This window comes from Hesperophylax consimilis, chromosome 2 (assembly GCF_061612785.1).
Source record: "Hesperophylax consimilis isolate HC1 chromosome 2, BYU_Hcon_1.0, whole genome shotgun sequence".
NCBI classification, from domain to species: domain Eukaryota; kingdom Metazoa; phylum Arthropoda; class Insecta; order Trichoptera; family Limnephilidae; genus Hesperophylax; species Hesperophylax consimilis.
In genome coordinates, this window is record NC_142837.1 from 44,511,750 (window position 1) to 44,633,645 (window position 121,896).

The window sequence follows — 121,896 nt, forward strand, 5'->3', positions numbered from 1 at the left end:
CATTGAGATTATGGCGTCCCCAATCGGAATATGTTGCGAGGCTAAAGGTAGTGAGGAGGTGAAGGAGATGGGAAAGAGAAAAGTGGTGAAGTTCATGGTAATTCAGATCTGGTTACCAAACACGGTTAAAGCCATTTCAAGCAACGTTTCAATTCTGAATTGTTGACTCACACCAGAGTGATACTGAGAGTATATTTCACTCTGGAAGGTGCCGCAAATATGCCGTATATTATTTTTAATGATTAAATTGCGAAATATCACAAAATAAAATTAATTTGATCCTGCGATTTTCTAAAATATCTCCTGATAAAAAAAAATAATCGCTCAATTGAGCCGTGGTTTACAGGGAGTCGTACGAATGCGGCTCTTCAAAAAACTCATCGAAATTCTGGGTTGTTATTAAGAAAACGAGTATTTTCACTGTCCGGAGAAAGGTTTATAAGGAGTAAAACAGTTTCATCAAACTGAATAGAATTTTTCAGGTGACATATATAACGAAATGACTTTTTTTTTCAAACTGCATATATATGTACTTCTACATCGCCTTACTAATAAACGTGATATAAATTTTAAATTTAATGTTAATAATTGTTTATCAGTTGTGTAAAATTTAAAACCGTTTATTAGTAAGGCCTGTAAATATTGAAAAGAGTGTGGGAGGGCAGGGCTTAGAATTTTAATACTCCTTTGACAGTGGCGTAGCTATAGCATTCACATGGGGGTTTTAACCCTAAGGGGGTGGAGCAAGGGAGAAAGGGGAGTGGATTGGAAAATTTATTACTGTTCACATCTCATGGTTTAGATTATTCAAATATTTTTAATATATTGGTATCAACTTTAATTTCGTAAGATTCTGTTTGAGATTAAAGTTTTTCTTTTTATTATTCAATAATATTACCATAAAATTTATTAAAAAAAACACTTTATTTAAGTTCCGATTTGAAATCAATATTACCCGTGATAGCTGTTTCACCGTTTAAATGCATTAACAAATCGCATCATTATCAGTCAGTTTTATAGTGCCTTAAGAAGGCGATATAGCTGTCAAACGTAATAATAATAATTACATAGCAGAACTTGTGTATCGACAATCTTTTTTTAATAAATTGAATAGTATAAATATTATTGAATAGATAAAAGAAATGTGTATATATATTTATTATTAATTTTTAAATTTTATTCTTATTGTTGTCTTCTTCTTTCCAGATTGTGTCAACCAGTTTCCAGTTGACTAGCTAGAGGGCTCCAACAGCCGGCCCCTCGGCGCCAGGCCCCGCGACACGGCCCCCGAGAAGCCCGAGCACCCCCGCCCCCGCAGCCCGAGGAGCCCCCGCCCCTGAGATGAGCGTCCGCCCTCCAGCGGACCCCGCGCTCTCTTCCCTCTGATTAACTCAACTAACTTCATGCATTTCAAGTGAGTTTACCTCCTTCGAATTATTATTGTCCCATGAAAATTATGCACATGACCCGGAATCTTACAAAAAATGAAGCCCATTTAGGTCATATTATAAAGGTTAGGTAAACATGAATAAGTTTTGATTTCCGAAATAATTTTTAAAATCGAACCTTATATTCTACTTATTTTTAAAAATGACTTTATCAAGATCGAAATGGCTTTCTGCCAATCACCCTTAGAATAGGGATGGTTCAGTCAAATGACAATATCCCAAAATCACTCATTAAAATCTAAAAAGCCGTAGTGAAAATTCTTCTGTAAATCCCTGTAAGAACTAGCACTGATGAAATCTTCAACAAACTTAACATAATGTCAATTAAACAACTCTATTCTTAAACAATACTCCTTTACATTCATAAATAGAAAACACAAGAAATAACAACTAACACGTAAATTAGAAATACATGCTAGATCTCAGGGTCTAAAACACAACAAAAAAGCAACTACAGATACAACAATTGGAAAAAAGTGCTTCTTATTTAATGATATTAAAATCTACATCAAAATTCCACTCTCATTCAAAACTGACAACAATTTTATAACATTTAAATCTCAAATAAAACGCTGGATACAAAACATAGGAAGATTAGATATAGAAAATATATTGACACCAAATACAGACTGAAACCGAAACCAATAAAAAAATACCATGTAATATATTTAATACCATGTAATGTATTTAACACCATGTAATATGGCTAACAGTGAAACAGATGCTGATCTTGAACGCGATGATATTTAAACATTAAATAATAAATAACCTATTACCGAAATACTTTTTAAACAAAATTATTTGCAAGAAAGATATTCGCAGACATTATATAAGAAAGTACAATGAAATTAGGGTACCAAAAAAAGGACAAAGCAGTGTATTATAGCCGGAAACTGTTGAATTGTACGAGCCATATGAATCAATTACAATTTGGGAGGCGGGTTTGGGTACCGCCGTCCCGGGAACCATTTAACGGAAACCTCTGCAATAGGTTACCGCAAGTGGTTCGCTACTTTTGGTTACCCAGCAGGGGTGACTGGGTTCACCGGGTGAGGTGTGTTCAGGATACGCCTACCCATCAGCTACGTGGCGTGCTGGATCGGGAGATGTTGGTTTGGGAAGACCCTTTGACCTCTGCAACTGATCACTATTGCTATCTTCCTCTAGTTCCTTTTTTTGAAAAAAAAAACCTACCACACAACATCCTCAAAGATGACACAGTAGGCCCTGCAAGGATATTATATTCCTCAGAAGCTCCTTTGTGGGGTTAATCTTAAAAACATAAAAACGTAATACATAATAAAAACATAATAATTTAATTAATTATAAATTAGACATTTGTAAACTTGTTGATGTACAAATGGCTAAAATAAAACCAATGAATAAAATTAATTTAATTTTTACTTATCTAAAAGGGGCGTTATTAATTAAAATTAATATTATTTGACAAATCTAGTCTCTAAGGTCGAATTATACCTGCCGAGTGCTCGGCCGAGTCACTAGCTTTGTTACTCGGCTGAGCAACTTATTGGAAAGTTGAGGTGATCACACGTAGAAGAGGCAGTGGGCGAGTCAGTTTGTTGAGATTAATTTAAAGTGATGTTAACATGGTTTCGCGATGGAGGAAAAAAATAAAAAATAAGTGAGTTTTACAACAAACGTCACACACTGCTAAAAAATTCTAAATTTTTAAATATTTTACAGTCGAGCACTCGGCCGAATTCACTGTCTCGCCGAGCACTCGGCAGGTGCAATTCCTACATTTGAAGGTGTATGCTTTGGCAAAAGTCTAAAAGCTTTAAAGTAGGTACTACATCATAACGTGTACAATGTCAATTATACATTTATAGGAATTAAATATAGATTTGGAAATTTAATTTTCTGGATATATCCCTTACTTTTTTATGCGTGTACTTGGAAATATAAATACTCCCTTCCACGTGAAGTTCGAATGGCAATACGCATGTGCCTACTGTTACCTGTTCTGGAGAAATATAATATAATATTAAAGATTCTCGCTTTTATTGATTTCTTAATTCTCAAACAATTTCAATTCTCAAAATTTCCCGCCAATAATATGAAAATGTTGATATACAGGGTTTTCAATAAGAGCCGTTATTTTGAATAGCCCGCTATTTCGGTAGATGTTACTTTAGAAGCTGTCATTTTTTGACATTTGACGTAGAAACTACGACATTAATAAAAATGGAACGATACACGCTTCAACAACGCATTGAAATTATTGAAATTCACTTGAGTGAATCAAATGCAAATCATCTTGAGTGATGAGGCCCATTTCCACCTCGGTGGCTTCGTCGACAAGCAAAATTGTCGCATCTGGGGCTCAGAAAACCCAAAAGTTATTGTTGAAAAGCCTCTCTATCCTCAACGTGTGACTGTTTGGTGCGGTTTATGGTCCGGCGAAGTCATTGGACCTTACTTTTTCTAAAATGAGGCTGGAGCAACAGTTACGGTGAATGGATTGCACTATCGAGAGATGATTAATGATTTTTTATGTCCGGAATTAGATGGTACTGATCTGGACAACGTTTACTTTCCACAAAACGGCGCTACGTGCCGCACAAGCAACGAAACCATTGATCTTTATCTAATATCAAAATAACACCTCTTATTGGAAAACCCTTGTAGTTTTCACTTTGTATTTGTCTCGGATGCATATTTTAATTATATTAAAACATAAATAACTTTGTTTTCATCACTTTAATATAAACAACCTCTACTTGTTTCATGAACAAAGTTCACCTCATAGGAGTGAATTGTATATAATAAATAATGACATCACAAAGTGATTAGCTTTCAGAAGAAATTTTCTTCAAAAAATGTATATTTTAAGCTTAACTCCTCAGGCTATTTGGTTCGGTTTCGGGAACAAACCGCTATTAGCCGCAGAGTCAATTTGTTCGCTTTTCTAAACAACTCATATGGTCTCATATAAATCGTCATATCTCCCTTACCGTCATATTTAGAAATATGAAATAAACGGTGTTGGAAAGAGAAAAAACCAAGCTTTATATTCTAATACAGAATTAGTAAAATACACACCTTTATGAAACCGAAGGTTTCAACCCAATTTGAAAAGAAATTATGATATTTTGTGAATTTTTTAAATATTATTTTTATATAAAACGACAAAAAAGTGAGGTGATAATATTGTTTTCCGGTTTCACTAACTTTAGTCCAGCGTTTAGGCGAAAAAACGAAAGGTGTGCCATTGTTAAGGCTTATTTTGTTGGATTTCAAAATTTGAATACGTCTAAAATAATATGTTTATTTTTAATAATAATATTTAAAAGAGTATTTCATCACATTTCAAAAACAGCTTTCAGTTACGGATACTTTTAGAAATGTACCATTATTTGTTTTTTACTAAGAAGCGGAAATACACACAAATTCTCTTACTTTCTGACAACATCTTCATGAAATATAACGGTCAATATGCCAAAGACCTGAAGGGTTAATTCTCAAACATACGTTTATTCCATCAATAAACTGAAACTTTTGATATAAGTAAACATGGTAGTTTTCACTTATTTGTATTTACCTAAGGTGTATGTTTTTAGCTTAAGACTGTCTATCAGAAAACGGCCTGAAATCCCATTTTTAATCGGATTACCAACATATTGATGACATTCTTAACAAATTAAAAGTACTCATTTTTCTTCGTTTGTGGGTGAAGGTAGTGGGAATGGAATGAGATCGGGACAGGAAGGTGGGGAAGTATCTGGATATTCAGATCTGGCTATCAAATACGGCTAAATAAATTTGAAGCATTTTTTTCAAATTACAATTGCTGTCTTTCACCAGGGTGATATTGATGGTATCTCTCACTCTTATCTTAAAATGAATTAATTGTGAAACATAACAGATTAATTATATAAAATTTAAAGGGATTTCAATCCGCGACCTCCGGATTCATAGTTGAGAACCTTACCCCTCGTCCACGGAGGTCGTATAATGCTATAGGTACATAAAATATGTTATAGATCTTGTTTTTCATTTAATATTTGCAATAATTCAATTTTACATTCCTGTACACAGTGTACACCTTGTTCCAGATCAGATATTCTTAATATCGCTTTGTTTTGGTGAAAAATCACTTAAGGGAAGCTTAAAAATGAGAAATTAGACATTATTGTAAAAATTACCACGAAGCACTGCAAAGGAATGCAAAATCATGTAATTTTTTATTGAAAACTTGATCGCTTAGAAATGTTACAGATGTTTTAATTAAATACTGAAAGTTGAACACACTTTGTTCTTTGAAACAATCGAGCATCAAGTATTTTTATAAGCACAGAAAAAATAATGTTTCAGGTGTATAAAACCCCTTTAAAGTGCAAAATTTCCTACTTACGAACCCTTTTTCGCAAATGTTTTTATTGTATAACTTGACAAATTAAGTTTTTTTTTAAACTTCACTTCACTGAACTTCACAACATAAAATACAGTTTTTTTAAAGTTTTACGATAATTTTCCAACTAACTGACTAACTATCACGCCTTTTCCCCCGCAGGAAGAGAGGACGGAACACCAAACAACTCGGTCTTGGCACACACTCCTTGCCTCATTCACATTCATACATCCTCACATACATACTCTTCTATTATTCTGACTCTTAACAGGGCCCGAGTATCTGATGCATGTCTTCTCCGGGCGTCCCCGACTTCTGCTACTATTCATATTAGCATCATATATTATCCTTACACTCCTTTCTTCGCTCATTCTCTCTACATGCCCAAACCATCTAAGCGTCCCTTTCTTAATCTTACTAATTACGCTTACATCAGCCTTGCACTCTTTGCATATCTCCACAATCTCAATTTGTCACATTATTCAATAAAACCATAATCAAAAAGGGGTTCGTAAGTGTAATCTTAAAAACAACATTTTCCATGTTATTGTTTTTCATGTATTATTATTGGTTTTACCGTTATGACAGTGACACGAGTTGAATGTAAAAGATAAATTAAAATTATCTATTCCACTTAAAACGAGAAGTAAATATTTTGCTCTGCGGGTAATAGCAATCAGTTCCTTCAGAAAGTTTCTCGGAATCATGCCTCGGTGACCCCAGATCTTGTTGTCTTTGGATAAAACTGAGAGATATGTGCAGTTTTGATAACGCTGTATACTGGTGAGGTTATCATCTCCTTGACCTGCTGGTACGGATGAAGTAGAAACAACGCAATTTAATGCGGTTTTTTAGTGGGTTGTTCATAATAGTAATAAGTTATTTTAAAGGTTATGTTAAATGAAAATATATTTTTGTAAATATTCCTCCGTAGTCGAAAGTCAAGGGTTAAAATTTTATTAGCAAAATTTGAGTTAACTAAGGCGGTTAAAAAAAAGGGCCTACATTAATTTTCTTGTTGCCTAAAATCTTTGATCACTCAAGCTAATTTGTTCGGTTTTGGGAAAAAACTTCTAGTACCCGTAAAATCATTTTTACGTTTTTTTAAACAGCTCATACGTCTCATAGAAATCGTTGTTTCTCCCTTCACTTCATAATTAGAAATGTGAACTAAACGGGGTTAAAAAAACTTAGCTTTATACTCAAATATAGAGGTTAACAACAGAATAATTCATACGTAAATCTCAATCAAACAAAAGATTTCGACCGCAATATGAGAAAAATGTATGAAATTTTGTCAATTTTTTCACAAAATATTTTTAATATAAAATGATAAAAAGTGAGGTCACAGTGTTTATAATATATTTGCTCATAAAAGTATGTACTTTTTTTGTTATCAGTAATTTTAGTTCAGTTTTTTTTATCAAAAAACGACGGGCGAGACATTTTTAAAATTTTTTTATGTTATTATTAATAATTTCAAAATTTAAAAAAATATATGATTATTTCTAACAATAAAATTTGAAAGTGTATTTTATCACCTTTCAAAAACAGTTTTTAGTTTTCGGATACTTTCAGAAATATTCCATTAATTTTGATTTTATTGAGAAGCGATAACACACAATTTCTGATAGCTTCTTTATGAAATAAAACATTCAATATGCCAGAGGCCTGAAAAGTTGATAAAACATTGAAGACAACACACATTGAAGACGTTGAAAAACTCTTTGCAAATCGAACCACCTCTTTCAATGTTTTTAGATAACAGGAATGGATTCTTATTCGTCTCGTGTTTACATAATTTTATTATAGTAATAATATTGCAGTCAACTGCTCAATGCTAAGCATTCAGTAGTCATTCGTGTCCTAATTATTCGAAAGATTAACGTCTATTGCTTACATTTTATATTCGACGTACAGTGAAATTGCGAATATAAATTTCCACAAAAAAAGTTAATATTTTCTTTTTGCCAAATTTAAAGTATATTAATATTTCAAAGTTTTCCAATTCTGCCAGTAAAAGTTCGTTTTTTTCCATTTTCCTATTGGTGAAATTACATAAGCCGGAATTTTCTTCAATGGTTCAAGGTACGGTTGTTTTTAATAATATCTATACTTATTAAAAACTAATTTTATAAAAAAATAATTTTATAACACCCTGATATAAAAGAACTTCCTCCTTCTTCTGGCGCTTGTAAAATTAGATTGTTAATGAAAATTTTAGTTATAAGTTTCTACATAATATGTAAATACATATTTTATTAAGATAGTAGTTATAGGCCTTAGTCGTAAGTCTCTAGATATAAGTCTCAGACGTAAGTCACTAGTTTTAAGTCAGTAGTTTAAGTGTTAATTAAAACTATTTAAGAAATATATTTGTACAGAAAACGAAAAAATTTTTTCACGAAAACGGTGCTATATAAATTAGCCAAATATTATTGTTATTATTTAGCCTTTTTTTCTAATGAATGCTTCAATTTGACAGCCTCCGTGGTCGAGGGGTAAGGCTTTCCACCAACAATCCGATGATCGCGTGTTCTTCTCATCACTTTTTTTCACAATATACAAATTTAAAATAACATACAGTATGCTTGCGGCACTTTTCAGAGTTGAAGATATTGTCAGTTTCGCCCTGATATTCATAACTGAAAAGTTCCTTGACCAGATCTAAATAACCAGGTACTCAACCACCTTCCTCTTTTCCATATTCCTCCCTTTCCCACTACCACCAGCCTCACAACATACCCCAATTGGGGATGCCATAATCTCAGTGGCTCCAAACGGTTGTGAGCAGTTGGGACTCTTGTGCGGTATTTTTACATGAAATACCGATATATATATGCCATCAAACAAACAAAAAAAACCTTTAAGTATCTTTTGCAAAGTTACTTAACACCTCGAGACAGAGTTCTTTGACTAATTTCATTGATAATATAATTAATAGAAACATGGAATATCGGCTCATCGTCGTGTGTCTCCTTTTGCTTCTATTGTCTATAACTATTTGATGAAACAGTAATTTTTTGTTATTTGATAGGTAATCCCATTGATTGTTGTTACATAATACATTGATGAATGATTTTTTTTAGTTAATCCATTTTTTGTTGCGTACGATAGATTAATTTATTTATAGAAATAGATAAAAATAAGCCTTCTCTTCAAACAAACAAATCAAACATACTATGGAGAGAAAGAAAAGATACAAAAAATGTAATAATTTTTAATGATCAGCTCGACGAGACAAGGTTTTTATGCATAGAACAAAGGATAACATACAATTTTGCGGGTTTTGTATAAGCCGACGTAGCGCAATTGGTAGAGCATCTGACCGGCAATCAAAAGGATGCGGGTTCTATTCCCGTCGGCCGCATGTATTTTTTATCGGAAGGTTATTAAATTGATATAGGTGTTTTGGACTAATAATTATTGCTAAAAATATTTTAAATATGTATGTGCATATACACAAAACAATATGCATATACACTCGTGCATATTGCTTTTACTTACATGTACATTCATACACTCCATTTGATTGTTGCTACATTGCGAGTTGATTCCACCGATTGTTGTTATATGGCTTGATGAATCCATCGATTGTTGTTATATGGATTGATGATTCCATCTATTGTTGTTATATGGATTCATGATTCCATCGCTTGTTGTTATTTGGATTGATGATTCCATATATTGTTGTTAAATGGATTGATGAATCCATCGATTGTTCTTATACTGATTGATGATTCCATTGATTGTTGTTATATGGATTGATGATTCCATCGATTGTTGCAATATTGATTGATGAATCTATTGATTGTTATTATATTGATTGATGATTCCATTGATTGTTGTTATGTTGATTGATGAATCCATTGATTATTGTTTTATTGATTGATGATTCCACTCATTATTATTACGTCATTAAATTTATTGGTGATTACATTGATTTTGTCATACTGATTAGTGATTCCATTGATTTTTGTTATATGGATTAGTGATTCGATTGATTGTTGTTATATTGATTGATGATTAATGACTGTATTTAATGAATGTTACAGGTCGGTCATGAGAGATCTCGCGCTGCCACTGATAGTCCCCTATAACGATCACGTTATCATAACGACTACGCTCATCATTTCGACAATCCTTCTTCATTTTTGTACGAAAGGTAAGAGAATTAAAAAATAAATTTATAGCAATAAATTTTGAAGGCTTGATATATTATTTAGTAATTGAAGTAGAATATAATACTAACAAATGTAAACAAAATATGAAATAGAAGAAGATAAGTCGAATCTAGGGTCCGTGTTTTACCGTAACAACATTCATTAATTGCATCTTGATTGCGACCTGATTGTGTTTTGTTTTGTTTCATGTTTGTATTAGATTTATTAGTATTATCTTCTTCTTCAATTTAATATATTATAAAACCATATTTTTGGATTAAAAATATTCTCGAAAGAAAAATAAATGCTGATTTTAATTTGATAGGAAAACTGAAAAAAAGGACGGAGGAAGAAAAAGGCTATTTGGTTGAACGCCTTATATTTCCTGCAATTTACTACGAATATAATCTTTGATATCGTTAATGAAAACAAGGTTTGTTTTGGAGCCCCAAACTTGTAACTTGTTTTTAAATGGGTATTGTTAAAACAATTCCTGCGCTTCGTGTAAAATTATTTATTTATTTATGGTACGAGTACCTTTTAAATTATACACAGAAATAAATTAATAAGTTGAATTTGTTGGCTGCAAAATAAGTTTGACAGATTCTCCTGTCATAATGGATGGGTTTCAATCAGTGCTCTGCTCTGCTTGTTTTACCAATATTTTAATGGAGGTCGCTCAGACATAGATTCACTCCTGCTGTTCCAACACAAATACACTAGCATTATTAATATGACATATGCCTTAAGTAAAAACTTAGGGCTTCCTGCAAAGAGTCGAGTCAACCCCTCGAGTTAATTTGTTCGTTTTTGGGAACAGCTCATGTTGAAGGTCTCATATAAATCGTTGTCTCCCTTACCGTCGAGGTGAGAAACATGATCTAAACTGTGTTAGAAAGTTGAAACACGGCACTTTATATTCAAATCTAAATCACAGAAAAAAAACGAAAAGTACCCTGAACGAAACCAAAGTTTCCAATCACAATAAAAAAAAATTTCATGATACGACAAGAAAGTCAGGTGAATATAACGTTTATTAAACATTTCTCTTATAAAAGTTGTGCGTGTTTTTTTGTTTTCTTTTTTCGTTATTTGTAAATTTCGTTAAAGTTAAAAACGTAAGGTGAACTATTTTTAAAACTTTTTAAGTTTGCATTCGAATATTTAATATTTCAAAAATTTTGGAGTTTATTGCAAAGTGGAAATACAGAATATGCCATAGGTCTGAGGGGTTAACATTTTTGTTGTTCTGAGGAACCTTTTTGTTTGGCTAAGCTATGGTATCTGCTGTTTGATTGAATTGGCTTTAACTGGTTAAGTCCTAATAATACCAATGCAAGTATTTATGTATTCTACACGATTTCAGTATTAAGAATTAAGATAACCTTTTCATTTTGCGTGCAAATGTCAATGGTTCAAGAATGTACAACAGATTAAAACGTTTACTCCTGCTGTTTGATCAGAAATGATGAAGAAATGAGATGAAGAAATCAGTCAGTCGCGAGCGAACGAATCGCAGAAGATTGTTACAAAAATCTCAGCAAACATAATTATAAATAGATATTTTATATTTATGGAAAGCTGTTTAATCGTGTTCACCTTGAAAAAGAAGATACTGGGAAAGCTAGAAGTATATTTCAAATGTTTTATTTGTGTCCTACCGTTTTAAAATTAAAAATTAATGTAAAAATCTTAAATAGTATTACTAATTATGGAAACAATATTAAAAAATATATGAAACAGAAAAATACAATGCTGTCCCTAAGAAATTAAACATATTATGCTGCGTATACATTAGCGAGCCGAGAATTCCAGCCATATTCTGTTTCATTTCGGTTCGCATATGTAGCCGTACCTTTGCGTATACACTCATATAATTGTAATAAAAATTAAAATCTATGTAAACCTTACCGCTACGTACTTACTGTTAAAAATAACATGCCATGTCTTTCTCGGGGGTCCCCGACTGCTTCTACCATTCACATTTGCTTAATACATTCTCCTTAGCGTCCCTTTCTTCCTCGCTCACATCAACCTTGCTTTTTTTGTGGATCTCTACATTTCTCACACGATAATACGTGGTTTTATCGCACATACTCCTCAGGAATCTTACGTCTACAGCATTCAGTCTACTTTCGTCTTTTCTCTGTCAGTTCCATGCCTCAATGCCATACACCAGCACGCAATTGTTGACGGCTAGCTCCGCTTCTTTGGACAGTTTTATTTCTTCTTTCTTCTTTCTTCTTTCTTCTTTCTTCTTTCTTCTTTCTTCTTTCTTCTTTCTTCTTTCTTCTTTCTTCTTTCTTCTTTCTTCTTTCTTCTTTCTTCTTTCTTCTTTCTTCTTTCTTCTTTCTTCTCTATTCATTGTTCTCCTTTCATTTTTCTTAAAAATTTTCTGAATTTCTTCTTATTTTTCCTATTATATTTCCTGCTTAAGGTTCCATAATAAGCATTCAAAAAGAAGAGGAAGATGGCTTTAAAGGGATATATGTAAATACGAATGTTAGAGGGATCGCGCTAATATTAAAAAACGATAATAATAAAATGAAAACTGTGAAATATTTAACAAAACGTGAATTATTGAAAAAAGTGGGAAAATCTCTCGACAGTGCCTAAGTTGCATTTAAAGTTACATTATGATTTTTTTTACCTGTAAGATGTTAAATAACGGAACAAAGTGTGTTCTTAGTCATTTTTGGAGAACGTTTGCGATTTTTTTTATCGAGGTTATTTCACTATTATCATTTCAGCTCGCCAAATGTATAGACATTATTTAAAAAATGACACAAATTTTTTAGGAACCTAAAAACTTTAAATGTTCAAGATCAAGTGATATATATATATCGGGGACTTAGGGTTGTTGCCACAAGAATTTACAAGGATCGCCGTACATTTTATCATTCTACCCTTATCTGAAAACTTTGTAACTTAAATGAAATATAAATAATGTGTTTAATTAAAAAACTAAATACGGCGTTTTGATTGGGACACCCTATATAACTGACAGGATGTGAAGGTTGTCCCAATAATAGCGGAAAATATAAATGATTTAATTTCTGTCTGGCCTTTTTTACGTTTAGTAGTCACGCTACGCTACACGAAGTGACGCAAGCGTATTGTTGTGAAAATTTATTGAAAAATGTTCATTTTTCAAAAATCTGTGGTGTACTAATGTGTAAGTATATAATGCTGTGTGTGTGTGTGTGTTGCAGGCAGTGTAGAGCGCTCTGCTGAGTGGTCCCTCAGCGCGAGGTTGGGGCGCTCCGCGCGCGGCCCACCGGACCCCCTCGCCGGACCGCCCCCCCGCTGTTAGCAGGTACCCACCTCACAATCTTATAGTTTACAACAACCTTAACTGCATTTTTCATAGAATAAAACATCTCCTACCTTCGTACTTAGTTACAGTACCTTAAAGTGACATTTTGATAACGCACCTGTAGTGTAAAAATCTCGCGTACACAAGACTCTCCGATCCTTACAAATGTGAGTTATTTATATTTAAGATTAATAAAAACAGTACATGACCAATTTAATACTTTATGTAAAATGTTTCGAAAATTTTATAAAACGCTTTTCAGCTATAAAATTAGCGGTAAATACCAGATTTTATTTTTCTAGAAACATCTGAGAATTTAGTAATACATTCATCAGAAATAATTAAAATAAACCCATCGGAAGTATCAATTTTCTAGGCCTGCTGAGGCATATTCGGCCGTAGATCCATCCATAACGTAAGTCTTTTGTTTTTACACGACTTCAGCACTAATGTCGTTAAGATTCTGACTTTATTTTAAGGTATTGTCTCGGCTTAAAATCGTTCACTGGATTGTATCATAACCGACCGTTTTCCACGAAAAGATTACTAATAAACATTAATTTGATTAATTGATGTATTTTAATGAGGATAAAGGGGGATTCTTATTAGTGTGTATCTTTTGACTTTGTGGCATTCAATCATGTGTAGTTTTGCGAAAATCTGGAGAATACTTTGACAATATAGTCACTTGTGGGTGACACTTCAATATCCGCTTTCAGAAGCTTTCAGCGCGGCCTTTTGAATTTCAGGAAGGCTCCTACTCGGACTAGTTCTGTCTCTTTTCCTCACCCCCCCCCCCTCTCGCATACAACCTCCATACAACTTTCCTCCACTTTAGACATACAGCCAATTGACAGCCCTCGTATGAATGAAAATATGAAAATGAAAGGAAACATTCATTTGAAGTCAAGGGGTGGAAAAGGCTGAATAAAGTACAAGATGTTTACTGACGCTACAAATTCAAGAGTATAATATTAATGTGTTACACACATCGATATATCAACTCTAGATACGGGATATCTTACAAATTCAGTCAAATAATTCAACCCATCCATGAGTAATTTTATAACCAAACGCCCTGATTCTAATTTGATTCGTCGCAAGCATAACATCTTGAGAGACAAAGTTAGTCCTTAAAGACCAGAAATTTCAAATTTATTTTTAATAAATGTTTTCGTAATCCAATTTTTGGAACCAGTAATTTTGGTGTTGGTGTCATTTTTAACATCCACACGTCCTGTCTAGACTTTGTTGGTCGATGGGTACACACAATAATATTACTTTGTAATAAAGCAGTACAAATAATTTCTCATTAAATCGAGGGGAGCTTGATATGTCGCGAATCGCGGACATTTCAAATTACGCTTTTCAGCTTAACAACGCGACGTAAATGGAGGTACAGTAATGTTAATAAACATTCAAAACAATAAGGGAAAATGGAGTATGTTCTCCATAAAATGCCAGCACTAAGTTTTATTTTAAATTCATCCCCTTACTAAACAGATACGACAGATATTAACAAAGAGATGCTGGTTAAGCACCATAATCTATTAAATATATATTTCATTTTTGTTTTGGATTAATTTATTTGTACCAAGGGACACAGCATTGACATCTTTTGTGCATTTCAATAAACACAAAACATTGCATAAACCATATATTTATATCGGAGATATTTATATGCTCCAACATAAATATTAATTTTTTGTTGGTCCTTCGAGCCGGATACCATAATATTTATTTCTACGATCCGAATCGACTTTAAGGCTAACGAACTCTGTTTTATGTTCTCAAAATCTCTCTTCTTCTCAACACATGAAGCGAAAATATAGGTTACGCTTTTATTCGTCCAATTAGTCCGATTCGGCATCAAACGTTTCCAAGGCTCTAACGCCGAGTGACCAGAAACTATTAAAACCGGGCCATGCGCAGTGCAAACCGATTATCGCTAGTGGAAAACTTTTCGACAAGATATTAGTATGCAATATCGCCTCTAATTGTATACCTCTTGAAGGCTCCCCGTACCTAGGTACCCTCAATGGAGGGGTGACCTTATATACTACCGACATCTATCGGATAACTCTATAACCTCTTTGATCTACACACTAAAGCCATCTATATATCGTAGCTCAAACTATCACACTTATAAAGGTGTTTTACTCCAATAGAAGTCACAATTGGAGCATGGATATTGTAATCTCTGAGATTACTAGTGTAAGTATTCTCACACGGTATTAAATATACTGAGTACAAGAGTATTCAATAATTACTTGATTCGTTCAAGATTTAAAAAGGTTTATTATCGTAGATAATTACAATAAAAGTCTCACTGAACATATGTCCGTTCTGTTTGAGTCCATGAGTTATTCGTTATTCTGCCGGAGTATAGAAATACAAACGAGTTTCCGACCTATGATCGACTACCCTCGGGTGCAGTCGGAACCATTCGGAACCCAATAGTGCAAGCACCGCCACCTATGATTAACGCTCAAAACTATCTTAATAACTGCACCAAATAACAACATTACAGATATGTATTTAGGATAATTGTCTTGTACTAACAGTATTTCCCAATGATGTAGGCTGTCTGCTGGCTAGGAGTCCATTAGACAATGTCCGAGTGCTCATCGATAAGCGAGGAAGAAAGGTGCGCGTTTCGTCCTTTCACCCGAGAGTCACTCGCCGCCATCGAGATCCGGATAGCGGAAGAGGAAGCTAAGCAAAAGGAACTCGACAAAAAAAGAGCTGAGGGAGAGGTAAATATCAATACTACTTATTCCACTTTTACACTAACTTGTTATTGCGTTTAATTCGTACAACTCCATTAAATAAATTAAAACATATCAAATTCAATACTGTTATTATGCTAGTCGCATACGAGCACTATACTCTCATAATATATGTGAGCTTGGTTCGTTTCACCATATCGGCAATTTTGGTGAAACCCTTCTAGTTACAAAATGAAAACTTTTCAGGAGACGAGGAAAACGAACATTTACGAACTAGTAAAACTAATTTAGAATTATTTATCTGAAAGTTGTTTGTTATTCGTTTTACAAAATTTGAATGTAAAACATTTCAATTCTGTTTATTATTGTGATATATTTTAGGTTTAAGTAATTTCATTTACGATTTTCTCGAAATAACTTAAAAACAAAAATGTACTCATAAATTTTGTTATCAGTATTAAAAGTGCCTTAATCAGCAAAATTTGCATTGCACTTCGAAGACTGTTTTATATAAAACAACTGAAAAGTAACATTGCCAAAAAATGTGACAAGAAATATTTTACCAAAACGCAGTCGTTATGGTTTTAGCGATATTGTGAAATAACCAAGTCCACACAGACTATGAGAGTATGCGCTCGTGTAAGATTAGTTTTATTTGGTTCTGTAAGTATTTTATTTATATTATTGTGACACCTTCAAAAGTGAAATCTGAACAATGTAATTCAGGGAATCAAACCTTAACAACATAATTCGATATGATTCAGGGAAACACTTTTAAATTATTTTCAAACCGGGTAATGACGATTCGCAATTGACTTTAATAGTATTATAAAACATTCCATAACACGCATTCATTCGATAATTACAGGTAAGTGCCTCACACAGATGATTTAATAAGTATAACAGTCACATAGCACTCTCTTTAGGGTGAATTGCCTAATACAAAAAAAAAAGTATAACAGTTTTTACCGAAAATAGTAATAAATCATTTTAAACATCATACTAATAAATAAAATTAGAAATAAGTCGTCTTAGTGTGGCATGACCCACAGCATAATAATGGCTTTGAATACCGAAACAGCTGTCACAATAATAAAAAATAAAATAATAGCAGAAATGAAAAATAACATCATTAAATTGATTTATTTTAAATTTAAAAAAAATGTTTATAGACGAATACCTAAATGTGATGTGGTGTAATGCGTATTAAAAAGTACTAACTTTGGAGTACTTAAGATGCTATGCCTGTTAGAAATAATTGATACTAAATTACTGTTTCATCACAAAATGAGACAGTATGCAATTAAGTGTAATCCAATATGATAAAATTGCAACTCTTTTTTTAAACAAGTAAAGAATATATATATTTTCTAACTGATTTACTGTGGCATTTATAATTTTTTTATAAATGTTCTGTCAAGCTACTTGCAGTAATTAAGCCAATATATATTAAGTTTTTACAAACTTAATATATATTGGCCGTAATACGCCAAAAATAGCTCGAGTGGTTAAAGCAGTTTGAGCTTAATACTCGCACGTGGGATTTGATTTGTTAAATCGAGGTTTGCGAACATTATGTAAGTTCTCAAAAGTTCAAGTAAATAATGCAAAATAAGTATTTTCAGATAAGCAATAAATTGAAAACTTCACCCGGCACCGAGTAAAAAATGTTTTAAATAAGTACTACAATGTAAATTTATTGTAAACTATCGCACCGGAGTTTCAGTTCTCTCGAATAACTTACACGAATCTTTCTTCACTGTACAAAAGATTCCTGAAACTAATAAGCATGTTTTTTAAACCTCTCACACCGATTGCACCGATCTCCAAGGGATGGACACTTAGCGGAATGTGTGCAAAACACAGTCCAACTAAACAAACATAAACAACAACTGTAATCTATGTGAATTTCAGCAACACTTTATTAAGCACAGTGGGCAGCAAACGCATTCACAAATTGGTAACAAAAACAGCAATATTTTAATTTGACGGAAACTATTAGCAAAAAAATCAATATAATTTGATCATTGAAGACCATATTAGCGATTCTCGAACAAAAATTTGAAACAGAAAAAGATACAGTCGCATCTAAGAATTAAACCCAGGACCTTAGCCTTGCCCGGGCTCTACTCTACCATTGAGCTATTTCGACCCGATCCCCTTCGGTCATATTTAACTGTATCATACTTTGACCAAGAATTACCAATATTGTCTCCATTTTATTATTGGCTGATGAAAACAATGTTGGTAATTCTAGATCAAAGTATGATTACAGTTAAAAATGACCGAAGGGGATCGGATCGAACTAGCTCAATGGTAGAGCAGAGCCCCGGCAAGGCTAAGGTCCTGGGTTTAATTTCTAGATGCCACCGTACGTTTTTCCGATTTTTCTTTTTGAAAATTTCGATTGAAAATCGCTAATATATTGTCTTCAGTGATTTAATATTACAATTTTTGGTTTTTCTCATTAAGTTATTAAAAAAAACATAATTTGAGTTATGGTTTAACAATTTAGGTTGAATTTATGATATTGTATATATTTCCTTTGTGAGAACTTTTAATGAACCGATTTGTGTCTTTCTTGCTGATATTATTTTTTCTTTCTGTAGTTTTCATACTGTTTCTTCTTTCCAGCAATTTATTTTATTTTCTAATTTTTACTATAGTTATTTTCCACCTTTCTTCTTCTGTCTATGTTTTATGTAAACCTTTCGTATTTCCACCAATTGCAGACCGGTTTTGGGCGGAAGAAAAAGAAAAAAGAAGTAAGAACTGTTCGTTTGTCCCAAGTATCCCATTATCTCCTCAAGTTCGTTTTTTCTTAGATTTTGTTAAAAGCCGCCGATTTGAGTAACGCAGTTATCGCCAATTAGTTAGTGCTCAAAATCCATTGAAACCCTTCAAATTTAGTAAAAGATTTATCTTATTTCATTGGCTATCTTTCCATGGAATTAATAAACCTCTAGAACAATTAGCGATAGCTTCCTCTGATGCTTAGAGTTAAGCATTGCATTTCTAGTAAGTATGACACGCTTTTCTGCCATTTACGCTACTTAAGTTTAGCTGGAGTTACTCCTGAACAACATTGTTATTGTATCGTCTCTGTTGATGAATTTAATATTCAGCAGTCGTCCTCCAATAATCTTTTCAATATCCCTTCAACTGTTTCAACATATAACACAGCTAAACTTGAGACATGGTGACAGGCCAAAGCCACGAGCTTTCAAAAAATATCTCATTTAGTTCCCATCTCCTCGGAGGTGAAATTAATTCTTGCATTTTACTTTGATTCGGAGCCAAGAAAAGCAGAATGGTACAATAGTGGAACAACTGCAGTATTTTAAGATTTTTTACCTATCATTTAGAACTTAATACAATGCTGAAAATGGAATCATAGATGTATCATTATTTTAGAACACCATTCATATCAAACTAGATCAAAGATTAGCATCTCAACATCAAGTCTCTTTAAAAAAAAATTTTTTTTACATGAGGTTAATAACTCAACTATTAAATGCAGTAAATTAAAAGAGAATAAATATCTTTAAAAATAAATAAATAAATAAAGTTACTCTTCCTTCCCATTTTTTTGATAATACTATTTAAACTATACAAGACTCTATTTGCTTTAAAACACAGATAAAAATTCGATTAAATCAAAAACAATTTGATGGATTCATTTTATTAATTTGCGTATTATTAACCTGGTTACCAATTATTTGTGTAATACATTATATCACATTGCATTGTAATGATCAGAAAACATACTTGCAAGCACAGATCAACCGTTACGAGAACACTTCACCTAGCGCCATCAATTCATCAAGCCATCAAACTGCACATAGAAGTCTGTAGATCGAGTAGAGTTACTTTGATAGAAGGAAGGTAAAGTTTGCTAATACTTGCACGATCACATAGATACTTGGATCAACCTACAGTAGGTGGTAGGTGGTAGGTGTGTGCCATCCCATCTTACTGCATTTCAAACGAGCCGCATTGTATATCTTTTCTGAATTGAAAAACGTGAGACTAACCTAAAGCAAAACCAAAACGTTCAAACTTAATGAATATCTATTATTCATATTTTCAGTATTAAAATCAGATAAACATTCAAGGTTTTCCACTTATCGATGGACACAGTATTCAAATTACTGATTCTGATCACAGCGATAAGAAACGCCTTTTTTATTTTCAGTAGATGGCACGATATAACAACATCTTATTATTTCATTTTGACCAACAAATATAATACAGTAATTATTGCACCATTCAAATAACACACTATACAACTATAGCATGACATTTTTAAACACATTTTGCAGAGGATCTTTTCAGGGGTGATTTATAAACGCATTTTTTAATAATAATGATCATTACTAACGAATTTTAGATTTAAGTAAGTACAAACACTTTTTATAATATATATGATGAACTACCTCCATATAAAAGTTTGTGCACTTTTTGCTTGGATTGATTACTTTTCTGAAACTTGTATTCAAGAATTCAAGCACTTGTGTAAACTTTTGTACTTGCTTTGTATAGCTCTACGTAAATACTCGGTAATGCCGGAAACCACTGCCACATTTTCCAATATAATAAAAGATTTACATTGCATTATGCTTTTATTTTACATTAGCCATAGAACCATTCTAAGGATTTTAATACTTTGAATTTTTTTATAATTGGACATTTAGAATTAAAACTGACATTTTCACTATCAGACCACAAAACATAACCAAAACCCTTTCATAAGTTTCACTAGCTTGCCACCTAGATCGTCTAAACTACTGTTTTGAGAACAAATTAACGTTTTGTGGAATTTGGGAAGCGAATCTGCAACTGTGGAATCGATTACAGAGGTGAAGAAAACCTAGGTGATGAATTCAACATTTCAGATAAAACTAGTTGTGTTCAAGATGCACAATATAACGAGTTTGGTCTCAAAATGATGTGTTGGTTTTGATGGTAAACCCTTGAAAGATGACTTCTTTAAAGTCCATACATTCTTGATTGGGTTAGATCATTAAAAAAATGTGTGATTTTTTTTGAATTACCAGTGTTTTTGTTTGATTTTTTTAGTGTAAAACCTTTGATAAATAGTTCAACATATTATTATTGCGAACGATTAATGCAAATATACATTTGAAATAGGTGTGACACAAGTACGGTAAACAATTGTTGCAGAGCTACCAAATCAACAAAAAAAATGTACGGGTGTCCCAAAAAACAGTGTCAAGCTCAAGAGGTCCAGAGGTAGAATTCCCGTAGGGGTACTCAAATCACCCCTATGTAGATTCCGCGACTTTTGTAGTTTTCGAGTTTATTTTGAGTCGATGTTTTTTTTGTGAAACCTTGACTTGCAAGAGTTCACAGAGACATGACTTATTGTAATACATTATTTTTTTCTAACTAGTTCAAGACACAAAAACAAGTGTGGGTAGATCTGATTCTATAGCGACATAAAAATGTTGAATTCTAAAGTTAGTTGAAATTCTAGATTTTTTTAATTTTCGAGTATGTTTTAAATAAAAAATCCGCAAAGACCTTTTTTGAAAACTTCCCGATTATCTCATCTTTTTACCCTGTCATATACATGGGGGTGATTTAGGTACCGCTAGGTGTGCTCTACCTCTGGATTTTTTGGACATATTTTTTTGGACACCTGTATAAAATAGTATTTTTTTGTTTAATGAGTAATTATTCTCTATGAAAGGATATAGCAAAACGATTAAAATAATTCTTGATAGTGAAAATGTGTGCAAGATATGATCTGAAGGAATGTTTTATAACTTCTGTGAATAATATTCCTGAATCTTTGTGTGTTTTAAAAGTACACGTCATTGATTTTCGATGACCTTCATTCAGAATTCGAAAGGTGATTTTGAGTTGATGATGTTATATTAGATTAAAACTCGTGGTTCAATGAAGTGGTATCTAATCATTTTTCAATTGAACATCAATTCACACTTGGGTTAATTGCTAACGAATCCGATTTATTGCAGATCAAGTAGGTAATATATCAATTCCCTTTTAGCTTTTCAATCAATTCCGCTTGATAATTGATCCATTCACTTGATTCGATTACCAAATATCATCATATTCACACGGATTTTGATCAGTTTTAAGGAATTGCATCATCGATTCACATGAATGATTGATAAGTCACGTAACAAAACGTAAAAATTTGTCGTAAATTGATGATCAAATTTCATCACCTCGTTTGAGTCAGTGATCAGATTTTATCATCGCAATTAAGTTGACTATGAGATTTCATCAATTTATATGAGGTGATGATCAAATTTCATCATTATATTAGGATTATTTAGTCAAAGATTAGATTTCGCCACTCCGCGTGAATCGATGATCAGATTTCATCACTCCTATTGTGCTAGAGATCAGAATTAATTACACTTGTGATTATCAGATTTCGTCACTCCTATTGTGCTTGTGATCAGAATTAATTACACTTGTGACTATCAGATTTCATCACTCCTATTGTGCTTGTGATCAGAATTAATTATACTTGTGATTATCAGATTTCATCACTACTATTGTGCTTGTGATCAGAATTCATTACACTTGTGATTATCAGATTTCATCTCTTCATATGAGACGACAATTAGATTTCATCGCTTAGTATGAGTTGATGAAACGCCGTCACATCAGTTGAGTTGATGTTCAGATACAATCACTTTACTTGATTTTTTGATAAGATTTCATCAATTTCCATTATTGATGATCAGATTTCATCAATTTCCATTATTGGTGATCAGATTTCATCACTTCGTATGAAGTGATTATTGGATTTCATCGCTTAACATGCGATGATGAAACGCTGTCACATCATTTGAGGTGATGTTCAGATTTAATCACTTTAGATGAATTGATGACCAGATTTCATCAGTTCTCTTATATCTCGAGGAGGATCACCTTCAAACCGGAGAGTGCTTGCGCTAAACCCTCCCGACTGTCGCTTGATTGCAGGTCCGCTATGAAGATGAAGACGAGGATGAGGGCCCGCAGCCGGACCCGACGTTGGAGCAGGGCGTGCCGGTGCCGGTGCGCATGCAAGGGGGGTTCCCCTCCGAGCTCTCCTCCACGCCGCTCGAGGACATCGATTCCTACTACCACAATCAGAAGGTAACCATTCACCACATTTTACTATTCAAATGTACCTATGCATTAAATTACTTATCTCTCTTAAAATTTGCCAGGGATCCGTCAGTGCCGATAGTCAGATTCATCTCTATATTTCAGGTGATGATCAGATTTCATCACTTAAATTAAATTTATGAAAAGATTTCACTATTTTAATTGACTCGACGATCAAATGTCATAACTTTAATTAAGTCGATACTCAGATTTCATCACTTTTCAATTGTATATATTAAAATATATATTAATTTAAAAAAATGCTAAATACAAAATAAAGTAGTTTTATGGATTCAACAATGAGTGGTCCAAGCCACGGAGCACATTGTAGAAGAGTGTCTGTCAACTATACTAGTTTTCCGGTGAAATTGCTATCTAACTGAAAACCTCTATATTTCTTAAAGCCACTCTTATAAGACTAAAGTTATTCCAGAAGAGAATATAAAAGATGTCACTGAAATATTCCAAGATTTCGTTTGTTTACGGCTGTGACCCATTTAATTTTCCATTAAAAAAAATTCAATCCAAGCGCAAATGTAAAAGTTACACAATCGGTATTTTTCTTTAGCAGATTTAGAATTTGGAAGGGAGGCTGTCTCATTTTGAAATACACGAGTTACGCAGTGTTATGTAAAAGTAATTGGTGACATTTAATGACCTTGTAGTTTTCCATTTATGCAAAGTACTGCAAAATCATGTGTTTTTGGTTTTAAAATTTGATCGCATAGAAATATTAAAGAAGTTTTAATTAAATATTGCAGATAGGAACCATCATAGCCTTTCCTATAGTCTTTTTCTAAGCCTAGAAAAAAATATCAGGCCTATAAAAACGTCTTTAACGTATAAAATCTCCCATTCACTAACCCATTTTCGTATATGGTTTTATTGTATATTGGGAAAAAATATATATTTATGCCTGAACTTCACAAAATAAAATAAACCATGCACTTTGAAGATATTTTTTTGCGAAAATCAAATTGATCTTTCATGATTTCGTCCGAATCACAAATGTTACACGTTACACGCTGCGGTAGCTGAAATAATTACTTAAATTTAATATTAATTATTAAGAAATAATCTTAAAATTTGAATTACTTTTTTAGTGTTATAAATTCACACTTTTGATCGTAGTCCAGTTTCTTTAATTTATTTTTCTTAACTTACTCTTTGCCACATAAGGTTAGGTATGTAAGTGTGCGGATTTTACAGAACACACCACATCGGTTATTGGTAAAATGATCGTAACCAAAATATCGTATCTCTCAAATGATCGTAAGCAAAATGATCATAAGCAAATTGATTGTGGGCAAATAATAAGCTAATAAGAGTGTTTGTATGTCATGTTTAAGTAAAAAGATTTGATATAATTTACGCGTAATAATTTATTTTATGAGATAATGTACATTACAATGAATAGTGAATAATACATTTTAATACTTGTCGTTTAATACAGAATTTACGTTACGCAAATCTAACAGTTAATAATACATAGGTAGTATAAGTAAATAAACAGTATATGAACAGCCCTTTATTTTTTTTTCAAAAAAGAAAGATTGGGGTTTTTCTCTTCAGTAAGCAATGCTGTAGGCTACTCCACGCAATTAGTCAATAATCTCATCGTCTTGAAAATCTTGATGCCAGGTTATTCACGATAATTTACGATCAAATGTGATCTTTTGCATAAGGTCTTTTTGCTTACGGTCATTTGATTAAGATCAAAACGTCAGTCACCCACCCCACTTCAATCGTTTTTTTATTCTCCAATAAAAAAACCTTATTACATGTAATGCCTAACTTATTATTATTTTCTGTTTCAGACATTCATAGTAGTGAGCAAAGGAAAGGACATCTTCCGATTTTCGGCCACTGATGCCATGTGGATCCTTGACCCCTTTAATCCCATCCGAAGGGTCGCTATCTACATTCTAGTACACCCTCTCTTCTCCTTATTCATTATCACCACCATCCTTGTCAACTGTATTCTCATGATAATGCCGACGTCACCAACGGTAGAAAGCACAGAGTAAGTACTCTTAAAACATACCTAAACCTTTTACTTAAGTTGTACAAAGTTTTTGAAAATTATGCAATCGAGTTAAATTATTATATTAATCATTTCATTCAATTTGACCCCTATTGATCTAATTTCCTTTAGGTTTAGTTGATTGAGACCGTTTTTCAATAGTTTATTAACCCCTCAGGCCTCTGGCTTTTCGACCTTTATATTTCTTAAAGATGGTCAGAGAATTTGTTTGTATTTCCAATTTTAAATAAAATCCAAATAAGTGGAATATTTCTGAACATATCCAAAAAATAAAAACTGTTTTAAAAATATGATTCTCAATATCATCTCAACACTGAACCAAAATTACTGAAAAAATTAAGTATTTATTTTTATATATTAATCTCGCCAAATTTTTTTGTAGTTTCACACAAAAATAATTAATAAAAAATTAACAAAGTTCCATAAATTTTTCTCAAATTGCGGTAGAAACCTTTGGTTTCATAAAGGTCTGCATTTAAATTATTTTGTGGTTGACTTCTAGATTTGAATATAAAGCGTATTTTTTTTTTCTTTCTAACATCGTTTAAATCATATTCTCGCCATGAGGTGAGGTGAGAGAGATACAAAGATTTCTATTAGACCATATGAGCTATTCGCAAAAGCGAAAAAATTGATTAAACGGATAACAGCCGTTTGTTCCCAAATCCAATAAAATCAGCCTGGGGGGTTGAAAATTCGTTTCGTTTGTAAATAACCATTTTGTTTAAAGATTAATTAAATTTGCATAGACTTTAGGATTCTATGAATAATTATCAATGTTACATTAATAATATTTTTTTAATTAATTTCTGGTTTTTACAAATAACACTAGATTTTGGTCTATATAAATAGTTAGGTATAAGGAATATTGAAATCTTTTGTAAGGCTTTGAAGGTAGTCCAAAGGCGTATTCAAAAACTTTTATTCATAAAATAATATGTTGTTAATTTTAATCAATATTTTGTATTTTTATGTTTAAATTTATTTAATTTGTAAATAATATTACTTTCAGATGAAAATATTTGTATGTATCTTGTACAAGACGTTCCAAATTCTCAAAACATTTCTTTGAAATTTGAAACAATGTTTACATTGCAATTAAGTATAATTTACGCATTCCTGTGAAAATATGGTGGATTAAGAACATCAACATTGGATTAAGAACATCAACGTTTTACAACAAATGTCTATTTTAATGTTTTATTGAGTGTGATGAAAAAATGATTTAAAAAACAACAGATCTAAACTTTCGGGTTCTTTTCTATTATTTCAAAGGCAACTATATGTTCTACTCGCACTATTTAATTAAAGCATCCAAAAAATTTCTAAGCGATCAAATTTTCAAACCAAAATTTTTGTTAACATTTTTAGAACACTGATCCCTTTCCAAGGGGCTAGATGAGTGAAATAAAAAAATAACTCTAAAGTGTTTTAAATGCAAGCGATTCTGTTAAAAAAAATGTATGCATTTTCTCATGGCATACAGGTATGAATCGCATCTCAAAAAAATTCAATGTGACGAGCTTGCAATCGGTTGTCGGCGGGAACGGACGGTTTTCCAGAGGACGTCTTGTACAAGATGTTGAATATGAGTTATTATAACAATATTATATGTACTAATAGTCCCCTAGAGGAATTGTGATACCTTAATATGTATTGTTGAACTTTCCAGAGTAATATTTACTGGGATCTACACATTTGAATCGGCTGTTAAAGTAATGGCGAGAGGTTTTATCCTCCAGCCGTTCACGTACCTTAGAGACGCATGGAATTGGCTCGACTTCGTAGTAATAGCTCTAGCGTGAGTAGTAGCCTTAGATAGATAACTTACTAATTAGTAAATAATAGATAACTACTTACACTGTAGTAAGTTTAATACTGGAAGCTCCTACAAACAATCATTTAAGTGCGAATAATGTATGTATGTTTAAAGGTTTCAAGTTGGCAATGCATAACAGACCATCTCCAGAAATATCTCAAAACACTGTCGGGCGTGAAAAATTGGTAACTGTCAAACACTTAGGACTGATTGTTTTACAGAAATCAGAATGTAACGTTGTCAACAAATTGTGATCAGCAAAAGAGGATAACAATCATGTTGTTAAGCTTGTCAGCTTACCACAATTTGATGGAATGCTGAAATGCATCAAGAATCGGCGTTGAAGGACCTTTCAAATGTAAAAAAAAAACAAAATGTCGCTTAGTGATTTTTGCGAAAAAACTTGGCCTTATTTAAACTGGCTATTACTTTGACGGAATTTTACCGAATTACGGAGGCAATTGAAAAAAACTCCATTAATATTAATAGAGACGACGGGGCTGAGATTAATAGTTTTTGGTATCCTGTGCTTGACGGCTACACCAACACTAAACACCGAAAACCATATTAATTTCACCAATTATCATACTAAAATACCGGCCACTAGAGGATTAACCCGCGAAGCACGCTATTACTTCTACATACTATAAATTCACCACAATTTACACATCTGCCCTGATGGTGGACACTGTAACGTTGTACGAAACGTTAGCTAAAGAAAGAGGAAGCGCAACGCGGTATAATATCCCTATAAATTAGCCACGATAAGTCTCAATTTGTTTGAGAGCTTCCCGTCTTAGTTTTGCTACAGTATTTGTGAATAGAAAATTGAACTGTTTGAATTATTTTCATGTGGTTTTAAGTTATTCGAATAATTTTATTTAATGCAAAAAAAGTTACTATTTTGGGCTGTTTTTGAATCAGACCAGTCTGAAAATGCCCCCAGTCAAGTCCCAAGTTCATAACACTTAAATATAATATTCAATGAACTCATTATTTTACAAAAATAAATGTAACAAATTTAAATACTTTTATTGGTGTTTGAGAAAATAAATGTTTCCACTTTGTTCAAATAACGTAGATGTGTTCAATGAATTAAATCTGTTAATTATAATTCAAGGATTCTGATTATTTATAAAGACATGTTCCTCTTGATTCATTTGTGTTAATAAACTGTAATAATCTTACATTCTAAAATTAGCTACCATACTTAATTTTAGAATTATATTGTAGTAAATAAATTAAAGATTCTATCACTGATAAGTTTTGTTAGATACTCAAAAAAAATAATTTAAATTTTTGATTTAGATTGATCCCGGAATAGATTGACATAGATTTGATTTTCTAGTCTAGATCGTAAAAACTTAAATTGTTCTGTCTTATATAATAACACTTAACATAGATTAAAGTTTAAAACAAGTTATTATCAATAATTCGTTAAAATCCAACCTTATTGGAAAAAAATACTTTGTTTTCTAGATTATCATTTAGTGTATCAATAAATTGTCTATAAAAAAAGATTATATATTTTTAAACATTCACACTAATCTAAATAATGCATTTTCTTTGGAATTCGATTTTTAAATTTGATTTATTTTCACTTTGCGTTCACAAAAAAATTTTATTCGGGTCTCGTTTTTTAATCACACTTTTTCTGGGTTAATTTGAAATGTTTAAAATATAATCTCTTTTGAAAGTTGAAACCCAATATTTAAACATTGTTCACTTGCAGTTATGTAACAATGGGGATAGATTTGGGAAACCTAGCTGCCCTCAGAACTTTCCGAGTGTTGCGGGCCTTGAAAACTGTCGCTATTATTCCGGGTAATTATATTTTGTGCATGTTTGTAGAATTATATTCATAATATAGTGTCTTAGACAACATTATTAATCAAGATCAACTAGTTTTTCGACTTGGATCACAGGGGCCTAACTATAAAAACTGGTGTTTTGAGTTAAGAGGAAGCTACAAGCCAAAAATGTGTATATTCTTGATATACCTTATTTTGCAGGTAATAGGCATTAAAATCGCTTGACAAACGGAGTCTAGAAACGTTCGATTTCAAGCACAAAACTGGTTTTTATTTATTTTGTAAATAATTTTAAAAGAAAGCAAAAAGGTTAATCAAATGAAATTATCATAGATAATCTTAGCTATAATACTGTATTTTTTTTAAGTTGTTTTCTTTAAAAAAATATTTAAAAAAAAATTTTTTTTTAGTACTTTAAATTTATGTTTTTTTATTGAATAATTTATTTTTTTATTTGTATTCTACTCAAGCGAAACGATAGGAAAACCTTCAATTTTTCTAAAGCATATTTTTTGGTATTCATAATGTACACCAATTCGTTATAAAGATTTATCAAAATAGTAATTTAGCACTAAGCTTCGCCTTATGCTTGGTTTCGGTAATGCGTTAATCATATATATTAAGTAATATATTACACGAAGCTCTATATCGTACATACAGCCATCTAAGAGACACATTTGGGCATATCAGTCATAAATATTGGCATACGAGCTTGCCAATCTCGAAAATATGTTTTTGCAGATAGGCCCTTGTGATCCTAAACTCCCGAGATGGAAAAGGTTATAACTGACATGTGTTTCAAAAATGATCTGTGAATGCAATACCATTTCTTTCGCTCATTTCTTTAACCAAAATAACTTTTAGGGCCATCGGTATTGTATTTTCATAGATAACTTGTATGATGAAGTTCTGATATCAAGTTTTTAAAAGCTTCCATTAATTTTACAAGGTTTTAACATATCATAGAACCTTTTGCAATTACCATTTTGTTGGTATCTAACTGTCTAAAGTTTTCACCAGTGCCAGCTTTTTAACAGTAACAATTCGGATGTCATGTTACTACATTTCATTATACTACATTTCATGATACTACTACATCTCATGATACTTCATTTCATGATACTACTACATTTCATGATACTACATTTCATGATACTACTACATTTCATGTTACTACATTTCATGATACTACATTTCATGATCCTACATTTCATGATCCTACATTTCATGATACTACATTTCATGATACTACATTTCATGATCCTACATTTCATGATACTACATTTCATGATACTACATTTCATGATACTACTACATTTCATGATACTACATTTCATGATCCTACATTTCATGATCCTACATTTCATGATACTAAATTTCATGATATTAAATTTCATGATACTACTAAATTTCGTGATACTACTAAATTTCATGATACTACATTTCATGATACTACATTTCATGATACTACATTTCATGATCCTACATTTCACGATACTACATTTCATGATACTACATGAAGTGAATTGTAGAAAAAGTCGAGCCCGAGAAAAACATGAATCAAATATTTATTTGTTAAGTTTAGTGATAAACGAAGAAAGGGGTGTAAGTGGAATGTATGACTTGGAAGTGAATGGATGAAGAGGTAGAGAAAGCCGGAGAAAGAAATGGAACGATCAAGTGAAACAAATACTTATTACAATGCAATAATATTATTTCCACCTGCACAATGCACCCAGTTACTCTAGATTTCACAACCTCAAAACTTGACCCCAATCCATTTATAAGTCCCCGAACAACGCCGGGTACGTGTCAGCTAGTTTTTTTATAACTTGCTGAATAAATGAAGTTCAGTGATACTATAGCTTTCCCAGTTAAAGTATATAGGAAATTAAGGAAGTACCCGGCTATTATTTTGATAAGGCTCACAAGGGTTGTCATTATAAGTCTCCTGGTTTACAATTATTCCCAGGTATCTGCCTTGTTCAGGGTTCAACAGGGCGGAAATTGGTGGCACCATTAGTGAATTTGAATCTCTTCATCCTCTTCACACTTCCTGTAACTATTAATTGGTGTTTTCCACTTACAATAACTGCAAGTATCTCCTGAGATGGCACTACCCCGTTAGTAGTCCAACCAGTTCTCTCAGTGTCTGGTTCTCCAAGTATTTTGGAATGTCTCATTCTCGGTGCCCTCTCCCATTCATTCAAGTTAATTTGATCTACCTCTGAATATATATCTAGTTTGGTGTGACAAGCTGCTTAGAGAACTAAGGTCAAATGATTATATATATCGAAATTACATTAGTCTTGTAACACTTATAGGTTTGAAGACCATCGTGGGCGCTGTGATAGAGTCGGTGAAAAATCTGCGTGATGTGATCATCCTGACCATGTTCTCGTTGAGCGTGTTCGCGCTGATGGGTCTGCAAATCTACATGGGCGTACTTACACAGAAGTGCATCAAGGTGTTCCCCTCGGACGGCTCGTGGGGGGAGCTTGGCCATGACACGTGGGATAGGTTTAACAAAAACGATTGTAAGTATATTTATGGTTAATAAGGTTGGAAATAATAAGGTTAGGTACGGTAATATACAGTTGAATGAATTAAGAACTGTAGTGCAACGCGATAAGCTATGCACTGCGTACGATTGGTCCAGCTCATCACCATTTCCTGCCTAAAGCTGTGTTTTACATTAAGAAGAAAAGCGGATAGCGTTTTGTCCATAAAACCGTACTCCCCTATTTCCTCTCTGGATTTTGATCTACCACTGGCATGTCCTTACGCTTTTTTTTATAAGTTACTTCAAAGTAGGACCAAAAATTCTTAATATCGCCTAGTTTTAATGCCGTTCAGTATACACATTTAACAATGTATTTAAAAAAGTAAAATGTGCATAGAATATTTCCTTTTAATATAGTATTTGATTAAACAATTCTTAAAATCGTCGTCAATAAATATGACACGATGTCGATTTTCTTGACATTATTTATTTTTTCAATTTCAGCAAATTGGTACACGAACGAAGCCGGCGATATGCCGCTTTGTGGGAATTCATCCGGTGCTGGGTAAGAGATATTTTAAAATGTCAAAATAATATAATAAGTGTTAAAAAAAAATGTTGCATTTGAATCGTAATTTATACAATTTTGGAAAGTTGTATTTGACTTGACTGATTGGAGCCTCAGATTGATCGATCTAAAAGTTGGGAACAACGGCCGTCAGGGTTAATCATTGCAGACAGGCTGTCAGGTTTAGAACTGGTTTAACTAATAATCTGACATAAGCTTTTGTCCTTCTATACATTGAAGAAATAACCTCTAATTGCATCCAAAAGGGATCGAAATGACAATCTAGTCTCCTTCAACGAAAGCAATCTTCCCAACATGCCTCACGTTGATATGCTTGGTGTAACTCTAAGTAACCAGCTAGGTACGGGAACTCTATTAAAGCCAGAGTTAAGTTAGCATCTCAGAAGCTGGGCTTAAGACTAGGCCAAAACTGGCGGTCCGTTTGATACACTCTCCTATTGCAATCTTTGGAGCATCACGGGCGTTGGTGGGATTGATTTTAATGGAAGTTGCTCATCACTCACATTTTTATGATATTCCACTTTTAACCATTGGTAACTAATAGATATTGTGTTGTGTCGCAGAATGTGTGCCCCGGGTTATCACTGCTTGCAAGGGTATGGATCCAACCCAAACTACGGCTACACCAGTTTCGACTCCTTCGGTTGGGCCTTCCTATCTGCCTTTCGACTCATGACGCAAGATTACTGGGAAAACTTATATCAATTGGTAAGTACTGTGGGAACTATTCATTTTAGACACTGGGAAGATCATGTTTGTCGCCACACTGGAACGCATGCGCATTCCGGCAAACCAACGGTCTACTTTGAAAGCCCTGGTTGGAAGATTATTCCGTCTCGAGCGATTGAACCATTAGTTTTAAAAATGGGTATTCCAGCAAATTTGTTAAGCTATAACGCTTTTTTAAATGATCTGAATACATTTAAAATATATATAAAATATAAGCTTTCAGGTTTCATTAGGTAATACTAGAAGTTGGGATTTAATCCAGTGCGGAAATTCTGGGACTAACCACCATGACATGCACTCCTTATTGGCCAGAATACTAATGGGGGGTAACTAAGCCGAATCAGTAGAAATCTTCAATTCATCACCAGGAGGCAGTGCAGATATTTATAAAAAAGAAGAAAAAACGTACAATTTTACTAGCTATTTCCATGTAAAAGTCTAAAGATTGCATTAATGTTTAAATATTTTATCGGTTTGCCGAGTGAGATGATAATGATCTAAAATCTCTGATGATTTAATGAAGTGCTAATTTGATTGTGTATGTTCTTAGGTTCTCAGATCAGCGGGTCCATGGCACATGTTGTTCTTCATAGTTATTATATTTCTGGGATCATTCTACCTCGTGAACTTGATCTTGGCCATCGTCGCCATGTCCTACGACGAGTTGCAGAAGAAGGCGGAAGAAGAAGAGGCGGCTGAAGAAGAAGCTCTAAGGGTCAGTTCTAAATCAATAAAACTCTTATTTTAAACCTCCCAATAAAGAATTCAAGTCAATTAGAAAAAAATGATTGTTTACCTTCTAGCTTAAATATGGGAATTTATTTAAATGTCATTTCATAGCTAACATAATCTTCGAAGTTAACATTTTTCAAATCCCGCCAAAACGATGGAAATCTGGCAGGGTACGCGTGACGTCATACGTACCTCGGTTTTGTCTGTGTCCCTCCCAGAATCCCATCCCCTAGGATATTGTAACTTTTCAAAATTTATTTTATAATCGCTTATAATATTCTGTGAAAACCTATTATTGGTTAAATTACTATTCATATTTTAGCTAACCTTATAAAATATTTTGTGGAATTATTAAAGTACTACTTTGACTTGATCAGTGTTAGAATGATATAGAAAGAGTTTGGTGTTTATAAATGATGGCACTTGCTCATGATTCCTTTTCCTGCCCTAGATCTCAGATAGTACAGACGCTGGTCTGATTATCATCGGTTGTCATTTATATATCGTATTAATAAATCAGTAGTTGTTCATAACCAAAGAGTAATCATGCATTCTCACATTATTATTATAATATAACATTGGCGCAGCCAATAGTAAACTGTTCGTTTTCCAAATAAATTAAAAAGTAAGTTAACAAGTCAACAGCGTTAGAATGAGACAGAAAGAGTTAGTTTTTTATTTACTTGCTCATGCTTCCTTCTCTCATCCCAAATCTCAGATAATATAGACGCCAGTTTTAGTGTCATCCATTGTCGTGTTCATAAACCAGTTGTCCATTATTATAATATAAAATTGGCGCAGCCGGTAGTAATCTGTTGGTTTTCCGAATAAAATAAATCAATTATCCCGATGCTGATAAGTAGATGGCATATGTTTCGTGACTGTTTATTAATGTGGTTCGTTTGTTTTTTGTTTGCAGGAAGCCGAGGAAGCTGCGATAGCGCGCGCAGCCAAGCTGGAAGCGCACGCAGCCAACGCAGCGGCCGCGGCTGCCGCACTCGCCAACCCGCCTGACGAGACCATGGCCAAGTCTCCGTCCGACTTCTCGTGCCACAGCTACGAGCTGTTCGTGGGCCAGGAGAAGGGCAACGCGGACGACAACAACAGAGAGAAGATGTCCGTGCGCAGCGAGTCGGTGAGCGAACACCACAACCAACAGCAACAAATGATGCTGATGATGCAGCAGCAGCAGGGCAAGCCGCCTCTCCCGAGGAAGGTCAGCGCGGTAAGTACGCATGCCTGCCGCACGCCGCACGCAGCACGCAGCACGCCGCACGCCACATGCGCGAATACGCTTGCTCTCTGCGTACGGCCAGCTAAGTCCGGCCTCTTTGATCAGTCATGTTATTGGAGCGATTAAATGCGGTTCAGCAACACAAACATCATTTTGCCGTCACGACTCGACTGTTAACTAACTCATTATTGACAGTCATGACTTTCTTCTCCGTCTTACCGAAGAACTGCGATGAGTTGGTGGTGAAATACTTACAGGGGGTGTGCTCACAAGAGCGCAAGGGGTCTAGCATAGTGAAATCGATAATTTAATGTCGAATCGATAGGCGTAATACCGATTTCCCGAGCACGGTAGCGCTGTTGATAGCCAGACCGCTATTGATAATTCACTGAATTTGATTTTTTTCATGCCCATGATTGAACCCACACCAGTAATAAAGTATATATGCCTTTTCCTGGGGTAATTATGATGCTTTCATTAGTGACCTTGAAAAAAAACCTACTTTAAACCGTAAAGTTGATTTCAGTAATGTACCAATTTACAAGCAATCACTCTGGAACATCGGTCCAATAACTTGACTGAGCACTGACCCCGTGTATGCAGTTTTACCGTCCCCGAGGGAGCATTTCCATTATGTTTCCGTGTTACGCCACTGTGCAGCTTTGTGTCGTTCGAACAATATATTTAAAACAAATCAATATACGTATCCATTAGCTTTTTTGTCCTGGCAACTAAAGGTTGACCAATGATGAAACCAATGTCCACAGAAACAACGCCCCCAACGACTTAGTTAAGGCGAAGCACTACGTAGTAAAGCAAAATCATGTGATTTGTTTAAAAAAATTGATTGCTAAGAAATATTTTAGATTCTGGGAAAAATTCTCTAAATGATATACTTAGTGTAAACCCTATCAAAATCCATTGCGTAGCCTAGAAGAACTAAGCGCACAAACAGACAGACGCAGATGGTCACTTTATTTTATACTATTTAGAGATGTTGCAAATTAAGTTCTTTAGAAAATGATTGTAAATATTTGTACCTGAACTTCGCAAAATAAAATAGAACAAACAATATTTTTTTCTTGCGTAAATCACACACAAACAGACAGGTCTTATCGTAAGTAGTGTTATCATTATCGGTCCGTTTCCAAATATAAAACTACGTGGTGTATTGCCTTAAATTTGTCGATCTTTGTTTCTTGTGCGTAATTTGCGTTTTGTGGGTGTCGTGCTGCTTTTGTTGTATTTCATCATTATCAACAAAACATTACCGAAAAATTGTATTGGAAATACTCCTTACTTTTTCTACTAAACCTTGAATCCCTGAAGGTCTTCATAGACATAACAGTATTGTGTATTTTATTTAACCCTTGCTAGAAACGGTTCCATAGTTTGGAAGATCGAATGACAGACATTATTAATTAATTTAAAATAACATGCCTAAAGATATAACACAAGTTTACTTAAATTATTTTTTATTGTAATAATTATCATTGTTTGTCATTTGAACTATTTGAACTCTGAAATTCAATTACAAAAGGTTTACTAACTGTAATATTAGTACTAACTGGGAAAACGTAAATAAAATATAACAAAACAGCACAATGTTTTAACATAAAAAAGATAAAATTATTAATGCATACCAATGTTACCAATGTAATTCTATAAATATTATTTTGTAACACTGAAGAAAAATTAGGTTATGATTTTGATATTAGCGTTATACAAAATTCAGAAAAATATTTTTTTAAGTTTTCTAATATCGTTCATACAAATAATATTGTGAAAATTTGTGTCAGAGTGTGTTTTGCTTTTGTTTTTAAATGTAACTTTCTAGCTGCTTTTCTACTATTAGATCAGTTGTCAGTACTGTATTTCCTTAGAACCGTCCGCCACTTATATAAATATTTTAAAATATGTATTATACGACATCGTTATCGTAAAATGGGGTGACTTTATCAATTTTCAAATTTGAAACTAACTGATGAAATTATGATAACATTTTTGTATGAAAGTTTTATATCATATTTCGTATCGGTGTTTGTAGAGTCAAAGAAAACAAAAATAAAACCAAAGTCACCTTTGATTTTTTCAGCTTATTAGAATGATACCGTAATTCCAAAAAAAGTTCAAATATTCAAATTACTAAGTTTGAATAAGGGGATCATTTAAAACACGATATTGTATACCTACTTGCAAACTCGACGCGCCTTAAAAAGGGCGGTTGTACGTATATGTACAGATTATGATAAAGACTGTATATCGATGGACATTGAACTATTATAAATGACACACCTAAAATCTTTCACTGAAATTAAAAAGTAATCAAAAGCTATACTGTCAATAGATCCGATTCAATTTTGACTAATCTATTTGTAAAGTATATTTCACAAAACGTGAAGTATGTAGTATTTTAATTGAAACAATCCAATTGAAATATCTAGTTCCATAACCGTACTAAATTCCAAAATAGAGAATCACAAAATCAAGGTGTGATAAAAAAATAATGAACCGTCATGTTTTTGTGTTTTTTATTTGTAAATATTTCTGTGAGTGGTGGATGAAAATATTTCTTCACTATTTTTTAATGAAGAGTAAAAATAAAAATCATTCTTTCAGAGCTCTCAGAAAAAAAAACTTCCATCTTTGCTTTTACGCACAGCAAATGAATTTGAGTGATGCCACTTAATGATATTACATTAGAATATACACTATTTCCCAGTGATGCATTCAAAAATTTAATTTATCAACCCCAGAATATGAGGAAGCCACTTGATGTTATTACATTAGAATATATCAATGTACTAATTCCCAGTTAGCATTCAACAATTTAATTTATCAACCCCAGAATATGACGAAGCCACTTGATGTTATTACATTAGAATATATCAACGTACTAATTCCTAGTGATGCATTCAACAATTTAATTTATCAACCCCAGAATATGAGGAAGCCACTTGATGTTATTACATTAGAATATATCAATGTACTAATTCCCAGTGATGCATTCGACAGTTTAATTTATCAACCCCAGATTATGAGGAAGCCACTTGATGTTATTATATTAGAATATATCAATGTACTAATTCCCAGTGATGCATTCAATAGTTTAATTTATCAACCCCAGAATATGAAGAAGCCACTTGATGTTATTACATTAGAATATATCAATGTACTAATTCCCAGTGATGCATTCGACAGTTTAATTTATCAACCCCAGATTATGAGGAAGCCACTTGATGTTATTATATTAGAATATATCAATGTACTAATTCCCAGTGATGCATTCATTAGTTTAATTTATCAACCCCAGAATATGAAGAAGCCACTTGATGTTATTACATTAGAATATATCAATGTACTAATTCCCAGTGATGCATTCGACAATTTAATTTATCAACCCCAGAATATGAGGAAGCCACTTGATGTTATTACATTAGAATATACCAATGTACTAATTCCCAATGATATATATACGTATTCAACAATTTAATTTATCAACCCTAGTGTTGACGTGATGCCACTTGATGTTATTACACTAGAATATACCAATGTACTAATTCCAAGTAATATATTCAACAATTTAATTTATCAACCCCAGTATTGAAGTGACACCACTTGAAGTTATTACATTAGAATATACCAATGTACTAATTCCCCGTGTTATTTTCAACAATTTAATTTATCAACCTCAATTAAGCCTTTTACTGCTAAGCCTTGTATTAACCGCTCCTCTAGACCGACTGATTAATGTATTAGAATCATTCATTCAAATATTTGTCCTTCGTTTTCGGATTTTATCGAAATAATCATCGATTGATTTCGTTTTATTATGCGTAGTAACTTTTCGATCTTTTATTTGTTTACGCTGAACGAAACTCGAAGTTTTAAAGATTTCAGAAATAAATGTGTTACATAATATGTTTTTATGTTAGTTTGCATCATTAATATCGTAGGAACATGGGTAAATATTCTACACCAAACGTGAAACAATACTTCGCAATATATTTAGTATAGTAAAATACTCTTTTGCCTCTTAAAATACCTAAACGTATTTATTTGAAGTTTTTTTCAGCATCTAAAATTTTCCGCTAATTGTTTATCAAAACAAAATTGCTTTTTTATACAAATTTATACAAATCGTAATAATTGTGATTTATTTATAGCAAAACTTACATGTAATTATATATCGCGTTAATTTTCACATTTTTTGAAATATTTTTTTGTAATTTAAAATTCAACACCGCTTTTCCAATTTTTTCCTTCACTAACAAAACCTAAAGGATTTTAGGTAAATATTTCCCTAACTGTGGAACTTTTAATATGCACAGGTTATGTAAATTACACTTCGTTTCAAATTAATTACTACAAGAATCAACTATCTATTTATTTATTCTAGAGATGGAAAAAGATGCATTATAATTCCATTTTTATTCAATTAAAATTCAAAATTTACCTTTTAAAACGATCCCTTTGCCGCCATTTTGGACTTTAATGTGTCACCACACACACTTGCAAAAGTTCCGTTTTAATATTAATTAATTAATTAACCCAAACTAAGAACATATTAACCTATTTTGTAAAAATGCGAACATTTGTTTCTTGTAGTACCTAATCGTCGAAACAAAGTATAATTTCTATAATTCGCGCCTAAAAGTGCGGCGGTTATGTAAATAATTACCGGATTATTTTTCGTTGTAGAAAAAAATAAGCATTTTTTTAACACTAACATTGTTTATGTATATTTTTTTTTTAATTTGGCAATATTACTAACATTTTCTTAGTCCCCTATAACACTATTTAATATAAAATACAAACATTAAATACTGCAAAAAAAAATATATTGAAGGCACTGACTGTTCTCAATATTTTCCTAAATACAACTTTCTTTGTGGTAAAATATTTATAACTGTGATGTTTTTTTACTGATGAAAACTAATTTTCCTGTACGGACATAAAATGATGAATTATTATTGAGGGCAACTAATTTTTCAAAAATATTCCCTAGAAAAAAGTTCAATGAAAAACGTAATTTGAAATAAAATATTTCTACTTGCGAAATAGTTTATTGAGGGCAAATAGTTTTCCTTCAACAAATTTCATATTCACAAAACAAGATCAGCCTTCAAAGCACCCACTGCTGAGTTCATAATATTTTAATTTATCAGGATTAACAACTTATTGAAGCTTTTAGACCTCTTTGTAATATTTAATCAATAAATAAGATTTTATCAAAAACTCTCCACGCAAATATAAAAAGGGACAAAGACACATGAAATAAAAATATAACGGTAGGGACATGGTCTCGAACCTATTATATAGTCTTTACAACTTTACTATTATAGTCTTTACAACACTGGCGTATCTACAAATCACCAAAAATAGAAATCATCACACTAATCGAACAAAAAATATAGCACTTTCAAGTTTCTAGATGCAAAGAAAATAACGAAAAGCATAAGAAAATAATAGCTAATAACATTGTGTAAATATATGAAATAGCTACATATAACAGCCTGCCTAGCATGGAACGGAACGCATTAGAAAGGGATAGCAATTCAAAGAATATGTGTGTACGGGTGAAACAGCGTGATTATGATCGCTGAAGCCGCAAGCAAGCGGCCCACTTGGGTGGCGAAAAGCCTTGCGAATAATTATATTTATTTAAATAATAAGTGATTTTTGTGTAGGTACATATGAATGAAAAGAAACTCCATCAGATTTAATTTTAACTCGAGAATGATTTGTGCACCTTTAAAAAGCTCAAGAAGGAATTTTTTTCACCAAAAAGAGACCAGAGCGACGTTTTAGGCAGCTGGTGACAGCTTCTCACAAATCTCAAGTATGTCCACTGGACCTAGTTCAGTAAAACTACGCGCTACGCGTGTTGTCTCAGTAACTTATCTTCTATTTTAATCCATCTATGGAAATAATTGAAGATAATGTTTGTAATTCTAAATTCGACTGTTGCGAACTTCTGCAACTCATAAACTTACGAATACCTACAATAACAACATGGACTGTACAATATTAACAATGTTAATATATCAACAATAACATTTTTTATCATAAAATAATATGGTAACATTTTATGTTTTAAGTTATAAATAAATACTAGGGTGTTATAGACTAAACGTTGCCACACACTTAAAATATTGAGTTGGCGTTGCATTGTTTTTATCCTAGTATATCTGCTACAGCACAATCTAGAACGCATGTCTATGTTCTGAATTAGTACCATTATTTTAACTTGTGTTTTACTGCTAGGACGTGATGGGATGCTACGTTGGTGTTGTAGACCAAAATTCCTTGCTTTGAGGTCTAATTTTATATTTATCCTACTTAAGAAGTTAACGGTCGGTGGCTGAGTTGACATCGTGTTTGGGTTCCACCCAGGCGTACTGTATTCAATTCCTCGGCTGGCTAAGTCCTCCATCACAACACAAGCAACATTTTCCGCTTGCTGTGTTGGTAGTAGGATATAATCCCAGTGCGACCGTTACCTTTTGATTTTTTGTATCTTTGTCTCTTTCATATTTTCATTGAGGATTACTGATATTAACTTCTTAATACTTCTCGAATAACAACAGGTTCCTGTAAATAAATAAATTTAAAAAAAAAACTAATTTTAATTGCTAGGGGTAAATTTACATCTACCATAATATGTTTTTGACACAATAAATGCCTTCTTATAAAATATATTTCAAGAGATATATTAATTCCACACACAAAATGAATCATAAAAAGGCGTTTATTAAAATCATTGAATCATCCAACTATATATTTAAACGTTGCATTATTGTTGTTAATTATATATAGTAGTTCTAATGTTAGCGCAATTTTCAGCATGTTTCAATTTAACCTTCTTTCTCCTATCTCATAAAATCATGGTGTATTCGTTTAGTCTCTCTATAGTTCCCAGAAGATAAATTTCAACCATACTAATCTGGCATACTTGAGATCATTACCAATGGTAATCATCAAGATTCAGCAAAAATCCTGAAATATCTTCTGGGGCCAAAACTCATTTATTTAGTCCTGGGTAACATAGACGATCTTTATCATCGTAAAAGGTAGGTAATGGTTGATCGATTTATTTTATTAATTCTCTTGAACAAAGGTTTTGTGGAAGAACTTTTATAATGTACAGAAAGTGATCATTAGACTGGACAACCCGACAACAGACCACCTATAAGAAGTATTGACTCGTACATATTGATATCTAGATACTTTGGTAAGACATTATTAGTGTTAAATTACATAAGAATTGTGCACGAATTTGAATCGAAGTGTCCCAAATGCACGAAGGTTTTAAATGATCTGTAGTTCTGACATCAGGACGGCAAACACTTGTACAAAAAGGCTTGTGACGAAACATGTGGTTTGTTGCTTCAATAGAACGGTAATATGAACCTGAACAACTCTCAAAGACGCTTGATTCATTGAGAGTTAGTCAGATCTTGAGCGGTTGGTGATCAGTGATTCCCCTGCAAGTAAATAAGCAGTGAGCACAGTGTTGGATAGTATGACCTACGTCCCTTAGCCCTCAGTTCCGAATAGACTCTTGTAGGAGTGACAGTGTAGAGTGGTGCATCACACGGTAATGGCATATTATGATTTGAGCATGCAGACTGTGTACTTGTAATGTGGCTCGAGCCACTCTTCTTTATTCAATGTTTCTTCCCTTGGGCGATGTTTATCTGTCGATGTTGTTTCCACCTGTATTCTGTATGGCACTCAGGTACATCTGTAGTCGCTTGCTTAACACTCGGTGTTCTGTTGATCTGATTATTAATATAATAATATATAACATTGATCTATTTGCCTATTTACTGGACTTGTGGTAAATTACCATGTTTGATGTGTAATTGTATCACATTTTTATCTCTTAATTGAAGGTCCCCCACCCAGACCGAGTTAAATTCGGAACTAAAAGCCAGATTTGTTATTCGTCCTACCGAGAAGGCTCACAGGTATGTGGTGATATGATCTGCCTCATACATTGGTGTTGTTCTATACTATGCTCAGTTCTAATACTAATTACTACTGTTACCCTCTTGGTTCAAGCTACAGACCCTTCCGAAGATACGGTTTTATACTAAACCGTTGAACTGTTGTTGCTTTCAATATGATACTATGTTTTGCACCATTCTGCATGTATTTATAAAGTTTAAAAAAATATTTACCTTGATAGTTCAAACTATACAATTTTCAATTATGTTACAGGAATTCATTATTCTGTGTAGAATATTTTCTCTTCAATCTTTTTGTTTCTTTATAATTTTGTATCTATTCAAATCCGTATTTTTATTTCGTTAATCTTTTCTATTATAACTTTATGGTTTGATAACTGCCTCCTGACATGCACCTCCATACTGTCCTTTCTATTGAAGTAACAACGTCCATTTGTTAAATTTTACAGACTTTTTCGGTTACAAGCTTTAAATATTAATATTATAGACTTTATAAAAATATTACATTTTCAAGCTTGTCAAAAATATGTTAATTTAAGCACTCTCTTGCCTTCTATTGTAGTTGTTATAATAATTCTGTGTGCGAATAGAAATAAAATATGGATTTATTTCATTCATCCTTAAGGTTAAACTTAACGTAAGTTATAATCTACGCATTCATAGATGGCTTTAATTTAATTATTTTATGAGACTCTGTATATTTATAATGGAGATTCAATTCAATATTGTATTTGTATGCCTTTCTTGATGGAATTGGGTTTTTATAAAGACAAAATTATTTATTCGTATTAATTTTGCTTATATACGGGCGCAAACAAATAATTTGTCTTGATATTTTATAGCATAACTTGAAAAAAGTGTATTTTCAAAAAATAATTAAATTAACACCATCTATGAACGCGTGGATTATAATATACGTTACGTTTAACCTTAACGGTTGATTGACTTAATTTATGCTCTAGAGACCGATAGTGGTAGCTATCGAATAAAATAGTGTCACGGGTTCAATAATCAATCACAACTATTTCAAGTCTTCCATCACTGTTCAAGCAAAATTTTCCACCTATAATGATAGTAGTATGATGAAATAAACTAATAATTTTTCTTTCGTATTATTCTTTTTCAAAACAATAACCGAACCTAAGTAGCAACTAGGAATAGGTGTCTACTTAAGAGGGACGACACCGTGGCCTTTTTAATACCGAAAATAATTTTATACTTCAGGCCAAAACACTCAACAAAATTGAAAGATCCTTTTTGAATCAGAACAATGATCTGGTACTGCTCAAAAGAATTTCATTTATCTTTGTTTTAGTATAAAATATAGGCCATTAAATAAATCGATTTTTCAAGATTGTAAAGGCAACTTTAAATTATTTAAAAATAAATGTTGCCTCATCTACTATGAAAATATGATGATGAAAAAAATTTGAGTCGATTTTTAAAATTATAATATGACGATATAATTTTTCAAAATAATTACTATCACCTCACAAATAATTGACAACGTTGCCACTAAAATTGTGAGAATTCCAAATCTTTAACGGCCTACATTCTATAATTTAACACACATAGGTTTTTCAGATTATTCTGTATGCAAATGTAGTCGTATTTACTTCTTATAATTTGTATCAATCTTTAGGTCATCAGCAAAAAGCAAAATATTAGCAAAGAAACAACTGAAAAATAGCAGTAATGTCATTAATACATATTTTATATAAAAATGGCCAAAGGTGCGATCCTTGTGGGACACCACTCGTGGCATAATATGAGAGGGTAGATTTAATTTTAACGGTAAGTTTCTTGTTTTTAAGATGGCTAATTATATATTTAAGAATATTCCCCTACGTGAATGAGTACTTTTTTGAGTTTAATTATTATAAAAAGATCATTCAGTTTATTTGGGTTTTTTGACCTTAATCCAAAATTAAGTTTTGTGTTGTGAAGAAGGCCGTTCATCTTAAATCAAAATTGATTTTTCGGCACTGTTTCCTTTCGCACACAGAATACAAATCTAAAACATGGACAGTTTATTGTATAATGATAACTCTGGTTGAACTATGACTGTTGATTGCTCCATGATCTGTTAAAAATATTTGCTTGTAGAAGCGTTTATTGGCATCAGTAGCATGTTCATCCGTTGCAGGCGAGCCTGTCCCTCCCGGGGTCCCCGTTCAACCTACGCCGTGGCTCGCGGGGCTCACACCAGCTGACCCTGCGCAACGGGCGGGGGCGACTCGTGCCCCCCGGCGCGGACCGCAAGCCACTGGTTCTTTCCACCTACCTGGACGCCCAAGAACACCTGCCCTACGCTGACGACTCCAACGCTGTCACCCCCATGTCGGAAGAGAACGGTGCCATCATTGTTCCTGTGTATTATGCTAATTTAGGTTAGTTTGCACGCGGTATTGACAAAGGGTTACGGGGTTTACCAAATCAGCGACATATTCAATAGTAAAACAATAATATCCGTCATTTTAAACAAAACAAAAACATAAATGGATTTTAAAAGAGGCTAGAATTATTATTTATTAGCTTTATGTAAATCTCCGCTTTAGTTCAATGTACATGCTATTATCTTATGGAGATGCAATGCAAAGTAATGCAAAGTTTCAAGTCCTTTTATAAGCCTATAAAAGAAACAAAGTATCAGACAATGTGCACGGTCAGGAAACACACCAAACATTTGTTTGTACACAGTTGGAATTTGTCACATGAGACTTGTTGAAGTGAAACTTCTTTAGGCGCGTAATGGATTTTCGAGGACGGAGTAAAACCGAGTCAGGATCGACACGAAAATGCGGGTACCCCCACCACCGCTCACCGTTCACTGTCCCTCTCTCACCATATGCGCTTGTTGAGGTGGGGGAGCCGCTCACGAACGTTCTCTCTCTTCTCTTCTTTCCTCTCTCTCAGACACCAGCGAACTGCGCCACGCCAAGCATCAGCTGCTTGGTTAGTATACTGCGTCGTGAGTGTAATACGAGTGAAATACGTAATTGATTGTGGTTCATACGGTTAATTTGAAAATAGAGAGAGAGGAATAAATTAAATTTGAAAATAGAGAGAGAGGAATACTAGAAGTTTCACTTCTGTCTTGCGTAGGCTTGACACACCCACTTTTTTTTGAGTTGAACAGCTCGGCTGTGGAATGATTTGTCGACCTCTGTGTTTCCTCCCTCTTATAATATGGGACTCATCAAGACCGATTCACTCCTTCCTTTCCATAAAAAGATCCTCCATACACCATCTCCAAAGATGACATGAGGAAAATTATTTTCCTTAGAGCCTCCCGTGTGAAGTTAATCTAAAAAAAGGCCTATGAAAAAATCTTTGAAGTACAAAATCTCCTACTTACGAACCCCTTTTGGGATTTGGTTTTATTGTATAATTTAGAAAATTAAGTTTTATGGATTATATTTGGAAAATATTTTAATATTTGTGCCTGAACTTTACAAAATTAAATAGAGCATGCATTTTGGCAATGTTTTTTGTTTGCTTATCATCAAAACAGGCAGTTAAGCGTAAATTTCTTAATTAATCTATTGATACTGTCACCATCCGCGTAAATAATCCGTTTTACCCTATTCCTTACACGTAGATGTGCATCGCATTAATTGATGTGCTAACAAATCAAAGGAAATATATATGACTGAGAGCGTCGAACCAGAAACTGACTTCTGGATTGTTGCAAGCTGGTTTTTTTGTGATGATTTGCATCAGTTTGGTGCATTTTAAAACATAAAAACATGTCTTTCTGATTTGGTAAACACTTAGCTTTATGGAATTCACTTTGTTTCAATGTAAACACTATTTTATAAGCTTCTTCGATAGGTAATAAGTAAAATTTATTTGATGCTTAACATAAAAATTCTGAGAAGCCACAAAACCTATTTGCCTGTAACACCATCAAATTACCTCTAAATAACCCCTAACAACATTTTCATTATAATATGCATATCCAATAATATTATTATCATAACGACTGTACAGTTGAGGATGTTTTAAACGGAAGTGGCGCCCTCTGTATTTTTTTGAAAAGAACCGTTGAAGTTTTCAAACAGCGAACGGCATCAGCGGGTTTTTATATGCTAGTTCATAACTTATCTAACCATTCACTTCTAAATACTCCTATGCAGAGGTCAGTCCATACGTCATTACTAATAAGTTCTCACCCTTAATCATATTTATGCGAATTGTTTTTGTGGCTACAGTAGGTAATATATTAAAAAATGTATTGGCAGGATACATTGATTATTGTAAAGCTTTGTTTTATTGAGGCGCGACTAGGGAATAGATTTGGCAGGTAAAAACTGTTTATTTTAAATGATTACTTAATTAAGAAATTATTGATAATTGAATTTAGTTTTAATTGAATTTGATTAGGGTAGTAACATTCTATATAGATTGATAGTTTGTAAACAGTAATATTGAAACAAAATATGGTCGTTGACGCTGCTTACATTTAATAATGTTAAGGGCCACATTAATACACAACATTTGAAACAATAGATTAATTTCACTGATACAGTAATACACGGCATGAATCTTACAATACATAATATATGTACCATATAGAATCACAAGCTTATAAATACATACCAACTAACAAAATTAATGTAGGTATTCTACAAGAAGGAAAATATTGCTTACTTTTGCTAGAAATACAAATCGAAGAGTATGTAATTATAACTAAATTGTACACTTGATTTTTGCATGAACGATTTGCGTATTTAAAAATGCTTCGTGTGAATTAGTTAATTGATTTTACCAATAAATTACACTGCACTGTAAGGTATTTCAAGATAAACAATGTTTTTACTAAACGGAAGACTGCGGGCGTTAATTCTTCAGGTGATACATTCACTTACAACTAATTTCTTGTAAATAAAGTCATGATTACTTTGCAGGATGTATTTTGTATAAATGATTATTTGAAAAACATATCTGTTTGTGTAAATTCAATTGTACATTATTCGTATTTAGTGCCACATGTATAAAATTACATAAAATATGGTGGCTCATGTGAAAACAAAACTGGGCACTTTTGCTATCATTTTTTACCACTTAATTTTACGAGAAATCGGTCATAATTAAGAAATTCGAATTGCCTAAAAATGTCTCCAAATATACACAACTCATTTTGATTCTCCCAATGTTTGCGCAGAGTTTAGGCACATAGTTAGTCAATCCAAGGAGGCCTGTTATGTCTCAATACAAAGGACTATCCCATCAAAACGGCGGTTTCAACGATTGTCAAATTTTTCCAAAAAATAAATTTCCTCATTTATTCCAATAAGAATTGGACATTGTTCCATTCCTTCTCGCCTTTATAAAATGCAAGTGATTGACTGCCCAGAATGAACTTTCTGTAGTCTAGGAGTGGGAACTTTAGATCACATATTTTTTGGCTGTCCCTCTCTAAACAAATATCCTCTCTTCTATCAAGCCTTATCGAAAATTTCCTCCCCTCCATTCAACATATCATCTCTTTTAAGTGTGAACTCGACTCAAATCTTCCAAACAATTTTGAAATTTGCCCATTTAAACAAAATTAGTATATATATATACCTTTTTCCGCTGCCCAAAATTTGAAATGATGGCCTAGAACACCCTTGAAGGGCGAAAGCCAGATAAATTTGATAAAAAAACTCATTGAAACAAAATGATAAGATAAGATAACATCTTATTTTCAAAGGGGTTATAAATTCAAAGAAATTAATATCTTCAGAAAATTAAGAATTATTCTCGATGCAAGAGATTTAAGGCCGGTTTTCAATATACTCTGCAATGTTATGAGTCAGATTGGGTTGTCAGGAATCCTACTCGATAGCAACTTGACGAACTTAAAAATATCTAAGCTCGAGCTTAAAAAACAAGTGAAATACCAGACTATACGACAGACATTTTTAAGGTGAATATTTCCGAGATGAAAATTTCAGAAATGAAAATTCTCGAAATGGAATCACCCAAGGTTAAATTCCCGAAATGAAAATGTCGAGTCTGTTTTATTTTTACATTAACTCTATACAGGAGTCCCCGAAGTAATTTAATTTCTTTGGAGATGCTGTGTGGAGGGTTTTTTAAGGAACGTAAGTAGAGGAGGTTTTGTGAAGGAGAAAGGTATGAGGGGTGGATAGGAATATAAGGGTCAGTGTGTCCAGATGTAACGGACGTATGAATCCATCCCTTCCGTGCAGGGCGATGGGTCGAGAGGTGAAAGGGGCTCCCTCAACTGGCCTCTCCCGATCCGGCCCGCCACGCAGCTGGAAAAAACATCAAACCTCACACACGAAGAAAAATGAGAATTGCTAAATTATTAAAAAATCTCTTCAAGGCCATTTCCTGATAATTAATAAATTTCTAATTTATCGGAACACGTGTTTATGCATGTGCATTTTTCCTTGATGATATTTAATGTAATTATTCGTTAATGCCGGCAATTCCGATTTTAAACAGATTACCAATAATTTGAAGAGATTCGCAATATTTATTTTTTTTCCGTGTGGGGTGATTTATGGCAGAGGTATTGGTTATCCTTAAATTAAAATTATCCCAATTAAATATAATCTGTAAATGTGCAGGATCTCGACACTCGTCGTACACGTCCCATCAATCCCGCATCTCGTACACGTCCCACGGCGATCTGCTGGGCGGGTTGGGCGGCAAGCAGGCTCCGCAGACCAAGGAGTCACGCCTCCGGGGGCGCTGCTCGCGCAACCAGAGCCTCAGTGGCCACCCCAATGGGAACCCTTACCAGGACACCAATCACAAGCCACCCTTGAGGGAATATCTTAGCGTGAGTACCTACTATATTTTTACTAACATTTTGGGGTAGTATATTTTGTAAATACCGCACAAGATTTCCAACTGATCCCAACCGTCTGGAACCAGTGAGACTATGACATCCTCAATTGAGGTAAGTTGTGAGGCTGAAGGGATTTTTTACATTTCAAGCAAATTTTCAATTCTGAATGGTATTCTTATACCAGGGCGATACTAAGAGTATCTTCTACTAGATGAATCTCCAGAAAATATTGATTCTATTGAAAAGATCCATCTTAACCTAGTTAGTTAAATTCATTGTGGGTCAATATTTATGAGAAATACGATAAATGAAGATCGCATTGTTACTTTTCACTGGTTTTAAATTCAAGAACTTTTGATTAACATGTCGTAGAAGTGGACACAATTATAATAACCCGATAATTGTGGCCAGGGGCACATATAAGGGGGGGATTAGGGGGTTTAAGCCCCCCCCCCCCTCACACCACAATCCCAATCGCCCTTCAGTCCTCAATATTTCAATGTAAAATATGCAATAGCACTCATGGATTACATTATCTTTAGCAATGTGATATAGATAATAAGTTGCTAGAGGTCTCAAAAACCTTCTCCCCAAGGGTAGGAACCCCCCTGAATGATTTGGCTGCGCCACTGATTGTGGCCATGAAGCGGGAACCATGGATAAATCAATATGTACTACTTTGAACAAATAACCTATTTTCTATCAAGCTTTGTTTAAAACTGCTGTCAACCATACCTACATAGTAATAAGCAGAGATGTGCTTTATTTCAAATAAATCCATTTCAAATGGAAATGCAAAATGGGTTTTTTTCCATTTTGCATTTTAAATGCTTTTCTAAAAACCATTTTGCATTTTAAATGCTTTTCTCAATGCATTTTCCATTTTAAATGCTTTTTTGCAACATTCTTCCTACTATCTCCACTAATCTTTTTTTCATAAGCCCCAAATATCAGTCGGTCCTCAACCTCGCTATGAGAGATAATTTACATTTGTCAAGTTGCTCCCCGGTAGGAGCCCTGGCAATTGAGTGATACCATTACAAAAAAATACTGATTCAAATAGGTACTGAACATGGGGCCATGTCGCTGTAATATTAAATGTTAGATAGCAGTTTCTATGTTTTTACGTTGGCAACATTAGTCCCGCGCAAATTTTTTGTGGTTTCATAATCTGTAGTCGTGGCGTTTTTGGATTTACCATCATGTAATATGTTTGTTCTACATTGATGTCCATTATTAAATGACAAAATTGTTTAAAAATTCTATAATTATTTTAATTGTTTGACCTTAGAAACCATTTTGCATTTTCAATGCATTTTGAAAATTGGTATTTTGCATTTTACATTTGAAATGCTTTTCTAAAACCCATTTTGCATTTTCAAATGCAAAAGTTTTGACCCATTTCCATTTTGCATTTCAAATGGTTTTGGGTACCCATTTTGCACATCTCTGGTAATAAGTAATATTAGCAAATATATGTAAAATTCCAGGAGATGAGTTCGGAGTGTACGGACGAAGCGGGAAAGGTGCTGAAGCACCCGACTGACAACCCATTCATCGAACAACCTCAGCAGCAGACAGTTGTCGACATGAAAGGTATGAAGTCACCATTCTCGTGAGTGATTCCAGATGGTTTTAAACAAAATTGTTGTGAACGAATTCTTGGTGGAAATAATAACTCCCCTTTCACAACAAAACACTTATAATAAGACTAAATACTCTTATAATAAGGAACTGAGTTTGTAGGACGGAAAAACCTCACAGTTTTACCTTGTTATCCACCATGGAGGGGTGCCCCTATATACTACCGACATCTGTCGGATATCTCTATAACCACTGTGATTTAATTATACTAGAGCCAAGTACTTTGCGTAGCTCAAACTATCACAAAAATCATAGGATGAATTAAAATCCAGATCATCCCATCAAAAGTCATCCATCCGAACAATGTGTTTCAACCCACTAGTTGTTCGAGTGGAACAACTTCTAACCTTTAGCGTATGTAAGTATGTACCTTCGACGAGACTCAAGAATAATTGTCGAGCAATGTATGTACTCGTAATTTCGACAGCGATTGCGAGCGGCCTGGATTGGAGAATCGACACCCTGATAATTGCAAATTAAAACGTAAATTGTCTCTAAACTTTTACGCAATTTTGTACGGCTTGTTATATCTCTGGAGTTTTCTCACAAACTCATTAAATCATAAAACATCATAATAGATTGACAATGGCTCTGGTCCTAATTAGCAGGCGGTTTGAATAATCTGGACCCCGACCTTGAGATTCTCACCTTATTTATTATCCTATTATTCTCGACAGCTACCTATGGGTAACCCAATAAGACTAATATCTAGTTCCATATATGGGTGAGCTTATACACAAATATCAAGGATATTACGCTGCCCATTTCAGATTCAAGTTAAAAAAATGAACGTTCTTTTCAATCAATGAAAATCATCTATTTTTTAATAAATCCCAGCAATTATTGCATTGGAAAAATCAAGTTTGAAATAATATGCACCAAAATTACAAAAATGGATGAAAATTTTCTGGCAAAATTACCCTTGTCACCCAGTTCAGATTTTTACATACAAAATAAAAGTCCATATTCGATTCTAGTTTCTTGGCTTATGACATCTTGGTTATTTTTGTTAGTAAAATAGAGACTATTTGCATGGTTCCCATGAGCTATCTCTCATTTTACCTCATTCATCTAACAGTAACCCGATCGATCCCTTTGGTAGAGTTCAAAAGGGTTGTTAGCCTTGTTCCCATCAGAGCGGGACATTGGCACCATAGGTGAATTGGATTATCTTCATCCTCTTCACATATCCTGCATCTATTGGTGTTTTCCACTCCCAAAAACTGTATGTGTCTCCTGAAGTGGCAGTGTCCCGTTACTAGTTTTTCTAGTTCGTTCAGTGAGTTTCTGTCCATATTGAGTAGTTGACTGATTCGTCTAGATTCTGGCTTAGTACTTGAGGATTTTAAAGGAACCTTAGGATTGTCTTGTTTTGGGTGCCCTCTCCTATTCCTTACAATAATGGGATTCCACCTATCTTTAGTAAGTTTTGGAAAGAAAATATTGTTCTCATTTATCACATAAGATAATCCTTTTACTTGTTCGGTTTGTTTGTTCGTTCGTTGATTTATTTGGGCACCGCACAGAGAACGTTGGTTGTTGGGTTTCAGATGTTATGGTGCTCAACGACATCATCGAGCAGGCTGCGGGTAGGCAGAGCAGAGCCAGCGACCAAGGAGGTAAATACTCATTTCATCCTACCTCATATATCATTAATCATAGTCGCAAGTCCGACTACAGTGCAGGCATTGGTACGCAACGGATTTTGATCATGTGATCAAGTCAGTTTCATCGAGAAACGACAGTTTGCAAATGGTGGCGATTGCTGTTGATACTCATTGTTTTTTTCAACAGTGAAGTTACTTAGGCACAGCAATGAGACTCAAGCCTGTACTCTAGTCAGCCTTGTCGTAGTCATTAGACTCTCTTGCCGATATTAGGCCCAAATCATTGACCAATTTCATTACTTGTTACTTTAGTCATATTCTTTCATAATAATACCATAGAAAAGTGTAGTAAAATTTTATGTTTAAATTTTATTAATTTTGTAGAAATAGTTTTTTAAGATGTCATGTGTGTCGATTACATAAATAAATTATTGTTTTGTCTATAGTAAACATTTTATGTTAATTTGTTTATTGACTGATACGCCACATTTTTTCATATTTTTGCTTTGGGACATGAAATTTTTATTTGTGTGTAATATTGGTTGATGTGGTAGATTCAATGAAAACAATTGGCGTTCAAATTTACTGGGGTCAAAATTCCCAATGTAAATAATTGCTCGTGGTTAAATTTTCCATTAAAAATATGTTTCATTGAATTAACCTCACAAAATGAATGTTTTTCACTTATGTATAAATGTGTAACAAACAATTCACGCAATACAATATTATGATTTTGTTCTTATTTCAAATAAAAGATGTTCCCAAACAGCATATTATATAAAGTAAGACAATTGATTACAGTGCTATTTTAACAAGGAAATTATAAATGCCTCTTTTGTGTATGGTTTCAATAGAATTTCGATATCATTTCACTGTCACCTTTTGCATAAAATACATTATAGTTATTCAAAATTCATCAACATTATATTAGCATACATAGATCCTGTGTATGTTTGTGTATTTATAATGCCATGTTCTTCTGTTTAGTATTGGTTTGATAAAAAAGTGTTACTTTACCAGAAATTCGTCAATTAATTCATAAATTGGTTTCTCTCAGGGGGAATGAGATCTGAATCTCTCATCAGATGGTGAAATTTAATTTGCAAAGCTAAAATATATATTGACAATTATTACTCTACAAGTTTAATATTGCTAATTGCATGGCATTTTCATTTTCGTCACGCTTTTGATAACAATGCATCCAATTTTTGCATGAATTTATTTTATCAAATATAATTATTTTAAACACCCAAGTGAAACACGTTTTTTTTCATATTTGTCTGCACACATTTTTTCACAGATGTTTTTACACAAAATCATCTTTATCAATAAATACCTATAATAAATTGCATTATGTATACATGAAAATTGTACAATTTGTATTCATCATTCAAAGATCACATAAAAGAATTTTACTCATATATTTTTTTACAAAATAAACATTTTTTTTTAATTATATTATTTCAATATGTAAAAAGAAAGGAAAAAATTGTTTTAGTTGAATTCAGTTGTACCTTATCTGCTATCTGAAAGCGTTTCAGATAGCAGATCTTTTATTTTTTATTTATGTGACACCTCACAAGAGCCCCCCTGTCGATACAGTGTAAAGGCATGGAAGTTATGTAACCACCCGGTTGGGCAGCTTTGTGACGCGGGGCAAGGTAGGGGCTGTAGGAAGGGATTATATGAAGGAAGAAAAACAGATGCCGGTAGCTCGTTACATTAAAACTAGTCGAAGAAGCGGCTTGTTCTCAAGACGCCTAGAACAACTGTGAATGTGTGTTCCGTTTGTGTACGTCGAGTTTCACACAAGTGCACCGGTGCATCGGGGATCAATGCTGCTAGCTCCTTAGAGCAGGCTCCATTATAATACCTGTAGAATAGACTCAGCATGCCCACAAAGTTATAAATCACTCGACATTAATCTTAGTTATAAGTCTATATCTATGAAACTTACTTATAAACCAAAAGTAATAAGTTATAAATCTAAGTGATCAATACATAAATTAAGTTGTTAAGCGCCCTTGAGGTGATTTTCTCACGAAAACGGCACTATACAAATAATCCAATCATTATTATTATTGCGTCTTTGCATTAGAGATGGCAATGGGTCTGTTAACAATAAATTTTCCATCAGACAAACCCCCCTCCTGTCACAGAATCATGTAGGTTTATCAAGTATTGTGGGGCTCTAGCCCAGAGGTGGCTTCCAAATTTAATTGTTGGGCGTACTTGAGATTTGTAAGGGGTTAGTGGCTGGTAACTATTGAAGAATCTGCTAGACCTTTACAAGACGCCCAGTTGATTTGTAACCTCTTAGGGGTGTTTTTTCCTTGCAAGATAAAATATTTTTGGTAAGCATGCTAATTGACAGCTACAATAGTGTGCTTTGAGGATAAATGGTTAAACTCATTTTATAATTCACTTATTCCCAACTTCTTGTCGCTTACACAATTACAGATATCAAAACATCAACATTTAAACAAAATTGTTTTACCTTAATGCATGAAGTATTTTGTTGCTTTGTATATTGTTTGTGTTGCGAAGCTTTTCACTAGCAAATATTGTAATATTATAAAAGTTGCTTGGTTTTTATTATATGTATTGTCATTATAATTAGAAAGAAATTTTTAAAATGCATATTTTACTAACTAACTTCCGAAAAAATAATCTGAAATATTAACAGTGTCGCGCAACATGTCGAATTAATTTCACTTACCCCAAAGGGTGGCGAAATCGGCAGGAAAAAGGTTACCTATTTTAGGACATACGTTTTAAACTGGCATTTCTAGCGCCAAAAAATATAGCTGCTGACTCTTTATTATTATTTTGATTAAATCCATTATATTAGGGTACACTGTTGAGGTTATACGGAACATACATTTTAAACTATGCGGTCATAGATGGCGTTAATTTATGAAAATACTCTTTTTTGCAAGTTATGCTTTAAAATATTAAGACAAATTATTTGTTTGCGCCAGTACATCACAATATAAATATGAATAAATAGTTTTGTTCGTATAAAAAAATTAATTCTTTCAAGAAAGGCATGGAATACAATATTGCATTGGTGATTCTATGAATTTCGTGCAAGAAATGAGTTTTTGTACAGACAAAACTATATATTCATATTGCGTATGTACGGGCGCAAACAAATAATTCTTCTTAATATTTTAATGAATAATTTACAAAAATTTATTTTCGTAAAATTAACGCCATCTATGAACGCTTAGATTATTATATACGTTACGTTTACCCTTTCCCCGGTTCTAAAAATCCAATCCATCTAAAAAACACATCACTTAGATTTTCTAACACCAAACGAAATACCTGTAAAACCGTGCACATGTTATTTGTTTCAAATGTTTATTAAGAAAACTTTTAAAACGAGTAAGCTACCACTTTTTGAAACATAATTGTAATCATTGTAAATTGATTTTTTTTATTCATTATCATTTTTTGGTGTTTTCTTGTTCAGTTTTCAATATATATACATATATATATGTAGAATAATGTTCTCGGTTTACCCGCGTAAAGTAGTCCTTAAAAGGACTTTTTAATTTCTGACGTTTCGGACAGATCTCACTGTCCATCTTCAGAGGCCTTATGTCCTGAATTTCGTCTCAAACTGAACGCTTTCGCGTGTCTGTTCGGTCCGGAAGTCAAGATACAAGTGGGTGCTTATCAATTCTTATGTCTAGGACGAAGTATGCGTGTTGATAGTGATTTGACGGTAGAGGAAATCACTATCAACACGCATACTTCGTCCTAGACATAAGAATTGATAAGCACCCACTTGTATCTTGACTTCCGGACCGAACAGACACGCGAAAGCGTTCAGTTCGAGACGAAATTCAGGACATAAGGCCTCTGAAGATGGACAGTGAGATCTGTCCGAAACGTCAGAAATTAAAAAGTCCTTTTAAGGACTACTTTACGCGGGTAAACCGAGAACATTATTCTACATCTTACACCCGTGAAAACCTTAACCATAACATATATATATATATATATATACATGAATAATTGATTTTGTGTTTTCAGAAAGTTTAATTTTTTATAATCTTTTGTCAATAATTTAATTTACATTTCGTTATTACGTTAATTCAACTAACAACTTGGTCAGTCAATGTTAAAAAAAACATAAATTCAGCTTTTAGCTAAAGATTTTAATCAATTTTATCGCTTTTGTAAGATCTTAAGGAAATTGTAATTTTGCACATGAATTTTGGTAAAATTCTAATGTTTTGCATGCACCAGTAATGTTATATTTGATCTTGTTCGTTATTATTATTGGCTTTTGATTATAAAGAATAAGACTAGATTTGTGTAGATTGTCAGAGATTGAATAGTGTCCGAGTGTCCAATTGATTTAAGACACGTGCATTAGGTGTGTTTTAACCAACTAACATATTATTATTGGATTTCTATCTTTGCACAAATGTTTTTAACGACTGTGAGTAAAAATACTACAAAACAAATTATTATTTATCGTTGAAGAAGTAGATAATACTAATAAATCTACACTAGACACAGAAAAATTATAACATTCTCAACTGAGAATCGAATCCAGGATCTCTGGTAAGAACCGGGACAACATTATTACATATGTATTTTTTGTCGATCTCACATTTCAAATTTCAGAATTAACAATATTATCTTGCAACTAATTTTTCCCATATTTTTGGCAGCTGTCATTTTGAATGATTACAAAGGTCTAAAGAATTTATTTGTAACCTAGATAGTGTCTCGGCTAAACACAGCCGATTTTAATTTATATGGGACACCTTTTGACTCTTTTCTAAAAGTTTAAATGAATATTCAATTTTATTAGAATGGTTTTTAATAACTTAGATTTATTAATCTAGACGAAACATGAAACAGAGCCAGGGCCGGTCCTGTGCAGAAGCAATTGAAGCAGTCCGCTCAGGGCGCCGACTTGTCAAAGCTTCAAGGAGACAAGGAGCCAATATGGTGATAATACCTAACATCTAATACAGCGCCCTTGAGGTTTTTCCTAACGCCAGGTGCCATTTTAATCAGGGCCGAATAGAATAAAAAAACAGAAAATTAAAAAACAACAGCTGTAACCACTCAGTCATTGGGACATAATTATTTTACATCTTTTTTGTCAATCTCATGATTTCTGTTTCATGTTTTGTTTAGATTAGTACACATTATCTTCTTTTTCAATGACAAATTACTATTTCATCAAGATAATTTTTTATAGTTTTCTAGCATTTAAAATGCCATCTGTGTGATTGATCTTTTTTAAACTCGATAGTATTTTTGCTCACAAGTTTACCAAAATTTTAATTAGGACAATTATTGTAGCTACTGAAGGACCAATTATAATTGCCTTTCTTTTGGGTGGCACATTTTAACTTTGGATTTGATCAAAAACGTTCACCAAAATTTGACCTACAGCAACACTAACAACATTCCATTAACGAGACATTTTTTCAGCTTTTTGGCGGGCTTTCATCAAACCAAGCGATATCTCTTTCCCCTTGTATCTGATTCCTTTAGACTCTCGTAACAATGTAAAGTATGAAGAACCAATACTAATCCTTGGGAATTGGCAGTGTCCATATACTACTTCCCTCCGACAGAGGACGATGAGGATGGACCCACGCTCAAGGACCGGGCCCTGGAAGCATTCACTAAAGGGATCGATGTGTTCTGCGTGTGGGATTGCTGCTGGTTCTGGCTGAAGCTTCAAGAGTATGTGGCTCTCATCGTGTTCGATCCCTTCGTGGAACTCTTCATCACGCTCTGTATCGTTGTCAACACACTGTTCATGGCGCTCGATCACCATGACATGAACAAGGACATGGAGAAAGCTCTCAAGAGCGGAAACTACGTGAGTTACCAATTTTATCCCCTTCAAGTGTGATGCGTGGCAAAGAGACGGGTAAAATGATAATGGAATTTGGCCGGGTATGTTGTTCACAGAAGTAGCCTGATCTTTATTGGATTAAACTGTCGTTCCTTAGGTTAAAAAGAGATTAAGTGCGGGAAAAACTGATTAGTAATCTGTAATCTGAAAGTTTGTTGCCTGTAACAGTATGGAAGATTTACTTGTCTCTTGTGTGTAGGGGGAATAAAGTATGTAAGAAGAATGATTTAATGATGAACGTAAGTAAGTCTAAATTCATGGTGTTTGAAATATAGAGTACGAAAACAGTGTTCAATATAGTAGTTGTAAATGATGAATATTGGAGCAGGTGGATGAGTTCATGAATTCGGGAAGTATGTTCACAGATGGAAGAACTGCTAGGGATGTTGAAAGGAGGGTAAATGCACGAAACTGCATTAAAGTAGGATAAGTTAGGTTAGGTAAGATAAGTTAAGCAGGGTTAGGTTGAAATAGATAGGTTATACCAACCCTAATGTATGGCAATAAGGCATGGAACTTGCAGAGGAAGGATAAAAGTAGACTGAATGCTGTAGAAATGAGATCCCTAAGGCTAATGTGTGCTAAAAGCATGTATCACCATGTGGAAATCTACAAAGAATGCACACGTAGAGAGTAAAATTAAGAAAGGGATGTTTATATGGTTTGGACATGTAGAGTGGATGAATTAAAAAAGAATTGTAAGGAAAATATATGAAGTCAGAGATGCTTGAGGAAGGCATGGCACGATCAAGTAAACCAAATACTTGAGTTGGGTCATGTCAAGAGTTAGAATAACAGAAGCGTATGTATGATTCGATGTATGAATGTGACTAAAGCGAGGAGTGTATACAAAGACCGAGTTTTATAGTGCTTTCATACAAATGAAGTGTTGAATTCTGTAAATCCAAATTTAAACTTTTGTTTGGCGGTCTGTCTTCTCTGCCTATCACTGCGGAGAAATGATAAATGGTTAGTTAGTGAACTTACTAAAGCTAATTGTTGTACCGTATGTTGGCGCTACCGATACACAGTTCAAGTCAAATATGGAAATATTAACTGTCTCTTTCAGTTCTTCACGGCAACCTTTGCGATTGAAGCGACTATGAAACTGATAGCCATGAGTCCCAAGTACTACTTCCAAGAGGGCTGGAACATCTTCGACTTCATCATTGTGGCCTTATCACTCCTTGAGCTCGGTCTGGAGGGAGTTCAAGGATTGTCCGTGTTGAGATCGTTCCGATTGGTAAGTTTGATTATTCCTAAAAGTACATGGATTTCATCATAACGACTGAATTTGGTCATTTATGAAATTTGATATTTGGGTGTTTTCTTTTCAGCACACGGAGATAACTTACTGAAATAAAAAATTGCTAAATTTTTAAGAATCTCTTAAATTTTTTTGTAATCCGGTTAAGAACGGGATTTCAGGCCTTTAGCGAATGAATTGATTGGTTTCCTAATAAACTATCAGTAAAACACGAATTTGTTATCGCAATGTCGGAACATGTGTTCATAAAAATTCTAAAATTTTCGCATTTCGTCATTGTATATTATCAGGACAAATGCAGGACATGAACATGTGTTCCGATATATAAAGAATGTACTAAAAGTTTAACAAGAAATGGCCTGCAATTCCGTTCTTGGCCGGATTTTAATAAATCGGCAACAATCATTTTTCTCCGTGCATAGCGACTTTCTTCATTTGACTTTACGAAAAAAATTATACATATTACCATTGTTTTTAAATAAATCACTAAATATCTCCTTAGGAGGTTGGTACGGAATAGTTTCTATGGAAAATTTACATCAAAGACTGCTATTATTTTGAGCAGGCAGCATTCTGCTGATGTGCTCAATAAGTTTAAAAGTAATAGAGTTTTATAAAAAGATAATTCATTCGTCTCTCCAAATAAGAATCCATTCAAGCTTGAATTTTTTTATATTAGTATCATCGATGACATGTTGTGGATGTTTGTTTCATACTTCCACTACTTTATTTGCAAATAAGTGTTTCCTCGGACTGGATGCAAAAGGTGTTGTTTTCTTTTAGTGTCTCTGGAGATTTATATTTTTGTTGATGGTGAAGATTTTTTGAATGCCAGGGCAACTTTACTGTAAAATTTTGTCTCAATCTCTTGGTTCTTTTAACGTTGGTGATCTTAGTTCCTCAGGTCTATCTTCATATTACCTGTCCTGTTAAGTTCTTTTCATTTCAAGTATCCTGATATGGTAACTCCTAGATCTTGTTGTGCCAACAAACAAATAACGTATTAATATGTACGTAGCTTGCAATTACATTAAAAATAAAAGTCAGTCAACATCGTACCATTGGTAGTACATACTTTAAACAGGTTTTTAAATTGGCTTTAGAATAAGCCGACGTAGCCCAATGATAAAGCAGCTGACCGTCAATGAAAAAGGTGCAGGTTCAATTCCGGTCGGCGGCACTTGTTTTTTCTCGAAAGATTTTTTCAATTTGTAAGTGTGTTTCAGGCTAACAATTATTGCTTATATCTAAAAAAAATTGAATTTGTTTCTATAAAATAACGTAGACCAAACGCTGTTCGCATAGCTATGTGATTTTGATGAAAAAAAGGATTATTTATGCATTACTATAGATTTTCTACAAATTTCGATATTATTCATATAAAAATATTCATATACATATCCACTCGAGCGATGGGTGTCCGGTTTTCTTAAAATATTAATAGAGAAATGTATGAACTGCTTACAGCCAATGAATCCATCTAGATTTCACTGTCCATCCCATATTTTTAGGTTCTATATAAATTTTGCATATTAGCGATTTTTCAAGACGTTTTGCAAAATTGTCATAATGTGTCAAAAATTGTTCACCCACTTAACTCCTATATGCAAGCGAGCGAGAGATGTCGGGTGTATTTAAAGAAAGCAAGTATGAGCAAATACCGATAGGCGGACTGTAATAAACATTTTACAAGATTAATTGAGTTGCATTTCAAATAATATTTGATTTTCGTTTAGTACTTTTATAGCTTGGGTATGCTGAGTTACTACGTAGAAATTTTTATTAAAATATTTTCGCCCGAAGTCAGGGTAGCGCCAGTGCAAAAAATACCCGGCCGAAATGTGTTAAGCGAGAAAGCAGAGAAGTTGATGTAATTGAGGGGAAGATTTGACACGGGTGCATGTGTTTGCAGTTGCGCGTGTTCAAGCTGGCCAAGTCCTGGCCCACGCTCAACCTGCTGATCTCCATCATGGGCCGCACCGTGGGCGCTCTGGGCAACCTCACCATCGTCCTTTGTATTATCATATTCATATTCGCCGTCATGGGCATGCAGCTCTTTGGCAAGAATTACGCAGGTGTGACCACTCCCGCTGCTGTCCCTGTCATCAACAAGTCTTACTTCTTTCTCTCTATGCCTTTTCAATTCTGTTGTCATTGAGGCTTGCTTTTATGCTGATTACCGATTTAAATAAACTTCCTGCAGGATTTTTTTTCAGGGATTGCCAGTTTGGTGCTATAGTATTATGTTATACATATTTTTAAAATAAGGTGGGATGCGAATATTGCCAGAATTATCAACACTTTTATTATGTATTTATAAGCTTTTCACACCAATATATTTATTTATCCAACAAATTCCTTTGGGCTGAAGGTTCTTGCGGATAATTTTAATGGGAAAAATCAGACAACATGGTTCAATTATTGTAAAGGGCGGTTACATTTTGACTTCCTATAATTACAATTGAACAAGGCTTTGTTTTACCTCTTGTTTAAACTGTCGACTGATTTCTGGACGAGTAACCGTACAAAAGTTAAATCGATAATACTTAAAAGTAGTCGTTTTAGAGTGGGAAGTTACACAATAAATCGAATGTCAAGATGAAGGAAAGGTTCTTCGGAAACCAGTCAACAGTTAAACTAAATTTGGTGTTTAAAGCAAGGCATTCTTGCTTATTGGTTTCCAATATTCCCCTTAAAATTTTCTCATCTGCATTATACAAGCATTTGGTAGGTAATGACTTATACTCTACACGCACATTACTCAGTTAGAAATGGCATTGAACAGTTCCCCATTCATCACTTATATTGAAGCAAATTATTAATGAAACCCCTGCCAGAAAATCCATCATTTTGGCAAGAAAAATTAAAACAATTTCCGGAAAAAACTCTTGTTGTTGAGTGTGTCCTTTTAACTATTGAATGCCAAATTGACGACTTTTTCACTTTTCTCTTATTCTTGCTTAAATTCGCTTGTTTAGTAAGTGAATAAATCAAGCAAGATTATTAATGCAGACGGAAAAATCAAACAGGTAACACACTGCCTTCTACGCCTTTCCGAGTCAGACACTATCAATTCACAATCACCCAAAAATATTGACACAGTTTTAAAACAAAAACAGATAAACAAATCATCAAAATTCATCCACTGATTCTTGATATTGTCTTCCTCACTAATGTAAACAGTATTTTCATTAAAAGGTCGCCGCTTATACCACCTTTATATATAAGTTTGATCAATCTTTGATGATCTTTTGCCATTGGTCTACAGCACAAAGTAATCTTGCTTTTGCAGCTTCGAGTATTCAAATTGGCAAAATCCTGGCCCACTCTGAACTTGCTTATATCCATCATGGGTCGGACGATGGGTGCGCTGGGTAACCTGACCTTCGTGTTGTGTATTATCATCTTCATCTTCGCCGTGATGGGGATGCAACTGTTCGGCAAAAACTACGTCGGTAAGTATCTGAACCAATCTACTTTCATCAGGTAATGTGTCTTATCTCTTTTTCACTTATTTCTTCGACTTTTTTCTCTCACGATTTCCATATTTCTTCTATTATTATCTTGGAGGACATATATCCATTTAATATTCAATTTGGTGGAGCGTTTCACTTTCTGTGAATACAAGTTTAATAAGTGTGAATACACTGCATCTAGCGTACCTCAAGGGTCAGGTCTAGATCCTGCCTTGTTTATACTTTGAATTGGAAATTAATTATATTTTGTCCAAGGTTTTTTATAAGCAGGTATCTTTTTCTCTTTTATAATATTCTACAAAAACTACTTAATATTGGAATCAAGTTTTTTGTGGAGTAATTGATCTCAAGAACTAAAAATAAAAGTTATTCCTGTTTAGGAATGTCTAATATGTTACAAATAACACCACATTTAGATGTCCCATAGAACAGAATGTTAAAGATTTCTCAGATTGGTGGAATTAATACAACATAACAGAACCATGAAAAGACATCGACTTTATTTAAAAGATATATCGGAAGTATAAATAATGTGTAGCCTTTTAAAATCAACCAATTAAACTAAAATTATCCAAAATCAATCTATTGATCACTGAACTTATTGTTTTTGTAAACTTTATTGATTTAAAAAATGACTTTCTGAATTGTGCGAAATTTACTGAACATGTTTACTTGCCAGATAACGTGGACCGGTTTCCTGACGGGGAAATGCCTCGGTGGAACTTTACGGACTTCATGCACAGCTTTATGATAGTGTTCCGGGTGCTCTGCGGGGAGTGGATAGAGTCCATGTGGGACTGCATGCTGGTGGGAGACCCTTCCTGTATACCCTTCTTCTTGGCCACTGTGGTCATTGGCAATTTGGTGGTACGTATCACTTTCTGTGAATACCAATGTTATTTGTATATGCTGCATCTGGCATGCCTCAAGAGTCAGGTCTAGACCTTGCCTTATTTTTATGGAAATGTATTAACATTTTTACAATAAAATCGTATTATTTCTGCAATATTTGAACTCTGAGTTTGATTATCTGGAACAAAAAAATATTTTATTATTTTATAAAATCTTCAAAATCAAGATGGCTGCTTCTACAGACCCTTGCAACCCATTTTATGATTCGAAATTTTACTGAATGCACCGAACTGTTTTAGTAAAATAATAAAAAGGAATAGCACTAAAAGATTAAGTTCATGAAAAAACTGACATTTTTAGGTTCTTAACCTCTTCTTGGCTTTGTTGCTGTCCAATTTCGGCTCTTCGAGTCTGTCAGCGCCTACGGCCGACCAGGAGACCAACAAGATTGCGGAGGCCTTCAACCGCATCTCGCGCTTCAACGCCTGGGTTAAGAGAGGCGTGGCGGCCGTCTTCAAGTTCCTCAAGAACAAGCTGACGAGCCAGATCGCTGACCATGCCCCAGGTGAGCCGTGCTACAGTTGGAAACAAGGTTCATACTCATCACAACTAGACGATAGCTTTGATTTTTTGTTCGACACGCGCGTTCACACTGTTGATTTTATTAAACACTGGTTTACTAGAACAGGAGTTTCAGCTTGGTCCAGGTAAATACAGAATGTACTTGAAATACTTTACAACTAGGTACATAAATCTTATGATGCATCTTTCATTGTAATGCATTATAAGTACTCATAAGAATGCTACTTCCTTCACTGTAGCAAACTTAAATATCATTTTAAACAAATGATAAACAAAACAATGAATATACAGCAAAACTATACTAACAACATCTTGACATTTTCATGTCTATACGTGCAAAGCGCTTGAACTCATTTACTTATTCGGAAACACTGGAAGTTAATCGATACTAATTCATTTAAATAAAGTTAGTTTAAAAGGTTGGCTCGTCCACATAAATAATATCGTTTTACACATGTATCATCAAAAAAAGATGGTATCATTTGTAGCCATATACGTATCTTTGGGTCCCTAAGGAAATTGACAATACGATGGCTTGTATGGAAACGGTGTGCAATGTACAGCGTACAAGGCTACATCTAAAAGCTAACGTTTTTTAACCACTGGAACGATCCTCTGTATAATCTGTTAGGTATGAAACTACTAAGTTAGCTTTGTGATTATTATAAGATTCGAAGCGCGGGAACTTTTGAAATAATTCCAATAAAAGTTTTAAAATATCTTTTCAAATCGGCCACATTTTGGCCAGCGGATGCTCGTGGGTGTTTATAAATTGGCCAAAATGCGCCCAAAAGTACTCCGATTGTTTGATCTGTGCATCCAATCCTTTATAGTTATCTTTCTTGCAACACAGTACTTACGTACAATACATACTAATAATCAATAGGTACCATTGCATAAGAACCTGCTGTACCTATTTTCGAAATTCGGAAATCTGAGAGACCAATAATTATTACATAAATTACACATCGTCCTTACTCGTACGTGATAAGAACTGCATGCACTTTTACATAAACTTTTGTGCTGATGAATTGAGTTTGACAACCAACTGTGTTTGAAATATTAATTAATCTATGTTTTTTTAATATTTGATTGTTATTCCGCAATTTGTACTTTTGAACATAAATGTTTATTTTTGATAATTTGCCATTTTCAATGGTTTATTGCTTGGTGTTTTAATGTTCAGTAACCTTGAGGTTGATTTTAAACTTTGAAATATAAAAATTCAAATATTAAAGTTTGATTTTTTTTATGTATAAAATTAATGATTTAAAAAAGGTTTGTGAATCAATCACAGAGAAATTGGACCCCACTGCACGCTTTCTATATAATATTTTATTTTGCTTCTTTTGTATTTCCTTCCTTTTCAATCTATGTATTTTTATTTGTACTATTAAAAATGTATAAAGAATATTTTTAATCTATAATATCAAGTCTTCAAAGAAAGGGTGAAAATTTGGATAAGTTTCTCGAATCGACATTCGTTATAATCTACATGTTCATAGATGGCGTTAATTTAATTATTTTATTTGAATACGCTTTTTGCAAGTCATGCTATAAAGTATTGAGACCAATTATTTATTTGCACCCGTACATAGGGAATATGAAATGAAGAGTTTTGTTTATCGGTGATTCGATAAATTAGTCTTAATATTGTAAGGCATAACTTTAAGAAAGGATATTTAATAAAATAATTAAATTAACGCCATCTATGAAACGTAGATTATAACGAACGTCGCATTTAATCTTAATTCATTTACTAAATTTATTACAGATACGTACATTAAACACTTACCACCTTACTAATAATCTTTAAAATTTTACACAACTGATGAACAACCATTTACCATGCGTTAATGCTTGTGTATAAGTTGTGTAAAATTTAAAACAAATTTATTAGTAAGGCCCTAGATCAGAAATGAAAATTTAAAAATAAAACCTAACACGAGAAGATGAAAATATTTGATTTAAAAATTTGACACAAAACACCTTTTAATTTTTTTTTTTTTATAATCTATTTTCAATAAACATATCATTAAAATTGGGGTACTATATACATTGATAGATTCATTGGTGTTAATTTACAAGATTTCCATTAAAAAACAGATTTCAAACTATATATTTAAAAAAATTAGCATGCGAAAAAAAAATTAATCCTGTATTTAATTTTTTCTAGTTATTTTTTAATTTTTCAGTACAAAATCCTAAAAGTAGGAAATTTAACAAATATGCATAAAAAATAACCGTAACCTAAATAATAATGATTATGACTTTGTTGAAGCACAAAAGTGATACAAACACATTTAGATATATGTAATATTAAAACCCTGATAGTAAATAACTCCCTAAATATTTTTTATCATTCTTGGGACTTCAACTAATTCTTAACCATCTAATATAATGTAAATTCTTATTCATTGTTTAAACTGTCTTTCATTTGTACATATAATGAATCCAATTTTAAGTACTAACAGGCTATATATAATTTGAATCTCATAATCTACAATCCGTATTCATCTAAAATCAACCCAAGTTTTGCCAGAACGCTCTTTCGTTAACCGAGCGACTGCTCACACAACGGAACAATATATTTTGCTATCAACAACAAAAAAACAATGCAAACCTGTCCAATTGATGTTCATGATATTTGGATATTTTTTTAAACTTTCTTTATTCTCATTTCTTTACACATATTAAATAATAAAAAATAGTATAAACAAGAAATGAAAACCCACTAAGGCACTGCCTGAGTGTGGGTAGTATAAAAATGATTACTATATTTCCAAGTGCCTAAAGTATAAAATACATAAGTAGAAAAAGTTTTTTGTTTTTAGTTATTATAAAAAGTAAAGAGAAAACATAATGTACTACAGGTTAGAAAGTTACAGCAAGTGAGTTGTAGAAAGGATAGATAAATTTATAGAAAAAGCGTTTCAATATCTGCGTCATTCAGCCATAATTTTACCTCTTTAACATATTTTATCATTAGATATATAAATCAATTTTAAGCTTAGTTAAAATCCAGTTCTAAAGTTAATAACGCTCTTAATAAACCTAGATGTGATAAGTTGTATATAGGCCAGACAGAATGGACCATCTCCAAAATGTATCTCGGAACACTTTCAATAGCGTAAACTCGGCCATCCGGACAATTCGGCAGTGAGCACTTAAATGAAACCAGCCATTACTTTGAATTTGTTTCTGAAACCCGCATCGCATTGAGCAATTGCATTACCGAGATAATTTAAATCCACGTAAACAAAACTAAACGCTGAAAATCACATTCATTTCACTTTATTTTTATACTGAAATATCACTTCTATATACATAAACACCCACTTTTCCATAGTCTATATATCTGCTCTGATGATAGACACTGTAAGGCTGTTAACAACTTTGGCTAAAGGTGGAGGAATCGCAATGCGGCATAATAACACAAAAATTAATGACGTTAATACTTAAGACCGGGAAAATCACACTAAATCATATCTAGTTTAGCAACTATATTGCTTGTTGTTTGATCATTTCTGATCTTTTGGATTCCACTATGTTCATCTGAGGGAGGGTATATTGTTGATAGATGTTGTTGATTATTTTCTGTTGTACTTCTGTTGTGTATAAAGTGAAATCACGCTCCCTCCCGTTTGATTGTTGTTTGTTTAGTTGACCCCGTGACTGTACTATTCTGTTTCTGTAACTTGTTGTGTAACACCCCGTTGATTGTGCACGTGTGTTACTGTTACCGTTGGTTCATGTTATGTAAATTATAATTGTTAGTTCGTGTTGTAAAAATATTATAAAGGAGGTCATGCACGAATTTTAAGGTTAATTGCGAACGCTAGTTAAATCATGGAGAGGCCACGACGCTGGACGAAGCCATGGACGAGAGGTTTTAAGCTTTTCATTTCTTTTTCACCCTAATCAGAGTAAAAATACTAATAAGTTAGTACCTATCTCCGAGGAAAACGTTAATGTTTTTATTGCAATCAACGACATCGATTATCATACCGAGTTTCATTAATAAAACGCTTATAAAATCATTACTTTAAATTCATAACCGGTACAGTGCCAATCTCTCCCATGGGTGGACCATTTGTATGTAATTTTAATGGTAAAATAAGCTTCCGGTAGCGAACGTGAAGGCCCTGTTGTTTTATATGCTGTTTAGAGCTCAAGTTATGTAAATATGTATTTAGCAAAAACTTGATATTTTTAATTCCATTCTATCAATTTAACCCTTTAGAAAGTTTTACGTTACAAATTTTTGGTGTATCTGGGAAAATTTGATATTTTAGCTAAGCCACGGTTTTATTAATACACTAGCGCAGAACCGTGAAAAATCACAGCATATTTTAATTACAATTTTGAAAAAAAAATAATAAAAGAGGAAGAATACTGTATAATAGGTTGGTACCTACATTATCACTTGTATGAATCCTTTAAATCAGTTCGAATTTTGAAAATGACACAAATTTGAATTCATTGAACCATATTTTATGGGAAAGCACAGACAACTGAAATTAGTATGATACTATGGATGAAACAACTTGGCTCTACCTTTAAAGTCATTATTGCCATGTAAATAACTGCATCATGTTTTTTAACCCAAGCGTAAAATATTAAAAAAAAAAGCAAAATACTTTTTTTTTCTAAGCTAATAAAGTTGGGAATCTAAGAAAGATGTATATTGATGCAAAGTATATTAAATCAATGTATTTGCCAATAAATTAAGGCACAATTTAAAGAAATTCATCAACGCAGCTAAAATGCAAGTAAAACCTTAAAATTCGTTCTGCCCCTCGTTTCGTTGTCTCCAAAAAAATCGGTGTAAATTCTAAGACGGCGGTGTTGTGGCGTGATTCCTTTGTTCCCGGCGCGGCCCAGGTCTAAAGGCCGCGCTATGTGGCCGCTGTGTTTCCGCAGAGCGCGGGGTGGACGGCGAGATGGAGATGGGCGGTGACCTGGACGACGCCGTCATCTACCGCGACAAGAAGCACAAGGACCAGCTCGAGGTGGCCATCGGAGACGGCATGGAGTTCACCATCCACGGTAATTTCCAACAACCTCTTCTTTGCTTTGTGCTGGGTTTTTAGGAAGCACCGCACCCACTCACCGTTTATATGTTATATCGTCTTTATCACTTATTCTGTCCTGTCCTATTATTGTAATTGTTTATTAATAATGTTAATTAATTCATTTATGCAGTCGTGTATTAAAAGTATTGTCGCTATAACTGACTTTCTTCCGCTAGGGTCTGATTGCTATACTGCCAATTAACAGTAGTCCAGTTCAAAGAAGTCAAAATCGTAACTGTAATGTAAATTCTTATAGGTACATCTGACTGTGACCAGAATTTATTTTTGCTTTCAACAACTCCATACAGGAGGACTCAAGGAAGTCATGTCATCTTTGAAGATGCTGTGTAGAGTTTTTTTTTAATAGATGAAGGAGTGAACAGTGAACTCGGGTCTTGAAAAAATCCATGTTGTAGGAGGAAGGAAACACAGAAGCCAGTAAATCGTTCCACAGCCGAGTCATAGAAACGACCCATTCTCGTGTGACTAATGTCAACTGTATACAAATTTTGGGTACAAATTACCGGTAGAACATGGACAGCATTCTCACCTGACACTAAAGATTGCAATCCATTGGTTAGATAGGGAAATCTTCCAAACAGACTGCCCGTTTCTGCAAGGGTTTATTCAAGTATTTTGGGGCTCTAGACTAGAGGTGGATGCGGAATTCAACAGTGGTGCACATTTGCGAATTGTACAGGGTTAGCAGTATTGTACTATTAAAGTCCCTACAGGCTAGCTTCTAACTTGGCTTTGCCTTCAATGGAGCCCCCTTGCCTGATATGGTCACTTAGAGTTGCACCAAGAATATCAGTGACTTATGAACTACAGACAGTTCTTTACAGATCGAAACAAAATAATTTAGTTAAGATTTCTTGTTTACTCTCATGATTGTTTTTATTAATATAGTTTATGATATTTGATTCCAGGTGATTTGAACAACAAGATGAAGAAAGGAAAGATGTTAATGAATAATATTAATGCCATTAGTGGCAACCACCAAGACAATAGGTTAGAGCATGAACTTATGAATCACCGAGGTCTTCCCTTACAGGTATGTCATACTTCTCACATACAATACGAAACACTCGCCCAATTTATTCAATACTTATCTAAATTGCCCATACCCAATGGACATTTTTACTGTCTCTGCTTCTCCATTTAAGCTTCTTTTGTCCAATGCCAATTAATGGCGTCAGTTCTTGATAAGTTTGAATTAATTGTTTAGTTAAAATTGCAGGATGACGATACAATTAGTCAAAAGTCTTACGGCAGCCATAAAAATCGGCCGTTCAAAGACGAGAGTCACAAAGGTTCAGCGGAAACAATGGACGGAGAAGAGAAGAGAGATGCCAGTAAAGAAGATCTTGGATTAGAAGATGGTAAGTTATATGGACCTCCACTCTACTTTCAACTTAAATTTCTTTGGAAAACAAGGAGCATCCAACCCTATTATAACTGTCATACACCACATTCCTGTATTTGACATTTTTTCCATCCTCAAAGATAGATCCCGCAATGTTTAGGCATATTTCTAGTCAATCCTGCTATGCCTCTATTGAATATTCAAATGAGAATTGGACATTGTTCCATTCTTTCTCACCTTTTTAAAATGCATGTGCTTAACTCACCAGGGGGCCTACTCTATATCTTTCGGGTTAACAAACCAGTAAGTTAGTGGTTTAACCTTTCCTTGTCGGTGCTATCAACTGAGTGAACAATAATGTAATACATTTTTGTATTGCATTAAATAATAACAATATATAAATATTTACCTAGTGTATAGCACCGGAGGACGAGGAATTTTTGAACACCGTAAGGGAAGGGTTAATTTCGGGTTTGTGAAGTGGCTAAACCGGCGGCAGGAAAGATTCGAAAGATACAGAGTAGGCCCCCAGAATGTATTTTCTGTGGTCTAGAAGTGGGAACCTTAGATCACATACATTTTTTATTGTCCCTCTCAACATAAACATTAAAATACAAGATGTCGTATGATCACATTTCTATGATTCAAGAATTAAACATAAGATTAAGATATTCATTTTTTGAGGATAAATGATTTGGAGTTAAATTGATTCCAGATCTAGAAGAAGACGGGGCAGAAGACGGTGGCCTGGACGGCATTCGGCCTGTAGTAGTGGCCGCCAATGACGATGAGGTCATCGAGGACTCACCAGCCGACTGCTTCCCGGAGCCGTGCTATCTCCGCTTCCCGTTCCTGGCGGGAGACGATGATGCGCCCTTCTGGCAGGGCTGGGCCAACCTCAGACTTAAGACCTTCCAGCTCATCGAGAACAAGTACTTTGAGACGGCTGTCATCACTATGATCTTACTCAGCAGTTTGGCTTTGGTATGATACACTTAAACTTCACTTTTCTTAATAATTAGTATCGATTAAGTTCTTTTTAGTTTTTTAAGTTTCAGTGGCAACATAGATTGTTCAGGTTTCTGATCTGCAGGAACATCCTGTCATTGGTCATGCCAGTTGGGAGAGCTGTCTCCATGCTGTCTTCTTAACTAAATCTCCTTGGACATTTACCTACTTCATTTTGTTGAGGATACGAAGTTCAAAATGATAAAATTTCTATTGAATAGTTTAATAAATAATAGCAGTTTAAAAAGTTCAAAATGTCACAAAATTTGTAAAATTATGTACTAAAGGTGGCTTGAAGAAAATTTTAAGAATAGCACACCTGTGGAGGAAAATACAAACTAAGGGGGAGAATGTTGCAACATGTAAAAAAGGAACAATGGTCAGAATCTTAGTGAGGTAGGTACCGCTGAAGAGACATTATCATCTATTCAGTGGTACCTATAATATTCCATCACTAGTTTGGTACCATTGAGCAGATTGATTTACTCACAATAGGTATTTAACATTCTATGAATTAATTGAAATGTATCATCTATTCCAGGCTCTTGAAGATGTCCACCTTCCCCAGAGACCCATTCTTCAAGATGTCCTCTACTATATGGACCGAATCTTCACTGTCATCTTCTTCCTGGAGATGTTGATCAAGTGGTTGGCCCTCGGCTTCAAGGTGTACTTCACCAACGCCTGGTGTTGGCTCGACTTCGTCATTGTCATGGTATGAAAGACATTTCACTTAATAACCTAGAAATGTTTATAAAAAGAAATAATTTTACCAAATTTCAGAACTAGTTAACTATTTTCTGTAATAAAAAACATTGTTGAAATACTTCAACTATTCTTCAAAGATTAACTTTGAATAATGTCTTTCATAATTTATTTGCATACCCTCAACGGATCAAACTTAAAATCTGTATTTGAAGAACATATCAGGTCTGAAGGTTGTCGCCATAGCTCAATGGTTAGATTGGAAGACCAGATAGTGGAAGCTCCTGTTGTGCTAGTAACATTTTTTTCATGTGTCATAATATCTTTGATCTGATATTTAATACATTTTGTTTCAACATCCGGTATTTAAAAAAACCTTTTAATTATGTAATAATGAATATGAAGTAGGTACCTTACTTCTGAATAATACAATGGATAGCTCTGATTTGCAATTTGAAATTCTAATGATTTACGTACAAGGAATTCAAATTTACAATCAGTTTTCTATAGCAGAACTGAAGTGCTTGTTTGAATATGAAAATCAGTTAAACTTATAAGAACCATCAACAGATGGCATATAATAGAAAAAAATAAATAGCAACAAGTACTTTGCGTTCTGCAAAGTATTCTAGATGTGTGATAATGTTAAGGAAATGTGTTTTGATGACTTGGAATGATGAATCTATTACCTGAATTAACCGGCTGGTTTGCGGATGTAGTTGTCTCTGATAAACCTGGCAGCCGTGTGGACGGGTGCGGATGACATTCCGGCGTTCCGTTCCATGCGAACTCTTCGCGCCCTGAGACCCCTCCGCGCCGTGTCCCGCTGGGAGGGCATGCGAGTGAGTGAAGCGTGCAGACCCCTCAGGGCGACCAACTTACCGACTATCCAACTAACCCCATTAACTTGCTGCGATGATCTGTGTATTCCGACTGCCCATATATATACTACCGCTTCATTGAGTGCTTTGCTTTGGGCTTCTCTATCAAACCATCGAGGATCAGACCAAATTCCCATCTGCGTGGAATCCCACGACCATTGGCTTAGTTGATTCCGTTTGATATACAAGCCTCCCTATGTTTGTATGTTGTCTCAGACGAAGCTATTCTTTTCTTACGTGTTGTGTGTCAGTGTGTGTGCGTGTGCTCTAATACATATAACCAATTGTCTATTCTATCGCTCTCTCCTTCTAACCGGACATATTTTGCACTCTTCTTCTCATTTCTTACTTTTTAATCACTCATTTTCAATCATGTAACATTTTTAAAACGACTCATTTTCAAATATTTTTAGCCTGTTAACTTTCAAAAAGTTGAACAGATTTTTGCATTTAGTTTTCAGTGACCTTTTTAAAAATGATACATTGAGAGCTCATTGATGTTCTATGTGTATCGCACATTCGTTAAATGTATCTAAGCAATAGGTACACCACCTGTGACATGTGACCTGTGCACTGGACAGTGGACAAGGTGTGTGCTTATGTCTGTATCTTAGTACTGAGATGGTCAATGGTCAATACTAGGACTACTGAAGCTTCTATGTTGTTGGTTTATTTCTGTTCATCTCTTGACATCCTTTCATCATATATTATACTTTAATCATCTTCACTCTTTCCTCCTATCATCTATGAATCATTCGGCTTTCAGGTAAATAGATATGAAGCTCGTACTGAAGTACGTTTAACATTGATTGGCTCGTAACATAATTGAAACGGACACTTTAGGTTTTCCTTCACCAATTAACCTGTTTTCTAGGAGCATCAGGGGCGTTTCCACACCAAGAGGTATTCTTTTGTTAGCAGATAGCCCAATGTTATATTTTGCTTGTGTGATTTGTGAATCCGGCAGGTGTCGCTAATTAACTTCGTGGCCGCGCTTTGCGGAGCGGGAGGTATTCAGGCGTTCAAAACCATGCGGACCCTACGTGCCCTTCGCCCGCTAAGAGCTATGAGCCGTATGCAGGGCATGCGGGTACGTAGCCAGACACTGGCCTCTTTGTCTATGACCAAACTGTTTTTAGTCCTTTTGTTTCAGCCAAGTTCTTCTAAAGCCTCCAAGTAACGTTTCAAGAGCTTCGCGGCTGACATCTAACGATGTGTCAGCTGTTTTTGAGCTATGATTGAAACGCTACTAAAAGATTTTAGAATTGTTTAGCTTGTATCCATAAACACACGAGTTTTACCTTGTGTTCTTTATTATTAGTTTCTATTGTCATTGATATGCATTAACGAAGATAGTTTTAATTAAAATTTTATTGTTTCAGACATGTATTTCAAAATAAGCCGGTTTAAATTAATAGTTACAGTAAAACCCGCTTATAAGGTTCCCTAATAAGAAGATTCCACCCTTACGAAGTTTTATTTTTCGGCCACTTCAAAAATGAATTTACCTCAAGAACCTTCTAAGAGAGTTTCACCGTATTTCCATCACTGACAATGAAACCAGCAATAGAGTTCAAAGTAGTATTTTCTTATTTATTTAGCAACATTTTTACAATAGAACATTGTAAGCTGACGAACCCTCAATTAAACTGCTTCTCTGCACTGAACTGTAGCTGGTTCCGGCACGAGCTAACCTTTACTTCCCCGATGACTAGCATCAACCAACTGAACTGTAATCATTACTCGTGCACCCACCAAATTGCTTTTCGTAACCCGTGATTCTAAAGAACGGCTGACAATTCAAACATTGTATTGAAATCAAATCTCATATTGACTTGTTGATATTTACCTCAACTTCTTAACCGAATGCATTTTTTAATTTCTTCTTTTCCTATTAGAACATTTTATTTTATAACTATTGAATGTTAATGAATTTGGCATGTTTTCTGTTATGATTTTATTTGACTTCAATATTAAGAAAAACTCAAAAAAAAAGAAAGCGGTAAGCATTATAATTTTGTATAAAACACCATAGATGATTCACATGGGAATTCTGTAATAGAATTTGTAATTTACCTACTAAAAATACTGCAAAGCCATAGATTTAACCGTTTGGTTACATTTTTAACAATTTTTTTTTAGTGTAAAATTCAGGCATGTTTTTAAAACTTCTACTATTTTATGACAGTACCCATATGTTTACAAATTATTTAAATGCATCAATTTATGCTTTAATGTCGTTTTCAAAAATGATTTTACAAACACATTTTTTTGTAATTTGTTTCAGTGATAAAATAATTACAAAATAATAACAACAATATCTCTAAATAGTATAAAATAATGTCGCGTTCCGCGTCTGTCTGTTTGTGCGCTTAGTTTTTCTAAACTACGCAATGGGTTTTAATAGGGTTTTCACTATCAGTTAGAAGATTTCTTCTGGAAGGTTTATATGCATAATACATCATATTATATTTATAGAAAGTAGAGAAAAGTCGATGTTTTGCAATCAAGTCGTAAAAAAAGATTTTTAGGCGCTTACATTGCTAACGCTGGCTAAACCTTATGAGATACATCAAAATAATGTACCTTGGAATTGCATATCTTAAAAAGGCCTACAGAAAAGTCCACAACGGTATATGTCTACCTCCTAAGGATAAATCCCAGCAACGCTGGGTACACACCAGTTAGTTTCAGAGATGTGCAAAATGGGTACCCAAAACCATTTGAAATGCAAAATGCAAAATGGTTTTTAGAAAAGCATTTCAAATGCAAAATGCAAAATACCTATTTTCAAAATGCATTGAAAATGCAAAATGGTTTCTCAGGTCAAACAATTAAAATAATTATAGAATTTTTAAACAATTTTGTCATTTAATAATGGACATCAATGTAGAACAAACACATTACATGATGGTAAATCCTTAAACACCACGACTACAGATTATGAAACCACAAAAAATTTGAGCAAGTCTAATGTTGCCAACGTAAAAACATAGAAACTGCTTTCTAACATTTAATATTACAGCGTCATGGCCCCATGTTCAGTATTTTTTGTAATGGTATCACTCAATTGCCAGGGCTCCTACCAGGGAGCAACTTGACAAATGTAAATTATCTCTCATAGCGAGGTTGAGGACCGACTGATATTTGGGGCTTATGAAAAAAAGATGAGTGGAGAAAGTAGGAAGAATGTTGCAAAAAGCATTAAAATGGAAAATGCATTGAGAAAAGCATTTAAAATGCAAAATGCAAAATGGTTTTTAGAAAAGCATTTAAAATGCAAAATGGAAAATACCCATTTTGCATTTTGCATTTCCATTTGAAATGGATTTATTTGAAATAAAGCACATCTCTGGTTAGTTTATAATATACTAGTGGAACCTGCAATGTTTCTCCATTGCTAATCTCTGTCTCTGACGTCTCAAACTTCTTACACATTGGTCGTACATTGTAATGTTACTGTTAAAAAAACTACATTACATGGACTTTAATTCGACTCATTCCGGTGCAGAGATATTGCTACAAGTATTCCTCGGGCGTCCCCGACTTCTTCTATCAATCAAACCACTCTCTAAATACTCCTGGCACTAATAAGAACACACTTTGAAAATTTGAAAACGACACCAGTTTGCAGAGCAATCAATAATCATATTTTACGAAATAGAAACATGGACTCACAGACCATTACTGGAATTTAATTATTTAATTAACTGTCATAAAAAATCTCTAATATACCACCTATGTTTGGTAAAATTTCAATACTTCACTTAATTCACAATACTTTAAACAATAACACTTCGTTTCAACTTAATTCAACTCCAATTTTTTTCAAAAAGTTCAAAATTTCCTGTGTTTTGAAGCTATGTTTGATTTTCTTAGTATGATGTGACGTTTGCTGGAAGATTCACCACTTCAATGTAAATACGCGCACAGTATTTAAATAACACAAATTAAGAACCTATTAACCTATTTTGAGCGTGTTTTTTAATTAAGTTGAAACAGAGTTTTTTTTAAATATTTTAGGTGTAATTAAAAATAAGCAGTTTACAGAAATTTTACCTAACATTTTTGCATGGCATGAAAAAGCTTTAAAAAATCAATGTTTCTTTGATGTTAAAAATTATACTCTTGGTGGCATCAATCAATTAATAATTTTTATTTAAGAATGTTTTTTGTTTATTTTTTTTTCAATTACCATCTATAGAATAAGCAAAAAAAAATTTTTTTTCAAAAAATTGCTTATCAACCGAACAATGAAATCAGTTTTATCTTGTGAAAAAAAAAAATCGTTAATCACCATTAAATTTTCACAAAATAGCATATTTTATAGATTTCTTCACAAACCTTTTTTTCACAATAAAGAGATTACATACTTACTTTTTTCAATCTTTTTACAATTTTATATAAATTTAAATATTAGAAGCAATACGTATTTTGCAAAGTTTGTGTTTTCCTAATGTTTCCTCGGGGTGATTATAGGTAGTGGTGAACGCGCTGGTGCAAGCCATTCCATCCATCTTCAATGTGCTGCTGGTGTGCCTCATCTTCTGGCTTATATTTGCCATCATGGGGGTGCAGCTGTTCGCTGGCAAATATCACAAGGTACGTAATGTCAATGTGAATCATGGAATGCAAACAACGCTGGTTGAACTGGTCCTGGGGAGAATTCTAATATTATATCTAGTTAGGTTATTTGTAACCCAAGAAAATAAGCATTATATAAATGCGTATAGTCCAAAATGAAGATAGGTGAACAGTCTTAAAGACTATTCCATAAAAACAGTCCATATCTCACAAACTCTCCATTAAAGTGACAAGAAAGCCTATGTATATATTGTACAGTGTATATTCGGGTCTCCAGCGACCCATCGGGGCCATAAAGTTTTTTTCAATCGACCAAGGAAAATAAAAACATTGTGGCCCTGTCCCAATGTTTCATGTTTGCAGAAACATTTGGTTTAATTTTTGAGGTAATATTGTCGCTGGAGACACGCTTTAATTAACACGTTGGTTGTAATTCCAGTGTGTGGACGCCAACAAGACTACACTGAGTTACGAGATCATTCCGGACAAGAACGCGTGCGTAGCGGAGAACTACACGTGGGAGAACTCTCCCATGAACTTCGACCACGTGGGCAAGGCGTATCTGTGCCTCTTCCAAGTGGCCACCTTCAAAGGATGGATCCAGATCATGAACGATGCCATCGACTCCAGAGAGGTATGGTGGTTAATCAATTGAGTCAATCTGTTGAGACCAGAGACTTTTGGGAATATCAAATACGCCTTTAACCACTCGAGCGATAGGATTTCCGGAGGTTCGGTTTTAGACTCGGCCGCACTTATTCCAATAAGCATACTTCCGAACATTAATTTTGAAACATAAAATGCTCACTGTAGTTTCAAGCTACAATGAATCCACTTATATTTTACCTGTATCCCATATTTTTAGATTATATAAAATATAAAATAAATCTTAAAATTTAGGTGTGAATTCTGTTTGTTAGTTCTGAAATCGCCCTAACTTGTACTTATTTGAGACAGAATTAAATATTTCTATTTCTGTTTGTTGTCTATGGTCAACTGGAAATGTCTATAATCATAGACATTAAAAAATGCTAATTCTTACATATTGTAAATCAGATATTCAAATTTTAGAAGGAAACATATGAGTCGTGTAATTTCTATACCCGCTATATCAACTTTCATTGATTTGGAGAAAACCGCAAAAAACTGTCACATCTCTAGCGTACATAAGTAAATGCATTACAATTTTTTATATAATGAATTGGAGTAATAAAATTTCGAAAAGCATTTATTTTTCTATATATGTCTAGCAATAATTAAGTAATTTCGATAAATAAAATGGATATAGCGGATTTTGATACTCACTTCGGATTTTGAAAGTCAACTGAGCCGATATGGCGGGTTTAGAAACTCACGCGTAGATCATTTTGACACACGAGCGTGGCGTCAGAGCGGCGGCCATATTGTATTTTGGCAAAATAACTGCTTGTGATTCGTTGAATCCGATATAGCGGATTTTGATAGTAACTTTCTGTATGATATAGCGGATTTGGTTTCTCACTCGCAGTTTTAACATGGTTTTTGGTCGTGATAAGGAGGGTTTTGAAACTCAATTTTAGGCTCCTCTTGTTGCTCGCACAAATGTGAACAAGATGTCATACTCAGATCATTTTGTCAAAAAATCGGATATAGCTGGTATAGAAATTATAGGATTCATATCTAGTTCGAATAGACGAACATTAGTGACATCTTGTGGTATTCGATGGAGGCTTAATCAAGCTAGTGAATACTTAATATTAGACGATAGCGAGGACTTACAATAAATTAATTTTATTTCATAAAAATCACCTACGCTTGAGTGGCAAACAAATCTATTACATTACTTAGTGAATTTGCCATTATTAAGTACTATGTATCTTATTTTGGGAGGTGTCAATTTCTCAGTCGATGAAAAACATCAGAAGACGCCATCAGTAGAAATTTTTTAGTTTATGTAGTTTTAATTATTACGGTATTGAGTGTGCTAAAAAAGCCGTAATCGAACGATACTTAATTGCTTGTTTATAAAATTCCAGATCAACAAGCAGCCTATCCGGGAGACGAACATTTACATGTATCTCTACTTTGTGTTCTTCATTATATTTGGCTCATTCTTTACTCTCAACCTGTTTATCGGAGTCATCATCGATAATTTCAACGAGCAGAAGAAGAAAGCAGGCGGCAGTTTGGAGATGTTTATGACAGAGGATCAGAAGAAGTACTATAATGCCATGAAAAAGATGGGATCCAAAAAACCACTGAAGGCTATTCCACGCCCAAGGGTAATAACGCTAAGTGTTTCCCATCGTTTCCAAGATATTATGTATTATCCATGATTCAATCAAGTGACTTTATAATATCTTTTTATTAAGCCCGGGCTATTTGATCATCCATCTTGATAAGAATTCTTTTTCACATCTCTCATTGCATGACTAGTTATAGTCCTATTGCAAGTGAAGTGTTCCTCGACACATCAAAACGTTACTCGGAGATGTATGACTAATATTGTTATTTGCAGTGCCTTTCTGTATATTAGTTATTCAGATAATCCACAATGTGACATAGCACCATGTGCTATGTGCAGGAGAAGAGTGAGTGGTTTCATATTGATGCGTTTTTCTGGCACCTCATTTGGCAAAAAGCACTGATCATCAATTTTTATTTAGTAGAAAAAATTAGACATAAGATAACTGCTTGTTTATGAAACAAACATTTATCTTCCTGGCATTTTCCCCCAAAATTAGAGACTGACCTGCGGTGCGGACTTGGACTAGTTCCCATCCCACAGGAGCAGTGTATCTGGTGTATGTTGTATGTAATGTCCTTTATTCTCCGATGCTCCGCCGTGTACTAATGAATGTGTTTGTTTGTTTCCAGTGGCGACCTCAAGCTATAGTGTTTGAGATAGTGACCAATAAGAAGTTTGATATGATCATCATGTTGTTCATAGGACTGAACATGTTGACCATGACGCTAGATCACTACCAACAGAAGAAAGCGTTTAGTGACGTTCTAGATTACCTAAACATGATATTCATTGTGATATTTAGCTCCGAATGTTTGATGAAAATATTCGCTTTAAGATACCATTACTTCATTGAACCGTGGAATCTTTTTGACTTTGTCGTTGTTATTTTATCCATATTAGGTAAGTGGTTTTTACTATAGTTTACAGCAACCTCTTTTTAACAATTGACTTAATTTGTCTTCTAATCAATTTACCCATAATATTAATCCTACACTCTTCAAAATATTCCCTGTTTTTACTTAACTCAAACATGATTTATACATTTTACAATAGATTTTACCAGTTGGGTAAGATCGGCTAAATTCACTTGTCGACACGTACGTGAGTGGCCCGCCCACCAGCATATATACGAAATACGAGTCAATCCTATTTTCTATCTGAAAATAAGAGAATAACTAAAATAATAAATCATTAAGTGAATGACAGAAGAAGAATAACGAGAAGATTGGTTGCTGTAAATGTTACTAACAATAACTCATTCAATATGGAGGAAATAACAACATCGCCAAAAATCTTCTATGGACTGATTTTTAATTGCAGGTTTGGTCCTCAGTGACCTTATAGAAAAATATTTTGTGTCTCCGACGTTGCTCAGGGTGGTACGGGTGGCCAAGGTGGGGCGAGTGCTACGCCTGGTGAAGGGCGCCAAAGGCATACGAACCTTGCTCTTTGCCCTCGCCATGTCGCTACCCGCTCTCTTCAACATCTGCCTACTTCTGTTCTTGGTCATGTTTATCTTCGCAATCTTTGGAATGTCATTTTTCATGCACGTCAAAGACAAGAGTGGTCTGGACGACGTCTACAACTTCAAGACCTTCGGGCAGAGCATGATCCTCCTGTTCCAAGTGAGTACCAGAGTCCCGCCTCTGTCACTCCTCCGTCCATTGGTGTCTGTTGTTACATGTTCCCCTGTAGTTGTGAGTAGGTACTCGAGGCTGATTCATAGCTGATTTTAAGTCAATCTTGAGATCTAGGTAATTTTACATTTGATGATTTCTTATTACGATTAAGCACCCTTGGAATGAAACTGCACTATAAATACAAATTTAAAGTTGTCATTAGTGGCATTCAATAGAAACTAATCAAAACCTCTTGGAGGGACCATTAATCGATACATAGTACAAACTCCACTCTCCTAGCATCCACCTATCATTCCCTCCGTCCTACTTCAATCACCCACCCCTGACTCCTCAATCTCCTCACAAGTCAAATGCACGCACTATTGTAACTTGGTAGAGTAGCAACACTGAGGCATGAATTTTGAGGGGTGTTGCGCAGAAACTTATTTTCCAAGGGGGAATATTCCTTACAAACAATCACTATAAAAGTAAATTACCCATGAATGTGTATGGGGGACATTCCTCCTTTGTTCTGTTAGCACTAATCTGTTTCCATGCAACCCCCTTTGACTTCATGAATCAGTAATGCTCCTATAACTTGTTTAAATATAGAAATCTAATCATAGCTATGAAAGGAATATCCTTTTGTAAATAAGTTTTATCCTTAATACTTTTGCATGTACCATAATCATTATGGTTTTCTTAAATTATTATGATTAAAAACCTTTTTATTCTAACTATGTATACATACATTATATCTTACTAAAGCACGGTAGTTGGCCAACACCTTAAGAAGCTAATGGCAGTCACTTTAAACAAACGAGGTAGAAATAAATATTGCAATATTGACCGACAAAATGAATTATTGGTACTTTAATATAGAATCTCATGATGTAAAATATTTCTAAAAGTTCACCCACCAGTTATACTAGTAAGACATTGAGGCTTGGAGTGCACTTTACCATTTGCCAATTATTCCGCAGTGAGTCCGCAGCGGACTTCAAAGACATCTTAGTTAGACAACTAGATTTACCATCATTCTGCATGTTTCTTTGGCAGGCTCACTAGTAGAAGCAATATGGCCATTTGAGGGAGACTAATGGGATGTTTTATTCGTCAGATGTCCACATCAGCAGGATGGGACGGAGTACTGGATGGAATAATCAACGAAGAAAACTGTTCCCTGCCGGACAACGAGCGCGGGATCGCAGGCGACTGCGGTTCCGCTACCATCGGCATCACCTACTTGCTGTCTTACCTCGTCATCAGCTTCCTCATTGTCATCAACATGTACATCGCCGTCATCCTGGAGAACTACTCGCAGGCCACGGAGGACGTGCAGGAGGGGCTGACAGATGACGACTATGACATGTACTATGAGATCTGGCAGCAGTTCGATCCTGACGGCACGCAGTACATCCGCTTCGACCAGCTGTCCGACTTCCTGGACGTGCTGGAGCCGCCGCTACAGATACACAAGCCTAACAAGTACAAGATCGTGTCCATGGACATCCCCATCTGCAAGGGGGACATGATGTTCTGCGTGGACATCCTGGACGCGCTGACCAAGGACTTCTTTGCGCGCAAGGGCAGCCCCATCGAGGAGACGGGCGAGCTGGCCGAGGTGAACACGCGGCCGGACGAGGTGGGCTACGAGCCCGTGAGCTCCACGCTGTGGCGCCAGCGCGAGGAGTACTGCGCGCGCCTGATCCAGCACGCGTGGAGGCGGCACAAGCGGCGCGAGGAGGGCGAGACGGAGGAGTCTGGGGAAGGCGAGGGAGAAGACGGAGCGGAAGGGGGTGAGGCCACGGGGCCGGGGGAAGCTCGAGGGGACAGGGAGCCAGGGGGGGCACGCGACACGACGGTGGTGGCAGCGGGAGCAGCGGGCCACCGGGTGGTGCTGCAGGCCGACCAGCACCAGCTGTGACCCCCCCTCCCCTGTCCCCCAGCCGAGCAACTCCCCCCCACGCAGCCCCCGCTATAGCCGCCGCCGCCCAGCTCACAGCCCGAGTGCTGTTCCACTACTGATATTGTATCTGCATATGATACGCGACCGCATGTCTTCAACGTGCGGCGTGACTTTGTCGCAGAGTTCAGCGTCCATTGTGCACTCCGTATGTTGGGATATTATGAGTTTGTTTACTTGAAAACAATTAATTTGAGAGTTCGACGGAAAGCGCCGCTCCGCCGATGAAGTTTTAGATACGTCAACCTAAGTGCCGCTTACTGCCTTCCCCGAGTCACGCATTTAGGATGGACGCACCGTGTTATTATTATTAATGTGCGAACATTCTTCTTTTCAATTTTTACAATTAAATTATAATATGTATTTCGCTCCGAATCAAATTGCGAATATATCGTCAAGGTGTTGATTTTTGTACAAACTGCAGCGGACGGTTAGACTCCCGTGTGGCCGGGTAACTGGACCTGCTAACATTGTATCGCAATAACCAAAGCACAATTCAGGTGGTACTCCAAGTAGTGCCCAGACGTTGGGTTACCCCGGTTTAGCTAATTGCTAGGTTTTATATTGAACAAACAAACAAATAAACAAATCACCGAATGCTTGTATTATAATGTTACTTATTGTTTAAAGGTTAACCATTCTTTATTGCTCTTGTACCGATATCTGAAACTGAAACCGTTTCATCTTTTGGACAAGTTTTACAAAGGAGAGATTCCGCACAGTTCACTGAGCAATAATATACATACTCGAGTAAATGTAATAATTGTATCCAATCAAGTAAAACATCTGTTTGTGGGATTATTTGTGGCCCGCCTGACTTGCGCTCACCTTCCCCTGAGCGTCGAGTGCCGAGGACGGGTTCAGGAATATAATATCCGCTCCCACACATATCACTGCGTAACTTCATTGAGCTTGTTTTGTTAAGTTAGTTTGTATGGTATTATTGAATTATTGTATTGATTGGTGAAGCCAGCAAATTGTGATCTGTGTTAAAACTTTACAAACATTTAATTATGGACTATGCAAATTTTATATTGCGGATTTTCAAGCACTCGAAAACCAGTCTGCTAGAATTGTGAATTATTTAGTTAACTATATTTTTATAAAAAAAAGAATAATTATACGGAAAGACAGCTGTAAGCTTCTAAGTGAGACGCCCAAGCAGGCGGTCCTTTGGCCATTTCTGTGAGGCTTCATTATTTGTGGGTGAAACGTTTACGTATACATATGAAATTCTTTACGAGAGTATCTTTTTAAATTTTCCAACATGCAAAGTAGGTTATTTATGGATAATTGATTATGAACAATATTGCGTATAATAAAAGCTTTGTGTGCAAACTATGAGCTCGCCTCCAACCTTTGATGGATTTAATGTCATTTATTATCTCGGCTGCATCCAATGTATTAACTTAACTGTCAGCAGGTACGCTAGATGTTTGTCCATTCGTTTCAGTCATCTGTATTCTACTTACTTACTTACTTTACCTGTTGGTGTGGTACTTACAGCCGCAAGCAGCTAGCCAGGGGGGAGCGTGCACACGTCCGCTCCCCAGAAACTTCACTAGAAACTAATTTACAAACACTCCCATAGATTATTCAGGCACTGTGTTCCATCACAAACCTTTGTCATTTTACACACCATCTTAATCGCTTGCTTTTGTGATGGTTGAAATATATCCTAATTATTATATTAAGTCCTCCCACCTCTCTCAGTCGGCTTGTCTGGGGGCCCGGCCCCCCTTCCCCATGGGGCCCCGCCCAGAGACTGCACCCGATAGCCTCCAGCCATGACAACCAACTCGGATGGTCTTAACAAACAAACGTACATTATGTTTAGTATGTTTTGCACAAAATATTCTTTGTAGACAATAATTATTTGGAAAATTGATAAATTATTACGATTTCGTTAGATCTGATTGGTTATTGCCATTGTAAATTTTATTTGGAGATGTTTTAAGGTAAAGCGTTACTTCACTGTAACAAACAGACGCCTTATAATTTCACTTTTATTATAAAAATATAACAGATTATAGAGTATTTAATTAAATTACTATTATTATTATTATATATTGTTGAAGTTTGTACAAAATAAACTAAGTAACCATAAATATAGAACTTGACTGCTTTAATCTGTCTTTTATTTCCACCATTCCCTTCTACTTCCACTTGTTAGGGTACGTATAGACGCGCTAGCCTAACAGCCGAGCTGAACCACGACTTATGGGAAAGGAAAAAAGTAACCCTAATAAGCGCGAAACGCTGCTCGACGTTGTTTCATTCCTTTCCTGTAATTCGTGGCCGGGCCTGGGTTTTATTCTCCTGTCTATACGCAGCATTACAGAACATGATACATACAGTGAAACTCTCTTATTATGTTTCTTACCTCCTTTACACTTGTTACAAGCACCATACAATGAAATCTTCTTTAATTCCTCCTTTCCACGCATTACAAGAACATGACACATACGGTGAAACTCTCTTATTAGGTTTAATTACCTTATTTACACTTGTAACAAGAACTGTACGGTGAAACCCTCTTTGATTCCTCATTTCCACTTGTTAAAGAACTGACACATACAGTGAAACTCTCTTATTAGGTTTTATTAGCTTATTTACACTTGCAATAAGAAACACACGGTGAAACCCTCGTTATTTCCACTTGTTAAAAGAACATGCACATACAGTGAAACTCTCTCATTAAGTTTTATTTTCTACTTTCCACTTGTTACAACAACATTAAACATACAGTGAAACTATCTTATAAGATTTTCAAGGGGATCTGTTTAGTTCCTGAGGCCGGTGGGGAATTGTGGACAGGGCTGATGACTTCAACTATATGCAATAGAAAGATTACTTCGTCTAGTTAATTCGGTGTGGATTTCTGCTTGCTGTAACACTTCTCCGTCTTCAATATGTTTTAAACTAAGAACACTACATTCATAATAATGGTTGTCTGTTAACTTCAGCGAAATAAAATCACAAATTGCCAATGAAAATGTTGTCATTTATTTACAATGAAATTGGAAGACCATTCTTGCGTGTCGTACGTCTAATGCTGGATTTACCAAATATATTTTCTGAGATATACCACTACTAGTGTAGACTACTCTACTACATCTATCTGCAAAATAACAATAATAATAATAATAAAAACAGAGGTTCAGACTTTATAATAAAACAAATGTTGACCAATTAGATGTCAGTTAGATAACAATTACATATGATTTATTATTATGTATAATCGACGCCCACACATCTCAGCATTTCATGTTATAAAGTATTAAATAATCAACTAAAGGAAATTAGAGAATGTCAGTAATTTCATATAATCATTAATACACGAGTCAAGCAATTCATTTGAAAGCAGTGGTGCGTACGGGATATTGGCATGGTGTGGATTGACAATAGAATAAGAACAAAATAGGGGTAACGATGACAAGTAAGAAAACGCCTGACTCTTCCTTTCTCTCTGGTCTCCTCTGCCAAGGAATGCTTTAGTAAATTGTCTATGTTTGCAATGACCAAACAAATAATGCGTCAACCTTCCTACCAGAATTACAAAGAAAAACTGCGCGTAATAAGTGTTACAAAAGGGAATTATTAACCCCTAGGAGCCAGAGTCCTGCATTTACAGTGTCGACCTTTTCACTTACTACCTTCGACTTCTACTTGGGATACACAAAAGCAAAACGTTACTTTATCAAGTATGGTCTAATTGTCTATATATCGGCCTTAACGAAAATATATTTTCAATATTTGAATATTCTTGTCGGCTCCTACGGGTTAAGGATGACAAAAGTTTGCACAGTTTTCAAATACATACTTTAAACCAAAATATATTAATGTACAAATTGAAGAATTTGCAAAAAGTTTATACCTCGTATTTATTTAATTATGTAATACGTTAACCTCGTTGAGGAATGCTAAACGAAAGAAGTAAAGGTGATATGAATAAGAAATAATAATATAATTTTTATAAAAATCAGCATTTATTCAGATATTGTGGGGTATCTTTCCCAAGTCCCTGTTTAAGAATAGACGGCACTCTCGCGTCGGAGATGTGGCCTAGACTTTGCATTCAAACCAAATACTAGAAAATTTCCATATCCCACCATAACGATAACTGTCTTTAGAGAATTAACAATTCAAATAATCTAAACATATTTGGCATCGATGAGCGTCTCCGACACACAATTCTCTGCTCAATTATTCAATTAAAAACCAACACTTCACCTTATAGACGGGTGTTTGCGATACAATAATCGCAGTTTAAATGTTTTCCAGTTTCCTTCAAGTAGTACACAGTTGAATGTCATTAACCTGTGGAAAACCGTTTGTGCATCAGTGACAAGAATTTTTAGGCATTAGAATTTCACTCTAGCTGGAATTTTTTGAAATACGATTTAAACCTGTATGCCATGAGAAAGTGCATACAAATTTTCGACAGAATCGCTTGCACTTGAAACACTTTAGAGTTAATTTTTGATTTTCCTCAAAAAGGGTCTGGTGTTCCAAAGGTTAAAGAGTAAATTGAATATGAGGAAAGAGAATAATGGTATAGGAGACGCTGTTTGTTTAAAACTCCATAAAGATAAAACAAGACGATCCAACATTGGACACGCGCCACTATTTTAGCAACACATCTATATAATATCACTTGGATTACAGGAAACCAAATTCCCTTCAATTTTGACTAAATTACATGTTCAATGAATCTTCCTAACAACATATTTAGATCAAGGGCGCACTAAATTGAAGAAGAGGCGAATTTGGTCAGGATTCAATGCTGGTCGCTGCATTGGGCAATGTAAGTACAGCTTCTAAATAATTAAACCTATCAATAGACAAACAAACAAACCCACAAACATTCGATTCCAGCCATCAATTTCTCAAACCAGCATTTCATCAATATGTATAATGCTCGTCACGCTTCAGTCAAATTATCAAATGCTGCAGAAGGAACCAATCTGAAACTGAATTAAGAGTTTATTGAAATAACACGGCAGTAAGGCCCTTCCTTCATGGAGATACTTACAAACTATGTTGTGACACAACCACAAGTAGCCTACCGATATGCTACTCTCTAATGCCGGTTTCGGTAAACGGGGCTACCTGAAATATACTGAATTTGATCATTTTTTTAACTGACGTCAAACCCGTAGTCGATGCTAGCATCGTGTACGAACACTAGCAAAATATATTATGGTGGGTACTCACATACGCTACGCGCACGAAAGTCGAATCGCTCTTAAGTATCTCCAAGTACGAATGGCCTTAAACCTCTATTATGCAAATTAAAGAGACTTAGATTACTGAATTTCATGAAAACGCTGAAATAAAATTTGTAATCTATTTATAAATCTGGAATTCTACATATTAAATATTTACTAACTCTATAACAAATTAGAGATTAATCGAGAATTCTTTAAAAAAATCTGTGTTATTTGGATTATCAGGGGGTTTAGCACGGTTAACGGATAAAACCCTATATCAATACGATATTGGCAAAATCCGTCATCTATAGTTATTATGCAGCGCTAGGCGGTATATCCGAGCATGGTCAGCAATTAATATAAAATATTCCGACAGCCAGCAAGACAAAAACCCTCTTACTAAATTAACGTGCCCTTTGGGTGTTAGATAAGCTTAAGTTAACTGTCAATATACACAACAGAATTGAAAGACTTCATACATGCGATCAATTGAATCTGTTCAAGCTTGGAGCAACGGGATTCTTGGAGAAAGTAGTTCAGAATATCACAAATTATGACTAAAGACCTCATTGACCAATTAACTACCTTTTAGTGTCAAAAGAATTATATGTCATGAATTTGACGTCATGAATTTGACGTCATGAATTTGACGTCATGAATTTGAAGTCATGAATTTGACGTCATGTATTTGAAGTCATGAATTTGACGTCATGAATTTGACGTCATAAATGTGACTTCATGAATTTGACATCATCAATTTATTCTTGTATATGTAGCTGTTTGACCTTTAGGAATACCGATTCATAGACAATACCCGCCAGTGTTGCTAGGGCGATTTCTTATTTATTTCTTTGTCAATATCGGTTTGGCTGTCGAAATGCCTAGAGAGCGCAACCATGCTCGGGAAATCGATATAAAATCGTCGTCAGTTAAGCCTACTGATCCGATATTGTTAAGTTATCGAATTGACCGTGCTAGACTCTCGGGTTGTAATAAATATATGCAATGGATATTATTTATAAAATTGTTTAAACTATAATATTGATTAATCTCTAGCAAGTGAGTCAATCTAAATTCATTCTGTGAAATAGATGCCTGAGAATTGAGGTTTCTTACTAAATAATAAATCATAACAAAAAAATTTCACTATTCGTTAGTTTACGGCTGGCAAGAGATTTTTTGTGATTGAAATATTTTCATTGGCGTTTCCACTTTACTGTATTTATGAGTTTTAATATCTTAGTATGTGTTGTTCTCTTTTATAAGATGTATTATAAAATGTTGTTTTTTTAATGTTTAAAGGATTTGGCAAACTATAAAAACTTGTTAAAAAAAACATATAAAACAAAATTTTAAAAATTGTTAAGATTTTCATAAAATATAAAAATGGTGAAAAAATATTTTACTGAAAATATCATGTCACTTAATACTTCATTATGCAATTGGTTAAATTAAGGAAAAAAATAGTCCACAATAATTGTTTTTCTTTCACTTATATTGCACAAATTTCAGTTAGAGTCAAACTTGCTTCCAATTGGGGAATTTGATATGCATCCTGCGAACCTAGTCATTCACTCCTATTGCAAGTTATGCAAATATTCTATGTAAAATAATAATTAAAATATAGTGCAACATAGTAAGAAAACAACATGGTCATAAACTAATGCTAACACGATCATTAAAAATAATGCAAGTCACATAATAATGTTTTAAATGTCTAAAGATATATCAGTATACAATTTCATAATAATTTGTTCCTAATCGAAGAGTGTACCCTTGGTCTAAATGTACATAACATTGTATAACGTTACAGCGATGGGAAGTGTTAGCAGTGCTGCTTGGATTCACAATACCCGGCAGCCGGGAAATTAAACGTTATCTCTTTCACAGGGATAAAAAGCAAGTATCCGATAATCATTTCGTGTATTCACGTCGCAAACAACTTATCGCACAGAGTTTGTACAGCTATTGAAAGGAGAAATTACAAGACCCGCTTCGACACCAATCGTTGAATTTGCGAAACGTCAGAATCAGTGGCGGCTAGCGCTAAGGAGCGTTAGAACAACACACAGCCAAAATTTCGGTCGATCTAGAAATAATAATTATCAACCAATAATATCACAGAAAATCAAATAACAGTAATAAATGTAATACTATAAAAGTATTAAGTTAATAAATTCAACCGGCTCGAATTTTCGTTCTTTGTATCACGTGTTATAAGTCACGTGGTGCGAGCGAATTCCGTATCGCTCATCGAGAAACGTCACCCAGGAACATCAACTATCTATACACGCAAAGCGTGAATGTTGACCATAGTATTGAAATTTCTCCAAAACATGAACGGCGCTTGCCAAAGCTCCGTTTTCTTTGAAACTCTGAAACTCTTCAGCGAGATGGCGCCACTTTGGTTAACAGTTTGTATACTGATCATTCTAAGCTTCAAAATTGCTAGTATACTTTACTTTACTGCTAATCATTTACCCGACTCATTCCCTATTTAGATTTTTTGTTTCTAGCATTGATACAAAGCACACGCGTTGTTACAAAATGACTGACAACGATGTCAGTCGTATCATCCTCGCCAGACTGGGGTCGCTGACGAGTTTACAAAATGTCGGCAACATGTTTCCGTGTATGAACCTCGGCGCAGATGTACGGCAGTAGTCGCCAAGATGCATGAATCGTCGAGTATCGAATACTTGTATATCCCTGTGGAAGAGTGACTTAAGGTGGGAAATCTGATAACATTATTGACTCTCAAACCTAATCGTCTTGTTTGGCTTTTGGGATATAAAGCTGCGTTGCACATTCTCCTCCATTTTGAGTCGACCTTTCACTATTATCTTACACATACTTTCATATAACACCTGCCCTGAAGATATATAACACTGCAAGGCTGTCCGAAACGTTGGCTCAACAAGAAGGGGATTTGCAATATACCTTAACACCCTAAAAATCAAACCACGTAATACCACTAGCCGTGAGAATCGTAAATTTCATCATTCAATCCCAATGTTTCGTCAGTGAGTCGAGGGTTTTTCATTCTATGCACAATGCTTATTCTAAATTTTGTTTCAAGACTCTCTTCGTAATTTAGCACGAAACAAAATGAATAAAACACAAAGAAAAATAGTTTTGAGATTCAATAAGACTTGTTAAAGATTTTACATTCTGCACGGGCAGAATTCAAAGAGAGAGTTTGGACCACGAGAGAACAGACGAAACAGCTGTAAAATGTATGAACGAGCTGAAACGGCCATTTGCGATGGAAGAATGAAATAATATATGTAATTAATTTAGTATTGTGAATGCAATGTGAGGCGCCACCTACAGTCTGTTGTTTGAAGAGAATTATTGCGGGTGCTATTATTGATACTATAGTAACAATAGGGGATTTTATATGCATACATATATACACATTGGACATAGGATGCTATATCACATGAAGTGGGTGAATTATTCGGTGTAGTCCCAGCATTCCTTCTCGTACCCTTCATACACGTGCTCCAGAAGGACCTTGCGGCGATTTTCACAGTATCTGCGGGCAAACACAAATCACGTATTAACACAACATTAACTCCACACAGAAGGCCCAGAGGAAATACATGTTGTAGGAGGGAGGAAACACAGAGGGGGGCAAATCATTTCACAGCTGAGCTGTTTAAGTCAAGGACGAGTCGTAGAAACGACCCGTTCTCATGTGACCATGTACAAATGTTGGGTGCGCTTTTGGCGTGTATTCCTATTATCTACCGGTGCCGAAGGGATCAATGATTCTAGTTTTTCGGAGCGTAATTCGGTTGAATAAGGACAGCATTCTCATCTGACACCTGTGTTCTAATTATTGCAATCTGTTTGTTGAAAATCAATCAAACGGACCACCCGTTTCTGCACAAGGTTTTTTTCCTCGCTCAAGTATTTTGGGGCTACAAACTAGAGGTGGCTGCCAAAATTCAACAGTGGGGCGAACTTGCGATTTGTACAGGGTCAGCAGTGTACAATCTGCAGTACCTAAGGGGCCCAGCTTCTGAGAGACTAACTTGACTCTGGCTTCGATGGAGCCCCCGTGCCTGAGTTGACCACTTAGAGTTACACTAAGCACATCAATGGAAGGCATGTTGGGAAGATTGCTTTCGTTGAAGGGCACTAGATTGTCATTTCGACCCCTTTTAGACGCAATCAGAAGTTAGTTCTTCAATGTATAGAAGGACAAAAGCTTATGTCAGATTATTAGTTAAACCAGTTCTAAACCTGACAGCCTGTCTGCAATGATTAACCCTAACAGCCGTTGTTCCCAACTTTTAGATCGATCAATCTGAGACTCCAATCAGTCAAGCCATTTATTCAGTAACGCTCGATTCGCCTATTTCCAAACAGCTTTATCGTTGATAATCTTAATTGGCCCCGCCCACTTTCATAGACAATAAAATGACATCTAAGTAAAAACTTTCAGTGTTAAATTAATATTGAAGAGTTAATTTTTTACTCTTTATTAATACAGATAATTTGTTTTAATTACCGTAATACATAAACCGACTTTTTATATTTTTTAACAAACGCAAGTAAATATATTAAAAATAAAGCATTAGCTTGACTTTTACTAAGCTGCTAAATTAATACGAATTTGACGATTGATGTTTGTCCTCTGTATGTTAACATAAAACTAAGCAATTTGGACAACAAAAAAAAACAAAAAGTATCAAGAACAAGCTGAATGGGAAAATTAATACTATGGAGTTACAATATCTTTCCAGCATTGGAAACGGCATTTTTGACAATCGAATATGGTTAAAGAAATCGTTGTCATTCAATAATTGGCTGTCGCCGCCTATGTAACTCGATATTATCATTACGTTCATCCATTCCGCAGTATCTATTATAAATATTATTATTAATATCTTCATCTTCACCATTCATATTAATTTGATTTTAATAAAATGCCAATACAAAAAAGAATGCTTGAACCAAATGACGTTCGACATTTCGCTGTCATTTTTCACTCTGTTGACACTTTTTATAACTACCCCTTTTACTGAGCCAGAGGTTAATCCAGCTGTTTGGTTCCTCTAGCTTGATAGGAGAGTTGCATTGGGAAGGGCGATATTTTACATTTAAGGAATGTTGAGCCAAAATTGCGGTTCAACAGTTGATCAGTAGGATTGGGAACAACGGTCGTAAATGTAGAAAATCTTAAGCTAAGGAGAAATAGTATTTTGCTTTATGTAGAAATAAAATCATATTTAAATATTCAACTTTCAATTTCAGTACATATTTGTATTTCCAACCTTGGTTTATGGTTTTTTGTATGGATATATATTTTTTTTTTGTGTCGATTTTGTTTTGACATTAAATTATTATTTATTTACATCATACAAAACATCTTTTTTTAGTTTTGTCAAAACTGAAACCTAATTTGGGCCATGCTCCAAAATTATTATTATTGTTAAATAAAAAAATATATATTGCTACATAATGACGGAAATATGACATAATCTTTGAGAAACTGACTGAAATTATTAACCACTGAAATTATGATAATCTTAATCCTTAAATAGTATAAAACAAAGTCGCTATCCGCGTCTGTCTGTTTGTGCGCTTAGTTCTTCTAAACTAGGGAAAGATTTTGATAGAGTTTTCACTATCATTCAGAGAATTTCTTCAGGAAGGTTTACATATATAATATATGCATATTATATTTTTAGAAAGTAGAGAAAAGACCATGTTTTATAATCATGTTGTAAAAATATATTTTCCGGCACTACATTATTAACACTGGCTAAACCTTATGAGATACATCAAAATAATGTACTACGGAATTGCATATCTTAAAAAGGACTAAAGAAAACTTAATTTTATACTATTTAGAGATGTTCAATTATCGTTTACTATGAATACATGTAATATAAACTTATGTACGGTAAAGGTAATTTTTAATCTGAATTTATGTTAGAAGGTCAAAAATTCCTTATTACATAGTAACATTATTATGATAAGCAAATGGATAAAGAGTATATTCCATAGATGAAATGAAGTGGTTGGTATCACCTGTATTTGTCTTGCACTTTCTGCTTGATATCGGCTAGGTTTTCAGACGTTATATCTCTCTCGAGGTATTCGGACAGCGTCTCGGTGGCGCTCTCCAGGTCGCGCTGATTGTCCTCAAAGATGACGGACTGGTTGTTCTTGCGCAGGTAGTACGCAAACACGTACGTGTACATCAGCGTCTGGCGGCACTGGCACAGGATGTCCACCGCCTTCTTCAGGAACTGCACCTCGATCCAGCTCATGTTGTGCTGCTGCATTTCCTCCATCTTTTCTTTGACCGAAGCGTACAGCTTGGATTCGAAGCGCAGACTCTGCATGTGGTTCATGTAGCGGTTGCAGTAGAACAGGTATCTCTGCAGCGCCGAGCGGGAACGCTCCTGGGCGTCGCGGGCTGCTTTAGCCTCGTCCTCGTCGTACCTGGAATATTCATAATACATATTAGTTAATACTACTAATGTATTAGTTTCCTGCTCTATCCAGTGCACCACGCCTGACGTAAAGGTAGTTACGTCAGGCGTGGTCCTGTCGGCTGGAGTTAGTTAGTCCCCAGGGTTCATGAGAAGTCTTTTATCACTACCCCATCGTCTTCATAGACGTCTGACTTCATGACGTCTGGCCACTGTGCTGACAGGGATGGTGTGAAGGGTTTAGGACTGCCTGTGGCTTGCCAGTAACTGCAGATTCTGTTCTTATGTTGTGTACACTACCACGGGAATTTGTTGAGAGAGAAGAGAAACTTGGATGAGAACACTTATAAGTTTTGGGTATGCATAAATTTATGGTGTGCCATGTAAGGATAGTTAGGGTGTTTATAATTAACCATTAGCTTCGTTTTAAAAACAAGAGTCTTGACATGAGAACCGATAGAGGGACCCATCTTGTCCTTGACACGGTTCGAGAATGTGGAAGGTTCCCTCGACTACTAACCTATCCATTCTGCGGTAGTCTGCGTATATCTGATATGTCTCACCTGTTGCAGTTGTACCAGGAGCTGCCATGGGGCTCCCAGGGGCCCAGGCACACCCAGCAGAAGTCGGCCTTGCAGTTCTGGTTCTTGCAGACCATATGGTTGCAGCCTCCGTCCTTCTCGATGGTCACGTTGCACTTAGGGCACTCCTTGGTGTTTGCCGCGATCCAGTTAGACGTCTCCGAGTCATCGTCGCACTTCTGTAACGCACAGAGACATAGTGGTTGAATTAATTGATTATAATAATGACAAAATTAAAGATATTTCCCTGAAGCATATGAAGACCTGTAAGAACTTAGGAATTGTGTATAACATTTCATGCTCACATTGAAACGGTCTGAAAATCAGCCACAAAAATGTTGGGTTTTGCCAAACACAATTTAAAGGAGTTGACCAACCTTGCAGTTAGCTATAAGACTGCTTTACTTAAGCTTATTTTGCAGCATTTTCGAGGGTGGATCTCGGATATGGGGGCCAGAGGACACCATCTATTTTTCTGTGTACTAAGGTTGAGAAAATTCAAAAGATATTTTTACGATAACTCTGATTTTTTATCCGTGGCTAATTCCAACAGCATTTATCTCAGGAATGCTGGGTATATGCAACCTTAGTTCTAGGAGGGATGTTACATTACTGCTGATGGCTTATAAGTATTACTAGATATCCTGACTTAAATAGGATACTAAGTCACATATAATTCTACGTGAGGCCGCAGACACAGGTTTCTGATTATTCCCAGGGGCAGACCTAAATTGCCAATGTTGATGCCCTTGGAAAGACTTACTAGGTTAATTAACTGTCTAAACTTTAACCCGTAGGAGCCAACAAAAATGTTCAATAAATAAAAATAACAATACGATACTTGATAAAGTGACATTTTGATTTTTGTGTTTAAGGCGATGCCATACGTAGTAATGCAAAATCATGTGTTTTTGGTTTGAAAATTTGGTCGCCTAGAAATGTTTCAGATGCTTTAATTAAATACTGCGAGGAGAATACATCTTGGACTTTGAAATAATCGAGTATTATTTATAAGCCCAGAAAAAAATAATGTATAGGCCTATGACAACTGCTTTAAAGTTCAAAATCTTCTACTTACAAACCCATTTTCGATTATGATTTTATTGTATATGTGGCAAATTAAGTTATTTATAAAATGATCGGAAAAAAATTAAACATCCAATTGAACATCCACAAAATAAAATAAAAGGCACTTTTTGGCAATGTTTTTTTCTTGCATAAATCAAAACAGGCGGATGATGTTAAGCGGGAATTTAAACCTTATCGACATCTACGTAAGGGTTGTTATTGATAGCGGCTCAATTTAAAATATTACACGACGTAGTGCATCGCCTTAACAAACCCAGTAGAAGTTATATCCAAAGGCAAAATTAATATATAAGGTCGACACTGCAATTGCAGTGCTTCATGAAGTGCTTGGGAAAATTCTTCAACACTGCAATTGCAGGGCTCCCGCTCCTACGGGTTAAGCATGAAGTATCAACTACAACTTTTAACTATAATATATACATATATAATTTAGACATGCAGCTGTGTGTACTATATAAGGTTTTACATATTAACTCTTTGCACGCGGCCGTATCAACTGTTGTTACGGCAAAAAGTCCATACTCACACGCGGCTGTATCAACTGTTGATACGGAAACTTTGAATGCCGATATTCCAGCGGTGTTTCGACATAAATTTATTTCCCGCTCGCTATAACATTCGTAGAACTATCACGATGCTGACATCTACAAGAATTTCTCGAAAATAAAATTGTATTTCATTAAAAAACATCGATAATCAAGTGAGCCTCTTTGCGCCTTCGAGTGCTATAGTTTACAATTTTATCAACGGATGGCGTTAGTCCAATTTTGTTATTATATTACGTGACATAAAATTTAAGTGTTCAATTTTCATAACTAAAAATGATAAGTGCTCATGGTGTCCCACTTGTGTCTATCAACGCAGTGGCCTAAGTACACACACGCCAAGTGAATGGCGGGACCACATTCAAAAGATGCGGTACGTCTTTGTATGAAATTTTATGTTTTTGTTTTTATAAACATCTAAGAGTGTTGACACGCAAGGATTTGTTTTCATATTGTGGAGAATAATCTGTTCTGTCTATATAGTCCAATAAATCATGCCAGAATGCTATAATTTGACATTTAATTGCGTGCATAGGTATTTGAAAATATGTACCGCGTATGGGTATAGATAAAACGGAGCAAATTAACGCGTTCAAAAGGTTAAGCACACTATATTTTTTATACCAACTGCTCCCAACCGTCTGGAGCCTGTGAGACTACGGAATCCCCAATTGGGGTATGTTGTGAGGATGAAGGTAGCGGCAAGGGGCTAAAGCCATTTCAAGCATTATGAATGGTGGTCTTACAACAGGGCGATACTGAGAGTATCTTCCATTCCATTTTATATTTGACCGGTCAGTGGTTGAGTGGGCATAGCGCTTGGGTCTCACCCGAGCGTCGCGTGTTTCTTTCTTGCTTTCTGTGGTGGTAGTAGGAGATTTTCAAACATTGTTGGGTTATTCGTAACCTGGGAATGTTTGTCTTTCTTTTAAAAAAAAAAAAAAATGTATTGGTTTTTGTGATCATGATATAAGGAACTATACAGACCTTGATCCACTTCTTGAGCAGGTGGCACTTGACAGGGTCGTGCCAGTTCTCCCCACAAGAAAAGCAGAAGGAGTGTCCACACTTGCACTTGACTGGCTGCTGTTCCACGTACTGCACCTTGATGGCATTGTTGCAGTCGGGCGATGGACACCAGCGGAGCAGGCGATTACACTACACACAAACAGTTCATTTAAATAACAGATTGAATAACCTGAACATTTGAAATCATTCAATGTGGGAAAAAGTTAGGTAGAGGCCGTGTAAGTTTACCAGTAGTTTAATATAATAAATTATCTGAACGTAGAATAGTTAATGACCTAACATGTTTAAATAAAATCATAAATTCAATAATTGACAGCCCTGAACTATATTATACTAGATTTCTTTACATATACCTCGCAAACCAACATTGAGGCATTATCTACCGTTCTATTGTGATAACTCCAACACAGAATCACAATTCCATACCCCCGTTCGCGGTATACAAAATTTGGGTTATGAGTATAAAGATGTTGTTGATATATTCAACACATCATTCACCAAATATAAAAAAAGTCATTACCCAATTTATTTCAGAAAGAAGAACATGAAATTTAATATAATTTAACTATACAAACTATGTAGCTCTGTTTATCTTACCAATGTATTGTAATTTTCCTAGTGTTATATTTTTCCATCTTGCATTGTGGAGTATCTAGTTTCGATTTTATATCGTTTTGTTTTACAGGTTGCTTTTTATTTTGTGTTCTATTTTCTTGTTGATTTTGTTTTTTGATTTTGCTTTGATTTTTTTTTTGATCTTGCTTTGATTTTGTTGTGCTTATTTAGATGTTCTTTGTGATTAATAAAAAAAAAATAACATGTAAAAGCCCAGCCGGGCGTGAATTTAGAAATAAATACTTATTGGGAATTTATACCTAGCATCTTATTTTTCTTGTGGTATGAGGCGGTGTACCGGTACCTTACGCTGGAAGCTGGATGCCGTAGCGGGGGAGCCGTATTGGGCGAGCACAGTATTCTCATTGCTCATAGGCTCTGAGCTCACGGATCCTGTTCAATCGAGTCGACTCTTTGAGCCGTGGTACCGTGGCTCCCGCTCTTAATAAAATTAGTCATTACCCATCGCTACTTCCAACGACTGGGAAGTGATATAGATAAAATGCAATGTAAGAAGCTGCATGTGATACAGGAAAGGTTAGTTTGCAAAGGTGATTACTTACTTCTACAAAGCTATTGGTGATGAGATGCTGATATTTTAGCTTAACTTTGGAATCTCGGACCAGCCTCATAACGCTGGCGTCGTCAACTAGAATATCACAGGCGTGCGCCGCACAGGCTATTGTCTGACCCTGGAATAAACACACAACACATAATATAATGTACCTTTAAAATAAATACATATCTGAGTCACCGATGAACCACAAATCAAGGCTTGAGGTGGTGTCCACGGATATGGTTTAACTCGATGCGATTGGTTCAAAGAAATAGTGGTTATAAAATGAGTTTAAAGTGAAAGAAAAAATACTGGGTGAAGGAGCGCCTGCATTATATCCCGCTGATTATCAAAAAAAAATTTAAATGCCGCAAGAGCTGTACAAAGAACTTTTGCAATCAATTTCACGTCACAAAAGATTATCTGTAACGTTGCTTTACCTAACAACTAGAAGAACTTACACAGACCTTTGATATTCTGAAATAATTTACATTGTAATCTACAGTATTTCAAAAGGACAATATATGAATGTTACAAGGCAGTACGACCTCACTGCTCAGCGCTGTACCACTATTAGCTTACTGAATAAAGCGTCTACACTCTAGGGCCCGTCTCGAAGGCTCAGAACGAGTAAGAATGAAAGAAATTAGGAGTACCAAATCTCTTTGAGTCTTGGCTTGAAGTGAGCCATCGAGACTTTTGACGTCCAAACGGTGATACATACTACTCAAACCATTATTCACAAAATATATTGTGTAGTGGAATTAATACTTTGAGAAGATAGTAGAGATAAAGAGAGAGCTGAATTAAGTAATACACCGAGGTAAAATTTGCGGCACTAGTTTTGGGTTGTGACAATTCCGCAGTCAAAAGTTTAAAACTTCTTATCCGGGCAGTAATTTTTTGGAACAACTTTTGATTTTGATATAGAAAATATGTAATGGCTGAAAAAAAACACTGAACTTCTTCGGAGTGACGAATTTTCGTTTGTAAATATAATATAATAAGAAAAAACATTCTTACCAATCCTTCTTCCATTATTTTAGTTGTTAAATATTCCCCCCAACAAAGGGTACAGAATCTGTGGCTACATTCCAGGCTAGTCATCATCTGAAATACAAGTAAACAATATCAGAAAGAAAGTTCTAGAAAATCCTAAGATTAAAGGGAAACTTTCATATAAGGTTTTCAAGACTGGAAAAAAATAGTTCTTGTTGTGTCTCTGGGGTTTCTCTCAAACTTTCTTATTAAATAAAACTCCGGCTTTAACAAAAAAACTTGGAGTTTGAATGTGATTGATTGACAGTGGGCTCTAATATCTTAATGGGCAGACGGTTGGAATAATATTGACCCCGACATTGAGGTTCGCACCTTATTTATAATATATAATTCCCTCGGTCTCTACAATATTCGACAGCTAAACGCCATCTATGGGTGAGCTCTTACATCAATGTCAAGGATGTTAGTGAGTGCACACACTGCAATCAAACACAGCGGTATTGGAATAGCTGAAAACGCCAAACCGCAAACAAATATACACTGCGGCTGGGGTTTTTACTTAATTTTATTTCATTCTGGTTCTGAAACAGAATTAAGTAAAAACCCCAGCCGCAGTGCGTATTTGTATGCGGTAAAACCGCTGCGTTTAATAGCGTGTGTGCACCTACTTACAGTTCTTATGAGAGAAAACCTTATATGTACAAGGTGTCCGGGGGTAGAGTGCTCTAACTTCAGAAGGTGATTGATAGTACAAGTTTAAAAAAAATACCTCTAGACACCCTGTACGGCCTTCCAAAGGGATACACAAGTATTCGATACTCGACGATTGAAGAATTTTGGCGACAACCGCCATACATCTGAGCGGAGTATCGTACACAGGCAAATGTTGCCGAAGCAGACTCCATTAAACCGGTCAAACTGTTACCTCTCATGTTGTCAAGACTTTAAACATGGCGGAGCAATCAATAAATACGATAGTCTCATTTTCACTTGCGTCAGACATTTTGTAACAATGCCTGTGCTTTTAATTAACGCTAGGAACAAAACAGTCAACAAAAAATGACAGCACTTGGGAGTGAGGTTATGAAAGCTAGTTTTGACGTTTCAAGAGGTGGTGGCGACGTGGGTCTTGTGATTTAAGTTTTTGGCAACATGAATACACAAGTTCAGTACAAGATACTTGCGTATTCCTGTGGAAGAAGGGCGTTTATCTATGTATTCCAGTCTTGAAGAGACGGAAAAAACAAAAGTTCTTAAGCATGAAAACTTTCTATGTAGGAATTTGACATTTTTAAATCTGACATACACTTGACGGCCGGTATAGTCCAGTGGTAACGCATTGGACTGCCATTCCGAAGGTCGCGGGTTCGAACCCGGCGTGCGCAAATAAATTTTATTTGATTAATTTGTGTTATTTCACAATTAATTAATTAAAATAATATATAGTATATTTGCGGCACGTTCCAGAGTGGAAGATACTACCAGATACTTCAGCCTCACAACATCCCCCAATTGGGCATGCCATAGTCTCACTGGCTCCAGACGGGAGCAGTTGGGACTCTTGTGAGGTATTCACTATAAAAAAAATTAAAAAAAAATACACTATTCGGCATGCGTGTCAGCTTACAAGGATTAGGTAGAAGTATATTTACCGAAGATGGTAGCACCATGAAGCAGATCTCACACTCTTCTGTGCCGGTCGCGGAGGTTCGTCTCGGCAACTGAAATGAACGAGACTAAATCACATTTATTAGACAGAGTTAGTAAAGCAAATTAAACACAACATGTTATTGATCGGTTTTGTAAGAAAAGGATCTTTATTTATTTAGATAATATTAGTGATAAACATGCTTCCTGTGGATCCTTTATGACAGTGTATTTAAAATATGTTATCAAATAGATTAATCAACATTTGGTAATGATATATTGAATGAATTTCAAACTTTTTTCCACATATTTTTTTTTTACCGTTACCGGTTTCAGCTTATTATAGCCATCTTCATTCACACTGGTAGAATAAAACACCATACAGCATATAATTGTATGAAATTCCATATATTCTCGACACAGGTGTACCCTAGTGATACAGATGTCGATAAATACAAGTAAAAAACTTTATATTGATAGATAAATAAATAAATTGTATGAAATTCCATATAAATGTATGATATTCCATATAATTGTATGAAATTCCATATAATTGTATGAAATTCGTAAAATTGTATGAAATTCCATATCATTGTATGAAATTCCATATAAATGTATGATATTCCATATAATTGTATGAAATTCCATATAATTGTATGAAATTTCATATAATTGTAATAAAATCATTTTTTACCATTCCCGTTAACCCCAACCCCTCCCCCAAATGCCGTGTATATAAACAATAGTTTAAGGAATAACTGCACCAGTCTGAAGATGACTGATATTAAGCTGAAACCGGTAACAGTCAACAAATAAAATAAATGGAAAGAAGTTTAAAATTGTTTCGGCGCATGTATTCTATTTATTTCAAATGCACAAAATATCCAACGACAGATAAAAGGCAGTCTACATAAAATGGGGTCCATATAAGATGCGGTCTATTTGGTCTGTCCCAGGACAACGTCTGCCGGTCTCACTTGTACTCCATATAAATAAAAATTTAAATGTTCATTTGTTCAAAATTTTAAATCTCCGAAGGTTCTCCACCGATTGCTTTGAAATTTTAAAACAATGTTGCATTAGAATACGCGTGTGTTTCTATATAGATGTTACCTGTGACAAAAACATGCTTTTTTTTTTAAACACCGCCATTTGTTGGACGTAAAAGCAACATGCGCTATTGTTTCTCTATCTGCACAGGCAGACTGAGCCACAGAAACGCGTGGTGGGGCACAGCTATTAACATTGTAATGGAATTCCAACACGAATCTCTAAATAGTAAAAAACAAAGTCGCTGTCCGTCTGTCTGTTTGTGCGCTTATTTCTTCTAATCTACGCAACAGATTTTGATAGGGTTTCCACTATCATTTGGAGAATTTCTTCCGGAAGGTTTATACATATAATACATTCATATTACATTTATAGAGAGTAGAGAAAAGTCGAGGTTTTGAAATCAAGTAGTAAAAAAGATTTTTTGGCGCTTACATCGCTAATGCTGACTAAACCTTATGAGATACATTAAAATAATGTGCTACGGAAGTGTATTTCTTAAAAAGGTCTATAGATAAGTCCGCGATAGCATATGTCTCCTATGGATAACTCCTAGTGACACCGGGTACACGCCAGCTAATTGTCGGTATAAAAAATAGAAATATTAAGAACATCAGGTATTCATCTAAGATGGATTGAATTCTAATGGATTCATTACAATTTTATAGAAAATTATACCACAAAATGATGCACTTTATCATTAATCTCTTTTATACTAAAATAAAGTCGCTATCCGCGTCTGTCTGTTTGTGCAATTAGTTCTTCTAAACTACGCTACGGATTTTGGTAGGGTTTTCACTTAGATTTTTTTCCGAAAGGTTAATATATATATTTATTACAAGCAGATTATATTTACGGAAAGTAGAGAGAAGTCAAGCCCCGCTGGGTAAACGTCAGCTAGTTTATCAACTAATTGAGGAAAAACAGTTTTAATTACTTTATTTCAAAGTATACTGCAGTACTGTCAACTATAATCATAATAGTACTACAATCCGCCATTATTTTTACTACTTGAAAGCACAAAATCAAGCTCTGCAATTTGCTGTTATTTGTATGTCAAATTCTGTAGTCTGCCGCATGTCTAGACTCTAGCGCCAAGATCTGATTCATGATCCAGTCTGTTTCGGACAGCTCATGAAATCAGAAAAAATGTTTTCTTTGACAATTTACTGTATGTACAGACGGTACTGCAGTAAATGTAATGTTTATGAGTTGCAGAACACATAAGCGCAATTACATTGCAAACTCCCCAATATAAAGTTTCACAGTATCGGAAACCAATACTTAAGTGATGTCAATATATTTAATATTAACTTTAAATAGAAGTTGTATTATGTAGCATAGGCTTTATTTAAAACCTATAAAGTGGTGATTCACACGGACACGCGTGGCAAGCGTTCGAGGGTCTGCGGCGAAGACAAAGCCAAGAGGCAGAGGGTTTGTGAATTAGCTCCCGCCGACCCGCGAATTGACCAGACGCGGCCCGTGACTGTAATTACCAGCAGTGCATTTCACTTTTAAAATTTACCTAGTCTTTAATTTAGGTGGAGCAAATTAATGAATGGGAACACCTACTGCAATTCATTCTATCTTCTAAGTTATATTTGTAAAATAATTGATTAAATAATACAAAATTATCTTGAAAATAAAGGACACTTAATTCATCGTTGAAAATATAGCGAAACCGTTTGATTTCACCGCGAACGAGTTCCAATCTGTTAATGTTGTTGCGTTAACATTGAACATTAGTATTTCTAAGCGAATCCATTCCAAACGCATTGGATTACGCATGATCAAAGTGATGCAAAATTCACTCGCCGTCAAAGCACTTCAATAATGCACGGATGGGTTATGTATCTGCACTGCTCTAACACGTAATTTGACGTTAAGAGTGTAATCTGTCTCGCTCATGTCACCGTTTCGGCTACTTCGGGCTGTCTCGATACCGCCCGATGCTGTTTTAGTAGTATGGTAAAAGTTGGTTCTGTGCATATCGGGGTATGCACGACTGCTTGCTCTTGAGCGGGATTTTTTTACTAGAAGATAGCTCAAATAATGACCTGACGGGAATTACGAATTTCTTACATCGATCACTGGGGCACAGATGTTGTTGTAATTTATATGTGGAGATTGAAGACAAGCAGTGCAATGCACAAATGCACGTACCAAGGAACCGCCTCTGGAATTGACGTGTTAACGCAGCAGATGTCCCAGATGCAGAAGGAGCTCACCCGCGGGAGCTAATTCACAAACCCTCTGCCTCTTGGCTTTGTCTTTGCCGCAGACCCTCGAACGCTTGCCCCGCGTGTCCGTGTGAATCACCACTTTATAGGTTTTAAATAAAGCTAAGTACATAATATAAGTTTTATTGTAAGGTAAAACTTTTTAATTTTTGTAAACCAGTCATATCTGTGTATTTTTTTAAATTTACGTTCTTGTTCTTTTTATTGTTTTGTTTTATTTTTGTTTCTTGCATGTATATTTTGATGTAATTATATTATTATTATTTCTTTATACCACCTACATGTAAAAGCCCTCTGGGTGTTAGATAAATAAATAGTAATAAATGGGTAAATTGTGAAATAACACAAATCAAATAATCAAATAAAATTGCGCATGCCGGGATTAGAATCCGCGACCTCCGGTTTTCTACTTACCCGAGCCTACTTAGAGCATTACCCCTCGACCACGAAGGCCGTCGAACTGTACTAGATGGACGATTTGTCGATACATTTGGGCCTACCATTATCACAAATTCGAAAGATGCCTCGGGGCAGTATATTCTCAACTAAAGCTAGCAGACGCTATGGACAAGCAAAACAACCAACCGACAAATATATTTATAAATTTGTGTATGCATTTACCTTTGGCCGGGCGATAACGGCTTTCCTAAAGGGGTTGATAACTCTGGCTTCGGAGAACAATTGCTCTTGGTCCCCGTCATAGAATCTCTCCATTAATTTCTCTTTATCCCATTTAAAGTGGTTTAGTAGTATACGTGTTGTAGTGGCTGGTATCTGAAATCACAAAAATACCAAATTATTATCAGAATTAATATAATAATAAATTAACACACTGGTTCAGGAATTGTTCAGCAATAATTTTAGCCTTGAATACTGATTTTATTTTCGACAGAATGTGGCAAATTCTGTCTTCATCCGCTAAAAGCAAGGTAACCTTAATCGTAAAGCAAATTATACAATTAAATTTCTCAGGCTAATTTGTTTGCCTTTCAGAGCAGCTCATATGGTCTCATATAAATCTTCATGTGTCCCTTATCGTCATAGTTAGAAATATGCACTAAACTGTGTTAGAAAGAAAAGTCTCATGTTTCTAATTGCTAATTAATAAATATTTGTTAATTTTAACATTCTTTTTATTCTTTGACAATGCAACCTTTTCTTATAGAAAACCTAATTTGTTACAATGACGCTGCAATCGTGGTTTGTCATCTCATTATTTGGTAATTATCTCTTATCACATGACTTGGTATTAGTAAAATTCATCTTGTTACAAGGTTTATCCAGTATTGAGGGGTTCCAGCCCATAGGTGGCTCCCAAATTCTATTGTTGGGCGTACTTGAGATCGGTACAGAGTTAGGAGCTGGTTACTATTGAAATAAATATCTGCTAGCCGTATACAAGATGACCAGTTTCTTGGAAGCCAGATTTACTCAGGTTTCTATAGAGCTGAAACACCTACTCCAAGCATTTCAATGGAGTCTTTATTGGGGAGGATGCTTCCATCAAATTGCACCAGACAGTCATTGATATTTGCCAAAATTTAACACACTTGGGTTTTTGAGACTAACTAGGTTGGTATTTATTTTAATGATAAACTAATGTTTATAAGACAAAGTTTTTATGCATAGCACAAAGGATAACAAATTATTATAAGCAATAATTAGTGGCCTGATATATCCATACAAATTGAAAATATCTCCCAAATAAAAATAAATGCCGCCGGCGGGAATTGAACCTACACCTTCTGATGTCCGGTCAGATGATCTGGACCACTTAGCTACCATCCACGTAGCTCAGTGGTTTCAGAACACCTGACCGGACATCAGAAGGTGCGGGTTCAATTCCCGTCGGCGGCATTTATTTTTATTTGGGAGATATTTTCAATTTGTATGGATATTTCAGGCGACTAATTATTGCTTATAATAATTTGATAACTAGGTTGGCCTTACTCCAGACACGAACCTTCTAGAAATGGTATGAGGAAAATGTCTACATTAATTCATTGAATAAGTATCAAGCATAAAAACACCATTTGCAAAATTGTAAAGGGCACACATAACCAATCAATAACTAACAAGTAAACAAGCAGCGTAATGTTAAATAACAATTAATTTCAATAAGTGACTTCATTTAAAGCAATCAATTTATTGGTTATATAATTAATTACCTAATGAAGACGACAATTTGAATCTATTATTGATCTTACAAGAACGAAAAAAATCTTCGAGAATTTCTAATGTTTTCCAACTATACATTAAATAATTAACCTCGATTCAAGCTTAGTCCAAGTGAGGTTAAAAATTGAGTTAGCTAACTAACCATCAAGAGGGGGTAGGCAGAGAGGATGGACTGCCAAACAGCTCTGTCTTGGCCAAACACTCCTTGCCTCATTCATAAAATGTCTCATATATACTGTTGTTATTCTGACACTCACAGCCACATGGCCCGACTGAAGTACCTGGTTGACTTGACTTCTTCTACTATTTACATTTGCATCACAATATATTCACCTTACACTCCTTTCGTCATACATGCTTTTACCACACATACGTCTCAGGGATCTCATTTCTACAGCATTCAGCATACTTTCATCCTCCCTCTGCCAGTTCCACGCCTCACTGCCACCAGAGATGTGCAAAATGGGTACCCAAAACCATTTGAAATGCAAAATGGAAATGGGTCAAAACTTTTCCATTTGAAAATGCAAAATGCAAAATGGTTTTTAGAAAAGCATTTCAAATGCAAAATGCAAAATACCTATTTTCAAAATGCAAAATGGTTTCTCAGGTCAAACAATCAAAATAATTATAGAATTTTTAAACAATTTTATCATTTAATAATGGACATCAATGTAGAACAAACATATTACATGATGGTAAATCCAAAAACACCACGACTACAGATTATGAAACCCCAAAATTTGCGCGGGACTAATGTTGCCAACGTAAAAACATAAAAACTGCTATCTAACATTTAATATTACAGCGTCATGGCCCCATGTTCAGTATTTGAATCAGTATTTTTTTAATGGTATCACTCAATTGCCAGGGCTCCTACCAGGGAGCAACTTGACAAATGGAAATTATCTCTCATAGCGAGGTTGAGGACCGACTGATATTTGGGGCTTATGAAAAAAGATGAATGGAGATAGTAGGAAGAATGTTGCAAAAAAGCATTTAAAATGGAAAATGCATTGAGAAAAGCATTTGAAATGCAAAATGCAAAATGGTTTTTAGAAAAGCATTTAAAATGCAAAATGGAAAATACCCATTTTGCATTTTGCATTTCCATTTGAAATGGATTTATTTGAAATAAAGCACATCTCTGACTGCCACACATCAGGCCTGCGATTCTGGAGTTAAACGATCAATCGTTTTCGTATGCGCCGTCTTCGAGTGAAAAACTACTAGTCGTCGCGACTAACTTTTTCGAATGTTTCAATTTTACGTATTCTTGAGCGTTGAACGGTCGAAGTTGGTAGAAGAGATGATTATATTGGCACCCCTGTGAATATTGTCTATGTTCCTGATGTTTTTGGGATTTCTATGGTGTGACTGTCAAACAGACAACAGTTGTTCGTTATTCAAAACAGAAATGGCTGCGGGACATATTACAAATTGCCAAAAGCAACTCTTAATTGAGCTTGTAAGTTCCGATAAAGACTTAGTAAGTGGGAAATTTTCACCCACTTTTACATTTGCGGAATCCGCGCAGTAAAACAAAAATTGACAGCTAGACTAGATTTTGACAGCCAATTCCATAGAAACGCCAACAACCTACCACTCGCTGCCCTGTTTCTACTGGTTATACCCAGTAGATGTTGTGTGGAATGACTTTTGACGTTTGGCGTCGAAGTATGTACCTTCGACCAATTTCGGGAATAGCAACGACGACCAACGTACGTACTTTCGACGGCGATTACGAGCGCCCTCGATTCAGGAATAGGGCCCCAGGGTAGGTGCCAGCACTCCATTGTGGACTGCTAGCTTTGCTTCTTTGGACAATTTTTTGTTAGCGCCAACCGCATTCAGTTCTCCATTAACCAGTGGAACACCGATGGGTCTCTGGAGAACATGTGATCATTCTAATATGATCTTTATTAGAATAATTTGCAATGCGAGTTTGACCTTAATGCTTCGAAAAATGTATGAAAAACAAAATCAGCATCGTTTGGCTAATAAAACCTTAAGTTCCACTAATATATTTCTGTTTTATGCTCTCGTCTTCAACAGGTTGATCGAGTTTCTTGCATTCACCCCTCTTTCCATTTTTATATATATATATATTAGATGCCCTTTCAAAACTAGTACACCTAAGTAGTCAAAATCAGTACACTAGTACGCCTAGGTAGTCAAAACCAGTACACCAGTATGCCTAGGTAGTCAAAACCAGTACACCTAGGTAGTGGATCACCGTAATCAACCATATTTTGATGATTTGTATTTTTATGCAGCACCATTTTAATAAAAAATAACCTCAAGTGCGATGTGTTAGGCGTTAAATATTATCAGCACCTTGGCGATTCGGTGCCCGGAGCAAACTGCTCTAATTGAACCGGCATAGGGCCGGCCCTGAAATTAGATATATTATATCTATCAGCTATTACATCTTTCACAGTTTATCACATAATAATATCTTTTAAAGCTAACACAAACTATCCTAACCTAGTTTAATACAATTAGCGCTCAGTTAGCTGCGAATCAAACAATTTAGTGCATGTCCTACATTTTTAATAGTTGCACGATCTACAGTGGAAGAATAAAGTTAAGGACTAACAATATTAATAATAACACTCGGCAAAAACACATAGAAGATGCTTAAATGTTTATTGTATCTACTAGTCAGCTGTACAAACATCCGAGGAAGGTACAGTCACTACAATGAATTCATTTCTTATCACTCGCTATCTATTCTTAAATCCACTCCAGTTTTTAACTTTATTCTGCACAAATATCAAATAACACTTAGGGTTTTGCTTTTTCAACAACATAAACATTATATTTTTTTAAACTGCCAAACAAAGCATTATTACTTTGCGCTACAGAAGAAATTTACGGGGGTGAAATGCAGATCACGCCAAACTCTGGGAATTGAATAAAAATGCACTTTCTAGATGAGAAAAGTGTGTAGAAACTCATTAAAAAAAGAATTAAGGCGCGGAAGAATAAATTGAGGGAGATACAGACGATCAAAGTTTAATAAAATTGCACTTCGCGATCTGAGGGTAATATTCGGTTTATGGGAGTATAACCGAAATTGAACTTGATTTAGACTAATTTAGGGCTGGGGAATCCGAATCTGAAAGAATTAGGTGGGGGTCGGCACTATTAACTGAGTTATAGGGTTTTGAAACTTCGTACGCGATACATAGGAACCATGTTTTATTTATCAATTATGACTTAAGAAAATCAAATTAACAACTATTTACTTTTGAAATTTCAGTAGTGTCAACCAAAAAAAGAAAAGTGTTGCCATATAATAATAATATTTTTTTACAAAATAGGTTAGGTGTTTAGTTTGGGTTAGAGTAGGCAGAAGAACATGGGAAAAAGGTATTAGAATTAAATCACAAACCAGTCTATACAAACCTAGCGTAGCCCACAAACTACTTGAAAACTGGGATATAACTCTAAAGGGGACGCGAGCAGGCGTTATTAAAGGGGCAATTTTGTGTAACAGGAAATAACATGGAAAAAAGGTATTAGTATTAAATCACAAACCGTCTATACAAACCTAGCGTAGCCCACAAACTACTTGAAAACTGGGATAAAACTCTAAAGGGGACGCGAGTGGGCGTTATTAAAGGGTCATTTTTTTGTTATAGAAAATCACAGTTAGGTTAGGTTATATATATACATAAATTAAGTATTTACAAGATTTTAAATAATAAACTACCAATCTGGCAAATGATATTTAATTTTCAGAATTTTCCATGCATTGATATTATTATATGGCAACACTTTTTATTTTTTGGATGGCACTACTGAAATTTCAAAAGTATTAAAAGTTTTTAATTTGATTTTCGTGACAAAATATGGCGGCGGACTGTCCGAATATGGTGATAATATCAGATCGCGAAGTGCAATTTATTAAACTTTGATCGGCTGTATCTCCCTCAATTTATTCTTCCGCGCCTTAATTCTTTTTTTAATGAATTTCTACACACTTTTTTCATCTAGAAAGTGCATTTTTATTCAATTCCCAGAGTTTGGCGTGATCTGCATTCCTCCCATTTACGGTAATTGCTTATTATAACCCAAATGTGATTGCATGATGTAGTAAATAAACAAAGTATTATTATTGAGAATATTCAAACCAAACAAGCTTCAAAATATAAATGATCAATAATATGGGAAGAACTTTGTTTCTTATAATCATTTGTGTAAAAATAATTAGTAGAAATGTTATATTTACTACAAGAGTTTGTTATTATAACTGTTTTCTTTGGATAATAACTGTACTTGACAAGTACATAAATAATATACCATCAAAGGAGACAATAAGTAATGGCGAATTTAATTTAATGTATGCCCATATATAAATAATAATGACAATAAGGTTGGTGAGTCCAATTAAAAGTGAAAAATAATAGTGACCTTCGTCAGTAAATAAAGAAATAGAATTGGCACAGTCAGGGAAGCATGAAAACGAAATCACTTCTTTGAACTTGCCAAAGCTGACACAGAGAAAATGACAACGATTTAGATTCAGGTCAGCGAACTTTTCATTAAAGAACAACCTTTCAGAATGTAACAAATGACAATATTGAGAAATTCCTTTGTATCAGAGTGTACTAAATTAGAATAAAGTAGAAAATGGCCTGAAAACCGTGAAAAATATTTGACAAATAACACTGACCTCAACGACTGTGTTCACTTCTTTTATAGAGTTAACCATGTGCTGTACAATTTCCTCCGTTGATAAAACTTCAAAAGGATAATCTTCTATTTCTGTTTGACGTTCCCTCGTATTGTGAGACTCGACTTCCATAGCGAAATCAACATCGTCTCCACTCGATTCATTTCCCGAATCGACATCATCCTTTGTCTCATCTTCGGAATCCATTATATATTATTGTCTAATCCTTAAAACTACACTGCACAATTGCGGAAAAACTAAGGATTAACGAAACAATCAAATTAATTGCACTATGAAATTTCGAAAGGTCAACAATGTAGAAAATAGTGCACCCGCAAGCTGCCAAATCCTCTGACGTATATATTTCTCTCTGTGTGAGATGTTTCAGTGTATGTGAAGACCGACCGACGACAGCTTGTCTTTAGTCTTTGCGCAATGCACCATTAAACCTAAATATTCACGCGATACTATTATCGCTAGTTAAACTGTTAATGAATCTGATAAAACTTCACATTTAATTCAAATTTAACCATTTTCTTTCATTTGTTAATGTTATTTATTCCACTCCGATAATTTTATTGTTACAATTTTACAGCCATAAATGTGGGGTTGCTAACGAACATGCTCCATTATCTGAAGATACGTGCTATAATAGTCCTTAAGTATAGTTATATACGGTTGTTTATAGCACTTTAATGAAAATAAATATTTTATTCGTGTCATAAAGTTTGTGACCACAAACCAGAGACAAGACTGAAATAATTTATCGCTACTGGGCAGAAAATAATGCATAAGTCCAACTTTTTCTATTTTTTTGTAAGTATATTTATAAAAAGTACTCTCAGCAGATGGTCACGTGAAAAAACAGACATGGTTGGCGAGTCTGGTTTAGATTTCCAAATATTAAAGTGGAAAAAATTTCATTTTTTACAATATCATTTTTACTTTTTTGTACGGTAAATTATTCTTTTTAAATCATTTAGCAAGGGTTTGCAAGCCTTCTGAAATAAATAATTATTCATTATCTAAAGTTGTCAGTAAACTAATTCACAAAAATAAAATTAAAATCTTAAGATATACTAAAATTAAAGACAATTGTTTTCTTGTTTATATAAACGAAAACTGACCTTATTCTACTTTAGGTATCCACTTTGGGCACTTCGAGTGCTCTTTCACACATACAAGTTTAACCTGTCAATCAGCTAGATTCAAGAAGGTTGAAAATCCTTATTTTTAATTTTATTTTAGGGAAATAAATCATTTACAATGTTGTTAGTGTTTGTGCAATAACCGAGAAGGGTATAATTGTAAGAATTAACAGGTATTACACATTTATAATTGTAACATGATATACTGCACAATTTATGTCATTACATAATTGTATCATTACATTTTTATGGAGTTTGGTTTAGTTGGGGTATGAATATATTTTTACTGACAAAACGACAAGCAAATCACCAAATTTAACAATACATAATTGTACTTCAAGCAAGCTACTGTGAGCAAACATTATTATTCAATCACTACTTGTTTATGTATTGTATGCGGCAGGTATTACAATAGCAATAATTTAATTTATGATCGACTTGTAAAAGCCGAGGTTTCTAAATAAATAAATAAATTTTGGAAAGTAAGTTCAAATTCATTAAAAATAATTACGAAAGATTTTCTATAACACGTCAAAGTAAAAAAAATATATATACTATATTTTGCACGTATTATTATTATTATAGGTATTTTAATTTTGCTTTCTTTATCGAATAATTGGTTTAAAAAATAAAATGCGCCGAATCAATAATCATAAATAAAAAAAAATTTAAATACTAATTTTATCGTGATCGCGCTTACAAAAATATACACGATATTAAAAGCCAAGCTAATTTCACAAAATAATAAGTTTGTTCCCAAAACCGAGAATTTCGTTTCTTCCCATAATTTGTAATTTAACTGAAAAATTTAAATCAAGGCAGCTTACAATTTCACAAATCCGCTTTCAAAATAACGAAAACATTAAAATGTTTTAAAATAATATTTCAACACTAAAAATGATTCGATTACGAGTATGCGCATCACTAGTAGAAAAGTATTAACTGGATATATTTGATTAGTGCAGAATTCCACCTAAATCGTAACAGGGGTCCAATGGTTTCGTTCTTTGATAAATGTATATACACGATAAAAACACAGATGTCACTAATATGATTTATACATTTAAAACATTCTTGAGCATGAACCTAAAAAGCCATTCTTGAGGGTGACCTGATAACAGTGATAACTCATCAAAAAGACAATTCAACACGCCTATAAAGTGACATAATAACATGAAAAGTGATGAAGTGGGTGCCGCCACCCCGGGAACCATTTATTGGAAACAATTTTCCCTGCCTCAGGTCACCCCACTTGGTTTTCTACGTTTGGTGACTTAGTAGGGGTACATCTAGATTCATGGGGTGAGTTTTGTCTGACAGAGACAGAGACTGGTTGAGTTAGATCTTTTTAACTATCCAGCCGGACTCTCTCGACCATGCACCGCAGTGGGAGGGTTGTATTCGTACGTCCGTCACTCCTGGACAAATTGACCCCAGATTCCTATCCATCCCTCGTACCTTTTTCTCCCAGAACTTCCTCTAATTCCTTACCATAAAAAGACTCCCCCACACAGCATCCCCAAAGATGACGTAGGTCCTTAGAGATTTTTTTCTCCGTGCTTCCGATGTGGATCTAATGTAATATTTTTATATCTCCAAATAGAAACAAAGTCACTATCTGCGTCTGTCTGTGCGCTTAGTTCTTTCATCATTTAGAAAATTTCTTCCTCAAGGTTAATATGCATAATACATGCATATTATATGTATAGAAAGTAGAGAAAAGTCGGGTAAACGTCACGTGTGTTTGTAAGTGTGTTGAATTGTCATTGTATTGAGCTGTCATGGAACCATTTTTGAGTTCTCCGGAATTTTATTTAATAAAACCCTAGAATCCGACTACTGACTTGATTATGTCATTACGGGTGTTTTACAGGGCTTGTTATTTATTGACCCATAAGTCCGAAGCGTCTGGATTTTTGAATTTGTGACGAGAGTGGGAACGAAATGTATTTAAATTATCAATTTAACCACGAATAAAAATTGAAATACCTACCGTACGAAACGTTATTTACGATATGGATCCGTATGAAACGGGCTTCATGAATCCAATATTATTCATCACAAATCGATGTAGGTATAAATGTGAATCTTGATGCTTTTACACACGAGTATGTCTCATTCTAATGTAAGCCGGTACCTATCCTACACAAGTAGGTATCACTAACACCAACATAAATGGGATGAAAAATAAATACTTTTGTTAATGTAATTACATGATTATTATAAGAGATATAACAATGAATAAGGTATTTGCGCCAATCTCATTTTTAGTATTATTTTTCAGCAATAAAATAATATCGCTAGTTTTCGAGTGGGGCGTGCAAAACAGATTGCATGAGAATTTTCGCTTTCGAATTGCTGGAATACCCATTTTAAAACTCAGATAAACATAAGAAATTTTTAAAACGATTTTTTATATGGGACTTGAACTTTTTCTGTTTCGAATTTACGTATTTGATATTGTCTTCAATAGTTAAATTATTTTTATTTTTTTTAATTGTAATTTGGGTCCCAGACGAGAATATTGTACTTCTAACAATGGCAAAATATCACATCAGTGTTTTGAGATTTAGTGGCTGGATGCTGCGGTGTGTGGTTATCAAATAATTATCCCAAATTCATGACGATTTACGTTTAAATGTTTTATTCATTTTATTATTTAAGTGCATAATAATATTCACTTTTTCATAAAAATCGTTAAATAAATAATAAACAAAAGCTGAAAAGAATTATCATACGTTTTATTTTACTTTTCAAGAATATGGTCCATTTCAAATAATGTTTGTTTTAAAAAATCACACAAAAAATAACCTTTAATAAGTATCTAAAATATTGTGTTATGTGTGGCATTCGGCAATACACAGAATTTTTAATTAAATAATTTAAAAAATATATTATTTTTACAATACAATTACGTATAAATGTTTTTACAATAATATGTATTCTTTTCTACAACGGTATACAATCTCGCGATATTTTGAATCTAAACAAATTCATTATCGATATAATGGCATGTTGTAGTTCAAAATTGATTTGATGTTATCACTAATACTGCGTTATTACAACTACAACTAGACATGTAACATGCATCGTTGCATTGTGCACAGTGCAAATAATCACGTAGCGAGAATGCATCATTGACATTACAAAGAAAAAAATCAACCCGTGTTTTTAATCCGTGCTACCATCTCGGGAGTTGAGAGATGTCTCTGGAATATTGTGGAAGGATCTGGACTGAATATATACTTCTTTAGAGATTGACTGTATGGAACTATAATACATCATTGTTGTGAATTGTCAGCAATAGCAACAGCTAGAATCAAATACCACCTTCCTAACAAAATCAACGATGGCATATGCGACAAATTTGCAATAGCGAATCTTGCAACGCGTACTAGAACTATTAAATTAATGCATAGCATTAAAACGTAATATTTTTATTGCATTTTTTCACGGTGTCTATTAGAACACCCCGCTAGATGGCAGTGCTAAAAGTGTTGCACTTTGAAAATATAAGAACTGAAGAGAGTTTCCGAAAATACCTAATATGTAAAGGTGTATTTTTGTGGAGTGTATTGGGTGATGTTACACCGCTGTTGGTGTTGGTATATAGTATGGTGTACCGTGTGTGGTGTGACAATGTTGTTATTGTGAGAAAGTGAATGGCAGAGACCGGTGGAGTGAGGGAGTAAGTGGAGTCGGGGGAATGGAGGAAGGTAATAGAATGATTGAGCGGTAATTGAACCAAGTACAGACCCTCGTAAGATTTTCCACACCACTTAGCGGCAAGGTACGGACTACGGGGGCGCCGTAATAAACTCTCTACTTCATTTATTAAATATATGAAACTATAACTGTTTTGATCGTTTCATCGTTTGTTTGAACGAATCAACTTATTTTTCTCACCTCTGTTTTCATTTTTGAAGAGCGCCTGTTAGCAGCAAACTGTTTAGCATCCATACGAAATGTTTAGACGCATCTGGCTCCATGCTACAAGCACATCGATAAAGGTTTTATGGATTATGTCGATAACTTGTCATCAATCCCCAGAACGACTACAGATCGTTAACAAATAAACAACAGTTCACGACGACAAATAAATGTAATAATAATTAATAAGCAATTATTATTTTTTTGGTAAACTAATGTTTAAGACAAGATTTTTTATGCATATCACAAAGGGTAACAATTATTTTATGAGCAATAATTATTAGCATGAAACACTCATAAACATTGAAAAATCTCCTGATTAAAGATACATGACGCCAAACACATTTTATTCTCCCAGACTTTATTTACTTTGAAGGCTTAAAAATTTCCTTCAAATAAATTTATTATTAATATTAACTTCTTAAAATATTTTAGCCTAACTATTTAACTCGCTTGTTGCAAAATGATAACTTTAAAGGACTGGTTATTTCAGCGAATTTCATCAATTCATCGAATTTAACATGTATTTTCGGGTTCTGTGAAAGTCCTATTCAAATTCTGTTGCTATATCATTATAGACTAGTTGCTCGACATAACTTGAAACAATCTTTCACAGAAGTTGAAAATTTGAGGAATTGTTTAAATTCTCTGAAATAACCTGTCCTAAGAATTCAATCTTTACCTAACTCCAAAGATCCAGTTTTTAGGAATGGTGTAACTGTCTTGTGCCCTTTATTTGTTTTAAATGATAAAATAATGTTTATAAGACAAGGTTTTGTATGCATAGCACAAAGGATAACAAATTAATATACTGTATTTACTTCTATATTACTTCGATAATGCGGGTTAGCCGTTCTTTTCCCCACCCCAATACCTTCGGACCCACAATGCACCCCATTTGGAGATGCCATAGTCTCACTGGCTACACAGAAAAAAATGATTGCAAAGTATCTTGCAAATTTATTAGAAATCTCTTCAAATTATTGGTAATTAAAAACGATGAATGAATTAATAGATTTCCTGAATTTTTTTTATTAAAATACGAATACTCTATCACGATGTTTCGATATATTAGGAATTTACTAAAAGCTTTCCAGGAAACGGACTGCAATACAGTTTTTAACCGGATAACCAATAATTTAAAGAGATTCTTAATAAATCAATCAAATAGATATCAGATGTATGCAGTCTTCTTCTTTCGTATGGTGGGGGGGTCAGATGGGGACATCTAGGTCTGCGAGCCATTCTGGGGCCTCAGGTGAACCTCATCAGTCCCGCCGGGGAATGAATGGAGCGGGCATTCGTTGACCACATGTTCGGTGGTCAGCACCGCACCACATTCACACATCGCCGACTCTTTGAGGCCCCATCTGTGCATCCTGTGGCACAGCGGCTATGGGAGCACCTTAACCTATTGATGGCGCACCAGGTTTTGCGAGGCAATGATAACCCAGGCTGTCTCCCGGCGGGGTCCTGTATGAGGTGGGCATTTCTCACGTTGGCCGTTTTCCACTCAAGTTTCCACCTATCTTCTGGGGTGAGAGGTAATCGGAGGAGCCTCTCTCCTGTTGTAGTCAGTAATTTTCCTCTTATTTTCATGCAAATAAATTAAGTGTAGCCAGATTCCATCAAGCGTTATCAAAAGTGGTTGGAAAAGGTGTTGTCGATTGGTTTTATGAAATGTCATGTAGACGGTGACCTTCCTCTCGTTTCAAAGTTCAAGTGTGTAAAACGTCATGGCATCAACCCTGGTCAACAACTGGTACAACGATATGCTGAAAACTGACAAATTGATAAACTAACAGTTCCTAATTAGGTAGGTACTTTTCCAAGATGTCCTCAAAGAACTCACAGAAAATTTTCTCGGACATTACATACATCGGAAAGGAGAACTCACCAAAAGATTACGCATTTCTACAAGTAATAGTATTTTATGTGCATCGATAGAGCTTGTAGAGTGAGGTTAATGTTATGGTCATTACGAGGTAGTTAATAGTTGCTAGTTACATGCATTAACTGATAAAAAAAATACCTGGTAGCTAGAAACGCATTGTTGTGGAACTAAACAATGTATTGATTTTACGAACACACCTTTAATGTGTGTATATTGCTAATAACACAATTACATTAATTTATGAACACACTTGCATGTTCATTAAAAGCAAATTCACTATAATATTAATAGTACCTCCAACTTCTGATATTTCTCTTACATTCTGATAGCAACATGCTACACTAGCGCCTCCCAACGGCGTGAGTTGTGTGCCTTGGTTTTTTTCATAAATTTTAATGGATTCGTCATAAACGTCATAAATTCTTTATTTTACGTTAGTAAATTAGAGAACTTAAAAAAATAGGTAATCTAATACATTAGGTAATTGTATCTATACAAATCTACAGTTTTTTCGAAGTTGATAAAATATTGCACACATGACCTTCAAAACAAGAGGAAGGTCTACATAAGATTTATAAAAACTATCCTGTCCCATTCCTAAAAGCAGTATTGTGATATTATTTATGAAATTTTACACACTTGCCCGGGCAACGCCGGGGACTAGTGTAATTACAAGTAAAACAAAATTTGTTTCGATGAAACTAACTGAATTTCGAAGTACCTACTCTAAACTTTTTATCAATTAAACGCTTGATAAAAATACCTATCGTTTCTCCGTCAATCGTTTATATCAATAAAACGCTTGATATAATTACATATCGTTTCCCCGTCAATCGTTTATAGTCAATCGTTTATATCAATTAAACCCTTGATAAAAATACCTATCGTTTCCCCGTCAATCGTTTATAGTCAATTGTTATTATCAATAAAATGCTTGATAAAAATACCTATCGTTTCCCCGTCAATCGTTTAGGGTAATTCCGGGGGAGATGGCCGTACGGGAGAGATGGCCAATAGAAAAAAGTTGTAGGAATAATTCATAGATGGCGCTTCTTTTAACTCAGTTCGCTTCGTTTCGGCACGGGCAACAAGTATTAGCGGAGTTTTGTGCGTAAAAATTATGGAAAGGTGAGTAATTTGACATTGTTTTTTAAGCTAAAGGATTTAAGATATTAACATACTTACGTTAAAGTTTTCAAAGTTTTGCCCGTTTTCGTGATTTTTTTGTGAAGTAAAAAACTTTCTCGTGTTCTAACCTCAAAATTAACTAATAAATTGAGAAGTTGCTTTTATTATGTCATGTGGCCATCTCACCCGGACAATCGGCAAAGATGGCCATAGTATTTACGGGAGAGATAGCCATAAAATTTAATGTCCTAATTTTAATTTATTTTTAATATTTAATATTTTCTACCGATGCCTAACCAATACATACGGAAGGCAGCTGCTGGAAGAGGTGCCTGGAGCCAAGAAGACTTAAAAAATGCTATGGAAGAAGTACAAAGTGGAGGGATGACTGTTTATAGGGCCTCTTTTGTCTACCATACCCCAAGAAAAACACTAAAAAGAAGGTTAAAACAAAACAAATACACAAAGGGATCTATGGGACCATCATCAACCTTTGGTGCAGATAACGAAAAAAGACTGAGCAAGCATATAAAAGACATGCAATCGAGAGGCTTTCCGTTGACTATCGATGATTTAAGAAGAATTTCATTCAAGTAGGTATGCTGAGCAATTAGGAATTAAACACAGATTCAATATGAAATCTGAGAAGGCGGGCTATGATTGGGTTCAATTGTTTTTGAGAAGGAATTCCAATATTTCATTAAGAAAATCAGAAGGGGTGTCATATGCTAGAAGTCA

General features: G+C 34.6%; 2 protein-coding genes across 34 annotated transcripts; one reads left to right on the forward strand and one right to left on the reverse strand.

Moving 5' to 3' along the window:
* The first annotated feature begins 7,645 nt into the window (after positions 1–7,645).
* Positions 7,646–86,309, forward strand: para (sodium voltage-gated channel paralytic). Of its 32 annotated transcripts, none has more exons than XM_089643032.1 (35): positions 7,646–7,908; positions 9,876–9,985; positions 13,196–13,299; positions 15,882–16,055; positions 18,761–18,793; positions 23,013–23,168; positions 24,998–25,203; positions 26,897–27,025; positions 28,776–28,867; positions 31,179–31,391; positions 31,862–31,922; positions 32,510–32,654; positions 33,226–33,390; positions 34,327–34,632; positions 44,761–45,004; positions 49,199–49,413; positions 50,913–51,018; positions 52,617–52,685; positions 58,259–58,536; positions 59,642–59,815; positions 63,132–63,294; positions 63,995–64,182; positions 64,528–64,732; positions 69,634–69,798; positions 70,754–70,878; positions 71,053–71,206; positions 71,906–72,174; positions 72,740–72,913; positions 73,623–73,745; positions 78,264–78,386; positions 78,808–79,002; positions 80,384–80,629; positions 81,225–81,495; positions 81,916–82,220; positions 83,335–86,309. In XM_089643032.1, exons 4-35 carry the CDS (start codon positions 15,912–15,914, stop codon positions 84,139–84,141), a joined length of 6,249 nt encoding a protein of 2,082 aa, XP_089499158.1. In that variant the 5' UTR covers positions 7,646–7,908; positions 9,876–9,985; positions 13,196–13,299; positions 15,882–15,911; the 3' UTR covers positions 84,142–86,309. The 32 variants fall into 32 exon arrangements, with proteins under 32 accessions (XP_089499158.1, XP_089499151.1, XP_089499164.1 ...); XM_089643025.1 differs by lacking the exon at positions 73,623–73,745 and adding an exon at positions 74,752–74,874; XM_089643038.1 differs by lacking the exon at positions 73,623–73,745 and adding an exon at positions 74,752–74,874 and having other exon boundaries at positions 71,065–71,206.
* An 854-nt stretch (positions 86,310–87,163) lies between these two features.
* Positions 87,164–113,631, reverse strand: ari-1 (E3 ubiquitin-protein ligase ariadne-1). Of its 2 annotated transcripts, none has more exons than XM_089643267.1 (9): positions 113,059–113,631; positions 106,821–106,973; positions 102,912–102,980; positions 101,284–101,370; positions 100,268–100,396; positions 99,048–99,218; positions 96,409–96,605; positions 95,439–95,855; positions 87,164–92,931 (listed from the first exon to the last, which is right to left on the reverse strand). In XM_089643267.1, the coding sequence occupies exons 1-9, from the start codon at positions 113,263–113,265 to the stop codon at positions 92,850–92,852; spliced, it is 1,512 nt and encodes a 503-aa protein (XP_089499393.1). In that variant the 5' UTR covers positions 113,266–113,631; the 3' UTR covers positions 87,164–92,849. The 2 variants fall into 2 exon arrangements, with proteins under 2 accessions (XP_089499393.1, XP_089499387.1); XM_089643261.1 differs by having other exon boundaries at positions 102,912–102,995; positions 113,059–113,630.
* Between the last annotated feature and the right edge of the window lie 8,265 nt (positions 113,632–121,896).

What these genes read in the sequence shown, in the direction of transcription:
- para (XM_089643032.1), top strand. Translation starts at nt 15,912, where the DNA reads ATGTCCGAGTGCTCATCGATAAGCGAGGAAGAAAGGTGCGCGTTTCGT. An exon ending in AAAAAAGAGCTGAGGGAGAG is followed by an intron (nt 16,056 to 18,760) that starts GTAAATATCAAT and finishes CACCAATTGCAG; the next exon opens with ACCGGTTTTGGGCGGAAGAA. An exon ending in ATGCCATCGACTCCAGAGAG is followed by an intron (nt 79,003 to 80,383) that starts GTATGGTGGTTA and finishes ATAAAATTCCAG; the next exon opens with ATCAACAAGCAGCCTATCCG.
- ari-1 (XM_089643261.1), bottom strand. Translation starts at nt 113,265, where the DNA reads ATGGATTCCGAAGATGAGACAAAGGATGATGTCGATTCGGGAAATGAA. An exon ending in AAGTGAACACAGTCGTTGAG is followed by an intron (nt 106,974 to 113,058) that starts GTCAGTGTTATT and finishes TTGTGATTTCAG; the next exon opens with ATACCAGCCACTACAACACG. An exon ending in AAATAATGGAAGAAGGATTG is followed by an intron (nt 100,397 to 101,283) that starts GTAAGAATGTTT and finishes TGTTTATTCCAG; the next exon opens with GGTCAGACAATAGCCTGTGC.